The 144,179-nt window shown below is 39.7% G+C and overlaps 3 protein-coding genes, 1 long non-coding RNA gene and 2 pseudogenes across 4 annotated transcripts; 5 read left to right on the forward strand and 1 right to left on the reverse strand.

The window, feature by feature from the left end:
• Positions 1–10,803: 10,803 nt before the first annotated feature.
• Positions 10,804–12,182, forward strand: LOC126626932 (metalloendoproteinase 1-MMP-like). Its single transcript, XM_050296334.1, has one exon. It carries the CDS (start codon positions 10,937–10,939, stop codon positions 12,032–12,034), a length of 1,098 nt encoding a protein of 365 aa, XP_050152291.1. The 5' UTR covers positions 10,804–10,936; the 3' UTR covers positions 12,035–12,182.
• Positions 12,183–35,234: 23,052 nt separating this feature from the next.
• LOC126627318 (uncharacterized) lies at positions 35,235–37,459 on the reverse strand. The gene is made up of 7 exons (XM_050296774.1): positions 37,226–37,459; positions 37,077–37,137; positions 36,907–37,001; positions 36,749–36,782; positions 36,449–36,503; positions 36,311–36,353; positions 35,235–35,543 (listed from the first exon to the last, which is right to left on the reverse strand). The coding sequence occupies exons 1-7, from the start codon at positions 37,421–37,423 to the stop codon at positions 35,472–35,474; spliced, it is 558 nt and encodes a 185-aa protein (XP_050152731.1). The 5' UTR covers positions 37,424–37,459; the 3' UTR covers positions 35,235–35,471.
• Positions 37,460–39,942: 2,483 nt separating this feature from the next.
• Positions 39,943–45,723, forward strand: LOC126625227 (uncharacterized). Its single transcript, XR_007624359.1, has 2 exons — positions 39,943–41,573; positions 44,806–45,723. It is a non-coding gene; the product is annotated as an uncharacterized LOC126625227 (long non-coding RNA).
• Positions 45,724–62,886: 17,163 nt separating this feature from the next.
• On the forward strand, positions 62,887–70,508 carry LOC126625428 (uncharacterized; annotated as a pseudogene).
• Positions 70,509–81,165: 10,657 nt separating this feature from the next.
• LOC126625429 (WAT1-related protein At5g47470-like) lies at positions 81,166–97,407 on the forward strand (annotated as a pseudogene).
• Positions 97,408–111,289: 13,882 nt separating this feature from the next.
• LOC126625430 (uncharacterized) lies at positions 111,290–111,940 on the forward strand. The gene has a single exon (XM_050294524.1). The coding sequence runs from the start codon at positions 111,290–111,292 to the stop codon at positions 111,938–111,940; it is 651 nt and encodes a 216-aa protein (XP_050150481.1).
• Positions 111,941–144,179: the final 32,239 nt, after the last annotated feature.

The raw sequence follows: 144,179 nt of genomic DNA on the forward strand, positions 1-144,179 counted from the left end.
GAATAGCTTATTTTCTTTTGTAACATTTGATCAAATCAAAATACTTTAAAGTAAAGAAGAGCTTATGCTCTTTTGTAACATTTGATGTAACATTTGATCAAATCAAAATACTTTAAAGTAAAGAAGAGCTTATGCTCTTTTACAACATTTGATCATATCAAATTACAACAAAAAACTAATCTACACATTTCCATGTTCAAACAAATTTGAGAGACGGCCTTTCACATAGCTCAATTATCGCAGGCTTAGGTTCGTAATCACCCTTTCTTTAATTAATTAATGCTTTAACTAATTAAACTTTAATGCAACATTGTCATTTGGTTTTTGTATCCATAGAATAGATTTAAATGGAGCTAAATGAAATGAAAATCCAATTCTCATTTAAAGAGACAACTATTTTGTTTTCAATTAATTTGGGCCAAAATGCAATAACCTCAACTTTTGGGCTATATTGCAAAATACAAACTTTTTGAGGTCATTATGTAAAAACACAAAAGTCCAGTACTTCATGTAATTACAACTAGAACCCAAAAATTTCAACAAATACAAAAACTTCATTAAGAGCAAGTCCACCCCTAAGGACTTTGTGCCAGCACCCAGCCCATTTATCCATTCCAGTGAACAGTATAGACTCCAATGAACAGTAATAGGCCAATGCATCTCCACCCCTAAAAAAATGCGTTGGCACCCAGTGAAAAAATGCGCTGGCACAAACGATCTCCACCCCTACAAAATGCGCTGGCACCCAGCCCATTTAAAATATTTTTAAATTTTTTCTAAAAGAATAAAAAAAATAAAATAGTTTTAATTTTGGATAGGATTTTTAACCAATCTCGTCACGCCACGTGTCATTATCTGAACGTACTATTTTGTGAATAGATTTCCGCTAAGATTTTCAACCAATCTCGACACGCCACGTGTCACTTCCGTTTTACAATAATTTAGCCAATATTTCGATAAGATTTTCAACAAACCATGTCATGCCACGTGTCATTATCCGAACGTACTATTTTGTGGATAGATTTCTGATAGGATTTTCGACCAATCCCGACACACCACGTGTCACTTCCAGTTTACAATAATTTAACCAAGATTTCGATAAGATTTTCTACCAATCACGTAGTGCCACGTGGCATTGTCCAGAACCTCAGCCTTTCTTTTTTTGTCCATATAAAGCCTACATCCCTACATCCATCCTCACACCAAGCTCAATCCTTCTTTTTAGCTCAGAATCCTTGTTCATCGTTTTCAAATCTTGAGTTCTTATTACAATGCCTTCTTCAAGAAGAGTGTATAAACAGTTGCAGGAGCAACAGAAAAGGTTGTTGGCATAACAAGCAGAATTGGCCACTCTCAAGGAAGGAGGAGGTGGAGATGAGGCTTTCTTCAAAGAGGAGGATGAGGATGATCACCATAGAAGGCAGAAGGCCTCACATTCCCACCGTGTCATGGAAGCTGTGGGTTAGATAGCCAAACCAAGACGTGCTGCAAACCTCGATAGAAAAAAGGGAAAAACGAGGTAAAGATATATTGGAAGATTATTTTATTCCCAATAGCATATTCCCTGATCATATTTTTAGACGTCGTTTTAGAATGCAACGAAATTTGTTCGACAAAATCATGAGTGATATTTGTAACCATGATCCATACTTTGTGCAAAAAGAGGATGCTTTTCATGTTCTAGGTCTTATTCCCGAGCAAAAAATTACAGCATCCTTGCGAATGCTTACATATGGAGCATTTGCAGATCAAGTGGATGAGATCGTGAGGATGGAAAAACAACTGTTTTGGAGTCCCTAATGCGGTTTTGCTCTGCAATTAAAGCCCTCTACACCAAAGAGTACCTCCGGACACCCACGCCAAGGGACATGAGAAGGCTTCTGAGGAAGGGTGAGATGCGAGGCTTCCTTGGCATGATTGGAAGCATCGACTGCTTGCACTGGACTTGGAAAAACTGTCCAAGTGCGTGGCAATTAGCATATGGCGACAGAAAATGAGCCAAAAGCATCATTTTGGAAGCAGTGGCTTCATTTGATACATGGATTTGGCATGCTTTTTTTGGTGTTCCAGGAGCTCAGAATGACCTAAATGTCCTTGCGCAATCCCCAGTGTTCGACAAACTGCTGCAAGGAAAATCGCCGAGATGCACATATTGGGTTAATGGTTAATGGTACCCAATACGAGGGATCATACTACTTTGTAGATGGCATTTACCCAAGGTGGTCAACATTTGTCAAAACAGTGCCACATCCACAGACTGAAAAGGAAAAACACTTTGCAAAATATCAAGAAGGGTGTAGGAAGGATGTCGAGCGTTGTTTTGGTATCCTGCAAGCTTGTTGGGCGATTGTCAGGGCTGCAGCTAGAATGTTTGATGTCGAGGCTCTTCGATCTATCATGATGACGTGTATTATTCTCCACAACATGATTGTTGAAGATGAGTATGATTATGATGTTGTCGATGAATATGAGCTAGATCCGATGAACAACTCAAGAACACGTATCTACTGTGCTCATGATCGGACCCAAGATCCAGTGCAACACGAGCCGTTGGAACGCGATGGATGTTACAGAGAATTGATCGTTCAGCGGTACACTGATGTGCAAGAGCCATACTGGCACATAACCCGCCAGAATGACTTTATTAAGCACCCGTGGGGATTGCATGAAGGCGAAGATAATTAAAATGAGGCTTGTGGTTGAAGAATAAATTGTATTTTTTTTTTAAGTTTATGTAATTCTATGTAGTGTGTTTTATTTTTAAGTTTATTTGGTGAGTTTATGAAATCTTATTTGGTGAGTTTATGTAATCTTATTTCATGTGTTTAAATAAAGTACAAAAATAAATAAATAATTACATTAAATTGCATAATAAATTAAATAAAAATAAATAAAGTTTTAAAAATAAATAGAAATTACATAAGAAATTAAATAAAGTTCAAAAGAAAAAAAAAAGAAATAACATAAAAATTACATAAGAAATTAAATAAAGTTCAAAAGAAAAAAAAATAGAAAAAACGTAAAAATACATAAGAAATTAAATAAAGTTCTAAACAAATAAGAAATTACATAAAAATTATACAAAGTCTCTCAAGTTAGGATATGTGGTGCTAGGATCTTGGTTGCCATGATTTGTGTAGCTAGAACCCCCTTGACTTGTTTCCACATCTCTTGCACGCCTCCTTTGTATGACATCTCTTTTTTCTGATGTCAAAAAATATTTAGAATTCGGAGACAGTCCTACTAGAGACTTGCTCATAGTGTCACGATTTGCTTGAGTCATCCTTTCTTCTCTAAGCATTTCATTTTCTCGATGAAATGCTTCTCTAACCAGCTTGTTCTCTCGATTAACTACTTCTCTTTGTCTCTCAACCGCCGCATCACTGGCCTCAGTAGCTGCTATTATTGCTGCCATAGCAGCAACTTTTTCCTCATCTCTAGCCTTTTCCCGTGCCATGTTCAATTCACCTTGGCGAGTAAGTTCCTCCATATATTTAGTGTAGTCATTTTTGGAAGAACTACCTTTTTTCTTTGATGCCTTTTTACCTTGAGGCCTAAGGGACTGACGAGTCGGTTGGGTCTCAGGCACTTGTTCAGGCGTCCCTTCCATGTCTTGAAATGTGTCGGCTTCTTGTTCGGCCATGTCTGGTTCTGGAGAACTATGTAGACCCATACCGTGCATGACAACTTCTGGACTGGTTGCCACAATTTTGTATTTAGGGCAATCTTTGACAATTTGCCAACATTCCCATCTGGTGAATGATTTGTTTTGGTTCTTTGAATTGTAGAATGCTTGAGCTTGTAGTGTCTATAAAAATGTGGGTAAGATAGTTTTAAAAAATGCGAGTGTAACACAAATAAATAAATTCAAAATATTGATACGGGTGGAATGCATATAAATTACATAAAAATGACATAAGAAATTAAATAAAAATTACATAAGAAATTAAATAAATTAAAATATTGATACAGGTGGAATGCATATAAATTACGTAAAAATGACATAAGAAATTACATACAAAATTAAATAAATTAAAATATTGATGTGGGTGGAATGCGTATAAATAAATAAAAACATCGTCACTTGATCCGCTAAACTTGTCCCACTACGGAGGTTACCAGAAGAATGAGAGATGGCATTTTTCCAACAAGTAAAGGATGCGTTGAGTTTTTTCCAATGACCTTGACTAGTTCTGGCGTCTTTTCCATGTACATCACAAAACGCTTTTGTAATTTTACTCCACATTTCTCGCTTATCCATCTCATTACCCGTAATCGGGTCATGAGTAGTGTGAACCCAACATTCACACAACGTAACATCTTCAATGAGCTTCCACGAAGACATTTTTGTCTCTTAAAGTGTAGAAAATATTGAAATGTAGATAGTATAGAAAGTGCAGAAAATATTGAAATGTGGTGTAAAGGTGGAAGATGAGGGTTAGGTATTTATAGAAAAAAAATAACATTTTTAAAAAATTTCTGTATTTTTTTTTTAAATTTTCTGTATTTTTTAATAATTTTTCTGTATTTTTTATAATTTTTAATATAGTTAATTAATCTGGACCGTTGGATTTGAAAAATATTCAAATCCAAGAGCCAGGGAGTTGCCACGTGGCCAACGGTCATATTTCTGATCGTTGGGCCTTTTTTTGTGAAAAAAACATGGACCGTTGATCTGTGATCGAACGGTCCATTTTAAAAGTTAAATTTAAATTTTTTTTACCGTGGGAAATCCAACGGTCTACAAAAAATAGCCGTTGGAAATCCAACGGCTATGAGCATGCCGCGTCATTCATGGGGCTCCGGAGCACAAGTGGGTTGACAGCCCTTTGCAACCTTGTCAGCTACTCGTCCTGGGCGCGAGTGTTGTGCACGCGCCAGCCAAATAGGCCGGCTCTTGGGTCTGTCAAAATTGGGCTAGTCTATTGCCTGGCTTGGGCTGGGTGCCAAGCAACTTTGTGGGCTGAAGTTAATGGACAGACCCTCAGTAGGTTATTTTGACTGGGTGATGGGCAAAGCAAGCCCCGGTGGACTTGCTCTAAAGGAGCAAAACAATTTGTCCTTTAATGATTTTGGGCCTTTACGTAAAAAGTAAACTTTCAGGTCAAAGTGCAAATACACAAAAGTATCAAAACTTTATGTAATTGCATAAAAGCTCCAATAGTACCCCATTATAGGGGTGGCCCATCATGGTGAGTAATGATGATATGTGTGAGTTGATATGTGCGTTTGAAAAGTGATTGAAAGTTGTAAATGATTGGTATGGTGTGAATAGTAAAAAGGTATGAGTGTTGTTTAAAAAATCATATCATCCATCACTAACATAAACAAATAAACAACCAAACACATTTTTGAATCAAAACAACAAACTTTTGTTCCTGGTATGAACAACAAGGACAAAGCAAGAACATTGAAGAACATCCATGAAAACCCATAAGAGCTCCATGAATGTTTTCACTTAATAAAACTCAAATTTTTACTACTCAAAGGAGGGTTAACATCCTAGGGCACTTAGGGGTTCCTAATGTCACTTTAAAACACTTTTAACAAGACAAACAAGAACCCAAAAATCCACCCCTTGGATTTGGCCGAATTTCCCCATAAACATGGCACCAAATTTTAGCTTCAAAATTCATGCTTAAATAAACTACATCTACAACTTTTGAGATGGCAAATTTTCTAACAAAATTTACATTCAAAGAAGTAAAAACAAAGCTTGTAACAATTACAACATTCAAATCATAAACTACAAAAATGCAAAACCCAAAAGGATTCACCAACTACTAAACCTAGGCTCTGATACCACTTGAAGGAAAAATTTGTGAAAACAAATTCATTTGAGCAACATTTATGCATGCAATTAACAATTAAATGCATAATCATGCTTGTATGCACTCAAAAACAAAACTTTACCCATGAACTTCAAGGCCTAGGAGTTGTGGTGAACCAAGACTCAACTCAAATCTTAAAGAAAATAGTTGAGAAACTTTTATACCCTTGAAGCACCTATTTGCTTAGCAAAGGATATTCACCCATGTGAGGGCCTTCTTTCCTTAGTCTCCTTGCTCCTTGGCTCCATGGATGTGGATGGAGGAACTTTGCTTCTTGGCTCCATAACTTCTTGGATATGGATGAAGGAATGGATTCTCCGAGTTCCCAAGAAAGGGAACCTCTAAGTTTCCACACCAAGGAGAGCATTGAGGATGAGATGAGTGACCTAGGAAGAAATGGATGCTAGTCCATTCTTCCTAGGATGGCCAGCCTCCTAAGAGAAGAGAGAGCTTTTATGTTTTTCTCTTTTCTCTCTAGAAAACACTTATGAGGGAATGAGTTATAATTTCCTTTCTATACCCACTTACATTGAATGGCATAATTGAAATTAAAACCAATTCTTCCTCACACTCTCTATGGCCGACCATGTGGGTTCATTGGGCTTTCATGCCCTTTGTGTTTTCAAGTTGTCATATAACTTGAGTTATTGGACTTGACATTCGAAGCCCAGGCCCAAAACTAATCCGAGGTCTAAAACTTATTCGTTTGATTCATTAACATATTAATTAATCCTAGCCATAAATAATTAAACCATTTAATTATCCTTACTCATCTCCGTTAGTTTCTTCAATCTCTACCTTATACAGTGTACGATCCATTAGGTTCCTTTTAGCGAGGCAGTGGGTGATTAGAACTCTTCAAATCAATCGTGAATTGAAACTTACTTTTCAATTCTCCCTCTAGTGATTAGACACATTTAGGGCTTCCACAAACCATGAGTGACACCTAGCGGTATGTCATGGCTACCCAAGCTAATCAGAAGAGTGGGAGAACCTATTCAGTTTGGGATTACAATGCAATACGGTCTTTCTCTAATACAATACTCTTGACCACATTGTTTTATTTGATAGTTTATTCATGTCTACTATCCAATGTGATTCTCTTACTTATATGATTACCTTGAATGTGATTTGGGACGAATTCCTAAATCTCATTCATACTCTGCCCAGAGATTCTTAATCATATCATAAAGTATTCTCCCTCAAACGGTTTGAAGGTTAGAGATCCCTTGTTGTGCATTCATTTGCCTCAATGGCTAAGTGGCTTAACCCCAACTATGCCGTGGACACCCTTTGACGGAGTGACTTTAACATAGTCAAAGATCAAGGACCTAGCCTTAAAACAACTATGATGCCTCAGGTCAAAGGACTACTTTGCATTATCCCAACTATGAGTTTTCATGTGACATGACTATGAGAACTCCTTTTTGATCGCATTCAGTGAACTCATTCTCTATTGAGCACCTACATGCTTGTCTTGGTGTCAGTCACAACAATGACTCGAGGCCAGTCACTCTCTCTAAGAGAAGACATAGAACGTACTGATCTTAACGTACTGTCAATGCCCAATTGGCAATCCTATGATCAGGAAAGTTTAGGATATGTATACGAAAGAGAATGGTCTCATGAATCTAAACAATAATTTTTGCCCTTTATATTAAACTATATTAGTTTAACATGTGAAATGTCCGTAAAATATCATCATATGATTGGCTTTAGAGCACATTTCCAACATAATGATATTATAGGGTGTGCTATACACATACCTTTTTTTACTTATTACACACCTTCTTAATTTGCAGTCGTCAAATTAAATGAATTAAAGAATATCAAATGATAGAAATTAACAAACGTGTGTGAGAAGTAAAAAGGGGTATGCAGATCCACGACACTATAAAAAAACACAAGATTTGACACAAGTTTTAAACCATTAGATTAGTCCAATTTTTATGGTTGAGATGCAATCTGACATAGCATTTAATTTGACATATAATTCTTAAAACAAATATACATTAGAAATAAAAATTAAAATCCAAAACTTTCTTAATTATGAAGTTAATTATCTCTCCTCAATACTAATTAATTGTTCTTTGGTTCTCCCTTGTATTCCCCTTGCTTTCCTTTTTCTCTTCGTCCTCTCCTCTATTCTGAAAATTTTCTCCAACTTCATGTTCATATCTTCCAATCAATTGCACCATAAGTCTTTTTTCCACACAAAAGCTTCGTATCCCATGGAGTACATCACTACTATAGGCGGATCTGTGGCACCATAAAAAGACACAAGATTTGACACAAGTTTTAAACCATTATGTTAATCCACTTTTAATGATTAAGATGCAATCTAATTAGTCCAATTATTTTTCTTTATCTAATTAAGTAATTTTGTATTGAAAATAATCTAAAAACTTTTTAATTGAGATTTTTTATTCTCTTCCTATCTCATTAATTATTCTTCAATAATTTTCTCCCTTTTTCCTTTGAATCTTTCTTCTTCCTTCATCCTCCCTTGCAATTTTTTTTACCAAGTTTTTTCGTTTTTTTTTTCCTAATTTCTTGCTCATATTGATCATGATGGTCATATCTTGCTGCACCAACCAAATAGGTACCACTTATTGTTTTCAACTTTTAGGGTTTAGATTCGCACTCAATTTGGTGATTCTAGAGTAATATATATAGTCCTCAACATCTTTGATCTCTAGAAACAAACCCAAAACCACGAGGTGGTGGTAAAGTATCCTCTGAGAGAGAGAGAACAGGATTTTTTTTTCTCAATGTTATTAAAAAATACATGATTTCTAAGGCTACAAAGTACCATGTAAGGGTGTGAATAAAATGTAGTTACAAAAGTCAAGAGTGCCATAGTAGTGATGTGTTCTATGGGGTACGATGCTTTTGTGTGGAAAAAAGACTTATGGTGCAATTGACTAGAAGATGTTAACATGAAGTTGGAGAAAATTTTCAGAATTAGAGGCGAGGATGAAGAGAAAAAGGAAAGCAAGGGGAATGCAAGAGAGAACCAAAGAAATATTAATTAGGATTGAGGAGAGAGAATCAAATTCATAATTAAGAAGGTTTTGGATTTTTATTTTTATTATAATGTATATTTGTTTGAAGAATTATATGTCAAATTAAATGCCATGTCATATTGCATCTCAACCATTAAAAGTGGACTAATTTAATGGTTTAAAACTTGTGTCAAATCTTGTGTTTTTTTTTATTATGCCACAGATCCTATATATTAAAACAAAACCGGATTTTGCGATAATAAAGAATGAAAGAAGTCAACTATTGGCTTCTAATTTTTTATGTTTAAACAATAGTATCTGCACTAAGGGAGGGGAAAGAGTAGGCTAAGTCTGACACTGAACTAACCATAATAATATAGTTCAACTTCGTGTTTGGAAAGAATTGAAAGTAGGGCCTCTCTCTTACAAGTGAAAATAAATATTATCAGACCGTAGTATTAAGTGGCAATATTGGTTTCTAATTAAACGATTGTGCATCAATTTGATTTTTTTTTTATGCTTTAAGTCATAGAAGGACTTTCCAATACATTATTTAAAACGAATTAAATCATATGAAACAAGAACAACGGCATAGCCTTGTTAATATCTTTAAATCATGGTGCATCTGTATTGCCGGATTCTCTAGATGAAATGGCGCGAATACTTTTAATACAATCAATATTTTTTGCACTCAGTTAGATCTCATGCCATAATTTATAGGTAAATTTAGATGATTTAGCCCAAACAATATTTACATTGTTTGTTCATGGTATTTGAGTTTACCTCTTCTCCAAAATAATGCATATGATCACATACTTAATTACAATAAAAAAAATTTAATTAACTAAGAATGGAGCTGATTGGCAAAGGATTTGGTAAATTTTCAGTAAAAATGGTTATGAAAACAAATTCTTATGTCCTACGCAGATAAAATCTTGAGCCTGCTATTGCACAAAGTGAAGATTGAGTGTTACTATACCAAATGGTCTTTAGCATCGAAGGCTTTGAAGTAGAGGACTAGAAAATAAGGAGTTAATTTTTTTAATAAAAGAAAACCATATGGTTTAATCACTCATGAACCATGAATGTATTGTTGGCGTGAGTTTCAGTTTAGAATATATCACCAATATTGTTCTAACTTAACCAGTTATTATTGGGTATTGAGTTTTATCATAAAAAATTCAATGATATTAGAAGTGAAATTCTCACATATAAGTTGCACATTATTTTGGTAACATTTGCGATATGAGACTCTATTCTTCAACGTGTATATCATGAGGTTGGACCCAAAATAAATAACAAAATCATGAGGTAGTTCTTAACTGTTGATATTAATTTGGACCACCAGTCCTTTTCTCTTGTTTGAATTTACTTGGAAAAGCCATCCGCATGATCAGTTCATACATTTGCTTAATGGTCTGTCCTAAGATGAAGAAACTTTCATGTTTAAGTATAACAAGTTTAACCCAAAACAAACCCTCACTAGAAAATGAATTCTCTACACTTATACTCGATCATTTTAATTGTAATCACCAAATTTGGTCAGCAAATAGAGTACTCTAAACTGATCAACCAATATATAACTTGACCTACACTTCAAATTTTTAAGCATATCCAATTTTCTTAATTTCCCTCAAATAAACAAGACCCAGAACCCACTAATCATCAACTAATCCAGACCAAGAGATGCCGATTTATTAAGCCTGATATTAAAAAAATAAAGAAAAAAGGATTAGTGAAAGTAATTATTAATTAACAGAAAACTGACCTAGTGGTTTACCCATCATTTGCTCTTGAAAGTCAGAATCTCCAACCAAAATACAAACACGGCAGAATCTTGTTAACTTATCTCTCCACCATCATTTGAATTTCTAGTGTTCTTCTCCCATCGATCCTACCTATAACTATAAGCCCCCAAACTTTCGATGATTCCAATATATTCAAATTAAAAAATACATCAACTTTTATTTATATTATTTATATATAATTCATTTCTTAGTCCCAATGTCCCTTACATGCCATCTATAGATTAGCATATGATTGTTCTGCAATCTCAAAGCTCAACTCCCAAGATAACTAACATAACCGAAAAATCAAACCATGTTCCCATTTTTTAGGTACAACTCTGTCTTCTTCTTCTTCATATGTCTTTGCTTCCTCTGTTTTTCCCGCCCTGCCTTTCCCGCCAGAATCTTACCCGACTCAGTACCTGTATTAACTGATGCCTCCGACGTCCACAATGCCACATGGCACGGCTTCTCAAGGTTCCTAGACGCCGGCAGAGGAAGCCTAGTCAGCGGCATGTCGGAGCTCAAGAACTACATGCACCGCTTCGGCTACTTACCCAATTCCAACTTCACCGATTTCTTCGACACCGAATTTGAGTCGGCCCTGACGCTATACCAGTCCAAGCTGAGCCTGCCCGTTACAGGCAAGCTGGACACTGACACAATCTCAGCGATCATTTCGCCTAGATGTGGTGTTAGTGATGCGTCGCAACATACTGCCTTGCATGCGACCCGTCACTTCGCCTACTTCTATGGCAAGCCGAGGTGGGAGCGCCCTTCCCCGCTCACTTACGCTTTCTCCCCCAACCACACGGTCAGTTACCTGAACCCATCGGATGTTCGAGACATTTTTTGCCGCGCTTTTTCTCGGTGGTCGGCGGTTATCCCCGTGAACTTCACCGAGACGCAGAACTACACTTCCGCGGATATTAAAATAGGGTTTTACCGCGGCGACCATGGAGACGGGAAGCCGTTCGATGGGGTGTTAGGTGTGCTGGCGCATGCTTTTTCACCCGAAAACGGGCAGTTCCACCTTGACGAGGCGGAATCGTGGGCCATTGATTTCAAAACGGATAAGTCAAAGGAGGCGATTGATTTGGAATCGGTGGCGACTCATGAGATAGGTCATGTACTCGGGCTGGCTCACTCCTCGGTCAAGGAGGCCGTGATGTACCCGAGCCTGCGTCCTCGGACCAAGAAGGTGAACCTCAGGGTTGATGACGTGGAAGGTGTCCAAGCTTTGTACGGTTCAAACCCTAATTTCAGGTTTAGCTCATTGCTGAGTGAAAATTCTTACAACCATGCAGTTTCTTTGGACCCGAGGTCTTCCTCTAAGTGGTCAGTTTCTTTAACACTCACCATCACTTTGGTATTAATTTTAGGCCTTTGGCAACCTGAGAATTATTGGTAGCCTCCAATTTTCTATTCTTAATCCTTTTTTCTTCTTTAAAAAAATAAAAAAATAAAAAACTAAATTGGTTGAATATTTTTCATACTTGTATTCTTTTCAGTGAAACTGTATGGACAAAATACTAAATGAAGGTTAAAAGAATTCTTTCTATATCATCTTTATGTGTTTGGTTGGGGAGTATGGTGGCATATGGATTTCATTCTGGCTGAAAATTGTAAAATATGTACTTTTTATCTTTTTGCATACTCTTGTTTATTTCTGATTGTTTAGATTGAATGAACAAAAAGAAAATTAAGAGAGATAATTAAACAGAATGTGCAAAAGAAAAAAAGGTATATGAATATCATTTTCTAAACTTTTTTATGGACCTTTTGTCTATAAAAGAAGGCAGAAGGCAAAACCCCCAAAAAGGAGAACAAAAGGAAAAGGTTAAGTATTAGTGGTCAGAATCATGGAGAATGACAAGGAGAATTCGAAGTCAATGGTTGTGTCTAATTAACCTGAGGACTAATTAATCCTGGTGGGAATGCTTTGTGAGATGGAAATCTTATGCTCCCAACCCATTTTCTGTGATACATGCAATTTCCCGGGCACTGCAAAGAATATGCTTGACCTAAAAAAGGGGAGGAAATAAAGGTATCACCTACATCCCAAGATAGATAATTGTACCAGTCTCTCACAGAACTAGGCAGAAGGAACATATAACGTGCTTGGGAGGATTTATAAGCTTGCTCGAAAGGGCAAAAAGATCATTAATTTTTTTTTTTTAAAGTCCCCCCAATCCTCAATACGTACGCTGCCCTAAATAAGAGGAAGTGGTGTATTCATCTCTCGTATTAATCGTCTGCTGGTTCACAGTCAAAGTTTGGAATATGATCACTGCCACTGATTTGGACCAGAAACCCACAGTGGTAGATTGATCACTTGCCATCTTCTAGAAAAAAAGGGTTTTAAGATGTGAATGCACTCCCTTATGACCCTGCATTACAGTTTCACAAGAAGTTCTGCATCAGCCATATATAGCAAGCAAGTTTGAGATAACGCTTTTTGAGCTTGCCATTTGATCATCTTTCGGGACAAGTAAAGCAATACCATTTAAAAGTCCTCTTTACCTCACCTTTGACATCAACGCCTTGGTCATCTTTCTAATAAAAGCCTTCGTGCTTTATCTCATTCTGTTAGAGACATGAGTTTTTGTGACATTAATGATACTTCAATTTGTCCGTTAATTAACTAAACAGACTTGTTATTAGTTTTCTTTAAGCTTCATCAATTCATGTATTTGGCGGGATACCATTTTTCTACTATCAATGAGGCATGATACTTCCTCACGATTGTCAATGATTATACTCGTACATGGGCAGGCATGAGTCCAGGCCGAACAAGGGTAGGCTCAGCCCATCTGAATTTTTACCCCACATTAAATACCTACCTACGGATCAAAAAAAACAAAAACCTACCTACAATCCATGTTGCATGGACACTCCAAAACTCCAAAGTGTCGGAGACACCCTGACACGCCGTTATGCCTCGGACACGCTCCAGGCACAGTTTAGACACGGTCAATGGTTTGGATACAGTCAAGACACGACATGGGCTTTTTTTTGTAAATTTTTATTGGGGTCTTTTTGGTCGGAGGCTTTGTTGGACTTTTGATCGGGAAGAGGTGACTGAAGCCATTATGCCCCTTATATCTGAGTTAGCAAAAACCAAAGCCCAAACATCCCAAAGGAGAAGCAAGTTCTAGGAATATTTCGTTTTTCTTCTAGCAACTCCAAAGTGTTGGGTCGATCTTCTATTGAAATGCTTCCAGCGGTCTGTCAAAGTTTGTCCGGTGGCTGTTGGCGTGCTTCTCGCTTTTGTTGAGGTGCTTCCGGCGGCTGTGATGAGGATTTGTTAAACTAACAAATACTGGGGATTAGAATAATTAAGTTTGGCGTGTGAGCTTGGCATGAGAGCTGAGTTGTGGGAGCTAAAGACCTACAAGTTTAACAAATGAGATGGTTGGGCTAGGCTTAAGTTTAGCATGAAGGTTTTTAAGAGATTTTGGTGGTGGATGAGTTGGGCATGGTGGTTGAGTTTCATGTGTAGTACAACGGGGAACTTGATGTTTTGATTATGGTGGTGATTTTATAGAAGATGAGAAAGAAAATTTTGAAGGCAGGGGTGTGTGAAGCTTGAAGTTGGGCTAGTAGCTAGTAAAGGAAACATTGCAGCAGTCAAAAAGGGTTTCCTACAATAGGGAGAGTATTTTTTGCAGCAAGGAGAAGTTCTTCTCTAAGCATGAAGTTGAAAAGGCATTTTGGAGAATGTTTGGTACTGGTAAGCTGGCACCTCCCCCTTCCTCCTCTTTTACTCTGATCTTGGCTTCTAGTTTATAATGGGTGAAGGTTATCCCTAATTTTTGTTGAATTAAAGGATGTGCCAGAAACAACACGTTTTCAACAGGTAAAATGAAGAGCCAAAATTGGCTTATGTCTAATGGACAAAAAGGGACATTGGTAACAGCTTACTTTCGGTGGATAAAAGAAGTATGAAGGTCAAAGATGCTAAAGATATTTCCAGTAGGAAATCCTCAAAATCTTCCTCTTATGGTGAAAGCCACGACTTTATTTGTGTTCACTTTTCTTTTTAATTAGCTAAAAAGGTGAAATGGCTTGGTGCATGAATAGGTTCCCGGGAAGGACTTGGGAGGATGAGTTGCTGTAGAGTTAGGTTAATGATGGTGCACCAAAATACGGTGTAAGAAAATATCTCATTTGCTTACCTAGCGAGGGGCTACCCCAAGTAATAGGATTGAACTTTGGTGCTCCAAAATAAACCAAAGTTTCTATTATCGAAGAGTTTCAATGGGCCTTGTGGACCTCCGTAACCTTTCACACACCTCAACCCTTCTAGCAAGCTTTGTGAAACCACATTTCTTGAGTCATGTAATCTTGGTATATGTTAGATTTAAAGGAATGTGCTTGGCATGGCGTGATATATGTTATTGCTTGCATGGTATGATAATAATTAAAACTTATGCAAAACCTTACTTAACTACTAATTTTTTTGGATAAATACGTATGACATAATTGGGTTTAGCATGAGGCGTTTGAACTGTACAAAGCAATGGGCCTTCAATCTACTTGGGCTTTTCGTGAAATTTTTGGGCCCTAACATTGGCCCCCTTGATTATTTAGCTAGGCAATGATGCAGATATGATGGCTAGCTCATTTATGGATCGTTGGGATAAATTGAATGCTTAACAATATTAAGTAGGACTTAATAAACTTAAACTCAATATTAGCTTGGGGCCTTTTTTTTGGCTGCTCATAACAGCCATGACGTTTTTATGGCTGATAATAGCCTTTCTTCATGTAATTTTCAATTTTCAGTGTTATTAAGTTTAAGGCTCTTTTGAATTCTGAATGTAAGTTACAAATTAGTGATAAAACCCACTTCTTGTTGGAAGGTTGGGGAGTTGAACGTTTTTATTGATGATTGAAATATTCATTGAAGTTTCTGAGTTTGTGCCTTTCTCTTTGTGAGATTGTTTTGCTTTGTTCTTCTAGTTGTCTATGTTGTAGGCTGGTACTAGAGACGAGGCTTTTTCAGGTCTCTCCTCACACTAGGAGATAGTGGACCTTATCCACTAGTTTTCTTTTTTCGTTTTATTTTTATTTTTTCTAGCTGCTGCACCCTGCATCAGTTGGTTATCAGAGCTCAGTTTACGTTCTTCCGGATGTTTCCAAGGCGAAATGTTCATTCCCAAGGAGATGAAATGGCATAAATCAAGCAATCTTTGGCTCGATATGACAATCAGTTTGCATAAATGATGTATATGATGGAGGAAATCAGACTTCGACTTCCTGACAATCTGCCACCAAATTGTCGAGAAAGACAAAACCCTTCACCACCACCAAAGGGTTACGAGGAAGATTATGAAGAAGAATATGCAAATGTTAATTCATTTGCAAGTTTTGGGGCACGAAGGAGACCATATATTCCCCACAGAGCAGCTGCTTAGGTGATTCAAAATAACAATAATCGCTGGGATTCTGGGTTTAAAACTGAAATCCCCAAGTTCTAAGGTGGGATGCAACCGAAGGATCTCTTAGATTGGTTGACAGCAGTAGAGGACATCTTTGATTTCAAGGAGGTACCAAAAGACAAAAAGGTGGCATTGGTAGCCACTCATTTACGAGGAAGAGCATCAGCTTGATGGTAACAAGTTAAGGCCTCTCATATTCAAAAAGGAAAGAGAAAGATTGAAACATGGGAAAAGATGAAGAAATACATGCGTACTAAATTTTTGCCTCACAATTACGCAAGATCTTTGTATATGCAGTTACAAAATCTTCGGCAAGGCAATAAGTTAGTGAGTTCTTATACGGAGGAATTTTACAATCTGCTTGTACGAAATGACTTGGATGAGACCAATGACCAATTAGTAGATTGCACCAAAATATTCAAGAGACACTTAATCTATATGATCCTTATAGTGTATCTGAAGCATATCAAAAGGCTCTCCAGATTGAGAAACAAAGTAGTCGATATAGTGCTTCTTCATAGGGTTCTACAATAGTACGCCCTCCAACAGCTTCCAAGCTTATTGTCCTAACACCTACTGCCCCAAAAGTCACATCTAGTGGAAGCTCCAAAGCCAAGAATGCTCCTACTTTTGGTGAAAGGTGTCATAAGTGTGGTGAACTTGGTCACAAGTCCAGTGAATGTCGAAAATCGGATTGTCCAGGTAAAAACTTGATTTTCATGATTTCTCACAAGCAATATATGACAGTGATGAAAATGAAAACCTGGAAGAGATATTACATAGGGACTAAGGAGAAGCTCTTGTAGCTAAAAGAGTTTGTTTCACTCCGCACAATGAGGATGGTCATTGGTTGCGTAGCAACATTTTTCATTTAACCTGCATAATTGGAGGGAAGGTTTGCAAGCTTATTATTGATGGTGGGAGCTGTGAGAACGTAATGGCAGAGGAGGCGGTGTAAAAGCTTAAGCTTGAAACAAAACCACATCCAAATCCTTATTAGCTCTCTTGGTTAAAACGTGGCAATGAGGTAAAGGTTTCCAAACGTTGTCTGATCCATTTCTCTATTGCTAACAATTATAGAGACAAGGTTTGGTGTGATGTGATTAACATGGATGCTTGCCATCTTCTTTTAGGGAGACCATGGCAATATGATTGAAATGTTTCCCATAATGAACGGAAAAATATCTACAGTTTTTCATGGGATAATAAGCGTATTGTGCTTGCTTTTTCTAAGGATTTCGATTCTAAACCATCTAATGGGGAGGGTTCTAATTCCCTTACTTATCATAAGTTCATAACTGAAATGAAGCAAGGTGATGTGGTTTATGTGCTAGTTGGCAAAGAGAAAGGGCAGATTAATAATCCAATTCCAGAATTAGCTAAGCCATTGTTAGAAGAATTCGCAGATGTGTTTCCGGAAGATATTCGAGATGGTTTGCCTCCATTACGAATCATTCAACACCAAATTGACTTGGTACCCTAATCGAGCCTTCCAAACAAAATACACTATCGGATGAGCCCTACTGAACATGAGGATTTCAGACGACAAGTGGAGGAATTGCTCACAAAGGGTTTTATTCAGGAAAGCTTAAGCCCTTGTGCAGTTCATGCCTTGTTGGTAGCAAAGACCGATAAGACATGGAGGATGTGCACTAATAGTCGAGCGATCAACAAAATCACAATTAAGTATCGATTTTCGATGCCAAGATTTGATGATCTTCTTGACCAACTATGTGGTGCCATCGTATTTAGTAAAATTGATTTGAAAAATGGGTATTATTAGATACGTATTAGAGAGGGCGATGATAGGAAAACAACTTTTAAGACCCGAGAAGGCTTATATGAATGGTTGGTCATACCATTCGAGTTGACTAATGCTCTGAGTACTTTCATGCGAGTTATGAATCAAGTACTTCGGCCTTTTATTGGAACTTGTGTGGTTGCATATTTTGATGACATTCTTGTCTACAAGACATGTCATGCCTTAGATGTTCAACACTTGCGGGAGGTGTTGTTTGCATTGCGAAAGGAGAAATTTTATGCGAATTTAAAGAAGTGTACATTTATGACTGATCACGTGTTGTTCATTGGATATGTTGTATCTAAAGATGGAATTTCTGTGGATAATAAAAGGGTTGAAGCAGTCACCACATGGCCTACGCCACAATCCATACATGATGTACGAAGTTTTCATGGATTTGCCTGATTTTACAGGAGGTTTATTCCACACTTTAGCACCATTATGGCTCCAATCACCAATTGTATGAAAGGTGGAAAGTTCTCTTGGAATAGAGAAGCAGCAGTTGCCTTCAATCAAATCAAGAAAAAGTTAAGTTCGGCACCGTTGCTCGTGTTACCTGACTTCTCAAAAGTTTTTTAGCTATCTTGCAATGCATCCAAGATTGGGATTGGAGCTGCTCTAAGTCAAGAAGGGAAGCCAATTGCTTATTTAAGTGAAAAACTTAGTAGTTCAAGATTGAATTATTCCACATATGACTTGGAATTCTATGCCATTGTTCAAACATTGAAATATTGGAGGCACTATCTGATCTACAAAGAGTTTGTTATGTTCTCTGATCATGACTCTCTGAAGAATATAAATAGTCAGGAAAAGTTGTCAGCAAGGCATGCTAAGTGGGCAGCATACTTACAAGAATTTACATTCATCTTAAAGCACAAAGCCAGTGTGCAAAATCAGGTTGTAGATGCCTTGAGTCGGATGAGATATTTACTTGGTTCAATGAGAATTCAAGTATTGGGGTTTGACTCTTTGAAGGATTTATTGAAAATTGATCCTTTCTTCTGTACAATTGTAGAAAATGTTGAGGATAGAACTAGAACATATTATGTTTTACATGAAGGATTTCTCTTTAAAGGAAATCAACTTTGCATCCCAGAGTCTAGTTTGAGATTGAGGATCATACAAAAGTTACATAATGAAGGCCACGTTGGAAGGGACCAAGACCTTTGAGCTTGTTTCTTTCTCTTATTTCTGGCCTACCATGCGTAAAGAAGTATATCATTTCATGGAACGATTCCAAATATGTCAAGTTTCCAAGGGCAAGGCGACCAACGCTGGATTGTACATGCCTTTACCTATTCCATCACAACCATGGGTGGATATAAGCATGGATTTTGTTTTAGGTTTGCCTTGTACTCAGCGTGGTGTAGACTCCATTTTTGTTGTGGTGGATCGATTTTCTAAAATGGCTTACTTTATTGCCTGCAAAGAGACAACGGATGTTTTGAAAGTTGTTGAGCTATTCTTTCGTGATGTATACCGAATTCATGGGTTTCCAAGTTCAATTGTTTCTGATCGGGACACCAAATTTTTGAGTTATTTTTGGAGGAGCCTGTGGAAATTAGCTAATACACAATTGAATTTCAGCAGCGCCTATCATCCTCAAACTTATGGGCAAACGAAAGTTGTGAATTGCTCATTGGGGGATCTTTTGCGATGCTTAGTTGGTGAGCATCTGAAGTCATGGAACTAAAAGTTATGTATTGCAGAGTTGGCCTACAATCTTTCGTCAATCGTAGCACCGGAATGTGTCCTTTCTATATTGTGTTTGGCTTAATTCCTCGAGCACCAGTTGATCTTGCTCCTATTCCCAACGTGAAAAGAATTAGTGGCAAAGCTGAAAGTTTCGTTGACAATGTCCAGCAGGTCCATAACATGACGCATAAGTACCTTCAAGAAACAAGTCAGAAATATAAAGCTCATGCAGATTCCAAAAAGAGAATGGTGGAGTTTGATGTGGGAGATTTTGTTTGGGCAGTTTTGACAAAGGATCGTTTTTCAGCTGAAGAATACAATAAACTGTCTGCAAGGAAGATTGGGCCATATGAAATTCTTGAAAAGATTAACCGTAATGCTTATCGCCTGAAGTTACCTAGCCATATTCGTACTTTTGATGTGTTCAATGTGAAACATCTTATTCCGTTCAAAAGGACAATGAGGATATTAGAACTGCAAATTCGAGGGCGAATTTTCTCCAACCCGGAGAGGATGATGCAGATATGATGGCTAGTTCATTTATGGATTGTTGGGATAAATTGAATGCTTAACAATATTAAGTAGAACTTAATAAAATTAAACTCAATAATAGCTTGGGGTGTTTTTTTGGCTGCTCATAACAGCCAGGATATTTTTATGGTTGATAATAGCCCTTCTTCATGTAATTTTCAATTTTCAGTGTTATTAAGTTTAAGGCTCTTTTGAAATCTGAATGTAAGTTACAAATTAGTGATAAAACCCACTTCTTGCTGGAAGGTTGGGAAGTTGAACGTTTTTATTGATGATTGAAATATTCAGAGAAGTTTCAGAGTTTGTGCCTTTCTCTTTGTGAGATTCTTTTGCTTTATTCTTCTAGTTGTCTATGTTGTAGGATGGTACTAGAGATAGGCATTTGTGGTTTCCAGGTCTCTCCTCACACTAGGAGATAGTGAACCATATCTATTAGTTTTCTTTTTTTGTTTTATTTTTATTGTTTCTAGCTGCTGGACCCTGCATCAAGCAGGGACAACAATATGGGTCGAATAATAAACCAAGATAGAAACACTACAAGTGATTAAGCATATGCATGGACTTAGTATTGACTGCATAACAGACTTTGTATTTGTAGCTTTCCAACAGCTTATTAAGTTGTTGTTTGGTTGATGAGGTTGCTTCAACTAAGTTTTCTGTGATATGTGCATTTATTTCTCTAATCACCGATATGCTCTTCAAATTGTTTGTTGTATTAATTTTATTACACATGGCTTGTAGCATACTTTTAGCTTGTAGGCTTGATATTGTCGGCTTTCAAACCTTGACGTTGGCTTGAAGGCTTCTTTCTTGCTTGGTGGTCATGTACAATGAGGATTATATCATTTTCTATTATTTTAATGTGTTTTAGTATTTTGTAGGCCATAGCTTGAATTGCATAAATGTGGGCCATAATTTGATCTCCATGAATATCGCCCACCCCTCCTCCAGGTATTTGAAAATAAACTTTGAGGCAATTGGTGTTGGATATGGTGTCAATCTTATTTAGCCATGGTCTACCCATAATTCCATTGTAGGGTGATGACTCATCTATGTCGATGAAAGTGTGCAAGCATACTATTGGCAATGAGTACACGTCCAGGTCTATTGTGCCAACGATGGTGGTTGTGGTTTTGATAAAGACTACAAGTGCTCTAACCTGCATTTGGATATTCTTCTCGAGACCCATCTTCTAGACCATCGAGAGTTGAAGAATGTTTATGGTGCCAATCGACTTCAGCGTTGTCAATCTGGATGCTAACGACTATGGCATTGCCATGTGGTATGTCAATCCTTATGTGATCCTTCTTGGAGAATTTCACCACCTCATCGTTGTTAATATCCATCTACACTTAGGAGACCATCTTTGTAAGTGTATCTAAGGAGTTCGAACTTCGTCAATATGGTTTTGATTTAGATTGCCTTTTGAGGTTGAGCTTTCTCGGGTCTTTTCTTTCAATTTGTTAGCCTCAGTGGCAACAAATTTTGTAAACGTGCCCTCATTTGTGAGCTTCTCTGGGTAATCCATCCACTTGAAGTATTTCTCCAAATAATGGCCTTGTGCGTTATGGTATGTGCAATACTTAAACCAGTCTCCCTTCTTGGGGTTCCTTAATGGTGATGGCATCTCAAGCCAGGGCTCATTCTTGATTGCGCCGTAAATCTAGTGGATAGGAACGGAAAATGTCATGTACGTCTTGTTTGAATGAGACTTGCTGGCCGATGGGCGTGACTTGAATTTGTCATCTTTTTTACGATCGCCCCCCTTTAGGTTTGCCCCCTAAATGGGTTGCTCTTTGTTGTACAAACATGCTTTCTTTAGGATCTTGTTTTCAATAAACTATCATAATTCTCAATTAACCAAGCACTAAGAATAAACAAACAACCAAAACACCACACACAGAAGAAAACACACGTCGAACACAGAATTATAGTTGTGGAGCCAAAAATATTACTAGGCGACACGTGGACTTTTGGACAAAAGAGGACAAAAATACCCTCGAGGCATACCAGGATTCCTACGCGCGAGCAGTGGGCAATCATCTTTCAATCAAGTCAAAAGTACCCAAAAAAGGTAACAATTAAAAACCTCTTTCATCAAATCCTTTCTATAAGGTATTTCCCAAGACCTAGTATTTTCTATTTCATTATTTAGCTAAGCAATTAGCTAAATAATATATGTCTATCATATCTCCTAAAATCATCCTTAATAGTCAATTAAATCACCCAATTAATAGCCAAAACCGGCCCCCCACTTTTCACATCCTCATCTTTCCCATTTTCCTTATTAAAATAGTCATTCTTTTTTATAACCACCCATTTATTCTTTTCATATTTAATTAGAATAAATTGGCTAATTAAACCTAAATTAAACCTAAAAACCCTAGCCACCTCCTATCCCTATAAATATACTCCCATTCTCACCAAAAAGCTAATTCCAACACTTTGGCAAAAATCCCAAAATTCTCTAAACACTCTTTCTCTCTAAATTCTAACTCTGGCATCGGAGGTTCTTCGGCCAAAGCCCCCCCCCCCCCATTCATAGTGGGCGCGTGAGGCTCTTGGCCTTAACCTAAGGTGTTAATTGTTTTGTAGGTGCAAAATCGTCCAAGATCGAGGAGGAAGAAATTTGCATCCACAAATTGGTGCTTTCATTGAGAGTTGAAATCCATACTCGTAGAAGACTCTCGCACAAAAAGGTTTTTTCTTTATTTTCTAGTCCATTTGAATATTTTTCATACGTTCTTATTATTAGAATTTTTTACTTGCAAGGGTTCTTTGATAAAACGTATAAGCAAAATATAATGGCTAGAAATTTAGAAAATTCCATAAGTGAAAATTCTAATATACAAGAAATGGGATTGCGGAGATCCGTGAGGCAAAATACGACAATAATGGGAACGGCATCACCACCACGAGTTTCCACCATGGGAACCACCGTGGTGGCTACCTCGGTAGCCACCCACGGCGAGGTCCATGGTGCCTTCACCACGACCACCATGGGAACCACCGCGGTGGCTACTTCGGTAGCCATTCGTGGCGAGGTCCATGGAGCTTTCACCACGGCCCGAGTCGTGCCATCCAAGGCTCACGGTACCAAGACCACGACCCAAGCTGTGCCATCTAAGTTTACGTGGACCCAAGCCCAAGCCTCGCATTCACATGCACCGCGCATTGAGCAGCCTGCTTCCGTCGAGCAACCCACTCTCACGGCCCAACCTGCTCCTACCAAGCAGCTTGCTTCCGTTGAGCAGCCCACTTCCGTGGCCCAGCCTGCTCCCGCCAAGCAATCTGCTCCTGCCAAGCAGCCTGCTCTCGTGACCCAGCCTGCTCCCGACGAGCAGCCCACTACCGTGGTCCAGCCTGCTTCCGTTGAGCAGCCCACTCCCGTGGCCCAGCCTGCTCCCACCAAGCAACTTACTCTCGTGGCCCAGCCTGCTCCCGACGAGCAGCCCACTCCCGTGGTCCAACCTGCTTCCGTCGAGCAGCCCACTCCTGTGGCCCAGCCTTCTTCTGTCGAGCAGCCCACTCCCGTGGCCCAGCCTGCTCCTGCCAAACAGCATGCTCTCGTGGCCCAGCTTGCTCCCGACAAGCAGCCCACTTCCGTGATCCAGCCTGCTTCCGTCGAGCAGCCCACTCTCACGGCCCAACCTGCTCCTGCCAAGCAGCCTGCTCTCGTGACCCAGCCTGCTCCCGACGAGCACCCCACTCTCAAGGCCCAGACTGCTCCCGTGACTTTCCAAGCAGCCAAAGTCGACCCAAGATTATCTCAACCATCTGAACCTACCATCAAGCCGGGGGCATTCTCACCATATTTTTTCACGGATTTGACATTTCCCAACTCAAATCTCGCGCCCGGAGTCTACCATCCTTCCACTGCCCAAAGAGGCACATTCCTTCCAAGCTCTTCCAATCCAAATGGCGAACAACAATTGTCTTGACAAGTCATAGAGTTGACGAGCGCCCTTGCACAACAGACAACCTTGGTGAATCAACTTTTGCAACGCATCAGGATCCAACGTGCCCCGGACGAGGTATCCCGAAGTAAGACAAGGGCAGACGGATATTTCCAGCAGCGTTCCGGCAAGCAGCCACTCGACCAGCCACGAGGCGAACGTTTGGGCAGTGTACATTCCCGTCTTAGAGCGCGAAGGAGCATGCACTCTCGACTAGGCCCACAGAGGAGCATACATTCACGGTTGGGGTCATACTCCGATAGTCAACATGAGCAACCTTCCGGGAAAAGTGTCTATTCGCAGCTAAGCCCACAAGGAGCGTCCTCCACCTCACATCAGAGTAGGCAGCACGACGGACGGAGAGAAGCAGTCACTTAATCCAGCTCAAGTTCAACCAGCAGTCTGCGAAGAACTCGCTCGCCTACTAGGAACGCACCACATGCACTGCATCTGCGGCATAGACGAGCCAAACACATGGAAGAGCAGCCTAGACCAGCAAGTCATGGCTGGAGGCAGCCGAAAGCTCCGCTACCCCAACAAAGGCAAATTCAGGAAGAAGTAGAGAGACTCTTGACCAAGCGATTGCATGATTTCCAACGCAACGAGGTCACCGACGAGGCACTACGACGGAACATGACCAACATAAGCAGGTCACCCTTCACGGACGAGATCGAGCAGGCAGAGCCTCCACGAGAGTTCAGCATGCCACATTTCACATCTTTCAAAGGGGATGAAAACCCGGAGAGACACTTAAAGCGCTACCGAAACGCAATGATCCTTTATCGAAACAACGATGAGCTTATGTGCAAGATATTCGCCACCACTCTACAAGGCGAGGCGCAAGATTGGTTCTACACCCTGCCGCCACAATCCATTCGGAATTTCTACGAACTTTCTTTGGTTTTCACCAAAGAATATTCATCCTATCGCTCGATCAAAAAGAAATCTGATCATTTGTTCAATGTCAAGAAGAACCCAAAGGAGTCACTTCGCGACTATGTGAGGAGGTTCAAAGTAGAGAAGGCAAAAATAGTCGGATGCAACGACTCGATAGCTAGAGCAGCCTTCCAAAAAGGACTTCCAGCAGACCACCCGCTATTCGGAAAATTGATCATGAAAGAAGATCCAACTCTGGCAGACTCTTTTGCTTTGGCAGAGAAGTATGCACTTTGGGATGAGGCTCGCCAATGCACATTCAAGAACTTGAAGAAGTACCCGACATCACCTCCCTAGAAGCAGCGGAGGACTTATTCACATGTTTGACGGTATCTAAAGTAGCAATAAGCTCTACCATCATGCGAGAAGAGATGGGGGCCCGACTACCTGTATTCCACAGTTACCTGTATTCTATAGTTCAAAAGCTCTCCTCGATGTTATTAAAAATTCAAAAGCTAACTTTGGCGATAGTTGTTGCAACCCAGAAGCACAAGTTTTACTTTCAAACGCATGCAATCATCCTAATGACGTACTATTCTGCCCAATCCAGACGCGCGACGATAAAGGCGTAGACCCTGACGGATGTAAAGTTTTCTGACGAACGCAACACTGGAAGGACACACTCGAAAGCAAGTTTTGTCCTCGTCACCCTAAAAGATTCTACATATGAGCAACATGTACCGGCAGTTGAGTACCATTTCTTGTTGCGCATCACACGGCCCTAGCCGACCCTTGCTCAATGATTCAACTCTAGAGTGGCCCAATACCGGCAGTTGAGCATCTCCTGTTGCGTATGACATGGCCCCATCTCCACAGCTCCCTACTGCGTCTTCACGCCGAGCCTAGGTGACGCAACAGAGCGGCCCAACGATGCCTCAGAAGTAGCCGAGCACACTCTAGTTGCACCTACTCCACCCGATGGAGACTTCTGGCATTTGCATGTCGACGACGCAGAAAAGCCTTCATCACTGCCGGCAGAGAAGGCTCCAAAAAGATGGATCCCATCTGGGAAGGTCCGTACAAGATCAGCAGAGTAGGGGCAAGAGTAATTACACCCTCACCACCATGAAGCGGCAAAAAGATTGAAAAGAAATGGATGACCTACAATCTGAAGAAGTACCATGTGTGACCTCCCGCTACATCAAAACCCGAAGACTCAATAAGCTCGACGGGCACCACCTCACAAGCTGAGGACTATCCAGTTGTTATGCAGTTCCTACCTTACAGCTAAAGTTCTCGTTCGTTTCACTCGTTTTTCAATGAAGAATTTAGAAGTAATCACAACTTGGCTTGGCTGCATGCTTACAACAACTAATCACTCCTGCACTTCAAAAGAAGACTGCGCCCTTCTTAGGGACTCATCGCAGGAATTGCACCCCCGAGGGACCAACCATGCTCTCCAGTGCGAGAGGGTAAACCAATTCTCCGACACCCATATGGGTCAGCTCTCCAAGACGGGAGGATAAACTTTACACTCCGAATATCCAGACGTGGATGAGCCTGGCTGCCCTAGTATAACTAGATGCACGATGGCTTGTGCCGGGATTCTTAGAAGTAGCCGTAATGGTCTTTTTCAAGGCTTAGCTAACTGAAGGATTTTGGGTCTCTTGGCCTAATCCGTGGGGAACTGGGCCCTAGAGACGGATAGGGCACATTACGCAGTACATCCGATGGACGGCTGCCCTGGAATCCTAAAGCTGCTACCGAGTGCACTAAGGTAGCCTATGGATTCCGGAAGACTGCCTACGGCTTGCCCTTCGAGCAGTGAAGCCGCACTAGACTTATACAACCGCACATTCTTGTGAAAGGTTAAACAAGCTAGCGCGCATATACGAAGTTTTATCCACTGCCGACATGCTACGTAGTCGATAAGCTTCACCTCTGCCAAGCGCAGAACAACCTATACCAAGTCCTAAAGTGTTGTGATACTTGCTACGCAACCTACGGAATTGAAGAAAGTCAAGGTTAACAGCCTAGTGGTTACGCGGACTTGTCTGCTTCTGTAAGTAAGGCATCCGGCTGCCAACCCTATGGCTAACAACTTTGCAAAGTTCTACACCAACACCTACGGCTGCATAGGCTACGCGAGTTTGTCTGCTTATAAAAAAGTAGCATGCCTGCCACTGGTCTATCAAGTCTAAAGGTTAGGGCATGAATAAAAGAAGTGAAGATGAAGAAAAACAAAGGAAAACATGTTTATAAACAACTAGCAAAGGCCGAAGGAGTTCAAGCAAAACAAAAGCTACAAGGAAAAACAAAGAAAATCCTAAAGGCTACCTAAAATACTACACTACAGCAGCTTGAACATCCCACGACTACTCGGTCGCCACACCTTCAACAGCCGTAACGCTCTTAGCAGCGGCATCATCTGACGCTTCACCCCTGGCTGCCCCAGTCTGGGCACTAACTTCTCCAACTACTTCACCAATGGAAGCCTTAAAAGTAAAAAAGCAAGCAAGTCTTCCAGAGAAATAGAGAAGGTCTTAAAACCTCAAGCCCATCCTTCTCACCCTTCAGTTGCTCATTCTTCTTAAGCAGACTAACACGGACGCGCTGCAGCTCATCCACTCTCTTCTTAGCATAAGTAGCGAAACGAAGCTCAGAAATTGCAAGCTTAAGATCTTGAATCTGAGGCGAATCAATCTCAGTAGCAAAGGGAGCAGGCTTTGGCGCCACTTTAGCAGCAGAGTCCACCTTACCACTCTTCATAATAGCAAGTCTCTACAAAGGTGAACCGAACTTGGCTCCCAAAGAACGTCCTGGTACAGACTTCGGCACTGGGGGCATGATAAAACCTTTACGCTGAGTAATCTTATCCACAATTGTACTAGCCATTCTCAACATGGAAGACGCCACATGCTCAGATCTAGCAGCCTTACATTTCTTCCCATTGGAAGAAGTCATGTCAATCACATACCTCTCGGTAGCAAGCGGACCCTCATGAGCAGCAGAAGAAGTCTTCAGTTTTTCTTAACTGGCATCTCATGAGCAGGCGGGGAAGATCTCTTCTTTCCATTTTCATTCATAGTAAGCTCCACGACAGCGATCAGACGAGCCAATGCATCCGCCTTGATCCTCTTTACCTCCTCTTTTTGGAGCAGCCCACATTTCTTTTAACAAAGAGGACTAAGCAGCCAACAACATTCATGGTACTCGGCAGGGGAGCTCAACCCAGCATTCCAGTAGGTAGGAGGCCTGCATGCCCAACATTCCAGCAGCCTATGAGACCCGCAATCTCCTTATTTCTCTTAATCGCCAGCCTGGCCCGAGTCAGGTCCAAGAGCCCAAAGAACATGAGACATGCGGCTCGCCTAGCACTGTGCCCCAGCGCCACAATCCTCGACCCCAGCTGCACAAGCTGCCCTTGGCTCAAGCCAAGCCAAGCTACCCAAGCAGTGGTCCCTGCCACGACATCTCCTCAACCCATGCCGAGCCAGCTCCTGGCCCCTGCCAGCCGACGTGCCGCACCACCCCGACGGCTACCCCGCAATAGCACTATCCAAGAAGAAGGCAAGAAAAATTAAATTTTTCTTACATCGGTGTGGCACGGAGAAGACGAAGAAATCAACGAAAGACGGTCCTTTGCACGGGCAAGATGTAGAAGATTGCTAGAGGAGGGGGAACAAATATCCTCTAACTTTCTCTCTCTTGTTGGGTATAATAAATCGCTCTCCAAAGTTGATTTAATAACCCACTTAAGGTGGACTTAAATAGGCTTTGAGAGAAATTTATTTCCCTTTCCTAGAAGGATCTAATTTCCATTTAAAGAGAGAATCAACATCAAAATAGGAAGCAGTCTTAAGTTTCCTAAAGCAAGAAAATCTCTACACCTGTTGCCCTTTCCTACAAGCAGCCCAACAGGTGTGGGGGCATTTGTGGAGCCAAAAATATTCACTAGGCGACACGTGGACTTTTGGACAAAAGAGGACAAAAATACCCTCGAGGCATACCAGGATTCCTACGCGCGAGCAGTGGGCAATCATCTTTCAATCAAGTCAAAAGTACCCAAAAAAGGTAACAATTAAAAACCTCTTTCATCAAATCCTTTCTATAAGGTATTTCCCAAGACCTAGTATTTTCTATTTCATTATTTAGCTAATCAATTAGCTAAATAATATATGTCTATCATATCTCCTAAAATCATCCTTAATAGTCAATTAAATCACCCAATTAATAGCCAAAACCGGCCCCCCACTTTTCACATCCTCATATTTCCCATTTTCCTTATTAAAATAGTCATTCATTTTTATAACCACCCATTTATTCTTTTCATATTTAATTAGAATAAATTGGCTAATTAAACCTAAATTAAACCTAAAAACCCTAGCCACCTCCTATCCCTATAAATATACTCCCATTCTCACCAAAAAGCTAATTCCAACACTTTGGCAAAAATCCCAAAATTCTCTAAACACTCTTTCTCTCTAAATTCTAACTCTGGCATCGGAGGTTCTTCGGCCAAACCCCCCCCCCATTCATCGTGGGCGCGTGAGGCTCTTGGCCTTAACCTAAGGTGTTAATTGTTTTGTAGGTGCAAAATCGTCCAAGATCGAGGAGGAAGAAATTTGCATCCACAATAGTGGTTTGGCCAAAACATATCTACGTGCACATTTGTGAATACTGGGATATTTCACTAGTATGAAAGCGTTTTTGGTTTACAAGAAAACCCCTTTTGCTATCAAAAACCCTAGGTTTTAATATCTCTCACACCTCACACTCTCTCAAAGTGTTTCACGCTGCTGTTCATGTGAACAATCAGTTCCTAACAAGCCTATTTATAGTACATAGACCAACGGTTACATGCCCATTTTCTGATTAAGTTTCCTTTTCTACAAGGAATATGAAAGTACACTATCTTTCCTTTTCCAATTAGGCTTCTAGGATTCCTAGTCTAAATTGTACAAGGAAACTTAATTATTTCCTCATGCTTTTAGGACAAGAATCTGTGCACACCTTTAGTTTCCTTAATGCAATCCTAAACAGAATAGAACACTAACAATTGAATGTGAACAAATACTTTAATTCATGTTTCTGCTCGAAATTCCTTTAGAGTAGTTGATTAAAACAACATGATGTTGGTATTTTATTTTTAAGTAACATGATGATAGTATTTTTAGGTTCATTTTTCTAGCTTAATAGATCCTCAACTCGACGATGTCGAGTTAGCACCAACTAAAGAAACATTTAGTGTATGCTCCAAAGAAAAATGATCAAGATTAGAAATGCTATATGTGGGTATGCTTTTTGAAACTTTCGAAGCGGCAAAAAATTATTTTGAAGATTATGGTCAACAAGAAGGGTTTTGGATTCATATTTGAACTTCATGAAAGTCTGGACGAAGTTCAAATGAGGTGACAAATCCCCAGTTCATTTCAAGGAAAATACAATGTGTAGACTGCAAATGAAGATGACGTCAAAGATAATGATGAACAAGATGTTTGTGACATGAAAAAAATAAAAGAAAAGACAGAGAAGTTGTTCAACAGTTAAATGCGGGTGTGAGGCTACCATGCATGTTGTTCATGACAAAGGGACTAACAAGTGGAAAGTGTCAATAGTAATGACATTCACAATCACAAACAAGTGACCCCATCTCGAAGAATAATGATGAAGTCCAATCAACATATGCCTGATGTAGTTAAGGAGTTGACAAAAGCATTTCATAGAGAATTCACAGATTGGCAAAGTTCCATAAATTTTTATGGTACTCAAAATGTCAACAAAATTCATGGCAAAAATGGAGATATCGGTTGTGCAAGACCTGAAGACGTTTTATGTCCCATCCTAGTTGGCTGGGAGGCCTGAGACCTTGTTCTACCAGTTGACTGAGCAGCCCCTCTGGAGAGAAGATCAGATTCGCCTTGTTGCACCACAACCTATATTCCCAATGTTATACCTTTCTCTATTCCTCTTTCTCAACTAGTATTGGTAGATGTGTGATGCCCCTAATCTGAGGAGGGGGCTCAGCGGAAAGAGTTTGGTAGTTAGTTCTATTCACTCGACTAAAAGAGCGGGAGGTCCATTTCTCACTTGTGTATTGGTCTTTGGGAAAGTGTAAGACGCTATTGCTCGTAACTGGGTTTTGAGTGTCGGTTTAACAAAAAAGTCAACTCTAGGTGCTTCTCTTGTCCGATCGGAAACTGGTATTCTTTTATGCCATCGCTGAGTTTGGAACCCTGAGCAGACTGTTGGTGATAAGTCGGAGGAAGGTGAGGATGACGTCAAGTCATCATGCTCCTTATGCCCTGGGCAACACACGTGCTACAATGGCCGGGACAAAGGGTTAGGGATTGTTACAACCATTTAAGGAATGTCAAGCATAGAGAGCTAGAAAGGGGAGATGCACAATCAGTTCTCCCTAATTTCAGAAAAAAAAAAAAAAGCAAGCAGAAAATCGACAATTCTTTTATGCAATCCAATGTGATGAAAATGGAAGGGCCACCAATTTTTTTTGGGTGGATTCTAGGTCACAGATGGCACATCATTGTTTTGGAGATGTAGTCAATTTTGATACAACATATAGAACAAACAAATATGAAATGCTATTTTCACCATTTACTAGAGTAAATCATCATTTTAGTCAATACAATTTGGATGTACCTTTTTATAAGATGAGACAAAGAAAACATTTTTATGGTTTTTTGAGACATGTTGGAAGCTATGGGAAGTTGTCATCTAGTATCTATACTCACAAATCAAGATTTGGCAATGAGAGTAGCAATTACAGGTATTTCCTAATACTCGCCATAGTCTTTGCCTTTGGCATATTAAGAAAAAAATTTGCTGAAAAATTGTCACATATATACTATAATAAATCAAATTTTATGATTGCAATGAAAAAGTGTATTAGGTTGACATACAAAATAGAGGAGTTTGAACAACAGTGGAAAAACTTGATAAATGAGTATGAATTAGAAGAAAATGAATGGCTTGCCCAACTCTATGGAATATGTGAGTTGTGGGTGCCAGTTTATAATTGTGGCATATTTTTTGTTAGGATGAATACAAATAGATATAGTGAGAGTATCAACTCATTTTCGATGACTTTGTTACATCAACAACAAATCTTAAAGAATTTGTTGTCAAGTATGAAATAAGATTGTGACAAAAGAAAGTGCTGAAGATTTTGTTTTGAAGCCTAATTACCGTATAGTGGATCATGATCACTTCCTTTTGAAGCATGCGATTAAGTTTATACTAAAAAATGTTTGAAAATTCAAGGAAGAATGGATAAATGTCAATCGGCTCAATGTTGAAGATAAGGGAAGTATCAATCAATGTCATATGTATGTAGTCGGGAAAAAAATTGGTGAAGTTGAAGAATTTTTAGTTAAGTTCAATTTACAAACCAATGAGGGCACCTGTGAGTGCGAAAATTTCGAGTTTGTTAGAATTCTTTGTCGACATATTATTAAAGTTCTTGTTCATCTAGACATTGATGTCATACCATCCCACTTCATTATGGAAAGATGAAAGCAAGTTGCAAACAAGTTTAGGGTTATAGATTCAGAGGAATTGGTAAGAAATGACGGTCAAGAACAAGCAGAGGCATTGAGACATAGCCATATGTGTCGTGGAGCTACTAAATTAGCTTGTTGTGCAACATCTTCAAATGAGGCATATACAATCTACTTGGAACTTTTAGATGAATTATCCAAAATACTATCTCAAGTTGAAGTCAATATTGTTTCGGATGAAGAAGCTTCTAAGGTTCGAACCAATGATTTACAAAATCCTTGTGATGATCCTGATCAGTCTATTAACAACACTTCTCAAACATTGCTTTTGGATTGAAATATCTCAAAGATCAAAGGTAGAAAAAAAGGAAAACTAATGAAAAAGGCTTCAAATCTTTACATTTTAATAAAAAAAATCACCCACTAACTTTATTTTAATAATAAGGGCAAAAGATTAAAAAAAAAAAACATAACAAACCTACTAGTGCTGGGCGTGTACCCCCCCACCCCCCAGTCCACTTTTTTTCTCCTACCTTTTGTCCCATCATTCAACTACATTAATAGTTTTTTTTTTTTTTAGCATAGAATTAAAAAAAAAAACTTTGAATTGAATTACACTCTCCTGTTTTATTTTTATATCCTGTTTTATTTTTATGGTGTTGTTTTCTAATAGTAGTCATGATGATGAGAAACTTTTCAATGTGCCCAGAACACGGGATGGTACACTCCATACAAGTTGTGAGAATCTTGTGTTAAAAAATTAATAACATAAAAAATAAAATTTTCTACCACACTTACATAATAACATGTGGTATATCATTTGTGTTATGGGTACAAGGAAAAATTTCTCGAAGATGACACCTAAGCTCAAGAAATTGGATGGAAAGCTACATTTATTATTGTAGGTATATGAAAAAAGTGAGGAAATTTTAATTTGGTAATTGAAAACAGCTTTTTAAATATAATTACTGATAATTAAACACTATTTATAAAACTTGACCAATAAGGGTCTAAATTTCAAACCTTATGAAACTGAACCAAGAATTAAACACTATTTATAAAATTTCACCAATAAGTAGACGCTATTAATGAAATTAGACCAATAAGTAGACATCATTTATGAAACTGGATCAATAAGTAGACACTATTTATGAAATGAAAACAAGAATTAGGCATAATTTGAACATTGGACTATACACTATTTATGAAACTGGAGTAAGAACTATACAATATTTATGAATTATGACCAAGAAATAGGCATTATTTATGAAAGTGAACCAATAACTAGACACTATTTATGAAACCGGACCAAGAAAGAGACACTATTAATGAAATTGTACCAATTACTATACATTATTTATAAAACTGGACCCAATAACTAAGCATTATTTATGAAACATGATCAAGAATTAGACATCATTTTATGAAAGTGGACAAAAAACTAGACACTATTTATGAAATTGAACCAATAAATAGTATAGTACCGTTCGGTTTCATAAATAGTGCAGTTTCATAAATAGTGTTCAGTTTTATAAATAGTGTTCAGTTTCATAAACAATGTACATGTACTGCGCGCGCGTCAGGTTTTTTTTTTAAATTGTGTCCTTTTCGTTAAAAATTAAGTTTTTTTTGTCTTTTTTTATTAAAATTTAAGGGTTTTTCATTAAAATTTAATTCTTTTTCATTAAATAAAGTTTATAGCATTTTTTTTGTTAAAATAAATTTAGTCCAAGCCCTTTTCATTAAAGTTCCCAGAAAAAAAGGATGATAATAGTTGAGGAAATCTAGTAGTTCCAAAAGGATAAAAAAACAGTCTTGAGTTATCTAGGAAAAAAAGGACAGGCAATGTCAAACATGTAAGATGATCAAGAGTGGACATGATACAAGAAACTGTCCAAAGAGAAGAAGAAAAAGATTTGATTCAGCAAATTAAACCAAGGCAAGTGAACTTATTTATTTTGAATTGGTTTTAGTTTATTGGATGTACCATTTTAATACTTTTCATGTTTTAGCCAACTCACATTATCTTTTTCAATATCTTATGGTTCTCTACACCATGAAGAATGTTGTTGATCAGAGGATTCAGAGAATGACAATCATGAAGAATGATGCTGATTTTTTGTCTTCGTCAAGATAATAATCAAGTTTTTAATTTCTATGGCAATTACATGAAGTTTATGAATTTAGAAACAAATTTAAAACTAAGGCAAATAAAAACCTCTAGGCTGCCGAAGCGCAGGGGGATTGATCCCTTTTTCATTTTCAGCTCCATTCGCGTTTACCTTGATCGGTGAAGGAGGGGGCGAGCCAAAGCTTGCCTCGACTGAGGTGGTGGGTTTCTTTGGGAAGTGAGGAGCAGAAAGCAGCCGAGAGGGAGAGTGAGGGATGAAGATGGAGAATAAGACCGGAAGAAGTAGTGTTACTAACTTATAAGATTATAAAAACGTCATTATAAGGGACAAAAACAATGTCGTTTTAGGCTTAAAGGGAAAGTACAAAAACGACGTTGTTTTAGTGGTTAAATCGGTTCGATTCATTTTTTGAACCACTAAAACTGAAACCGAACCAACCAATTTCGGTTCGGTTTGATTTTTTAAATTCAGTTAAGTATTTGGTTCGGTGTTTTTAACGCATTCCTAGATGTAGCACATGCGTGACATATTTAAGGGTTATTACAATAATCGAGCCTGGTAAATCTTCAATTTCATCGGATTTTACCTCACACATCCGAATAAGTAACTTATTACGAGATAATAGGTAAAGTAGCTGCTTGCAATCTGACAACAGCTAATAAGTAACACAACTGATAAACATGATTTTCATACTATAGCTCTTACATTTTCTACAAGTCTGCATCACAAAAGTAGTAAATCCTTTACATGTAACAAGGTAGTAAACATTCAGCCAGAAAGATGCAGAAAACAGCTAGGCCGTTAACATCCCTCCAGGAGGTTCCCATCAACAAACCAGATGTCTCAGTACGACCTTATTTGCAGACTTGGATGACAGAAATCCATATCTTAGCATCTCATATTCCATTAAGGGTAACCACAACTTTCCGTGCTGTAGGATAGTCACGATGCTCACACAACCATATTCCCTGAAGCAGCATCAACAAGGAAAAGTTATACAAATTCCATAAGCTATAAGCCTATAACACACTGGAAGTCAAAAAAAATTGGTTTATTAGAAAGCCAATGCGCCGGAAACAGAATTTGAAGGAGGGATTGTTAGCCAAAGAGTAATTCGATAGAGCCATTAATTGCCTCACTCAAGTTCTCTTAGAAGTTAAAAGCCTTGTTGAAATCTTAAGAAAAGGCCCATGCATATCTTATCTATCATTCTGTTCGCAGGAGCTAATACTCAATAATCAACTTACACAACCAAATACAAGAAGTTTCCGCCTAGTCAAGCTGCTTACAGTAAGGTCTGTAAAATATTTCACCATGCATTAACGCCATTGACCACCGGCGTTGAAAACATTCTACACAAGGCATTTCTATTCTTTTAACTTACATGATCTGTCTATATAAAAATAGTTCTAGCCTTTACTGACACTACAACGGTAGTAGGGAAGAATGCTTAGAATGTAAGTGTTCCCATAACAAGTTCTTTTGCAGCAAGTAATTTATTAAGTACAACTCTGCGGTTCACCTTCCCTTCTCATGATGCATTTCTATTTTCCAGAATTTACATTTTAAGTTCTATTCTTACAGTGAATAATGAGCCGTTGTCCAAGATATGTATTAAGCAGAGCATGGGTGAAAATCTTTCTATTATAACCCATGACTACAAGATTGAGAGGTCCAAGCCATTTACAAGTAGAAAACTTGAAAAAGTTGAATAATGGTTTAAACTTTCACATACCTGCCAAGTTCCCATGTTAAGCTTTCCATTGGTAATTGGAACCCTGCATGAGAACAAGGAACATGTAAATGCCAACGAGGCCGTAAATTCCTCATAGCACATATAAACACTTGAAACAAGCTAGTAAGATATCCTTACATCAGTGTGCAGCCAAACATGGATGATTTAATATGCGCTGGCATGTCATCTGGTCCTGTAAAACTCAGATAACTCAGGATCAACATTTGGAATTCTTTACAGAAAAGTAAAATCGGAGTTACTAAGCACCACAGTAGCTAGCAGTCATATGATAATATATTTAATGCCAACTCAAAGATGTCGCCAACGAAGTTACATGCTTATAGCAATTTGGGTTCAAACAGAGAAAAACAAAGTACTCCGCAGAGGAAGAGATGGAAGCTGTGGACTGAATGACCGAAATGGAATCGAAATACCAACCTTCAAGGGTATGCTTCCACGGTGCAGAGGTCCCCTGAAAATAAATGAAGACGAAAACATTATACAATGCTTGCTAGTGCTAGTGCTACAGTGATGTGAGTGATGTGAGTCATGTGATCAAATTACACAGGAAAGGAAACAAAACGAAACTAATTAACCTCAGGAACAATGGTGTTGAGGAATGTCTCTGTATCGTCACGAACATCAGAGTCGTAATTCTCATTGATAGTAAGAGAAGCACTTGTGTGCTGCACTGCAATATTAATATAATTCAAAACAACCAAAAAACAAGTATTGAAAGAAAAGAGTATTAGGCAGGCAAAGTTACAGAAGAGATGGGCAAGGCCACAGTTGAATTCTGACAAGTCCTCCCCAATTTCCTTCACTATCTGAAATACAAGACGGACATGTTTCGTGAATTCCACGACTGATTTCAATTCAAATTTCAAATCAGGGGTTAGGGTTCGATGCAGCTACCTTGGGGGTGACAAGATGACAACCCCTCTTCAGAGGAGGCAGAGTTATGGTCTTCTGGGCCCACTTGGGACCACCGGCGGCTATCATTGGAATTGAATCGACGGCGGTGCCTCCGCCTCTGCTACTCGGACTCGTACTCGGCGTCCTCACCAAACAACACTTTACTGGCACTGATACCGAGCAGCACTGCATTTGCATTTTAATTGCTATTGGCAGTAGAATAATTAGAACCAATAAAATCTTATAAAGCAGGTCTTTGATTTCATATCTGCCGCACATTTTTCCCTCCCGGGTCCACGCCCAAGCTCATAAGAACAACTTCACCGTTGCTAAGGTACCAGAGCCATTCATTATTTAATCAATCCAGTAAATAATAATTACTTTTAATGAACAGTAACAATCTTTTGTATTTTTATCCCTATATTGAATAGTCCTACCAATAAGCAACAAAATATTAGTATTTTATTTTTATTTATAAAATAATACAAAATAATTTTATTTATAATTTCGGATAAAATTTTTAATCGTTCTCGTTGTGCCACATGTTATTATCCAAAAAAACAATTACTGGTGATGGATTTTGATAAGATTTTTATCCGATGTCGTCGTGCCACATGTCGTTACCTTTTCAGAATCGGTGAGGATAGATTTTCGATAAGATTTTTAACCAATCACGTCATGCAACATGTCACAATCTATTTACAATCTTTGAGAAAAGATTTCGATCAGATTTTTAACTAATGACGGCATGCCATGTGGCATTATCTACAACCTAATCCTTTCTGAATCCTCCATATAATCCATCATCCATCCTCAGAAATCTCACACCAATTTTCTCAAGATTTCTATCATTATTCATAGTTTTTGCTTCCTTCGTCACCAAAATCAAAATATGTATCATCATTCCTAGTTTCTCGTTCCTTTGTTGGAAAAAAAAAATTGGATTGAAACTCAGTAGTCATTTTGTTGGAAAAAAATTGGATTGAAACTTTGAGAAAAAGATAGGAATGTGGTTAAAAGTAGGTGAGAAAATATGAAACGGTGGTTGAAACTTTGAGAAAATATGAAATTATGGTTGTGATTGAAAGTATTTGAGAGAAAAATTGGAATATGGTTGAAAGATTGGAATAAGGTAGAAGATAATGAGAAGGTATTTAAAGAAAAGTAAAATCAAATTTTTTTTTCGGATTTTTAATAATTTCTATTAATTTTTTTAATTTTTTTTTCACATAATTAATCTCTATCGTTGGATTAAAAAAAATTAATTCTAACACTCCAGATTGTGCCACGTGGCACAACGGTAATATTTCAAAATTATAAACTGTCCTTTTTTTTAATTTATAAAGGCGAATAACATAGACCGTTGATCTCAGATCCAACAGCTAAAATTAAATAAGGTTTTTAAATTTTTGTTATCGTTGGAAATCCAATATTCCACAAAATGTTGTTGTTGAAATCCAACGGACGAGGGGAAGCCACGTGGCCTCCCAACGATAACATTTTCAGAGTGTGTCGTGGGCCCCAACATCTGACAAAAAAAAAAAAAAAAGTGGCTAACGTCAACCTTGCCATCGAGCTCTCAAGCCAGATCCTATCGCTAGGCCTATCCCTCGAGCTCGCTCGGGCTCAATAGCCAGCTTAGGCTGGACCTTCTTGCTTGGGCAACTGGACACTATTTAATCCCTTGTCCATCGGGATATCAGCTCCGTTTGAGCTGCTCTAAAGCCATGAGATAGGCCTTGACAGGGCCCACAAGCAATGAAAGACCAAGATACTAGGCCCACAGCTGGGCCCAATAGATTCAGTTGACAGCACACTACTCCAAAATGACCACTCAAAGCCTTGGATCGTCTACTAACAAAAAGAAATGAGTGCTAGGTTTAAAACTATTTTTGATAGTGTCATTTAGTACTATATTTTAGTGATATTCTTTTTCACTTTGTAAGTGAGAGGTCTTAGGTTTGATTCTCGTCAAAGACAAATTTGAACCATATTATTGCTAGCCCATTGTGAGGCTAATTCCACTCCCCTTCCCAAACTGTAGATGATATCATTTGTTCAGAAGCATTTTTGATGGTACATTGTAATAAATGAAAAGGCCACACAAATACATTGGAAATAATAAATAAATTAAAATAGAATAGTAGACTACTCTTAAGTACTAGATAGAGAAAATTACTTGTAACAACAAGACACGCAGCAAAAGCATAAGCTGTTCCATCCTCACAACTCCATCTTTATAACTTCATAAACACTTGCAAATGTGGATTATACGTTAGGCCATATAAGGGTCCTAAGCTTATCACGTCATCAAATTTAATGAATTATCATACGAAAATTAATTAAATGGGCTTGAAAATTTTGAAAGTTAACTAAAAACCATGTAATAACTTTATTTAATGGTTAGGACAAAGCCCAACACTAAACCAATCCAATTAAAATGGCCCAAATATTGAGTTTCCAAATTTACCCCAAACAACAAGCTTTTTTATCCGTTTAATATCTTTGTTCAGTTATGCATCTTTCTGCTATTCTGTCTCCTCCATTCCTTCCTCAAACCTTCCATTTAAACACAAGAAAATTGAAATCCCGTAGGCCCTCCCCCTTCTTGCACCGGCGAAAGAGGTTTTTCAAATTAAGAACAAATTGTCTCATGCAAATTTTTGTCATCTTTTTGGAGCTCAGAATCTCTTCCCAAATTTTCACTAAACTGTTGGATTTGTGACCAAGTGGACAACAAGCCAAAATACCTTTCGGCTAATAAAATAGAATAAGGAAAAGGGGGACATCATTATGATGTCTAGCCCTTGATTTGTGGCTTTTACAAAGGCAAAGAATATGTGGCCTTGTGTGATGAGTGCAGCCGAAAGAGAGAAGAGGAGAGAGAGAAGGCGGGGCCTTTTTGTTTATATTAAGGCATTTGGTTATGCCTTTGGATGTGGGGGGAGCGGCAGATGAGAGAAACCAGGGAGAGCATTCGGCTTTCCCATTTGAATATGAGCTGCTCCTTCCCACCATTTGTAATAATCCCATTTTGTTAGTAATCACTCAATCAAAGATATTTGTGCTACATTTTGTGGCTTTTGGGAGAGAAGGAATTTGGTATATGTTTCCATCTTCTCCATTTGTTCTTTGTGAGAGTGAGAGCTATTGGGTGTATGTGGGATTTGGGTTTGAGAGTTAAAACTCTATTTGTAATCTCCTTTTGATATTAGTGGAATTTCCTCGCCGTCTCGGAACTGGATGTAGGCTTACGCCGAACCAGTATAAATCCTTGTGTCTTTTGGATTATTTGTCTTGTCATATTTTGCCGTTGTAGTTTATTGGTTTCATATTTGACGCTTCCGCACAACAAGTGGTATCAGAGCTCTGGGTTTCGACTTGGGGTTTTGTATTAGTATGTCTATGAAATCTTCGAATGACGGTGAAATATGTTTTTTTTGAAAAAATTGGACAGGAGGAATGACTTTGGCATTTGGTCAATTGGAGATGCAGAGTTTGGCTGCAAAATGCATGGCGTTGAAGAAGGATAGTAAGGGACTATGCTGCAGTCACTGAGCTCGCAGATTGGAGAATGGTTTCGGAAACAGCGTGTCTACTGCAATGTTGTTGTCGATGTTGTTGAAGTGTTGGTGTTCGACGGCTGCAGGTGTAGTGTACTGCTTTTGGTGGGTTTTCCGTTGGTCATCGTTGCACCGGAGGTGTTTGTGGGCTGTTGTCGATGAGTTGAGTGGGAAGAAGAAAAAGTAGAAGCAGTTGAAAATTGGAAAGAAAATGTTGGTTCTTTTTCTTTCGGCATTTGTTTTGGCAGAAGGACATCATGATGACAAATGATGTTGTTGGTTGGAAGAAAAGGGAAAAAGGCTAAGGCTAAGTTTTCTTTTCTTTGGCATTTTTCAATGGCAGAAATTGTTTGGTTGTTTTTCACTCCCATTGGTTGCCTTTGGAGCAAGTTGCTGGAGACATTGGAGGAGTTTGTGAGGGCCAATTTGTTGAGTTCTGCAAAGGTTTGGATAGTGAGACACCACACTATTTTGGAGACACCACATGCACTGCAGAACATTTGTGTGGAACCCTCTTGTAGAAGGCAAGTTATATGCTTTTTAACTTTGGTCTATGGACATTTGGTTGGATTTGTTTGCCACTGCTATTTGGTCTGTTGGTCTCCATCATCTGCAATTAGTTTTCTTGAAGACTCCAGTTGAGGTATGGTTTTGGATCTTCTGCTGATTATTTGAATTTGAAATTTTGGTTGTCCTGTTGGTGCTCATGTGATGATGGTAAACTTGAGTGAAGGGCATATTTTTTGTATGTGGTATGTGAGACCTTGTTGCCAAATTTGTAATCAGTTTTGACTTGGAGAATGTTCCATGCTATGTGAATGAGTCTATTGGTGCAGTGTCAGACCATGGTGTTTGTGAGCAGGTGGAGTTCGTTGTGTGTCCAACTTTGGTATGGTGTGCTTGATCTTTTGTTGGTAATATTGAAGAATTTCAATTCTTCGTTTGAATCACTTTTGTTTTGGTCAAGACACTTATGGTTTGGAAATCTGGAGATGACGGTAGAGAAATGTTCACTTTCGTTGGCTTTGGTACAGTTTGAGTCGAGGTGGAAATTGTTATGAGCACTGGTAAGTTTGGGGAATTTGATTTAGTTTCCGTTGTCTTTAGTTTGTACTTTGGGTGCTTATGGTGATTGTTGATTCGATTCTCTGTGATGCTTTCGGAACTTGGTCAAGGTGGAGATTGTTGGATTTGTGACCAAGTGGACAACAAGCCAAAATACCTTTCGGCTAATAAAATAGAATAAGGAAAAGGGGGACATCATTATGATGTCTAGCCCTTGATTTGTGGCTTTTACAAAGGCAAAGAATATGTGGCCTTGTGTGATGAGTGCAGCCGAAAGAGAAAAGAGGAGAGAGAGAAGGCGGGGCCTTTTTGTTTATATTAAGGCATTTGGTTATGCCTTTGGATGTGGGGGGAGCGGCAGATGAGAGAAACCAGGGAGAGCATTCGGCTTTCCCATTTGAATATGAGCTGCTCCTTCCCACCATTTGTAATAATCCCATTTTGTTAGTAATCACTCAATCAAAGATATTTGTGCTACATTTTGTGGCTTTTGGGAGAGAAGGAATTTGGTATATGTTTCCATCTTCTCCATTTGTTCTTTGTGAGAGTGAGAGTTATTGGGTGTATGTGGGATTTGGGTTTGAGAGTTAAAACTCTATTTGTAATCTCTTTTTGATATTAGTGGAATTTCCTCGCCGTCTCGGAACTGGATGTAGGCTTACGCCGAACCAGTATAAATCCTTGTGTCTTTTGGATTATTTGTCTTGTCATATTTTGCCGTTGTAGTTTATTGGTTTCATATTTGACGCTTCCGCACAACAAGTGGTATCAGAGCTCTGGGTTTCGACTTGGGGTTTTGTATTAGTATGTCTATGAAATCTTCGAATGACGGTGAAATATGTTTTTTTGAAAAAATTTGACAGGAGGAATGACTTTGGCATTTGGTCAATTGGAGATGCAGAGTTTGGCTGCAAAATGCGTGGCGTTGAAGAAGGATAGTAAGGGACTATGCTGCAGTCACTGAGCTCGCAGATTGGAGAATGGTTTCGGAAACAGCGTGTCTACTGCAATGTTGTTGTCGATGTTGTTGAAGTGTTGGTGTTCGACGGCTGCAGGTGTAGTGTACTGCTTTTGGTGGGTTTTCCGTTGGTCATCGTTGCACCGGAGGTGTTTGTGGGCTGTTGTCGATGAGTTGAGTGGGAAGAAGAAAAAGTAGAAGCAGTTGAAAATTGGAAAGAAAATGTTGGTTCTTTTTCTTTCGGCATTTGTTTTGGCAGAAGGACATCATGATGACAAATGATGTTGTTGGTTGGAAGCATGGATTTAAATATCGAAAATATCGGCGAAATATCGCCGATATTTTCGTTTTTTTCGGTTACCGATATTTTAATTAGTATCCAATGAGTTTTCGTCAAAATATCGCGATATTATCGATAATATCGCGATATTATCGATATTATTGGTAATATCGCGATATTTTCGCGATATGACATCCAAAAATTCTTAAAATTTTCTAAAAAGTCTCAATTTTGAAACTAAAGGGATTCGAACCCCCTCCCATTTGACTCTTAACGCCTTAACCACCATATCACTTATGGTTGTTGTGATAATATGCTACTATATTTATATATATTGTTTTGTTTTGAATTCTTTTTACAAGAAACAAATTTGCACATATTCCAAATTTTTTGTGGTATTATATTTTAAATTGTGTCAATTAATTACTTAGTTAATGGCATGTGGTTTTTAATTTTTCTATTTTTTATTTGGTCACTTACATGGTACGGCTGGAAAAAATTCCCGAAAATCCCAAACCAAACCGAAAAATCCCCAAACCCAAACCGAAAAATCCCAAACCAAAACCATCTTGAAGTTCGGGAATCCCATCCCGAAAAATACCGAAATTTTCGATATGGGATTGGTTTCCAAATCCCATTTGTTTGGTAATCCCGAAAAATACCGAAGTATTCGGTTTCCTATTGACTTTTGGGTTTTGGTTCTTGAAAACCATTGTCATGGTTGCTGACTACTCTTCACAATACACTTACTCTACAAATAGAGATGATGAAGATAGTGAAAATTTTGAACCTCATAGGAACTCTATGTGGTACTAAGTCACTCATGTATCTTACCATGCAATGTATAAAGTGTAAAATATTGTACTAATTCATTATATATAAATAATTATGGTGTGTTTAAACTTCTTTCATTAATTACTACATATTTTCTACATTCACAATGTTTGCCAGTTCGCTATATAATCAACTTAAATCAGTTAAATCCATCATGAAATGCATTTCCTTCCAATTTTTTGTGATAAACTAATAGATAATTGACTAAATAAACATCCTGCAAAGTTTCAATAAAAATTTCCAAGTTTTTCTTACAATTTCCGTGGTTTCCATGTAATTTTTATCGATATCGATATTATCCCGATATTTCCATCGATATTTCCGTGTTTTCAGACTACCGATATTTCCGATATTACCGATATTTTCTTCCTTGGTTGGAAGAAAAGGGAAAAAGGTTAAGGCTAAGTTTTCTTTTCTTTGGCATTTTTCAATGGCAGAAATTGTTTGGTTGTTTTTCACTCCCATTGGTTGCCTTTGGAGCAAGTTGCTGGAGACATTGGAGGAGTTTGTGAGGGCCAATTTGTTGAGTTCTGCAAAGGTTTGGATAGTGAGACACCACACTATTTTGAAGACACCGCATGCACTGCAGAACATTTGTGTGGAACCCTCTTGTAGAAGGCAAGTTATATGCTTTTTAACTTTGGTCTATGGACATTTGGTTGGATTTGTTTGCCACTGCTATTTGGTCTGTTGGTCTCCATCATCTGCAATTAGTTTTCTTGAAGACTCCAGTTGAGGTATGGTTTTGGATCTTCTGCTGATTATTTGAATTTGAAATTTTGGTTGTCCTGTTGGTGCTCATGTGATGATGGTAAACTTGAGTGAAGGGCATATTTTTTGTATGTGGTATGTGAGACCTTGTTGCCAAATTTGTAATCAGTTTTGACTTGGAGAATGTTCCATGCTATGTGAATGAGTCTATTGGTGCAGTTTCAGACCATGGTGTTTGTGAGCAGGTGGAGTTCGTTGTGTGTCCAACTTTGGTATGGTGTGCTTGATCTTTTGTTGGTAATATTGAAGAATTTCAATTCTTCGTTTGAATCACTTTTGTTTTGGTCAAGACACTTATGGTTTGGAAATCTGGAGAAGACGGTAGAGAAATGTTCACTTTCGTTGGCTTTGGTACAGTTTGAGTCGAGGTGGAAATTGTTATGAGCACTGGTAAGTTTGGGGAATTTGATTTAGTTTCCGTTGTCTTTAGTTTGTACTTTGGGTGCTTATGGTGATTGTTGATTCGATTCTCTGTGATGCTTTCGGAACTTGGTCAAGGTGGAGATTGTTGGATTTGTGACCAAGTGGACAACAAGCCAAAATACCTTTCGGCTAATAAAATAGAATAAGGAAAAGGGGGACATCATTATGATGTCTAGCCCTTGATTTGTGGCTTTAACAAAGGCAAAGAATATGTGGCCTTGTGTGATGAGTGCAGCCGAAAGAGAGAAGAGGAGAGAGAGAAGGCGGGGCCTTTTTGTTTATATTAAGGCATTTGGTTATGCCTTTGGATGTGGGGGGAGCGGCAGATGAGAGAAACCAGGGAGAGCATTCGGCTTTCCCATTTGAATATGAGCTGCTCCTTCCCACCATTTGTAATAATCCCATTTTGTTAGTAATCACTCAATCAAAGATATTTGTGCTACATTTTGTGGCTTTTGGGAGAGAAGGAATTTGGTATATGTTTCCATCTTCTCCATTTGTTCTTTGTGAGAGTGAGAGCTATTGGGTGTATGTGGGATTTGGGTTTGAGAGTTAAAACTCTATTTGTAATCTCCTTTTAATATTAGTGGAATTTCCTCGCCGTCTCGGAACTGGATGTAGGCTTACGTCGAACCAGTATAAATCCTTGTGTCTTTTGGATTATTTGTCTTGTCATATTTTGCCGTTGTAGTTTATTGGTTTCATATTTGACGCTTCCGCACAACATAAACAATATTCTCGCTTTCCATCTTCTCACAACTCAGATCCTCTCCCCACCTTGAATTCCAATTGATGGAATAAACTTGAGCCTTGCAGCTTATATTTTTGTAGTGAGATTTTGCCACCCTTTACCTTTACAAGGATCCTTGTATCAACATATTTGGCCAAATCTAGTAGGTGAAGATCTACTCTTCATAATCCCCTTTTTTATTTTGTTACTTGTGTGTTTTGGATAAGGTGGATCTTCATCTGATCTTGAAAATGGGGAAGCTAAGTCGCTGTTTTCACTGGTAGTGAATGAGTTTAGGTGCTTTGGGCCTGATGGAGATGGAATAGCGTTTGCGTTGGGATGTGTGAGTAGCCCTTCCTCTTGTTTGTGTTGTCTCTCAAATTTGGGGTGGACTAGTTGCTAGTAGGATTCCCTTTGTGATACTAGTATAATTGTTCTTAATTTTATATTTGAACCATCATTTTTTGAAATGATATTATTTTGCTACTTTTGTAAGTTCCTATAAAGTACAATGAAACTCTCTGTTCTTATGAACAAAAGAACAATAGTCTTGTAAAAGCAACCCAAAGGATGTGCAACAACTTGACATATTACGATACAAAATATACCATCTATCTTCATCTCGTTGTTGCATGAATAATTCAATTGATTTCAAGTTAAGATATACAGACTTCAAATTTGGATATTTTTTTTTTGTTAGCCTTATTATATGGTATTGAGCAAGTATTTGGTAAATGAGAGATTGGTAATGCTGCTAAATGATATATGCCGCGTGGTTGTTTTCGACTATTTTCTACACATGAAAATTTTAGGAGTTTAATGGAATTTTCATAGCTTAAACTGTCTTAAATATTGGATTAAATATAGGGAAATTTTTAAAGAACGAGCATGCTTGCGAAAATTCGCGAGTAGAAAACCAAATATTTTTTATGGTTTCAGTTTAAGAAATAATGATAGTATCATTGTTCAGTTTAAAGAAGTAATCAGTGTTCAGTTTAAAAAATAGTGATTGTACCCGTGTTTAGTTCTAGAAATAGTTAGTGTTTAGTTTACGAAATAGTGGTAGTACCAGTATTTAGTTTAAGAAATAGTTAATGCTCACTATGAAATAGTGATATTATCGTGTTTAGTTATGAAAATAGTTAGTGATTAGTTTACGAAATAGTGATGGAACCAATGTTCAATTTACGAAGTAGTGATAGTACAAGTGTTCATTTTACGAAATAATGATAGTACCAATATTCAGTTTAAGAAATAGTCAGTGCTTACTTTAAGAAATAGTGATAGTATCGTGTTTAGTTCTAGAAATAGTTTGTGGTCAGTTTACAAAATAGTGATAGTACCAGTGTTTAGTTTAAGAAATAGTCAATATTCAATTCTAGAAATAGTCTGTGTTCAATTTAAGAAATAGTGATAATATCAATGTTCAGTTAACGAAATAGTGATAGTACCAGTGTTCAGTTTAAGAAATAGTCAGTGCTTACTTTAAGAAATAAGGTAGAAGATAATGAGAAGGTATTTATAGAAAAGTACAATCAAATATTTTTTTTCGGATTTTTATTAATTTTTTTAATTTTTTTACTTTTTATTCACATAATTAATCTCTGTCGTTGGATTAAAAAAATTTGAATTCCAACACTCCACATTGTGCCACGTGGCACAACGGTAATATTTCAGAATTATAAACTGTTTTTTTTTTTTTTTTTTAATTTATAAAGGTGCATAACGTGGACCGTTGATCTCAGATCCAACAGCTGAAATTAAATAAGGTTTTTAAATTTTTGTTACGGTTGGAAATCCAATGCTCCACAAAATGTTGCTGTTGAAATCCAACGGACGAGGGAAAGCCATGTGGCCTACCAACGGTAACATTTTCAGAGTGCGTCGCGAGCCCCAACTTCTGAAATCTTGTCGGACGACGCGCACCAACGCGCTTGACAGAAAAAAAAAAAAAATGTGGCTAACGTCGCCTAACGTCAGCCTTGCCATCGGGCTATGGGCCCAGATCCTATCGTTAGGCCTTTCCCTCGAGCCCACTCGGGCTCAATAGCCAGCTTGGGCTGGACCTTCTTGCTCGGGCAACTGGACACTATTTAATCCATTGTCCACCGGGCTATTAGCTCTGGTTGAGCTGCTCTAAGGCCATAAGATAGGCCTTGATAGGGCCCACAAGCAATGAAAGACCAAGATACTAGGCCCACAGGTGGGCCCAATAGATTCAGTTGATAGCACACGACTCCAAAATGACCATTCAAAGCCTTGGATCGTCTACTAACAAAAAGAAATGAGTGCTTGGTTTAAAACTATTTTTGATAATGTCATTTAGTACTATGTTTTAGTGATATTCTTTTTCACTTTGTAAGTGAGAGGTCTTAGGTTCGCTTCTTGTCAAAGACAAATTTAAACCACATTATTGCTGGCCCATTGTGAGGCTAAGTCTACTCCCTTCCCCAAACTGTAGATGATATCATTTGTTCAAAAGCATTTTTGATGGTACATTGTAAATAAATAAAAAGGCCACACAGATACATTGGAAATAATAAATAAATTAAAATAGAATAGTAGACTACTCTTAAGTAATAGATAGAGAAAATTACTTGTAACGCCAAGACACAAAGCAAAAGCATAAGTTGTTCCATCCTCACAACTCCATCTTTATAACTTCATAAACTCTTGCAAATGTGGATTATACGTTAGGCCATATAAGGGTACTAAGCTTATCACGTTATCAAATTTAATGAATTATCATGGGAAAACTAATGAAAAGGGTTTGAAACTTTGAAAGTTAACCAAAAACAATGTAATAACTTTATTTAATGGTTAGGATAAAACCCAATACTAAACCAGTCCAATTAAAATGGCCTAAACATTGAGTTTCCAAATTTACCCCAAACAACAAGCCTTTTTGTCCGTTTAATATCTCTGTTCAGATATGCATCTCTCTGCTATTCTCTGTCTCCTCAATTCCTTCCTGAAACCTTCCATTTAAACACAAGAAAATTGAAATCCCACAAGCCCTCCCCCTCCTTGCACCGGCAAAAGAGGTTTTTCAAATTAAGAACAAATTGTCTCATGCAAATTTTTGTCATCTTTTTTTAGCTCAGAATCTCTTCCCAAATTTTCACTAAACAATATTCTCGCTTTTCATCTTCTAACAACTCAGATCCTCTCCCCACCTTGAATTCCAATCGATGGAATAAACTTGAGCCTTGCCGCTTATATTTCTATAGTGAGCTTTTGCCGCCCTTTACCTTTGCAATGATCCTTGTATCAGCATATCTAACCGAATCTAGTAGGTGAAGATCTACTCTTCATAATCCCCTTTTTTATTTTGTTACTTGTGTGTTTTGGATAAGTTGGATCTTCATCTGATCTTGAAAATGGGGAAGATAAGTCGCTATTTTCACTGGTAGTGAATGAGTTTAGGTGCTTTGGGCCTGATAGAGATGGAATAGCGTTTGCGTTGGGATGTGTGAGTAGCCTTTCCTCTTGTTTGTGTTGTCTCTCAAATTTGGGGTGGACTAGTTGCTAGTTGGTTCCCTTTGTGATACTAGTATAATTGTTCTTAATTTTATATTTGGACCATCATTTTTTGAAATGATATTATTTTGCTACTTTTGTAATTTTGGTGCGAAATGTATAAGCACACAAATTAAACCCTATTTTTATCAATTGTAGCAAAGTATGTAAGTAGGGATCGTTCTAAACCGGGGATTAGGAGGGATTGCTAAACACTTGAAAACTGACTTAAAAATGTAAAAACAAAGTTTAAAACACTAAACTAGACTCAAAGAATGCAAAACTAAAATTTAAAACACTAAAACAAACCAAAAGACTCAAAACAGCAACCAAACACTCAAAACTGCCTCAAAAACACTTTCTGGACAGTTTTGAACACAAACACAAATTTGGACGAAATTGGGTTACAACTTGAATCAAAACACTTAAAAACACAAACTAAATGGATTTCTAACTAATCTAACACTTTAAAATAAAGGGGGATTTGGTTTTGACGAAATTGAAAACAAGACAAAACGTTGTAATTAAAATAGATTGTAAAACGAATTGGGAGTTTAAATGGATGATGGATTAGTTAGAGGCTCTTTCTCCACACATGACACGTATGCAAACGACTCGATTTCCAGTTATACCTTCATAGAATTATGAACAACATTGCCCCAAATTAACCGTGACATCACTAGCTAACTCTCAGATTTTCCTTGTATTATTAGATTGGATGGCATCATTCGACAACCCAAAGCATTCTTCAAAGGTCCCCTACATGACATCATAATAGAGATACGATCAAAGATCATTACGTTCAATGAAAACCATAAGCAATGACAAAGCACTTGCAACTATGACATCATGTCACTCATGCTAGGAATTGAACTTAACGCGATTGTGACTAGCAACCTTCATTACATATGAATATAAGTTTGTAACGATTATGTGAAACATCCTTATACTCTAGCATCAGATTTATGCATGCCAATTAAGTGTCGACCCCTAATTAACAAACACAAATAAGTTATTAATCAAATAGTTAAACCAATTGCATTCACGATTCAAGAATTCATAACTGGATTTTATCAAATCAAATTGCACACATAGTCATGGCTTTGAAATCACCCCTAACCTATAGGGGTTTAGCCACTCATGTTCATAGCAAAACGAAAAGAAAAGAAATTACACATTGAAATCATAAAACGAATTACACCTAGAATGCACCAACAATGAAGCTTGGACATCCAAGGGTCCTTCCTTCTTCCTTCTTGCTGCGGCACACAAGTGGGTGAGTGTATGGATTGTGTTTAGGGTCAGAAGTTATGGAGATTGGTGAAGGATGGGCACGGCAAAGGGAGGTTGGATGGTTTCTGCGTGAATGGGAGTGAATCAATCCTCCTTGTGGCTGAAACAAGGAAGTTTATTTAAAGGGATTCAGGAAATAAAACCCTAGGTTAATTAGGTAAACAAAAATTAAGTCTAAAGCTTCTAGAATTAGGAAATCAAATCAGAAATTTAAAGGAAATAGGCTAAAAGGTGCGGCAAGGTGTTAAAATAGATTAGGAATGTGTTTAAATGCAAGGAATCAGGAAACAACCCTCTCCCTTGCACGGCAAGGAAGAGGAATGGGCAAGGTGTGTGCGACAAGGACTTTAGGAAGGTCTAAGTGTCCTAAAACTGATGGGAGAAGGGCTTCCTTGCACGGCAAGGGGATGGAAGATTGGGAAAGGTGCGGCAAAGGTCCCTAAGGGTTCTAGGGCCTTTGTTTTGTGTCCTCAAGTGCATATGAAGTCTTCAAAGTGGCTGGAACATAAGGACTTTTAGAATTAGGAAAGATCAAACCAAAATAGGAAACCTTGGCTTAACTTTCCTACTTGGAGTAGGAATCCTTGTGGGAGTAGGAATCCTCATGTGAGTAGGAATCCATCTTCAATTAGGAATCCTTCGTTGATTAGGAATCCTTACTTCTTCAAATCTTCAATCACGTCCATTCCTTTGGCTCCAAAAGGCTCCAAAATGCTTCAAAATGCATCCTCTTGCATACTTTGGCCATAGAATCTGAAAACACACAAAAGTGACTTTAAACACTAAAATAACTAAGGAAACACAACGTAAATGCACGAGAACAAGCCAATTAAGTCGCATAAATATGCTCCTATCAAATTTCCTATGAAGTGCAATGAAATTCTCTTTTCTTATGAACAAAAGAACAATAGTCTTGTAAAAGTAAACCAAAAGATGTGCAGCAACTTGACATATTAAGATACAAACTAGACCATCTATCTTCATCTCGTTGTTGCATGAATAATTCAAGCGATTTCAAGTTAAGATATACAGGCTTCAAATTTGGATTTATTTTTTGTTAGCACTATTATATGGTATTGAGCAAGTATTGGTAAATGAGAGATTGGTAATGCTGCTAAATGATATATGCCGCGTGGTTGTTTTAGACTATTTTCAACACATGAAATTTTTTGGAGTTTAATGGAATTTTCATAGCTTAAACTATCTTAAATATTAGATTAAATATACGGAAATTTTTAAAGAACGAGCATGCCTGCAAAAATTCGCGAGTAGAAAACCAAATATTTTTTTTGGTTTCAGTTTAAGAAATAATGATAGTACCATTGTTCAGTTTAAAGAAGTAATCAGTGTTCAGTTTAAAAAATAGTGATAGTACCCGTGTTTAGTTCTAGAAATAGTTAGTGTTTAATTTACGAAATAGTGATAGTACTAGTATTTAGTTTAAGAAATAGTTAATGCTCACTTTAAGAAATAGTGATATTATCGTGTTTAGTTATGAAAATAGTTAATGGTCAGTTTACGAAATAGTGATAGAACCAATGTTCAGTTTGAGAAATAGTGATAGTATCAGTGTTCATTTTACAAAATAGTGATAGTACCAGTATTCAGTTTAAGAAATAGTTAGTGATTACTTTAAGAAATTGTGATAGTATCATGTTTAGTTCTAGAAATAGTTTGTGGTCAGTTTACAAAATAGTGATAGTACCAATGTTCAGTTTAAGAAATAGTCAATGTTCAATTCTAGAAATAGTCAATGTTCAATTCTAGAAATAGTCTGTGTTCCGTTAAGAAATAGTGATAGTATCAGTGTTCATTTTACATAATAGTAATAGTACCAGTATTCAGTTTAAGAAATTGTTAGTGCTTACTTTAAGAAATAGTGATAGTATCGTGTTTAGTTCTAGAAATAGTTTGTGGTCAATTTACAAAATAGTGATAGTAACAGTGTTCAGTTTAAGAAATAGTCAATGTTCAATTCTAGAAATAGTCTGTGTTCAGTTTAAGAAATAGTGATAGTACCAGTGTTCAGTTAACGAAATAGTGATAGAATCAGTGTTTAGTTTAAGAAATAGTCAGTGCTCACTTTAAGAAATAGTGATAGTATCGTGTTTAGTTCTAGAAATAGTTTGTGGTTAGTTTACAAAATAGTGATAGTACGAGTGTTCAGTTTAAGAAATAATCAATGTTCAATTCTAGAAATAGTATGTGTTCAATTTAAAAAATAGTGATAGTACCAGTGTTCAGTTTACGAAATAGTGATAGAACCAGTGTTCAGTTTAAGAAAAAATCGATGCTCACTTTAAGAAATAGTGATAGTATCATGTTTAGTTCTAGAATTAGTTTGTTGTCTGTTTACAAAATAGTGATAGTATTAGTGTTCAGTTTAAGAAATAGTCGGTGTTCACTTTAAGAAATAGTGATAGTCAGTGTTCATTTTCATTAAAAGAAGATCAATTTCTCTTATTGATATGTATCAACAAGTTCATAAGGATTTTGAGTGACTGATTTTCTATGTCATACTAAAATTCAATGTTTCTTACATCACCTGTTGTTTATGATCCGACTGTGAAAAATAGTTTTCGTGTTCAGTTTCATATATAGTTTTCGTGCTCTGTTTCATAAATAGTTTTCGTGTTCAGTTTCATAAATAGTACATGTGTTCAGTTTCATAAATAGTTTTTGTGTTTAGTTTCATAAATAGTATCCATGTTCAGTTTTATAAATAGTTCTCGTGTCCAGTTTCATAAATAGTTCTTGTGCTCAGTTTCATAAATAGTCTAGTATTTGTGTTTAGCTTAAGAAATTATCAGTGTTCAGTTTTAGAAATAGTGATAGTACCCATCTTCAGTTCTATAAATAGTTAGTGTTCAGTTTCAAAAATAGTTTAGTACTTGTGTTCAGTTTCATAAATAGTCAGTTTAAGAAATAGTGTGAGACCCCATATTTTAAAAATATATGTCTAAATAAAGAGTTTTATTGAGTTTCTTTTACCTGTGCGTCAGGTGCATGGTCCATTTTGCCACTGATTTCGGGTCCAGGGCGTTTGCGACAAATATTCAATGTTCAGTTTAAAAATAGTGATGGTACCCGTGTTAGAAATAATGAGTGTTTAGTTTAAGAAACAGTCAGTTTAAAAATAGTGATGGTACTCGTGTTAGAAGTAATAAGTGTTCAGTTTAAGAAACAGTAATAGTACCAATGTTCAGTTTAAGAAATAATGATAACTCTGTGTTCAGTTCTAGAAATAATAAGTGTTCAATTTATAGTTGATAATTTTTTTACTTGTGAAAATATATATTTAGCTATTTGACTTTTTGTTTTACTTGAAAATTTGCATAAGTATCAATTTTATAGTTGTAATTTTAACGTTGTTTTGGAATTAACCAATGCAGAATGTAATACCTATATATGGTTGGAAGCTCCACACAAATTTTTAGTTATAACTTCAAAGCTGTAACAATTAAAAAATGAATAAAAAAAATAAAACAAAAATCCAATCATCCTTGTCTTCTCACTTAAAATCTGGTCATTTCCTCCAAGAGCCTCAATTCCACCACACCCACTGCACAACAGCATTTGAAGCAGAGACACTCGGCAAAGTGGCATCCTTTCTTTCAAGAGCAAGTGGGAATGTCTGTGCAAACGTAAATGAGAACAGATTGAACAAGTAGCTTGACTGCGGGAGTCCACAATATACTGAAAACTTGATCCTTCTCTCCTGCCATTTATCCTCCAGAGGGTCCCAATTTCTGTTAGATTAAATGTAGATTTATGGAGAATAATCCGAATAATGACTTTGAGGTACGATTTGAATCGTTTCCTTAAAGTGTTATTTGCCCCCACTCGAATAAGTTTGCTAAAGGGTTCTTGGCAAATCACTTCCAGGATACAACAAAGTATGGAATATTCGATTAGCAAAACCGAATTATATTCCCTTAGAAATAACTAGAAAGAAATTGTATGAATGTGATGCGTAGAGAAAAGAGAGCAAAGAAATTATATAGACAACAAATTTCTGAATGAATTGTGTATGAAACATTATACCACAACATGTATTTATAGACATCAAAGTACCCGTTCATCGAGCCATTTCATTTTAGTTGAAGACACATAACTTTTCTTAATAGTGTTGACCCAAAAGACATGTGTTCTATTTAGAATTTTCAGAAAATAAATATTGACTAATTATATCCTTTAATTCTACTCATACAATTTGAGTAAACATCATATCTTTTAACCAAAAGTTGTAATTCAACCAAAAGGTACAAGGTTGAATTAAATCCAACCTTTCAATACATGTTGCCGCATGCATGCTGCGGATGGCACCAGCACTAGGTCATATATATTTATATATTTATATATTTATATATTCATAAATATTATATATTAATATATATATATATATATATATATTAATAATAATAATAATTATTATTATTGAAATCTCTAACAATCCTTCCCAATTTCAATAATATGGTAAATGATATTACAATAATTCTCTCTTTATAATTATCACAAGCATACCGATATAATCATGCATACAATAAAGGTGTCTTTCGAATTAAACCTTTAATTAGTGTAAGTGATTCAAAGTTATAACGAATGCGATGGTGACCTAAGTTTAAACCACCTATTCTTATGTTAAAACCGGAATCACTACACACATGATTATGTCTTATTTCCTTAAAGAAATTTCTGAACTAATTAAGCACTATTATGGCCTTGTGCTTCATCCTGGTTTCATGAACATTTACAAGAGAAAACCCAACTCTTGGTAGAAGCGGCACCACTTCTTATGTTTATATAGGTGAGGTTCCTTCCCATGTCCCTGCTACTATAGACATAACTACAAATAACCTCATTAAGAGTTAAAACTCATCCTCCTAAACGTAGCAGTCTTGCACTGATCATCCTGGAATGAGCTATATAATAATTTTCAGTGCTTGCACAACCACTTAACAATAACTTGTTATTACCCATTAAACTTTTAAACTAGTGATGTTCTAGATAAAGTCGGGTTACCATTATTGGTGGCTAATTTTCAGTAAAGGGTTTTAGCCCCATTCCACTAGATGTACTAACTACCAAAGCTCTTGAAAGTGCTTTCGTTAACGGATCCGCCAAGTTATTACTTGATTTAACATAAACAATATTAATAACTCCATCAGTTATTAATTGCTTGACATATTCATGTCTCAAGCTAATATGTCTAGATTTTCCATTGTATACCTTATTGTATGCTCTAGACAAAGTAGCCTCACTATCACAGTATAAAGAAATGGATGGTATTGGTTGTGGCCACAACTCTATTTCCAATAACAAATTCCTAATCCATTCCGCTTCTTTACCTGCTGCTAATGCTATAAATTCAGATTCCATAGTTGAATGTGCTATACATGTTTGCTTCTTCGAAGCCCAAGAAATTGCTCCTCCGGCAATTGTAAAAATCCACCATATTTGCGCTATTGGTCTTATTGGCATATTCCTCACTTGCTTTTCTGTGTCTACAATCACGAATGTAATGACCTTTCTTTCCACAATGGTAACATACACCATTTGCATTCTTTTGATTGTTGTTGGAATTGGTCTTCTTAAACTTCCCTTTGTCAATTTTGACTTTGAAGTTCTTTTTATATGTGTTTCCTTCGACAATGTGAACTTTAGAGAAATCTTGATTTGCAAAATTCTTATCACGATTTCGAGTTTCCTCTTCAATTTGAATACTCTTTTGCAAATTCTCCAAACTAATATCTTCCACCATGTGTAGAAGTTTCTTTCTATAGTTATTCCATGTTTGGGGTAATTTTGCCATAATAACTCCAACTATCATAGGATCCGGAATAACTATTTTAAGTTCACGAAGCTTTGAGACCAAGACCACTAATTCATGAACTTGGTCTAGGATGAGTTTGTTATCAAACATAGTGAATTCATAATATTTGAACATTAAAAATTTATCGGTACCTCTTTTTTCCGTTGTGTACTTGTGTTCAAGTGCTTCCCAAATTTCCTTTGGAGATTGAATGTGTGCATACAGGTCATATAAACGATCAGATAATGTGCCCAAGATGTGTCCTCGACATACCAATTCATCTTCTTCACGCTTCTTTCGATCGGCAACTATATTGTCCGAGTCTTTGTCACTTGGTTCACAAATAGGCTCCAATTTCGGGTCCAACACATATATGACATTTAGAACAGTAAGCATGAAACGCATCTTGTCCTTCCATCGGGTGAAATTTGATCCATCAAATTTGTCTAACTTGTAGACATCTTGATTGATAATCTTCAAAGCCATGTTATCAGATTTGTTATCCATAACGAAAATAACACTTTAAGATTGTTAGATTAAATGTAGATTTATGGAGAATAATCCGAATAATGACTTTGAGGTACGATTTGAATCGTTTCCTTAAAGTGTTATTTGCCCCCACTCGAATGAGTTTGCTAAAGGGTTCTTGGCAAATCACTTCCAGGATACAACAAAGTATGGAATATTCGATTAGCAAAACCGAATTATATTCCCTTAGAAATAACTAGAAAGAAATTGTATGAATGTGATGCGTAGAGAAAAGAGAGCAAAGAAATTATATAGACAACAAATTTTTGAATGAATTGTGTATGAAACATTATACCACAACATGTATTTATAGACATCAAAGTACCCGTTCATCGAGCCATTTCATTTTAGTTGAAGACACACAACTCTTCTTAATAGTGTTGACCCAAAAGACATGTGTTCTATTTAGAATTTTCAGAAAATAAATATTGACTAATTATATCCTTTAATTCTACTCATACAATTTGAGTAAACATCATATTTTTTAACCAAAAGTTGTAATTCAACCAAAAGGTACAAGGTTGAATTAAATCCAACCTTTCAATACATGTTGCCGCATGCATGCTGCGGATGGCACCAGCACTAGGTCATATATATTTATATATTTATATATTCATAAATATTATATATTAATATATATATATATATATATTAATAATAATAATTATTATTATTATTGAAATCTCTAACAATTTCCATTCCCATTGGTTTACTTTGATCCTCATATGAAATCTTCCACGAGGTCCCTATGAATAGGATGCTTCATCTGAAATCCAGTTTCGAGTTGCATACATATGAATAAAGGGGAGTTAATTTCTAACGGAATGGGGTTTCCGTTGGGGGCAAGGGCTGGAAAAAAAAAGTTTATTTCGTGTTGGGCTTTTAGCTTAGCCCATTGTGTTCAATGTTTATAAGGCCTAATATAGAATAGTTGTGTCCTTATGATTAAATATGAAGCCCTTTTGGTTAAATAATAGTATAGGGTGATTTTTTGTTAAATTAAACTTAGTCCAAACCCTTTTCATTAAAACTCCCTAAAATTAATTCTGTTTATACCATATTTAGGGCCTCGTATTTAGATCTCGTACAAATACTCGGGGGACTTAAATGTAATTATGTGATAAAAGAAGGGGCAAATATGTAATAAGTGAAGAGTCCTTATTCTATAAAAGGACCCTTCACCCTCACAATTAGGGGAGGCCATTTTCAGAGGCCAACTCTCAGGCCATCACTCCCCTCTCTCACCCTCATAAGCTCTCAGAAGCTTTCACCTTCTCCCTCTTCGACATCTCATAGAAATACATAATCAGTGTGGACGTAGCCCAAACCTTAGGGTGAACCACGATACATCTTGTGTCAATTACATTTTATGTAAATTCACGGTCGGATTTACGTTGTACCAAGACCTCCGGTTTTGTGCATCAACATTTGGCGCCGTCTGTGGGAAGCGACACAAAAAAAAAATATGTCGGTTCTTTTTCATTTTTTTCACCTCTGCCGTGAATCTGCACAACCCTTCCCAGAAAAACATTCACTAAACTTCAAAACTCAAGCACAGTTTCTTCTTTGGTTGCTCTCTTTCAAATCTTATTTATTTTCTGCTGCTGTTCTATGGAGTTCTACTACTTCTACTTGAATTTGTCTTCTTCTTCATTGCTTTCTGTCTTTTAACGAGTAATTACACCAACAACAAAAGTTGATCAGACGGTAGAGCTGGTCAACACAAGGTCTCTCTCTCTCCCAGGACCTCTACCTCATCAGAATCATTCAACAGAACCTGGCAGAGCAGGAAGCACTCCAACCCTGACGACACGTAGTACAGAGAAGCCTCCGACGCGCAACATGTCGTTCCTCTCCAGGAGGCGATATGCGCAAGCATTTCTCACAGGAAGTTGGTATCAGGACCTACTAACAACAACCCGAGCCAGAACTTGATGGTTCCCACATTCGCGAACTCGATCTGGGTCGAGATGGCGGTGCTTGCCAACCGTTCGATGAAAAACGCCAGAAGAATGCCGGAGCTCTTCAGTATCCGGCTCGGCACCGTCAGGGTCACCAGATCCATCCTTGCCACCATGTTATGGAACCTCGATGACTCCCTGAAAGGCGTACAAGAACGCCTCTGGATGTATTTGTGAAAAGAATTTTGTGAAAAGAATATGGAAAGACAAACACCGTGTGTCTCCTCCTCTGGTAAATCTATCGCGCTCTCGACGATCAGTCTAAAGATCCGCCGTCGCTCATCGATCCTATCTCCTCCGTCTCTGCAATTTCTCTGATCCTGCCGTACAAGTCCTACTGCCCTCCATGCTTCCACAAGCTTCTGCTCGCCACCAAGAACCCCTTCTCCTCGGGTGTCGAATATCTGCTCATTCTTTGAGCTTCGGTGGCTCTGTCGCTTTCCCTGCTCATTGCCGATGTGGATCCGGCCTCCGCTTTCGTCACTCCGCCGAGGAAGAACAGTAAATGCAAGTAAAAACCCACAAATAAATGGTCAAATGGTTTGCAAAAATTGAACTTGAAATTGTTGAACTGTAGAAGCTTACCTCGGGAAATTGTTTCCAAGTTCCGAGCCTGTACAGAGAAAGAGAAAATGAATATTCGATCAGATTTTAGAGAGAGAGGGGGGGGGGGAGAGTGAAGTACGAGGGGAGAGAAAGTGAAAAGTGGAGGGCTCCTGCAGTCCGATGAGCTCGCCCCGGTCCCACTACGCCCTGATCACCCTGATCGTGCTCTTCCTTAGCCTCCTCTTCACCCGGGGATTGAAAGACGGGTCGACCCAACCCATGTTCACCTTCAAAGAAGCCCTCGACTTCCTCCTCCAGAATCGCCGCAAGATCTTCAAGTCGTCGCTTGGGGCGATTTTCCAGCGGGTTTTCCGGCCGGCAGAGGCGGAGAAGGAGAGGGAGAAGCTCTTTCGGAAGACTTTCGGGGAGCAGTTGACTCTCAAGGACACGATGAAGTCGGTGGGATCCCTTGTACGACATGTCGTCCTGCGCGCCTTTCTTGTTTTCGCCGGACGCAGTGGAGGTGGACAGCTACGATTTTAAGATGATGGATGGGTGCGCTGCCACGTCGTCTCAACCTGCCGTTGAGGTGAGGTCGGTGGATTGCAGAACAAAGATCATGGCCGTTGATGGTGGGATAGAAGGGGTGGTTACAATCAATCCCAAGTTGCTTTTCAGATGGACCCATATCATGGAAGCTCAGGTTCAATGTCATGGTGGACAGAGAAAGCTGATGAAAGAAGATAAGAAATTTTTTTTTAACTGACAAATTAATGTGTCGACCACCAACTCAAAAAGAAAGAGACACCATTATCAAAAAACAGGTAAAAGCAATCATCCACTAGCAATGGCATGGGCACCACCAACGGGTCCTCCACGAACTCCAACCATGCACTCACCTGTTACATATATTATCTCCACTGCAATTATCTGCTGCAACTATGCAAAGCTTGCATGTGCCCATATCCGAACAACATGCAATTATATGGCGTACAGGCAGGCAGGTGGGACCCTCTGTTTTCGATGCAAATCTACTGCAATGTCAGGTCAAAGGGTACGACTCAGGACCAGCTGTCTAAGAAAAGCAAGTGGAGTTAACCCTCCAGTTTCGCCAAGAGACAGAGACAGAGACGCAGTGGAAAGCAAAAGGAAAAGAGAAAAAGAGAAAAGCAAAAGCAAGGAATAAACACCCTACCAGAATGATGTAATTTATTTTTGCTATCTTTCAGAGACATCTGTATAAACCCAATCAGAGGGTAATATGTATAAACCCCATCAGAGGGTAAAAAAAAAAAAAAAAAAAAAAAAAACGGCAAAGCCCAAAATAAATGGGCTGGAATGTTGTGTAGAGGGCGAAGGCCCATAAGCCCTAAATAGCACCAACTAGGTCATCAAAAGTATGCCCAGTACTCCATAATTATTTGGCAACCCGCCGTTATTACCATCAACCAGGTGATCAAAGGTACGCCTAGTACTCCAAAATTATTCGGCAACCCGCCGCTATTACCACCAACCAGGTGATGAAATGTACAACCCGTACTCTCCTTCATACCACCAACCAGGTGATCAAAAGTACGCCTAGTACTCCAAATTATACATGAGCACTACTCATGTCATTCATACATAAACATTCATGAGCATCACTCATGACAATCATGCATAAACATTCATGACCATCATTCATGTCAACATTCATGAGCATAACTCATGTTAACATTCATGAGCATCACTCATGACAACATCCATGAGCATCACTCATGTCAATCAACATAAACATTCATGAGCATCACTCATGTCAATCAGCTTCAAAAGCTTCATTTACAAAAGCTCCATCTTCGAAAGCTTCATTTACAGAGCTCTAGCTTCAAAGCTTCACTTGCAAAGCTTCACCTACAAAGCTTCAGTGCAGGGTATACAAATACTACCTCCGAACAATCGCCACTTCGGCCCATACATGGATTCAATTTGAAGTCTCCAGCCAACAGACTCTATTGACCGAAGACTTGGGGGACTACATTATGTACCATATATTGAGCCTCAACTGGGCCTCATGAAAAATACTTGGGGGACTCTAGCCCATTATTGATGTATTAAGGAGCGAGCCCTTATTCTATAAAAGGGACTCCCTCACTTTCATTAAGAGATCACCCATGATTTATGTATTGAGGAGCGAGCCCTTATTCTATAAAAGGGACTCCCTCACCACCATTAGAGAGCATCGCCGCCTACTGAGCAACCGCATCGCCGCAAGCATCACTCCTAACCCATCACTTATGTATTGAGGAGCGAACCCTTATTCTATAAAAGGGACTCCCTCATCACCATTAGAGAGCATCGCCGCCTACTGAGCAACCGCCTCGCTGCGAGCATCAACTCTAACCCATCACTTATGTATTGAGGAGCGAACCCTTATTCTATAAAAGGGACTCCCTCACCACCATTAGAGAGCATCGCCGCCTACTGAGCAACCGCATCCCTACGAGCATCAACTCTAGCCCATCATTTATGTATTGAGGAGCGAGCCCTTATTCTATAAAAGGGACTCCCTCACCTTCAAACGCCACAAGCCGAGCCAACCAAGGCAACATAAGCTACAAGCAGAGCGGCCTCGCAACATGTGCTACTTCTAGTTGAGCATCATTTCAGATTGGGCATCGCCTCGTATCAAGCATTAGTTCTAGACGACATCTAGTTACTTCGGCCCACACATGGACTGAATTTCAAGTCTCCAGCCAAAATACTCTCTTGACTGAAGACTTGGGGGATTACTGTTTATACCATATTTAGGGCCTCGTATTTAGATCTCGTACAAATACTTAGGGGACTTAAATGTAATTATGGGATAAAGGAAGGGGCAAATATGTAATAAGTGAAGAGTCCTTATTCTATAAAAGGACCCTTTACCCTCACAATTAGGGGAGGCCATTTTCAGAGGCCAACTCTCAGGCCATCACTCCCCTCTCTCACCCTCATAAGCTCTCAGAAGCTTTCACCTTCTCCCTCTTCGACATCTCAGAGAAATACATAATTAGTGTGGACGTAGCCCAAACCTTAGGGTGAACCACGATACATCTTGTGTCAATTACATTTCATGCAGATTCACGGTCGGATTTACGTTGTACCAAGACCTCCAGTTTTGTGCATCAACAAATTCAACTAAAGACACAACTTGATACAATGAGAAAATTGAAACTTCTTGGCTCATTTTGAAAACCAACCTAAACCCAACAATGACAAAAGAAACCAAGCCCAACAAATATTTGCCAAAAGCCCAAACCAATAGCAACAAGAAGCACATCGATTCACTCTCTCATAGAGCTCGTGCTGCTAAAACCCTAAACCCTTTCAACTGCATTCATCCACCCGCAAACCCCTGCAATGGCTTCAGCCTGCTGGCAATTCGCCAACAGAGCTTCCTCATCATCCATCTGATCGGTCGTCAGGTCCGCCGTCCCAAAATCTTCCACTTCAGGCTTCCTTCTGTTAGACCACAAATCCTCTACTAAAAATCAACCTAAGCTCAAAGGAGCTATAGCCGTAATGCGAGAGAAGGGAGAAGAAGTTTAACAGGAATATTCTTTAATATTCAAATCTGATCTTTACATAATGAGTAGTGAGGGATATATACCCATTAGCTAGCAATCCAGTGTGGAAATGCCAACTGTACATCTCTAACAACTTATTTAATAAACTCCCTACAATACTTAACCCTTTAACAATCAAGTCTCAGATTCTAGATCATTACAATTCAGTCCCTATTCCCTTACAATTTACCCATTTACTATAGCTACTTATTATTCTTGTGATCGAAGTGATCACAGGCCTGCAATTCATAATAATACTCCTTCCTTGAGAAGACCTTGTCCACAAGGTTCAAAGGGGAAACTTGGGAAACATAGCCTGGAATTCATTGAAGTCTTCCTATGTAGCATTATCCTCCTTCTGATTTTGCCACTGCACCAAAACTTGTACACCTGCAGAGTTCCCCTTCTTGTAAATTCTTCTAGCCAATACTGCTTTTGGATCATTCTGAGCCCAGCCATTTTCCATCACTTGAGGCAGCACCAACTGAGCAATGTTATGATTTCCCAATTGTTTCTTAAGGCAGCTCACATGGAATATTGGATGTATCTTAGTACCTTCAGGAAGTTTAAGCTTATAAACTACTTCACCAATCTTCTCGAGTATCTCATATGGTCCATAGTACCTTGGCTGCAACTTATGGTAGCTGTGGGGGGCTAATGTCTGCAACTGGTATGGTATTAGCTTTAAGTAAACCCAATCACTAACAATCAATTGCCTCTATGTCATCTTCTTATCATTGTATTGTTTCATCCTATTTTGAGCTTTCTCCAAATTACCTTTCAACACATATAGGATCCTATCTCGTTCCAGCAACCTTTGCTCCACATTTTCAACTTTTGCAGTTCCCATCTCATAAGGTACCACATGGGGTGGGGGGTATCCATAGACTAACTCGAAGGGAGTGTACTTGGAGGAAGTGTGGTAAGAAGTGTTGAAGCGCCACTCGGCCTAAAAGAGCCATTGAACCCACTTTTGAGGTTGGCCACCCACGAAACATTTAAGATATGTTTCCAAACATCTAATCATCACCTCAGTTTGGCCACTACTTTGGGGGTGATAACCTGAGCTCATGCACTTTGAATTTTGCAACTTAAACAGCTCCTTCCAAAATGCACTGATGAAGATGGGGCCTCTATCACTAACAATAGAGCTAGGAATCCCATGTAACTTGAATATGTTATCCACAAACAACTGTGCTACTTCAGTGGCAGTGTAGGGATGTGACAATGGCACAAAATGGGCATACTTCGAAAGTCGATTAACCACCACTAGGATCACAGTTTTTCCCTTGCAACTGGGTAATCTCACTATGAAATCCATGCTAATGTCAGCCCACACCCTTTGAGGAATAGGTAACGGCTGCAACAATCCTGGAGGTGAAAGAGTTTCAAATTTGTTTTGTTGACAGGGTTGACATTCAGCAACAAACTTCTTGATGTCATTGTACATTCCTTGCTAATAGAAACTCCTTTTAATTCTATGGTAAGTTTTCAAGACGCCTTGATGCCCCGTTGCAGGAGTTGCATGATGCTCATCAATGATTTTAGCTCTCCACATCGATGTAGGACTTAGGACTACCCTTTGTTTGTAGCACAAAAATCCATTATCTATGGAGTACTTGCTTACTGTTAAACCTCAAGAAGCATCTTGGACAGTTTGCATTACTTCTCTTTTTTTTTTAGCAATCCACCCATCGATTTCATTACTCCTGCGAAGCTCATCCATCCATCCAAAATATGGATATGAGATAGCTGTGCATTCCATGCTCATATTCTCAACGTAAATAGGAGATTCATGTAATGGATATGTTCCTTAAACCCTAGAAAGTGCATCGGTAACTACATTATGAGAACTTTGTTTGTAGTGGATCTCATAGTCATATCCCAACAATTTGGACACCCACTTCTGTTGAAATGGGGTATTTGCCCTTTGGTTTAAGAAATATTTGAGACTATTGTGATCAGTCTTGATTACAAAGTGTCTTCCTTGTAGGTAGTTTTGCCACTTCTTCACAGCATGCACTATGGCAATCAACACCCTTTCATATGTAGAAAGAGCTTGGTTTCTGGGGCCTAAGGATTGGCAAGTGAAAGCTATAGGTCTCCCTGATTGATGTAGCACAACACCAATACCACATCCAGAAGCATCACATTCTAATTCAAAGGTCTTAAAGAAATCTAGAAAGGCAAGAACCTGTGGTGAAACCATGATTGACTTGAGCTGCTCAAAAGCTAATGTAGCCTCGGAATCCCATTGAAACCCATCTTTCCTTGTGAGTTTGTACAAGGGTTGACATATATTCCCATAGCTTGGCACAAATTTCCTATAATAGCCTGTGAACCCCAAAAAACCCCTTAGCTCTTTCACATTCTTAGGTACATGCCAGACTTGTATAGTTTACAATTTGGAAGGGTCAGCAGCTACACCTTCATGAGATACGATGTGTCTCAAATACTCCACAAAAGCTTGTCCAAATGAGCATTTAGTTTTCTTGAGATAGAGATGGTTGTCTCTGAGGATTCCCAAGACAAGCTGCAAATGCATCAAGTGATCTGCCCAAGTCTTACTATAGATGAGAATATCATCAAAGAAGATTGACACAAATTGTCAGAGATATGGCTTGAACAAATCATTCATAAGACTCTGGAAAGTGGCTGGTGTATTGGTGAGGCTAAAAGGCATCACAAGGAACTCATAATGGCCTTCATGAGTTCGAAAGGCTATTTTTTCCACATCTGTAGGGTTCATTAAAATCTGGTGGTAACTAGAGCGTAGATCCAACTTGGAAAAGTACCTTGCTCCATACAATTCATCCAAAAGGTCATCTATTAAAGGAATGAGATACTTATCCTTGAAAGTGAGTGAGTTAAGCTCCCTGTAATCTATGCACATTCTCCACATGCCATCCTTCTTCTTTACCAACAAGACAGGAAATGAGAAGGGACTATGGCTCTTTCGAATGAATTCGGCATCAAGCAATTCCTAAACAGCCTTTTTAATTTTAGTTTTCTACAGTGGACCATAATGATATGGCCTAATATTGGGTGGTTTAGCTTCCTGCACTAATGGAATGTGATGATTATGTGTCCTGTGGGGTGGTAGCTTAGTAGGTCGAAAAAAAACCTCTTCAAAGTCTTCTAACAACTTTTGTAGGTCATGAAGCTGTTCTCCACTTAAGTCACAAGCTGCAACCTTCCCATTCTTTATAGAATAAAGAAACAGGCCTAAATTGGAGTTAATGATCTCCTTGTCTAAGTATTGTAATGACACTTCTAAAATAGTATGTGCAGGAGGGACTTTGTGAGTTAATCTGTAAGTGTGATTGTCCCAAGTGAATTCTATGGTGAGTAGTTGGAAATCCCACAACACAAGACTCACTGTGGATAACCATTGTACTCCCAATACCACATCACAACCTCCAAGTGGTAATGAGAACAGATCCACTGTGTAATTATACCCTCCCAAAGTAAGACTAGCATATGGACAACAACCAAAACTTCGAACCATTCCTCCATCTGCAATCATCACTTTAAAACACTTAGTAGGGAAGGTCTGATAATCCCATTGTTTGAGCAGCTTAGAGTCAATAAAATTGTGTGTGCTACCCAAGTCCAAGAGGATTGTAACATACTAGCCATTAAGCTGCCCTTCAATTTTCATAGTTTTGGAAGTCTGTCCCCCATTGGTGCCATAGAAGGCACAAGCATTGAGCTCCATATTGTGTAATTCAGGAGGCACCTCACAAGCCTCAACCACTACTTCCTTTGAATCCAGTACATCCAACATAAGAAGTTGTTTCAACCCGCATTTATGTCCGTTTGTCCACTTATCAGTACAAAACCAGCATTCACCTTTTTTCACGTTTCCTTTGAATCTCTACCGGAGTGAGTTTCTTAATGGCTAAATTACCCGGGCAAGGTACAGTGTGAGATGCAGGAGTAACCACAAGGGTGTGAGATTTAGCTGGAAGAGAAGACTTAACCGGTGTAGATTTAAACTCAGAAAGTTTTTCATCCAATTGCATTGCAATTGCAATGGCATCATGCACAGTGACAGACCTCAAAAGCTTAACATCATATTTTAATTCCTTCTTCAATCCTCCTATGAAACAGCTTTTAAAATTTCACAAGAGCGATTAGCCAAACGGCGAAATTCAAGTACATACTCATGGAGGGTACCGGTTTGTCGAAGTTTGAAAAGAGCCTCAGCACTATCGTTAAACTCTAAGGGTCCGAACTCACAACACAGAGCCTGGGAGAATTCAAGCCAGTTTGGTGTAGCATGAAGGCAGTCCATCCACTTGAACCATTACAGCACTTCCCCCTCCAAATAAAAAGAAGCGGTTAACACTCGCTGAGGATCAGAGATATTGTAGAAACTGAAGAACTGTTCTGCCTTGTAAATCCAAGCTAAGGGGTCATCACCCTTAGTGAATCGAGGAAAATCTATACGCTGCTGCTAAGGAAGATGAGGATTTAGACCACCGCTAGCCCAGATCTGAGGTCAATGGGGATGAAGCGGATCAGAATCGGGGGAAGGGGCCGTTCAACGATAGGGGAAGCGGAACGGCCCGTACCGCTGCTCGAAAACTACAGCTCACGGTGAAACTGCTCAAAGTACACCGAAAGGTGGGCTTGGAGGTGGCTGGGAAGCTTAGCATCGAACGCAGTGTTCACCGCCTCAGTGATCAGAGCGGGAAGGGAAGCTTCCAGAGCTGAAAAACGAGCATCCATGGAGGTTTGGCGAGTATGTGGTTTGTGGCGGGGCATACACCGTAAGGAAAACCAGGAACGGATGGGTGATACCAACGTTAGACCACAAATCCTGTACTGGAAATCAACCTAAGCTCAAAGGAGCTATGGCGGTAATGCGAGAGAAAGGAGAAGAAGTTTAACAGGAATGTTCTTTAATATTCAAATCTGGTCCTTACACAATGAGTAGTGAGGCATATATACCCACTAGCAAGCAATCCAGTGTGGAAATGCCAACTGTACATCTCTAACAACTTATTAATAAACCCCCTACAATACTTAACCCTTTAACAATCAAGTCTCAGATTCTAGATCATTACAATTCAGTCCCTATTTCCTTACAATTCACCCATTTACTATAGCTACTTATTATTCTTGTGATCGAAGTGATCACAGGCCTGCAATTCATAACACCCTCTCCCCATCACGTCCTCCCCTCTTCGCCGTTTCTCGCTCTCTAGGTCTGTGTTATGTGTGCCCATTTTTTTTTATTTGTTTACGTTTTGAATTCTGAGTTTTGAACTTCTGGGTTTGGATTGTTGTTGTGCTTTTTTTTTATTTGGGGCAGGCCTCCGGGTGCGTTGGGATGCATTCAGTCACTACTATCACTCCACAGCGCGATGGCGGCGGCGAGGCTGACGTCATCACTGAGCACTACATCGAGGAGTTGCCGAGCGCTCTCATAGGGTACTCTCTGCCGCACCCCTCCCGGCCTCTAATAAAACATTTTGCTTTCTTTTCTAACTGTGAGTCACTTTTTCTTTTATTACCATTGTATTAATAATTGTAATTCTTCTTCATTTTCATGTTTGCTCACTTGGGTTCTCATCAAAATTTGAGCTTTGCATTGTTGATTCTTTTTTTTTTGAATCTAGTGTCTCCGGGTCTTTGACCCGACTACTCACTAGGCCACCCGTCTGACCCCACAACATTTGGTAGGCAAGAAACTCTAGCAATTGCTAGGTGGGTACCCTGAGAGGTGTCGAACCCCAGACCTCTTGGTAACAAACCAAGGGCCTGACCATTAGACTAAACACTCTTAGGTGCATTGTTGTTTCTTATGAGTGATGCATTTGAACAGATTTGATTGATTAGTAACTCCCCTTTTGTTGCATTTTGTTGTGCGGTGGAACCCGGATAGGAAATTAACTTATAGAAGGTCCCTTGTACACTTTGGAGATGAATATGGACTAGAATAGGAGTTACACAATTTTGGGTACCCGAAACTGGGTTGTTGTGTCTTTGAAACTATGAGCACTCTCTATGTAAGATTGGCTCACCGGGTTTCCTTTAGAGCTTGTTGGGGGTGTCCTGGCTATTCAAAGAGGTTGTAGTTTTGGTAATTATAAAATTTAAGGAAATGAAAGTGAGGGTGGATGTGCTTTTGATAGGGTGTGTTATCTGACTGGAATATTTGGTTCCTGCAGGCACATAATGTCCATTATGCTTGAACCTGCTAGTTAAGGCCTGCTGCGTCATTACCAAGTATTAAACTATGAATTTCCCTAAAAAACCCTAAAAATGCTTAACTATGTTAGTTTGGAGGCTTCTATTTCGTCCATCCCTTGATTTCGTCAGTTTTGATGAGTGTACCGGCAATTATCGTTGCGTTATGTGCATGCACAATCTGGTTTGATCTTTTTAGTTTCATAAATTGCAGATTAGGAGTGTCTAACGATTAATATAGGATGCTATTACGATGTAATGTTTTCCATTAGGCTGTACTGCACTTAATTTATCATACTCTGGCCATATTATGACGATATCTGTAGAGTTTGCAAGTGAGCAAGTTGAGTTAATCCATTGTCCATTGTCTTGAAAACTGTAACCAATCGGTGTAAGTGTAATGCCAATATGGAAAGAAGAAGTGATTTTATGGAGATAAAAGAAAACTTAGAGTACAAACACTATGCCATTAGGTTGTTGAACTTATATCGTATACCATGTCTTAATAAATAAGCATGTTTTGATAACATAGCTGCTTCTTGTCCCAGATGGAATTGATGATACGTGAGACATGTATGCAGTATATGGAGGTGGGCCCTGCCGTTTATGCTCATTGTGTCTGACTTAAAACATTAACTAGATATACGGACATGTTGATCAGTGGTTATTGGACAATTTTCCTAGCCATATGTATTATGACAAGAAGTTTTAGTGGATGCTGCAATTGAGTTTACTTTTGCTGTAGAACATCTTTGAAACGCCCACATGATCACATTTCTTTAACGTTTTTGTGGGGTCGTTCTGAACTGATTGGGTTCTTTAATTAAAGAAATTTGGAATGCAACAATCTCTGCATTATTCTCCTCTTATAGAGGGTTTCAGTTTGTGTTCCTAATTTGAGCATTTGTATTGTTTGATGATCCAGAGCTTGGTCTGTCAGTTCCGAGGTGATTCGTAGCAGAAGCTCTCTTCGTTACAAGAAGTTACCCTTCACAAGAATGGATACGCAAACATTTTGTAGTTTTATTTATTCAAAACCCTTACTGAAGTTAAAATTGATTCGTCCTACAAGATAGGATGCTACAGCTTGGTACATAATAGTCCAATTGGCTCGTTCAATACTATGTATTTATGAATCTTTCATTTCGAATGTAAGTCCATGTCTTTACAGAAAGTACTCGCCTTCCTTCTCAAGTAAAGTTTATCATGCTTGATGTCCTTGATGCCCATTCCGTAGATATTTGAAGCAAAATTCATGCAATCTAAGGTTGCATTTGTGATTATTCGGGACATTTACTGTTTTGGTTGTGTCATTTTTCTAGAGGCAAATTTCACAACGAAGCTGTGGCCTCTCGTTGTCACTCACAATTTTTCAGAGTTTAGATTTGTTCAATTGGGTTGTGTAGTCGGAGTTTTGTCTTGAAATTTCTTTTTTCTTAAAACAAACAAAAAAGAAGAGTCAAATCCTAATGTAGCAAAACTAGATACAGAGAAAGATATAGCTATGAAGCTCATTTGGAAGTGCTTTTCAATTAACTGAAAGCACTCTTGATTAAAGTGTTTTTGAAACTAATTAGTAAAAATGCAAGTGAATTTCAAAAGAACGCTTTAACCGCTTCTTGCAAGAAGCACATAACTAATGCTTCTTCCAAATGCACTTCAAGTGCCTTTCAAACCAAAAACACTTCCACCAAAATCACTTTTAGTTATTTTAAAAGTACTTCCAACCAACATACGTATTGCTTAACAAACAAACCAATGCAACATTTATAAGCGAGAAAAAGTTGTGCTAATTTAGTAAGCTACAAAAAGAACAAAGAAACAGATTTGTGCCGTGAAAACAAGATCGTAATCCGAATATATAGTGTGAACATATAAGAATTTGTAAAGTGTGAATGTTAAGAGTGGAATCTCACATCGAGGAAATGAGAGGTCTTGCATGTGCTTATAAGTAATTAGACTACTTCCCGAATTGCCAATTAGTTTTATGGTAAAACTCCAACTTTTTTCAATGACGAAAAAAACATTAGTCCTTTTAACAGTTGTTCACCTTGCGTATGTTAAATAACTTACTATTTGTTGCTTGATTTTCTTGTTGTTCCTTTTGTTTCAGCATACTCGCATCTTTCTGTAGTGACCTACAGATGGCAGAATTGCTGCTGATTCAAAGCTGAGGGTGGATTGTTCAAGACCGAATTCGCTATACAAAAACATACAATACCAGTACAATATATAATATGCGCAGCTAATGTTGTACCATTCGTTAATGTTATTTTGTCAACATATGTGGTGTTTTTATGTTAACTTACTCTTCGACCAACTTTTTAAACTTAAGGTATCATCATAACAAATTAAATTTTGAGAAACTCTAAACCTTAAACCCTAGTCACCTTATAAAAATTAGTATCTCAATTATTTATTTCTATCTTTTGCTATTGCTTAATCATCATCAATGATTGTCAACAGTGAAAAAAATTTATAAGTATCAATTCAAATGAAGCACTAATGCTTTGACAAGAAACTGCCAATAGCTAATGCAGTGTAAAAATAAAAATAAGAGAAAATTGTAGCAAAGGTCCTTTAATTCTAAAGGAAAACTAATGAAAATGGCTTGAAAACTTTGAGTTTTAATGATAATGACAAAATAAAGGGTAAAGTGAATAGTACCAAGATTGACTTTTTAGTGTAAAAATGTGGTTTTTCGTTAAAATGAACATTACCGTGGGCTTTTCGTTAAAACTCCCTAATTCTAACCCAATTAGAGCAATAATTCTTCAACTAAAAATTCATGGCCAGTAGTCTTTTAACTCATCAAAATATGCGGCTATGGTTCTTTTCGTTAACTCCATCAGAATTTCATCAAGATGACTCATGTTGCAAGGATCATTGCTACAATTGGGTTGCAGTTGAGAGACCATTGCTCCAATTTGGTTAAAGTTGAGGGACCATTTCTCTAATTAGGTTAAAGTTGGGGGACTATCGTTACAATTTTTTTTTTCATTTGGTTTTCTATATTTTCCCCTTGATTCAGCCTTACGTGCGTGACACATGAATTATTTTGACAGAAGTTTTAACAGAGTTGACAGAAAAGACCATAGCTACATGTATGTTGACATGAGTTAAGGGATCAATGATCATTAATTTTTAGTTAAAGAACCTTTGCTCTAATTGAGTTAAAATTAAGGAACCATTACTATAATTTCCTTTACAAACAATAATAATGAACGCTAATGTCAGTTTCATTCTCATGAATGAGAAGTTTTTCAACCAAAAGGAAAACAATTTGTTTGTTGATCAACCATCAATTTATGTTTTCGATACAATTTACTGCAAGCAACTCACTTTGTATATTTGACCTGGGAGCTGCTACAGTTCGAATTTGCTTCTAGGATTGCTACTTATGTTGGAGACAATTTTATCCTGAGTAGCATAGCAAATGGAGTTTGCTACCACCTTTGCTACGTCCATTGGAAAATCTCTTTGGACATATTGATTGTTTTTTTGCACAAGATCTCAGCTCCATTTGAAGTTATGAAACCAAGTTATTATTTATATAAATCTTTACTTGGATATATAATTAATATTAATCTCATGCAAAAAGTAAATTGGAATTTTTGAGTTTGACAAAAAAATTTAAAAATGCATCTAGATTATATAAGTGCTTTTAGGAACAACACTTTCTACCGAGAAGTTTTCCTTACTCGGAAAATTAAGGGAACACTACCCAACCTACATGCTCCACTCAGAAAGCTTCAACATACAAGCTTCAACAAAAGAAAATTCAAAGAACTTAGCGAAGAAGGCTTTGGTGTATCTAACACAATACGTTGAAATGAAGGAAAGCTTATTTATTGATATCCCCGATAAGCTACAAATATGTACATATACATGAGTCAAAATAAACACACAAGAGGGAGCCTTCACACAGGTTGCTTAGGAGAAGTCTCAGCAGTCGGTAGAGCCCCAGAAAGAGAAGGCACCGGAGGGGGATCATTTGGAGCCTCAGTACTGGACAGAACCCTAGAAGGAGGAGGCATCAGAGGTTGATCATTTGGAGCTTCATTACGCGGTACAGCCCCAGAAGACGAAGGCAATAAATGCCTTTGGAACAAACCCACAAATCTCTGATGATCAAGTAAAACCTGACCATCAGTTTCCTTCATCTGGTCAAGCTTCCTCTTCATGTTTGTAGCATAGTCATGTGCGAGCCGGTGCAACTGTTTATTCTCATGCTTGAGCCCTCTAATCTCCTGTTTGAGACTCATCACTTCAGCCGCCAATGATTCAACTTGGCGGGTTCGAGCAAATAGGCGTTGGGCCATATTAGACACAGAACCTGCACACTGAACACTGAGAGCCAGCGAATCCTTAACAGCCAACTCATCAGACCGTTTGGAAAGTAGTCTGTTATCTTTGGGAGTGAGAAGGTTCCTGGCCACCACCGCAGCGGTCATATCATTCTTCATCACGGAATCCCCAACGGTAAGAGGACCAGTAGGGGAGACGAAGGATGGGCGCCATATGTTGTCTGGAGAAGGCGGGGCTGCCTCTTCAACAAGGTTCAAGTCAAAACGACGGTCGGAGGGGCCAGACATTTTCAAAGGTGTTGAAGAGAGAAGAGGTCGGACAAATCAAGATCTTAGAAGTGCAAGAATGAAGCTTCTACTGGTGGAGATTCAAGTGTGCTTTGGAACTTAATGCCAGCCCCTATAAAAATCTGCACTCGACGGAGCTTCAGAAATCGAAGAGGCGCCTGCTCAGAAATCGAAGAGGCGTTTGCTTTCTCAAAAGCTGGGCTGCTTAGAGATCACGAGGGTTGATCTCAGATATCGAAGAGGCGTTTGCTTTCTCAAAAGTTGGTCTGCTCAAAGACCTCGAAGGCTGATCTCAGAAATCGAAGAGGCGCTCGCTTTCTCAAAAGCTGGGCTCCTCAGAGACCACGAGGGCTGATCTCAGAAATCGAAGAGGCACCTACTTTTCCAGCCTTGTCAGCACCTGTCACACGCACACTCAGCTTTGCGGAAATTATGGACATTCTGTCGAAGACTTCTGGGAAAGTAGAAAACACATGAATCTTACTGTTCAATCACCCACTTCCCACACGCAACAATAGCTCATGGGTACCACATAAAACTTTGCCAAAGTTCTCTGCCAAAGTTGAGCACGTGAAGCTTGCAGCTCCCACTACATCGCTCTGACCAAGAAGGGTAAAAGAATAGCAAAGAAACAGCACTAACAAAGTTTAGACCCATAAATTTTGAAGGTCTAGCTACCATATTATTACCCACAAGGGTAAAGGAACAGTACCACTGCTGGATAATTGGAAAGTCCCTGTGTGTCAACCTCTGTGCTTTGTGGCAAGGTAGACTAGCAAACATGCCCAACCTTTACTCATATTCGAGAAAACACTCCCAATAGGATTGCTTGCTCCAAAATCGAAGAGGCACCGTCCTCCTAATCTCGAGAGCCAGACTCCCAACATGACTACTTTCTTAAAAATCGAAGAGAGGGTAAAGGAACAGTACCATTGCTGGATAATTGGAAAGTCTCTGTGTGTCAACCTCTGTGCTTCGTGGCAAGGTAGACTAGCAAACATGCCCAACCTTTACTCACATTCGAGAAAACACTCTCAACAAGATTGCTTGCTCCAAAATCGAAGAGGCACCGCCCTCCGAATCTCGAGAGCCAGACTCCCAACATGATTACTTTCTCAAAAATCGAAGAGACACTGCTCCCCGAATCTTCGAGAGCCAGACCCCCAGCATGATTGCTTTCTCAAAAATCGATGAGGCATCGTTCTCCGAATCAATCGAAGAGGCGCTCGCTTTCTCAAAAGCTGGGCTGCTCAGAGACCACGAGGGCCGATCTCAGAAATCGAAGCGGCACCTACTTTTCTAACCTTGTCAGCACCTGTCACACGCACACTCAGCTTTGCAGAAATTATGGGCATTCTGTCGAAGACTTCTGGTGAAGTAGAAAGCACATGAATCTTACTGTTCAATCACCCACTTCCCACACGCAACAATAGCTCATGGGTACCATAGATAACTTTGCCAAAGTTCTCTGCCAAAGTTAAGCACGTGAAGCTTGCAGCTCCCACTACATCGCTCTGACCAAGAAAGGTAAAAGAATAGCAAAGAAACAACACTAACAAAGTTTAGACACATAAATTTTGAAGGTCTAGCTACCATATTATTACCCACAAGGGTAAAGGAACAGTACCACTGCTGGATAATTGGAAAGTCCCTGTTTGTCAACCTCTGTGCTTCGTGGCAAGGTAGACTAGCAAACATGCCCAACCTTTACTCACATTCGAGAAAACACTCCCAACAAGATTGCTTGCTCCAAAATCGAAGAGGCACCATCCTCCGAATCTCGAGAGCCAGACTCCCAACATGACTACTTTCTCAAAATCGAAGAGAGGGTAAAGGAACAGTACCATTGCTGGATAATTGGAAAGTCCCTGTGTGTCAACCTTTGTGCTTCGTGGCAAGGTAGACTAGCAAACATGCCTAACCTTTACTCACATTCGAGACAACACTCCCAACAAGATTGCTTGCTCCAAAATCGAAGAGGCACCGCCCTCCGAATCTCGAGAGCCAGACTCCCAACATGATTACTTCCTCAAAAATCGAAGACACTGCTCTCCGAATCTCGAGAGCCAGACCCCCAGCATGATTGCTTTCTCAAAAATCGAAGAGGCATCGTTCTCCGAATCTCGAGAGCCAGATACCACAGACCACTTTTTCAAAGTGCTCTGACAGAGTTAAAACATGTGAAACTGGCAGCTCCCACTACCATGCTATGACCAAGCAGGGTAAAGGAATAGCATTACTACTTGTTAGGGAGACTCCTATATATGTCGACCTCCATCCCCAACGGACAGGCAGACCTGCAAAAATGCTCAACCCTTCATCATATCTGAGAGGGCACTCCCAACGAAGCCTTTCGAAATATTCAGCTTTCTTTCCCCCCGATAATACCTCTGCAAACAAGCTATACTAGAGCAAGAATATCTCATATCATCAGGGTTAAAAGCAAGAGTATCCCATATCATGCTTTTTCCCTGTCTTTTCCTTTGACCTTGTTTTTACCTGCAAGACAAGGAGAAAGAGAGCAATCAGTCAACACTTGGAATCAAGCTTCCAGCCAGGAACTGACTGCCTGGAACCCCTTACCTGATTACTTACCTGGCATTGCTCTCGAGTACTCATCTTCAACATCTTATGTTTCCAGGGAAGATTCCGCATCTGCTTGAGGAACAGATAGGGCAAGTGCGAAGGATACAAGGAAGCATGTGGAGACAAGCGTAACAGCACACGTGCCGATACATCCATTACTCTGTCAAAAGCAAAAGTATCCCATATCAGCAGGGTGGAACGTACTCTAGATTTGATGGACTTGTTTTGACCCTCAAATTCTTCAGCCGGCCTTATACTCTGGAGGAAACCAGAAAACCCTCCAGCTCAGTTCAAGAATAAGCCTGTGGAAAGTTACTTCTTCAAAAGCAAAAGTATCTCATATCATCTCTTCTCATTTTTCTTCTCTTTATCCTTCATGCTGCTGCAAGATGGGGAGAAGGTGAACAATCAGTCGGAGCTCTGATTGCTTACCTTGTCTGTCACCTCTTTCAGCAGACCCCCTAGCTCGGCGACTTGGAGGACTCCTACTACATGGTTTGTATCGCGCTTGACCAAGCCTGAAACTACAAGTAAGCTTCAAGTGAAATTGATACATTACCTTGTGCATCTCCACCAGTTAAAGATACCACCCCTGGATGGAGGAAGAGTACTCCCAGAGAAGATGCCACATCTACCTATGAGACAGATAAGGCAAGTCAAGACGACACCACACTCCGATACTTAGAAGTACTCCGATACTTAGAAGTTTCGTGATTACGAGATCATTCTCTCACAATATTTCCTAATGTCATTTGTACTAAATCATTCACTTGTACTCACTAAAGGAGAGCTTGAACCTATGTACTTGTGTAAACCCTTCACAATTAATGAGAACTCTTCTATTCCGTGGACGTAGCCAATCTAGGTGAACCACGTACATCTTGTGTTTGCTTTCCTATCTCTATCCATTTATATACTTATCCACACTAATGACCGGAGCAATCTAGCGAAGATCACAAAAAGCGACCGTTTTCGCTACCTAGGATCTATCTTGCAAGAGAACGGAGAATTAGATGGAGATCTCAACCATAGAATACGAGCTGGATGGATGAAGTGTAAGAATGCATCCGGCGTGTTGTGAGACCGTCGTAGGCCACTGAAGCTCAAGGGAAAATTTTATAGGACGGCAATAAGGCCAGCGATGTTGTATGGCACAGAATGTTGGGCGGTGAAGCATCAACACGTACACAAAATGGGTGTAGCGGAGATGAGGATGCTTCGTGGGTTGTGTGGGCACACGAGAAAGGATAAGATTGGGAATGAGGATATCCGAGGTAAAGTAGGAGTAGCCGAAATTGTAGGAAAGATGAGAGAAAATCGGCTCCGGTGATTTGGACATGTGCAAAGAAGGCCGAATGACGCTCCGGTTCGAAGATGTGACTACGGGACAGAGGTTCAGGGCCGAAGGGGTAGAGGAAGACCTAGGAAAACTTTGGAAGAGACTCTAAGAAAAGACTTAGAGTACTTGGATCTAACGGAGGACATGACACAAAACCGAGCGCAATGGCATTCTAGGATTCATATAGCCGACCCCACTTAGTGGGAAAAGGCTTTGTTGTTGTTGTTGTAAACAGTAGATTTTGTTAGATTAGATGTTAAATTAGCAACCGATGAGATTCGAAACCCTAAAATAAATAGGTGTATTAAAGACATAATGAAACCACCAAGTAATTGTAAATCATAAATATGTGAGTGATTCTTCCATTTTGGTTTCAAGATGATTTTATGCGGATCATTTACCTTTACATTCACATTCGGATATGTCCTTTACCTGTGATGTTATTGAGGATATCGTCTACCTCATCACGAAGAGGCAAGAAAGATAAGTAGTTGACAGAATTGAGACGTTTGTCGTCATAGAAGCCCTATGGCAACAAAACTCTACCAAGCACAACCCAAGTCGACAAAGTCATATCGTTGTATAAGGACTTTGGCATGGCTCATACTATGCCGGGAAAGAGTTTGGTTCAAACGAAATGATTTGTCGCCAAAGAGGTTAGTTTTTGTTTTCAGTATACAATACAATTTAAAGTCTTGATTTCTATCAACTTGATTAGGTTATAAACTGGCGGTCTCACGTTCATACCAAAAATGGCGAGCTCAATGCCTAATAATGATAATTGGTTCATTGTTTACTTAACTCAAATCCCCAAGCCTCAAATATAGTTGTATTAAAAAAAAAAGTAGCACTACCAACATTTACATAAACAAAATACAATTATATACAACTCAATCATCCTTTTGTACTAATTGTTCAATACACAGAAAAACCAAAAAAAATTGGAACCTATAGCATTCTTTGGACTAAATATCCCTTCATTCTTGCAGCCATCAAGAATATTATAAAACATTTGAAGTTAATTCCAATGGCAATTTATATAGATATCACTTTGTTAAAAGAAAATAAAAAAATCCGCTGCTACTATAGTCTAGTGCCCTTTTTTTTTTATTTGTAAAATGAGAGGTCTTGAATTTATCCTCCAATATTATGGTTGTCCTATTGTGTAGTTTAACCTATTTTAACAGATAAAATGTTATACCAAAGTCATGTACTTCATAATTCCACATTCTCACCTTTGAGTGAATTTATTTGAAAAATGCTATGGACACTACATTTGTTACACTATATTGTATCGCCTCACTAATAAAAGTAGAATTTACTTATATTGGTGAACCATATCTTTATTAAAGAAGTGGTAAAATATGTTCTACCATCTCCATTGTACCATATTGTCAAAAGGTGGTTTATTTTTTAACACTTCCTTTTGTCTAGCCGCACAAAATCCTTGTGGAGTGTAGATTAAGGTATCGAATCAAGCGCTGATCGACCACCAAGTCCTTCATTTTCAGAGTGAGAATTTAGCGAGTCAAATCTAATATTTTAAAAAAGAATAAGAAGCAACAATCTGGGCACGTAACTAAACCTATCAAATAAAGGAGATGAAAACAAGAGAGATTTCGAAAAGGGGAAGCACTTAACCTTTTATTGGATAATACTTGCATCCCCTAATGTGGGGATGCATGTATCCCCTTATTTGCAAATAATGTATCTTGATCGAATAAATTCAACAATTGAAACCGTTCAATTGATTAATTTTCATTTGAAGATCACTCTCGGAAAAAATCATTCAAATTGAGGATCGTTTAATCATCCAAACGTATCAAACAAATGGACGGTTTATCATGAACATATTACTTGGTATCTACACCGTTGATTTGATTTAAATATTTGAATAACTAAATGATCTCAATTGAAATGATTTTTTGTAGGGTGATTTTCAAATGAAGTTTAAAAAATTAAATAGTTTCAATTATGAAATTTGTACTGTGAAAGGCATTATTCACAAGAGGGAATGAACTCATTCTACAAGGGAATGCAAGTATTATGTTTTTTTATGGTTTTTTTATTAGCACCCCACTAAGTGTCGAATAAACCCCACATAATATTTTATTACTAAATAACTTATATACCCTAATATGCAATTACTATTTAGGCCATATATGTATTAAAAAACAAAAATGATATGTATTCTAAGATTGTTTTCTTTTAGGTTCTTGAAGATACTCTCACCTCCATTATAAAACAAAACCCTAACTAAAAGCACAACATAGTTAACGAAAAAAAGAGGTTAATTTTGACCAATGAAACTTGAAATCAATGTTTTGGAGGCTTCGACGTCGTTCGTAGCTCTGTCACTTGGGTATTGACTACAACATCTGTATCATTTGTAACTTCGATATTGATTCCAACATCTATATCATCTGTAAGTTTGAAACTAAAGTGTCATCTCCAACTTTTGTATTATTAGAATTTAAAAAAAAAATGCATGTGCTTATATATTTCTTCATAAATACATCTCTTGACATACAATTTCCTTTTCATGAAAATCATTTAAAATCTCTAATTGATATGCAAAGGGAACTTTTGGGTGGAGCTTTAGATACCAGGCATGAATCCTAACATTAAAATTTCTTCTTTGATCCTATAGTTGCCCATAAATATTCAAACATAAAATAAGCAAGAAAGACAATATGGGCATATACTTCTTCTCATAATGTGATCCACATATTTGAGAAATCTATGACTATCTTCTCCCTCAAAACTCTAGCAAGTTCTTTGCAGAAAAACAAACATAAAAAACTATTTGAATAATGTAATTAAGGAAGAGTTTGATTGTGGGGTTTAAGTACGGTGTGAGGTGTATGTAGAGGGGTGTGAGGTATGTAGAGAGGGTGTGGGGTGTAAGGATAGTATTGGAAAATAAGTGGGGTGTATTAAGATAAATTTTTAGTTAAAAAGTAGATGTAGGGTGTATTAAGTAGGTGGGGTGTAATCAACAAAATGTGGGGTGTTAATAAAAGAAGCATTTTTTTATTTACTAAAAAAGGGACAAGAGAGATTAGCTTTCACCCGAAAGGCCATGAGAGAAGACTGGCTAGAGGAGAATAAAATCTAGAAAACTGTCTCAACCCCCATGAACGTTAGCTGAACATGATTGATGAGAAAACTTAACCAAACAAAACTGCAAGGACGAAAATACCAAACCGTAACGGAAACCAAGAACCAATACCTTAAAGCTGGAAAACCAGGAAAGACGATGACATACGAAGCAACAGCAGCAAGAAATACAATGTTTGTTTTAGGGTTTTAATCTGAATTTTTTGTGGTGAGAAGGAAAAATCACAAGGAAAATATGGTGGAAGTATTGTTCAGGATGAAGAGGGAGGTGATTGAAGACGTTGCAATAATATGGGGGTTGGTAGAGGTGTGTGGATGCAAATTTCTTCCTCCTTGATCTTGGACATAATTGCACCTACAAAATAACTAATACCTTTGGTTAAGGCCAAAAGCTTCACGTGCCCACGATCAATGGGGGAGCTTTAGCCGAAGAACCTCTGATGCTAAAGTTAGAATTTAGAGAGAAAAGTATTTAGAGAGTTTTTGGGAGTTTTGCAAGAGTGTTGGAACTAGCTTTTTAGAGAAAATGGAGTCCTATTTATAGAGCATGACTGGCCCTCTTTGGAAGAAAGAGTGGCCGGCCCTTGGGTATTTTTGGGGGTGTAATGGATGATTTAATTGGTGATTAATGGATTAATTAGGAATTAATCCATTAATTAGCCAATTAACCTCCACTTAAATGGAATGTTATGTAGGTTATAAAATAATTACTTAAGATGAGGATGGATGAGAATATCTTTGAATTTGTTACCTATCTTGGACACTTTTGACTTGATTGATGGATGATTGTCCGCTGCTCGCGCGTAGGAATCTCAGTATGCCTCAAGGGTATTTTTGTCCTCATTTATCCAAAAATTCATGTGTCGCCTTGTGATTATTTTTGGCTCCACAAATGCCCCCACACCTGTTGGGCTGCTTGTAGGAAATGGCAGCAGGTGTAGAGATCTTCTTGCTTTATGACACATAGGACTGCTTCCTTTTTTGATGTAGATTCGCTCTTTAATAGGAAATTAGATCATTCTAGGAAAGGGAAATAAATTTCTCTCAAAGTCTATTTAAGTCCACCTTAAGTGGGTTATTAAATCAACTTTGGAGAGCGATTTATTCTACCCTACAAGAGAGAGAGAGCTTAGAGGATATTTGTTCCCCCTCACTTAGCAATCTTCTACATCTTGCTCGTGAAAATGACCGTCTTTCGTTGATTTCTTCATCTTCTCCGTGCCGCACCGATGTAAGAAAAATTTAATTTTTCTTGTCTTTTTTTTGGATAGTGTTGTCACGGGGCAGTCGTCGGGATGGTACATCATGTCGGCTGGCAGGGGCCAGGAGTCGGCTTGGCATGGGCCGATGAGGTGTTGTGGCAGGGACCACTGCTTGGGCAGCTCGGCTTGGTTAGAGCCAAGGGTAGCTTGTGCGGCTGGGGTAATAGATTGTGGCTCTAGGACGCAGTGCTAGGCGAGCCGTATAGCTTAAGGCTTTTGGGCTCTTGGACCTGACTCGGGCCAGGCTAGCGACTGAGAGAAATAAGTAGGTTATGGGAGCTCATGGGTTGTTGGAATGTTGGGCATGCAGGCCTCCTGCCTGCTAGAATGCTGGGTTGAGCTCCTCTGTTGAGTACCTTGAATATCGTTGGCTGCTTAGTCCTCTTTGTCGGGAGAAATGTAGGCTGCCCCCAAATGATGAGGTAAAGAGGATTAAGGCGGATGCATTGGCTCATCTGATCACTGTCGTAGAGCTTACTATGAATGAAGGTGGAAAGAAGAGATCTTCCCCGCTTGCTCAAGAGATGCTGGTTAAGAGAAAACTGAAGACTTCTTCCACTGCTCGTGACGGTCTGCCTGCTGCCGAGAGGTCTGTGATTGGCAGGACTTCTTCCGATGGGAAGAAAAATGAAGCTGCTAGATCTGAGCATGTGGTGCCTGCCATCGAGAATAGCTAGTACGATTGCTGATAGGATTGCTCATCGTAGAGGTCCTGTCGTGCCCCCAATGCCGAAGTTTGTACCAAGACGTTCGTTAGGAGTTAAGTCTGGTTCACCTTTGGAGAGGCTTGCTGTTATGAAGAGCAATAAGGTGGACTCTACTGCTAAAGTGGCGTTAAGGCCCACTCCCTCTACTGTAGAGACTAACTAGCCTGCTGGACTTGCCTGCTGGAAAAAAAGAGACTGTTCGCATGGGCAGCTGTGAGAAATTCACTAATCCTACTTCTGGGGAGGTTGCTGAGATCCATGTACTTTTAATACCATATCTGCTTGAAGACATGGACCATTGTGCCAAGTTTGTTGATAGCGTTAGAAAGGTTGTTTGCCCAAGTTTCTTTGCGAAGCATACAACCCAATATAGAATGACTGCTCTGCTTTCTATGATGTAGATGTAGCAAGGCTGTCAAGGAGGTGGCAAAGACTATGGCAGTTGAAGCTTATTCCTTGGTTGAGGAGATCAAGAGGTTGGATTCTGAGCTCGTTTCTTTGAAGGGGTTTAATATTTCTGCCCCTAATTCTCTGCAACTTGAGACCGCTTACCAAGAGATCGTTGACTTGAAGACTAGGCTTGACGCGATCCAAGTTAAGTGTGAAAGTACAGAAAATGAGATTAGATGTTACATACCTTAGATTCAAAATCTTGAGTTTGCAGTTTCTGAGCTTCGTTTCGCTGTTTATGCAAAGGATGAAAAGTTGATTGCTGCTTATAATCAAGTGATCCACTTCAAAATAATCGTTGATAGGCTTGAACACTAAGTGTTGGAACTTCAAGGTGTACTGAAGATCAACGAAAGTCTGAAGAAGAAAGTGGATGAGCTGCAGCGCGTTCGTGTTGGTCTATTTGAGGAGAATGAACAGCTAAAGGGTGAAAATGATGGGCTTGAGGTTTCGAGACCTTCTCTATTTCTTTGGAAGACTTGCTTGCTTTTACTTTTGAGGCTTCCATTGGTGAAGTAGTTGGATAAGTTGGTGTACAAGCTGGGGCAGCCGGGGGTGAAGTGCTGGATGATGCTAAAGTGTAGTCCTCTTGGTAGCCTTTAGGATTTTTTTTTTCCTTGTAGCTCTTGTTTTGCTTGAACTCCTTTGGCCTTTGCTAATTGTTTATAAACATGCTTCATTCATTTTTCGTCATCTTCGCTTCTTTTATTCATGCCCTAACCTTTAAACTTTATAGTCCAGTGGCAGACGTGCTATTTTTTTATAAGCAGACAAACTCGCATAGCCTATGCAGCTGTAGGTGTTGGTGTAGAACTTTGCAAAGTTGTTAGCCATAGGGTTGGCAGCCGGATGCCTTACTTACAGAAGTAGACAAGTCCATGTAACCACTAGATTGTTAACGTTGGCTTTCTCCAATTCCATAGGTTGTGTAGCAAGTATCACAACACTTTAGGACTTGGTGTAGGTTGTTCTGTGCTTGGCAGAGGTGAAGCTTATCGACTACGTAGCATGTTGGGAGTGGATAACGCTTCGTATATGCATGCTAGCTTGTTTAACCTTTCACAAGAATGTGCGGTTGCATAAATCTAGCGTGGTTTTACTTATCGAAGGGCAAGCCGTAGGCATTCTTCCGGAAACCATAGGGTACCTTAGTGCACTCGGTAGCAACTTTAAGGTTCCAAGGCAGCTGTCTGTAGGGCATACTGCATAATGTGCCCCCTCCGTCTCTAGGGCTCGGTTCCCCGTGGATTAGGCCAAGAGATCTGAAATCCTTCAGTTAGCTAAGCCTTGAAAAAGACCATTATGGCTACTTCTAGGAATCTCGACGTAAGCCATCGTGCATCTAGTTATACTAGGGCAGCCAGGCTTATCCACGTTTGGATATTCGGAGTGTAAAGTTTATCCTCTCGTCTTGGAAAGCTGACCCATGTAGGTGTCGGGGAATTGGTTTACCCTCTCGCACTTGAGAGCATGGTTGGTCTCTTAGGGAGTTCAATTCCTGCGATGAGTCCCTAAGAATGGCATGGTCTTCTTTTGAAATGCAGGAGTGATCAGTTGTTGTAAGCATGTAGCCGAGCCAAGTTGTGATTACTTCTAAATTCCTCATTGAAAAATGAGTGAAACGAACGAGAACTTAGTTGTAAGGTAGGAACTGCATAACAACTGGATAGTCCTCGACTTATGAGGTGGTGCCCGTCGAATTGCTTGAGCTTTCAGGCTTTGATGTAATGGGAGGTCACATATGGTACTTTCTCAGATTGTAGGCATTCCACTGCTTTTCGATCTTTTTGTCATTTCATGATGGCAAGGGTGTAATTACTCTTGCTGCCTATTTTGTTGATCTTGTACGGACCTTCCCAGATAGGATCCATCTTTTTGGAGCCTTCTCCTCAGGTAGAGAATTGCCGGATCTTAGCCCTTTTGTTGTAGCTGGAGAGAAGCTGCTGTTGGTAGGCTGCAATACGGGTACTGATCTGCTCGCGCTTCTCCTCTGCCAGATCTAAACTTGTGACCATCTTCTTATTGTTCTGCTTAATGCTTGGTAGTAGAGCGATATACTTGGCTTGATGACATTTGGATGAATGATTGCTTCCGAACCAAATGCCAAAGAGAAAGAAGTCTCACTGGTTGCTCGTCTTTTGGTGGTGCAATATGCCCATAGACATCCAGGGAGTTTTTCTGGCCATTTTTCCTTCTTGTTGGTGAGGGATTTCTTGAGGCAGTCGAGGATCATTTTGTTGGATGCTTCGACCTGCCCGTTGTTTTGAGGATATCTCAACATGGTCATGTGCTGCTTGGTGCCATATTCTTGGAAGAACTTATCTAAATCTCTGCCTATGAATTGCGGGCCATTATGGGTGATGATGGACTGAGGGATGCCAAATCGACAAATGATGTTCCTCCATATGAAGCATTCTGTGTCCATCTGAATCATGATCATCATGGGCTCTACTTCTACACATTTGGTGAAATAGTTTATTGCCACGATCATCATGCCTCTGCCCTAGTAGCAGGCAGCATAGGTCCTACCAAGTCGATTGCCCACTGCATGAACAGCCAAGGACTCGTCTGCTGGTGTTGCTCCCTGGCAGGCAGTGCTGGTACCGGCTTGTAGCGTTGGTAGCGGTTGCACTTTTGTACTAACTCCTTAACATCTTGGTGCATGATAGGCCAATAGTAGCCTATGGTAAGAGCTTTTTGTGCTAAGGATCGGTTTCCGGAGTGGTTTCTACAAACACCTTCGTGGATTGAGCTTAGAACCTTCAAGTCATCGGGATGCGCTAGGCAGCGGAGATGTGATCCGGTGTGGGATCATTGGATGAGAATGTTGTGACACTTAGGCTGCTGGCTTCGTCTCTATGCTTGGCTTGTCAAGATATTCCACCGGAATAGAGCGTTTGAGTTGGTGATCGAGGGTGAAGCCTAGGCTGGCTAGTACGTCTATGTAAACATTGTCTGCCTGTGGAACTTGATTATGGGTGTAAGTCTGAAACGCCTCAAGCAGTCTTGTTAGTGATTAGCTGGGAATCAGAATGAATTGCGAGCTTTTTCACTGCCAAGTCTCTTGCCATTCGGAAGCCTGCTAGTAGGGTTTTGTACTCTGTTTCGTTGTTAGATGCTTTAAAGCTTAAAGTGATCGCCTGCTCAAGCATTGAGCCGTCTGGGGTGACAAGAATCACGGCTGATCACGAGCCTTTGTAGTTGGATGCGCCGTCAACATGCAAATGCCAGAAATCTCAATTGAGGGAGCGGGTGCAGCTAAAGTGTGCTTGGCTGCCATGGGGGCATCGTTGGGCCGCTCTGTTGGGTTGTCAAGGCTAGGCGTGAAGGCGCGATAGGGAGCCGTGGAGCTGGGGCCATGTTATATGTAGCAGGAGATGCTCAATTACCGGTATGGGCCACTCTAGAGCTGAATAATGGAGCAAGGGTCGGCTAGGGCTGTGTGACGCGCAGCAGGAGGTAGTGCTCAACTGTTGGTACATGTTGCTCTTATATATAATCTTCTGGGGTGACGAGGATAAAACTTGCTTCTGAGTGTTCATTCCAGGGTTCATCTACCCTTGGCATGTTTTTTGGGCTGAGTTGTTGCGTTCGTTAGAAAACTTTGCATCCGCCAGAGTCTACGCCTTTATCGTCACACGTCTGGATTCGATAGAATAAGGCGTCATGATGATGACTGCGTGCATTTGAAGGTAAAACTTGAGCTTCCAGGTTACAACAACTATCACCAAAGTTAGCTTTTGAATTTCTAATAGCATCGATGAGAGCTTTTGAACTATAGAATACAGGTAGTCGGGCCTTCCACTCTTCTCGTATGATAGTAGAGCTTATTACTGTTTCAGATATCGTCAAACATGCGAATGAGTCCTCCGCTGCATTCGGTTTAGATAATATGGAGGTGATGTCGGGTACTTCTTCAAGTCCTTGAATGTGCATTGGCAAGCCTCATCTCAAAGTGCATGCTTTTTTGCCAGAGCGAAAGAGTCTGCTAGAGTTAGGTATTCTTTCATGATCAATTTTCTGAATAGCGAGTGGTCTGCTGGAATTCCTTTTTGGAAGGCTGCTCTAGCTATCGAGTCGTTGCATCCTACTATCCTTGCCTTCTCTGCTTTGAACCTCCTCACATAGTTGCGAAGCGACTCCTTTGGGTTCTTCTTGACGTCAAACAAATGGTCAAACTTTTTTTTTATTGAGCGACAGGATGAATATTCTTTGGTGAAAACTAAAGAAAGTTCGTCGAAATTCCGAATGGATTGTGGCGGCAAGGTGTAAAACCAATCTTGCGCCTCGCTTTATAGAGTGGTGGCGAATATCTTGCACATAAGATCATCGTTGTTTCGATATAGGATCATTACGCTTCGGTAGTGATTTAAGTGTCTCTCCGAGTCTTCATCCCATTTGAAAGATATGAAATGTGGCATGCTAAACTCGCGTGGAGGCTCTGCCTGCTCGATCTCGTCCGTGAAGGGTAACCTGCTTATGTTGGTCATGTTTCGTCGTAGTGCCTCGTTGGTGACCTCGTTGCATTAGAAATTACGTAATTGCTTGGTCAATAGTCTCTCTACTTCTTCTTGAATTTGCCTTTGTTGAGGTAGTGGAGCTCTCGGTTGCCCCCAACCGTGACTTGCTGGTCTAAGCTGCTCTTCCATGTGTTTGGCTCGTCTATGTCGTGGATGCGGTGCATGTAGTGTGTTCCTAGCAGGTGAGCGAGTTCTTCGCAGCCTGCCGGTTGAACTTAAGTTAGATTGAGTGACTGCTTCTCTTCGTCCATTGTGTTGCCTACTCCGATGTGAGGTGGATAATGCTCTTTGCGGGCTTAGCCGCGAATGAACACTTCACCTGGAAGGTTGCTCATGTTGACTATTGGAGTGTGGCCCCAACTATGAATGTATGCTCGTCTATAGGCCTAGTCAAGAGTGCACACTCATCTGCACTCTAAGATGGGAGTATACAATATCTCGGGGGCCCAATCAGGAGTGTAAACTGCCTGAACGTTCGGTTCGTGGCTGGTCGAGTGGCTGCTTGCCGGGATGCTGCTAGAGAGGTTCTTTGTCTGCCCTTGTCTTACTTTAAGACACCTCGTCTAAAGCACCTTACATTTCGGTGCACTGCAAAAGCAGGTTCACCAAGGTCGTCTGCTGTGCGAGGGCGCTCGTCAACTCTATAACTTGTTGAGACAAGTGTTATTCTCTATTTGGGTTAGAATAGCTTGGAATGAATGCGCCTTCTTGAGCAGTAGAGGATGCTCCTTGTGGGCTTAGTCGCGAATGAACACTTCGCCTGGAAGGTTGCTCATGTTGACTATCGGAGTGTGATCCCAACTATGAATGTATGCTCGTCTATGGGCCTAGTCGAGAGTGCACACTCCTCCGCGTTCTAAGACGGGAGTATACCTTATCTCAAGGGCCCAATCGGGAGTGTACATTGCCTGAACGCTCGGTTCGTGGCTGGTCAAGTGGCTGCTTGCCGGGACGCTACTGGAGAGGTTCTTTGTTTGCCCTTGTCCTACTTCGGGATACCTCATCTAGAGCACATTGCAAGAGCTGGTTCACCAAGGTCATCTGCTGTGCGAGGGCGTTCGTTAACTCTATGACTTCTTGAGACAAGTGTTGTTCTCTATTTGGCTTGGAATATCTTGGAATGAATGCGTATTCTTGAGCAGTGGAAATATGGTAGACTCCGGGTGCGAGATTTGAGTTGGGAAATGCCAAATCCGCAGAAAAATATGGTGAAAATGCTCTGGTTTGATCGTCAATTTAGAAATTTGGAGCCGGGATAATTGAACTAATCTTGGATGGATTTGGGCTACTTGGAAAGCCACGAGAGCAGACTGGGCTGCAAGAGTAAGTTGGGCCACGAGAGTGGGCTGCTCGTCGGGATCAGGCTGGGCCACGGGAGTGGGTTGCTCGTCAGAAGCATGATGGGCCACGAGAGTGGGCTGCTCGTCGGGAGCAGGCTGCTCGAAATGTGATGCACATGGGTGTGAGGCTTGGGCTCGGCTTGGCAACGCATTGAGTTTGCGTTGGGCTTGGAATGACATGGCTTGGGTCATGGCCTTGGTGTCGTGAGCTTTGGATGGCACAGCTCAGGCCGTGGTGAAGGCGCCATGGACCTCGCCATGGGTGGCTACCAAGGTAGCCACCGCGGTGGTTCCCATGGTGGAAATTTGTGTGGTGCCGCTCCATTTATTGTCGCATTTAGCCTCGTGGATCGCCATGGTCCCATTCCTTGGATATTAGAATTTTCACTCGTGGAATTTTCTAAATTTCTAGCCATTGTATTCTTCTTTTATGTTTTATCAAAGAATCTTTGCAAACAAAAAATTCTAATAATAAGAACGTACGAAAAAATACAAGTAGACTAGAAAATAGAGAAAAACCTTTTTTAAGCGAGAGTCTTCTACGAGTGTGGTTTTCTTTTCTCAATGAAAGCACCAATTTATGGATACAAATTTCTTCCTCCTTGATCTTGGACAAAATTGCACCTACAAAACAACTAACACCTTTGGTTAAGGCCAAAAGCCTCACGCGCCCACGATGAATTGGGGGGGGGGGGCTTTGGCTGAAGAACCTCCGATGCCAAAGTTAGAATTCAGAGAGTTTTTGGGAGTTTTGCAAGAGTGTTGGAACTAGCTTTTTAGAGAAAATGGAGTCATATTTATAGAGCATGACCGGCCCTCTTTGGAAGAAAGAGTGGCCGGCCCTTGGGTATTTTTGGGGGTGTAATGGATGATTTAATTGGTGATTAATGGATTAATTCCTAATTAATCCATTAATTAGTCAATTAACCTCCACTGAAATGGAATGTTATGTAGGTTATAAAATAATTACCTAAGATGAGCATGGATGAGAATATCTTTGAATTTGTTACCTATTTTGGACACTTTTGACTTGATTGACGGATGATTGTCCACTTCTCGCACGTAGGAATCTCAGTATGCCTCAAGAGTATTTTTGTCCTCATTTACCCAAAAATCCACGTGTCGCATTGCGATTATTTTTTGCTCCACAGGGTGCAATTTGTGTATGCTGGGAATGCTGTGTTGCTAAGCTATGTAATGTCTTTTGGGCTTGATCCTCTCACCATTGTTATCTTCTCTACCTTGGCCACTTTCATCATCCTATGTCCCATTGCTGCTTATTTTGAAAGGTACGTAAATACGCAATTCTCTTCAGCGAGGATATTAATAATTAAAGTCATTATATTAATTAATTTCTCGGTTTTTTTTAGATTAAATAAATATTTTGGTTTTAGTAGATTTCGATGTTTGATGATACATTTGTGGCCGAAGAAAATCAGCTTGAAGTTCACGATACGGTTGGTTTTGATCGCCTTTGGAGGGTACAAAATTTCTAAAATCTTTTGTTTCTAGTTAGTTATCCTTTGCATAATTCCCTTGAATTTTATCTGGAAACCACTTTTAGATTCACTTTTTTTATTCTGTGCTACCTTTTTTCTCTCCTGATAATGTGGAAAGTGAAGGATCACTCGGTCTAAATTTAGGATATGCAATCTAATTCGTGTTCTTCAATTTCACCAAACTCTCGATGGATTTTTTTAGGGTTTTTCTTCTATATTTCATTTGAGTTATTTTTAAAACCTATGCTGGAAATTGCTGGCCAGAAGACCTTTATATACATGTTTTGAATTCCCCCGAGTCATAATATATGAACTTTCGAAGCTAATGTATTTTTTTTTTCAGAGAACAAAAATAAAAAAGTATTATGTATTTTCCTGGTAAAAGAAGAGGACAAGCATAACTGAGAGTTTTGATGATTTCATATGTGTATCTTTTTTACATGGAAATATGTTTATGTTGATCTCTTTTATTTTTCGTTTGAAATTTCATCAGAACTCATTATATGTTGTGCAAGTGAGCATTTTTCCTTTTTATTCTCACCACTCTGACTCCTAGATAACTTGGGACAAGAATTTCATTAGCTACAACTTGTTCTCGAAGAAGGCGGAATATATGTCCCAAAGCTTTGGTTAATGAAGTTCTTACACTGGTTCGTCCATAGGTCTTGAAGTAGCAAAAATATGATTGGGAGACTTTGGACACGCTCCTTAACTATGAATATTTTTTAACTGAAATATTGTTGGTTTTTAATTTTTAATCAAAGTCCTTGAAATTAATATGATAATTTATTTATATGTATGTTACTATATTTTTTAAATTAAAATTTGAAATTTATAGTTGTTTATGTTAATGAGATTTTAAATAAAAACCCATAATTTGTGGGATTAAAAATTTTAGAATATAAATTATTACTATTGTGTGTGTGTGTGTGTGTGTATAAACCACATTCATCAAATTAAGCAAAAAATTATTGTACCAAAACATGGGTACATTTTTCAAAACCAGAAAAAAAAAAAAATGTTAGGCTTAATAACATTAGTAAATTTCTTCGATTAAACTTGACATAGATGCATTCTCAAATCAAAGAAAAGATAATGTACCCATATAAGTTTAAAAATGGATTAGAAAAAAAAAATTATATATATATATATATATATAAAGAGTACATTTTACTTATAACAAATTGGTATATTTAAGAATGAGTACATTTTAAGATTAAAAATTTGAAAAAAATTACATAATGGGTACATATAATGACACACCCCGATCCTAGAATCAAGGCGTGCTGGCCGTCACGTGGGCGTGACGTAACCAAAAGTGTGACGCAGAAGCAATAAATAAGAGAAGTACGAAGGAATAAAAACCAACCACTAGCAATAATAACCAAGTAACGTACTAGAGTGAGTTTAAGTATGAAACACACATATTCAGAGCATAAGTACTAGGTGCAGTCAAGTAGGACCATAACTAAATTACAACACCCGCAGGTGAGTCCTACATTTATGTAGTCTGTCAGTACGCCGTGGAAATCTTCGTGGGCCACCAATGCTGCTATCTAGAACCTGGAGGGGCGCAAAACAAAATTGAGTGTGTCAGTAAGACAAAGCTTTTCGAAAACATTTCAATTTAACAACATTTCTAAACCCTCACTGTAAAACCTGTATACTTTCTCAGAAAATAATATAATATGCATAAAATTCTTCAAATATCTCAAATCACCAATTTTTATCAAAAACCAGAAAGTATGCCATGCCATAAGCGTCAATAACAAAATAAGGATGCAACATATTAACAGGTGAAATAAGGAATCAACCGGATACCCTGCAGTTGGTCCTGTACGGTTAATTCTAAAGCTTAATATCCAATCCAACTGGAGTCACCACAGTGACCTGTACGGCACTACTCTGCACATAAATCGAAACTACCTGAAGTAGTCTGTACGATAAGAAAGGTGTAAGAATACGCTCTAGTGCTTCTCTCATCAACAACTGTATAATAATCTAAAATCACCTACAAGTTGGAACCACCTCTCGTGGTCTGTACGACATGTCGGAACCCTCTGTATAATAATCTAAAAGCACCTACTTGGATCCAAGGTGAGCGTGTGGTGCAGGGTGAATAATATAAGCACTAACACCAAGGGTGCAGATTTGAGCTTTCAATACAATTCACATCATCAATAAACCATATGAATAACATAAAACTCACCTGATACTCACCTGTGCGTCCACAACACCAATTCACATATATGCATCAAATACTAATTCATATATTTCATATAATATGCATGCATGACATTTTAAAACATCCTTTCATTAAAATTCGATTTCTGGGAAAAATCAATAGCATATAGGTAAATATAGAAAATACTGCCCACTCACTGGTAAGTTGAAAGGTCGTAACCCTCGTGATGTCCTTGAATGCGCTCGTCCTCGGGATAGGTATCACCTATATGCGAAACAACTATAAAAACGTTATTTAAAGCACATAACTGACAATACGTAATAACTTCTCATACGATGCTCAATTTGGGTATATGAATATATCACGATGACCTACTCGACGTCACGGACGTCGAGGTATTTTTAGAAAAAATTTTGGACTTGCCACGCGCCCCCACGCGCCGGAATAGGCACGGGTCCAAGCGCCCCCACGCGCGTCATCCTCTACCTCCAGTCGCCGGAAAAACTCGCCGGCGCCAGAAACTGTGTAGACTTGTAATCGCTCTTTTCTCACTCGATTCTCAACCATTTTCCATGAAATTTTCACCAAAACTTCAAAAATTACGAGATGAAGAAGGCTATACCTTTAAAAACTTCCAAATCCTTCGAAATCACGTCGGGAAATTTCACCCAAAATCGGCCACCTTCGAAACTTGTGATCCTGACGTCCAAAACCTTCAAACGAACGTTCCCGAGCTTCGTGAGAACCTCCTAAAGCTCACTGTGAGCTTGGATTGTCCTAAAAACCAACCATTACAAAGTTCATGAATAGTACTCAAATCGGACCTCGAGTTTTCAACGTGAAATCGAAAGGTTTCTTACCTGAAATGGGTATGGGTGAGTTCGTAGGGTCCTCACGAGCACAATGGTGCCTTCAAAACCTTCGATCCGTGCTTAGATGATCGTGGGTGAATGTGTCCGTACGGTTCGACAGGGAAAGAGAGAGAGTTCTGAGAGAAGGGAGAGATATACGGGATAGGAGAGAGAGAGTGGGGTTTACTTTAAGTGTGTGGGTGCTCCTAAGTCCCTAGCCACAAAAAATATAAAACAAATTTTTAATCCAACTCAATTTTTCAAAAACTTAGGGATGTATACATTTATCCGAATAACATGTCACACGTACCTTAATAGCCTTTAAGGGCAATTCCATCATTTCACATCCATGATAAATAAATTTCGGGACGGGCTGTGACATATAAGATTAAAAAAATTGAAAACATTTAAAAAAAAAAAGCTAATGGGTACAAACTTATTATAATTTATTTATTTATTTTTGGAAATGTTTTGAATTGAAAATTAGTTAGGAGTTTAATAAAGGTGTGAGTATTAAAATTCTAAATCAATTATTAATTTTTATTTTAAAAAATTATGTAACTGACATGTAAATTCATTTATTGCATTAATGTTAAGGACTTGGATTAAAATCTGAAAACTAACAATAAACATTAGTAACTAAGGATCAGATACTAATTTTTTCTTTAAAAAATATTACATGCGCTCGAAATATGTTTTGACTAAATTGTTAACAAAAATTAAGGGAAATGATACATTCACACTAGAATATGAGTTTGTATGGTAAACTGACAGGATTTTTAGTTTGTAATGGTATTTGCGCGCACTCCTAATAAGTGAGGTGATGTTTATGCAAATTTCCCTTTGCAGACACTGAAAATGTAAAGGTTGAGATAAAAAATAGGAGAGTGCGAGTGATATTAATAAAGCACCCAAAATAAATTCTTCAACTTTTGAACTTGAAATGGCATAATAGTTGTTTATTATCTTTGATTGACAGATTTAATCTTTGTAATATTACCTTTTCTTAATAATATAGAATACATAAGTATTTTCTTTCAAATTCTTTAGATGAAGCTCACACTATATGTGTGAGGATTTAAGGTGTTCGTGTCAAAGAGAAGGGAGGGGGGGGGGAGGTTTTTTCCCTAAAAGGGATGAACATTTTAAATTTTTAAAGAGGTGTGCAAACACGGATTATGGATAGGGCTTCTTTTCCACGGTTTGCGCTTGTACCTAAATCCATATCATGAATTCCAATGATTGTACACACAGTATGAGTAAATGAAAGATCTAGCTGACTAGTCGTGTTTGTCATATTCGTGTCGCTTAACGAATCGTGTCATGTCGAACCCGTTATCTTAACGAGTTTTTAACAGGTGACTTGTTACTTTTATGTCCTTTAGTTTTCTGGTTATAAGTTGTGTAAGAAATTACCAGGCTTATTAATACACAATAATTTTTTGTCGGAAAATCAAACGGTAAAAATTTCATATATAGCCACTTGAGCTGCATGCCTTTTTCATGTTTTAATTTATTGAAGTACATAGAGTATTCTTCATAAAAAAAAATCGAGGTGTTCCATAACCATTTCATTTCTATTTTTGTTTTCCCTTTATATCACAAAGTTGTAATCTCTTTTTGATTTGAGAATAAAATGCAGATGCTATGATAAAAAAATAAATTTTTTTTTTAAAAAAGGCCACTTTCTTGAGTTTTTCAAATTTGGCTTGGCTTTGGTATCTAAAACTGTAACCAAACAAGTTTTTAGTTTTCAATGTTTTAAAACAAAGGAAACAAAACACTGAAATGATTATCAAATGGGCCCGTAGTGATGATTTTTGGTTTTGAATCAATATAAATTAACTTTTGAACTGAAATATATATATAGATTCTTTAAATTCAAGGGTGGTGCTATATATTCACACTCTTTTTACCTTTCAATCATATTCTGTTAATTTCTGTCATTTGACCATCTTCAATTCATTTAATTTGACGGTCGAAAATGAAGGAGGTTTGTGGAAGGTAAAAAAAGGTGTAAATTTGCTACCACCCTAAATTTAATTTGTTTTTACACTTTCATGTCCTCTTCCTTCTCTAAATTAAAAAAAAAATAAACGTAGAAAGCCATGAAAGAAGAAGTGGTAGTAATTTGTTTTCTTGGTTTCTTGTTTTGCAGGTTGACTTTGTTCCAGACATTATTTCTAAAGGGAATCCAGTTTACCTCACCAGCAATGGCAGCAGCCATGCCAAACCTTTCTCCTGGGTTTATTTTCGTCATCGCCTGTACTGTTAGGTATTTAACCTTACATCTTTTTTCTTTCTTTCGTTTTTTTCCAAAGTAAATGTAATGGTAAGAAAAAGATGAAGACAAAGAAGTGGCAAACTAATCGAATAGTTAACATAACATGCGGATAACCATTTGGTCTGATTAGTGACATTTCGTCTCGTGTTTGTTGGAAAAGATTGTAATGCAAATCTCATGTACGGAAAATTGTTGAATTAAAAGTAGATACTAACATAATTTACAATGGTTATGCAGATTGGAGAGAGTGAAAATTAGTTGCCTATACAGCAAAATGAAGATTCTAGGCACAATTCTGTGTGTAGTAGGAGCTATCACACTGAGCGTAATGCCAAGCGCCGCCAGTCCTACCAAAACAGAAGCAGGGCCCCAATTTCGAGCTAGTTCTCCTGAATTTCTCTTTGATAAGCAAAAGATTGTTGGTTGCTTGTATCTCCTTGCTGCTGTGTTTGTTTTGTCCAGCAATATTGTCTTGCAGGTGAACATTTAACTAGGTTGAAAATAACTGTTAACGTTGGTTGTGGTCAGATTGTAAATCTGAATCACTGATATGGTTGGTTTTTAAAAATGTGCAGTACAGATTTACAGACTGACAACATAAGCACTTGTCTAGGAAAAGCAGATCATCCTTGCGTAATATTATATTTTGTTATTTATTAGTACTTTTTGTGATGTTTGACAGGCTACAACCTTGGGTGATTTTCCTCCACCTATGTCCCTGTGCGCCATAACATCTTTGATAGGAGTGCTTCTAACTGCAGCTGTACAATATGTTCAAGATAACCAAAATAGAAACTGGCTGGCCACTTGTGAGTGCAAGACAATTGATTGGCTTCTCTCTACTGGTGAGTACGCTTCTCCCGTCTCTTTTTTGATACTTTGGTATGCATTGAACGTATAATAAGTCATAATCCTAATCACTTTCTCCACCTGTCATCACTCCGGCTAGTCCCAAGGGCTTAGTATATATGACTGCGGCCTTTAACACCACTCTTTTAATCAAATCTTCACAGGGAGGTGCAGTGAGCGGAGCATGTGTGAGCTTCAACGGATGGGCAATGAAGAAAAGTGGTCCGGTTTTGGTTTCCATGTTTAACCCCATTGGAACAGTCTTCTCAGTTGTTCTCTCAGTTATAACATTGGGAGATGCCATTAGTGTTGGAAGGTACTTTATCTACTAAAGTATATTTTCCCTCGTGATCTTTTTCGAAATTTTTGGGTTAATTTGTTGCTTTGGTCTTGAATAGTGCAGCTTTGCTGGTATGTGCCTCATGTTTACTGGGCTCTACTTCTTCCTATGGGCAAAGGGGAAGGAAGGCTACTTAACTGTGGTTGACTTAGAAAGTGAGTTTGATGCAGAGAAGCCTCTATTAAGTTGATATCATTGTTTGCGTATAGGTTTTTGTTTCAGTTTTAGACAGATAAAGATAAAATAAAATTTGAAGGAATCGTTCTACGGGCTATAGACTAATCTGCCGTAAGGAATGTGCATGATTTCCACGCATAGTACTAGTGTTAATGTGACGATACAATTCGTATACCGAAAAATTCAGTAACATTGTTATAAATTAGCTTAATAATGCTCGACATTAATCAGCAAAAGTTCCTGCATTTTTAGCTGTGTTTTTGCGGAATGATGAAGGGGCAACAAATACCACTTGGAATATTTGACTTTATGTTGGAAAATTAGTTATTAGTTTATTTTTGTTTATGGTTTTCTTGTGGGATAAGGATATTAGAATTTTCCATATCCTTTAAGGGTTATGATTTATGGTTTATTAGAGTTTTCTATATCCTTTAAAGATTAGGATTTTGCTTTAGTTTTCACTATATATAATAGAGCTTGTAATTTAGTTTTAGAATAAGTTAGTCACAATGTAGTCGCTTAGGGTTTTGTAGCCATTTTGGCATTCTCAGTTTGTTTAATAATATTCTTATTATTTTGTTAATCTTGTTCGTTGCGCACTCTGATATTCAACTTGGTATCAGAGCAGGTTTGATCCTTCAGGATTTAATCTGTTCTTGATTAGTGTCAATTTGTTTGTATCAGTTTTGTTTGTCAGTTTACTGGGTATTAGTTTTGTCCGTCGTCTTCTGCTCATCCGTAGTCAAAGTCGTTCTTGTCGCCACCACCGCACTGCAATCTGCCCAGATAACCCGCACCACCATCTCCACTGCTACATCCACACGTTCACGATACCTGCACCGACTCCTACCAATCGGATCTGTCACTCCCCTTCTGCAGGTTAACTTTGCACTAGAAGTTTTTTTTTTTTTGCTGTAATTGGTTTTGCAAGCCTTGTTTGCTGCAATTGGTTTTGCTGGAAGAAAGGCAAAGAGAAGGAAGGAAGAAAAAGAATAAGAGGAAAAAAAAAGGAAGAAAAAGAATAAGAGGAAAAAAAAAGGAAGAAAAAGAATAAGAGGAAAAAAAAAAGGAATAGAAAAGAAAAAAAGGAAAAAAAAACGTTGGTTTTTTGTTTGAAGGCCCACACGGGCAAGAAAGAAATATGGTTTGTTTGGCTTGTATTGGGAAGTCTGTTGTTGCCCACCGTGACGATCACTCGAGTGCTTGGACTGGTGATCATTTGAGTGACGTTACGAAAGTTGGATTTTTATTTTTTTGTTCAAGTTTCTTCGGAAGTTGGAATTTGCATTGGCATTGGCATCGACATCGACATCGGCATCGGCATCGGCATTAGCACTGGAATTTGGAGTCTTGCATCCACATCTACTTTGGCAAACTCATGTCTATGTTCCGCCATGAGTTTGACGGGGGGGGGGGTGTTGGAAAATTAGTTATTAGTTTATTTTTGTTTATGATTTTCTTGTGGGACAAGGATATTAGAATTTTTCATATCCTTTAAGGGTTAGGATTTATGGTTTATTAGAGTTTTCTATATCCTTTAAGGATTAGGATTTTGCTTTAGTTTTCACTATATATAATAGAGCTTGTAATTTAGTTTTAGAATAAGTTAGTCACAATGTAGTCTCTTAGGGTTTTGTAGCCGTTTTGGCATTCTCAGTTTGTTTAATAATATTCTTATTATTTTGTTAATCTTGTTCGTTGCGCACTCTGATATTCAACTATAGAGATGGTGCTTGAGAAGAGCATGGATATGGGCGAGACATTTCAAATCTAGGGTTTTCTTTTCTTATATATTTGGGAAAGCTACACATAAAATATGTAACCTACAAGTTGAGCATAAAGAAAAAAAAAGACTCATTTGGCAGGCACTCTTTCAGGAGGAGTTACTAATTAAACACTTAAAGACCACACTGTTGCATCATTTTTGAGTCATTGGGTCAAATCGACGTGTTCGGGCTAGATCTGTCCCTCACACAACTCTCCTTGAGTCTGGCATGTCGGGCAAGGCTCGCTACTTGGTGTACTGCAATATGAGTTTATTATTAGTTTGAATGGTGTATTTGTGGGGCCTTTGTTAGGCCTTGCGGCTCACAATCAAAACTAATATGGGTCTGAACGTGCCACCATTATCTTTGTATAACATATTGTTCTTTTTTAGTTATTAAATGGATTGATTACTTTCACCACAAGTTATCTGGACTTCTTAGTTCATTTGGATTGTTTACAAATGGGTTAAATCTGTATAAAGTTCTTTTTCTTGCCTTGTAAACAAGGACTTTTACTCATAATATCATATGTCCAAATAAGGGCAGTTAAGGGCCCTTCAAAATATATCAACAGCTTTAGGCTAACAATAAAGAAGCAAGGTTAATTAGTTTAGCAAGATTAACCATAACTTTGAATGAAAAGTAGTCGAAAATGAGATAGGATCAAATGAAAGATGCATAAACAACTAATCTACTTTATGTAAGTACAAACAAAAGAGACTCGGGCATGATTATGACCTTGTTAGGCAAGGTTCATTTTCTTGCAACTACTTCTCTTTGTGTTTTACAGGGGTTGTAGTCTTTGGAGAATAAAATATAAATCGGGTTTACTAAAGAGATTCGATACTACAACACAGGGGAAAGGTAGCAGAGCTTCTAAAATTTGACAAAAGATGACTTTCTATAGTGAACCTGTGGCTAAAAGGGTAAAGTCTGAACAAACTAAAGCTTTTCTAGTTTCTGGCTTGTTGGAGTGCAGAGTTGAATGTCTTTTGATTTATTGGTTGAGTGTTCTTCTTCCTTGTGTCCCTCATTGCTTTTATAGGCTTTCTAGCCCGACTGTCCAAGCCCCCCTTTTGGTGATGGTCTCTAGAGTATGGTGAGTCACCATCTGTTTTTGTTATTTGCCTATTCATGCCCTGGAAAAATACTTTTTGCTAGAAGGGTGAGCTGCCCTCTGTCACCTGTCACTTCCCACATAGGCTTGCTACTTATTTCATGGCACTAATGAATTTCAATTCTTAATGGGCTGCCAACAGTCCGAGCTCAATCCTTCTTCTACTTTTTGTTTTCTTAGGCCTTTAGTCATACTAAGCCCAGCATTAAATATCCACGCAAACAGTGCCCCCTTTAATCACTATTAAGTATGCTAATCAAGACATTGATAATGATTCAAATCAATCGCTTGCCGAAACTGGGTATTAACACCTCTTAATTAGCCGTTTCAAATAAACTATTGCATTATCCCACAATTTCCAACGCTAACTACCTGCCCATTAAATAACTTCCATTTCACTACCTTTAGCCATTTCCTTCACGAAGCTTGATTCTTTGAACTACCAAATTCTCTTGAATTTTCATCCCTTTATTGCCTTAATTTCTAGCCACTTTTCACTATTTCTATCAAATTCAACAATGGCTCCCAATCGCACCCTGCATGCGAGTCTAGAGACAGACTATGGTATATCCAATCCCTTCCCAGCAACGCCCTATAAGTAAAGCTGCTGTTTACTACAAAGAATGCCATCATAATCTTCTTGGATCCCAAGTTTACTTCTAAGGGCAGTATCTTATGTGTTTTAGTGATGGCCCCAGAAAAACTAGACAATGTGAGATTAGTGGGAATAAGGTCTTCCTCGCCTCTACAAAGTTTCTTTATCTGTTTAAGTGGTAGTACATTAACTGTTGCCCCTCATCTATCAACACCTTTTTAAAATGGACCCCTTCTAAATGAGTTGTCACATATATAGGCTTTAGATGGTTTGCTAAGGCCAAACTTGGTTTTTTTTAATACCATCTTATCACAATAAACTCTCTCAGGCTCTTTTTGTGTGGGGTTGGGCAAGTTTTCCAAGCTTGACTCCTCCTTACTAACTTCTTCACTGTTTACAAGAGTCATCATTGGCTCTTGTGCCAAATAATCATCCTCCATTATAGCATAGAGGACAGTACATAGGTCATGTTGACATAAAAGTTGCTAAGTCTAGGTGTTCCTTTATTCTTCTCCCCAATCTGGCACAAAAACTAATCCATCCATGCTTGGGCATCTTTGCTTAACATCAACTCGGGCACTTCCTCTTCTTCTATTATGTTGAAATTATATAGTTTTCCAAAAGGAATATCCTCTTATAGTGGTGGAGGCACCCTTCTTTCAGGAGAAATTGTTCCAAAACAAATAGGCGATGGATTCCAACTTGGTGTAGGTACCATCACCATACTTTCTTTCATTCTTCTCAATACCCTTTATTTCCCTGGATAAGGGATTTAAGGAACATGATCCCCTTCGCCTTCAACCTTGCTATTAGCCTTTTTTACTTATTTCCTGCTTCTCCAACTAGGTCGCCTCTTTCCTCCTTGGGTAAACTCCTCTAACTTAACATTCTCAAAAGCTTCTGAAATAGCAGGAATTTTTAGTGAGTTCATATTAGCCTTGTGTTGCCTATGAACTCTTCTTATCATGGATGCCTCCATTTCTATGACAGGTCTTCCGTCTTTGCCCACTCTGTACCATTTTTAGCCCAGTCGGACTAAATTCACCTTTGTAACTGGTGGTATCAAGCTCATGGTTCTTTCTCGCCTTCCTTGTCTCATGCTGCCGTGGTTGGTTGGCTGGGGAGCCTTAATATCCACCCAGCATGGTAACCTTATGTCTTTATCTTCCACTTCTTCAAAGGCTTCAAAGTTTCTAAACAGTTTAGATAAACTCTTAGGCTTTGAATCTCCTTTCAACCTTTGGAACACCTTCTTAGTAGTCTCTTTATTTGTTTTAGTAGCCTGGAGAATACTCATGCGGGCATCATGTTGTTCTACTTCTTTCCTTCTGACCAACTCTTGATCAATGATGGCACCTGATGCTGGTACCTTAAACTCATATTCACATTGACATCTACTACACAAAACCACTCATTTGACCACAGTTGTTTGGGGCCTGTCGGGTAACCTTATGGTGCCTTCTGTTGGCTTACGTACCTGCCTTCTTTCTCATTTTCATCCAGGGTAACTTTTCCCTTCCCCCTCTTAACCCAATTAAGATTTATATGTTGATTGGGGCTTCAGGGAATGGATATGTGTCAATCATCATGTTGGCCTAGGATTTTCTAGCAACCATTTCCCTTTGACTATAAGATCTTGTATCTAATCTTTGAATTGCACACAATTAGCAATAGAGTGATTAAAGGTGTAGTGGACATTGCAATACTTTTTCCCTCTGAGTTCTTCAAGTTTAGGCATCTTCTTAGTGTTGTCGGGCAAGATTACCCAAGCCCTTACTAGTTATCCATAGATGTCGGCGGCCTTAGTTAAGTCAAAGGAATATGACTGATACTTTAGAGGTTTCATGGTTACAAACCCTACATCGTTCACATGATCTTCTGGTCTTTGATGGGTTGAACCAATCCTTTCACCATCAAAGGTTTGAAACGAGTGGTCATCTCTACCGCACATAGCTTTATCCCTTTTCCTAGGCTATTATCATTTTCTCCCGCCTCTAGGCCTTCAAACTCTAGTTGATGTATTGGTGCTTTGTTTTTATATAAAAAAAAGAGGTACTTTAGATAAATGCTTCACTTGTTGTTCTTCTATCAACAATTTCTCATACTTAATGGCTGTAATCACCAGCTCGTGAAGCTTGTTAAATTGCACATCATAAAACTTCTTACTCAAATGTAGTTTCAGAGCCTTAAAAAAAAATGGCTACGAGTTGAGCATGGTTGATTGAGAGTTAGCATCTCATCCTGGTCTTCCTAAACCTCATCATAAAATCCTCTGTAAACTCATGTTCATATTACTTCACTTCCACCATATCATTAATGATCATCTCAAGTTCACCTTATAGAACTGCTCATGAAGGGCCATCTCCATTTGCCCCCAGTTAGTAATGAAATTAGGGGGTAACAGAGAGTACCATTGGGAAGCCAAGCCAAGCTCACCAATGAGTTCCCAAACAATCTCAGTTTGTAGCTGGGGGTTATCCTCAAACACCACACAGTGATTTGAAAATTTGAAAATGTGATCTCTGGAAGATACATTACAGTTTTCCTTGCTGAAAGTTATAAGTGCGGGCATTTTGAAATTGAGAATGAAATGATTCTGCTCATCAATATACTCAGGATAAGGTTTCTGATATGTTATCTTGAACATCGGGTGGGCTTGAGGTTGAGTATTTTGTACCACCATCATTCTCAACTCTGCCAACTCATTGTTGAGTTATTAATTGACCATATTATTGTGTGGGAGATAAGAAGTCCCTCATTTCAGGCCATGATCGATGCTCGAGAAAGCTTCCTTCTGTATTTCTGGTGAAGGAAAAATTTTGTCCTAGCTAAGAACAAGTATGAACATTTGAATACATATGCAAACTATTAACACATTAAACTAGGCATGCATTCAAAAACAATTCATAAAACCCATGACTTTCAAAGCCTAGTATATGGTGAACCAATAAACTCTTTAACAACATTAAAGAGAAGGAGAGATTTAGAGTTTCTTTACCCTTGAAGCTCATCCTTGATTACACAAGGGATTCACCCAAGTGGAGGGCCTTCAAGTCACCTCCTTGCTTCTTGGATCTTCCTTGTGATTTTCCTCATTTTAGTGCTCCTTTGTTTCTTTTAGGATTTAAGGATTTGTTCTCCAAAACATCAAAAGCTTGATGTCTCTAAGTCTCTTCACCAAGGATGTGATGTGAAGATGAAATGGATGACTTAGGGAAGAAGAGATTGCTAGCTATTCCTTCCCTAGGTGGCCGGCCTCTTTTGAGAAAATGAGAGAAAATGTTTCACCTCATTTCACCAAGAAAAACCCTAAATGAAAATAAAGCTATAAAGTTGAATTTATAATTCATCACATGTGAGTGGCAAACTTGTAATTAATCCAAGTTTGACACTTCTCACCCTAATGGCCGGCCATATCAAATTGATTGGGCTAATTGCCCATTTTGTTTTAGTTATCATACAACTTAAACATAATGGGCCTTGTGGACCAAAACGCTTTTGGGCCCCGAAACCCAAAACCAACATATAAGCCCAATACGAACATTTCGTATAATTAATTAACTAATTAATTAACCTTGACCATTCTTCAATTAAACCATTTAATTGCTTATCCATTTCATTTAATTTCTTCACCAACATCCTTACTCGGTGTACGATCCATTAGGTTCCATTTAGCGAGGTAGTGGGCGATTGTTACTCTTAACGATCGATTGTGAATTGAAACCACATTTCAATTCTCCCTTAAAATCAGTGTTTGTTAATCTTTAGGGCTTCCACAAACCATGAGTGACACCTAGCCGCATATCATGGTTACCCAAGCTAAGTATAAGTGGTTGGAGAACCTATCTAGTTACAACTACAATGCAATACGGTCATTCTCTAATACAATACTCTTGATCACATTGTTTCAGGTGATAGTTTGTTTCATGTCTACTATCCAATGTGATACTTATCTATATGATTCATTTGAATATGATTTGGAACAAACTTCCTAAGTCATATTCATATGCTTTGGCCAAAAACTCTCGAATCATATCTTAGAGTATTCTCCTTCCACCATGGAAGGTTAGAGATTCCTTGTTGTGCATTCATATGCCTACATGACTACGTAGCTTGACCACAACAATGTCGTGGACACTCCAATGGAATGCCTTTGACATGATCAAAGATCAAGGACCTAACCATTAGACATCAATGATGCCTCAGGTCAAATGACTACTTTGCATATTTCAACTTTCGAGTTCTTACATGACATGTATGTTCGAACTCTCTTTTGATCGTTGTTCAGTGTACTCGATCACTCTTTCGAGCACCTATGTGTTTGCCTTAGTGTCCAACACTAAATGACATGAGACTAGTCATACTCACGCTTGAGTCGACATAACACATACTAACCTTAGCGGATTGTCGATGCCCAATTGGCAATCCTATGGCTAGGAACGTTTTAGGAATGAACATAAGAGAAAGGTCTCGATAATCTAACTTACTTAAATCACTTATCTCTTAGATCAAATACATTCCTTGGATTCCCTTATTGCTTAAACACATGATACAATAAATAGTGATTAACAATAAGCTTTGCACTTCATTAAACATATAAAAGTTTAATACAAAAGTATTCCAAAAGCTATTACATCAAATGAGTGGCTTTGTGGGCATACTTCCAACATCTGGCTGCATCCATTTAGCTTTTCCTTCTCCCTTATTAATCGACGGTGATAACCTATAAGGAAGAGGTTTGCCCCCAGTTGTGGATAAGCCATTTCCACTTGTTTCTCCCGCTGAGTTAGATGCATCGATCTTTATTCCTTCCTGCCTGATTTGCCTTCTAACATCTGGTGGTGATGGCAGAAGATCGAGTAAGCCTATCTCTTGAAACTCCTCTTTAGGGTCATTTTGCCGACTGGTTTTAGCCTCTTCCTTATTTTTCCCTTTGTTCTTCTTTTCCTCAAGTAAGGAAAAACTAAAGAACTGTTGGTTCCTATTCTAGGCTCGCCTTCACGGCTCTTTCATTGGCATAACCATCTTTCGGTGTAGAGTACTCTAATTATAACTTTCTTTGTAGCATTCTTGTTAAGGAACATAGCCTACTAACCTCTCCTCTGGTTTCCAAAGAGATCTTTTCCATACTTGCATCATGGTGGCTTGCAAATCTTCATTAGTGACCTTCCCACCCGATTTCTCAGAAGAGATTGGGCTCTTTAAGATCCCGGGACTATGTGGCAATGGGAAGTCTTCTGGGTGATCTGTCATGTTTGCTCTTGTTGGACAAAGTGATTACCCAAGTTCCATACTCCACTTAAACGTTCGATCCTTCCTATGTCTTGGCATACAATACTACATTTGTCCCTTGCACAACTCCCCTGGGTCTTGCCTGTTGGGCAAGGTTCGCTGCTTGGTGTACTGCAATGTGAGTTTGTTATTAGTTTGAATAGTGTATGGGACCTTTGTTAGGTTTGTGGGGCCTTTGTTAGGCCCTGAGGCTCACAATTAAAACTAATATAGGCCTGAGCGTGCCACCATTATCTTTGTATAACAGATTGTTCTTTTTTAATTATTAAATAGATTGATTACTTGTGCCACAAGCTATCTGGACTTCTTGGTTCGTTTGGATTGTTGGGTTAAGTTAGTATAAATTTTTTTTCTTGCCTTGTAAACAATGACTTTTACTCATAATATCATATGTCCAAATAAAGGGAGTTCAGGTCCCTTCAAAATATTCTTATAGTCTTAGGTTAACAATAAGGAATCAAGGTTAATTAGTTTAGCAAGATTAACCATAGATGAAACTTTGAATGAAAAGCAGTTGAAAATAAGATAGGATCCAATGAAAGATGCATAAATAAAAGATCTACTTTATGTAAGTACAAACAAAAGAGACTCGGGCAAGATTATGACCTTGTCAGGCAAGGTTCGTCTTCTTACAACCACTCCTCTTTGTGTTTTACAGGGGTTGTAGTCTTTGGAAAATAAAATATAAATCGGGTTTACTAAAGATATTTGATACTACAACATAAGGGAAAGGTAGTAGAACTTCTAAAACTTGACAAAAGATGGCTTTCTATGGTGGACCTATGGCTAAAAGGGTAAAGTTTGAACAAACTAAAGCTTTTATGGTTTTTGGCTTGTTGGAGTGCAAAGTTAAATGTTTTTTGATTGATTGGTTGCGTATCCTTCTTCCTTGTGCCCCTCATTGCTTTTATAAACTCTCTAGCTCGACTGTCCAAGCCCTCCCTTTTGGTGATGGCCTCTAGAGTATGGTGAGTCAACATCTGCTTTTATTATTTACCTATTCATGCCATGGAAAAGCACTTTTTGCTAGGGGATGAGCTGCCCCTTGTCACCTGTCACTTCCCGCATAGGCTTGCTGCCTATTTCTTGGCACCAATGATTTTCAATTCTTCCTCAGCTGTGAACTGTCCTTGCCCAATCCTCCTTTTACTTTTTGTGTTCTTGGGCCTTCAATCGCACTAAGCCCAACATTAAATGTGCACTTAAACAATACATGCTCAACCAAAAAACTACTTTGGGGTTTTTACATGTAGTAAAACGTTATTATATACAAAATCAAGCTATGGACCTAGCATTGTATATGGTATTGTACAAACAAATCACAATTCATATTAACTACAATATTTTTTTATATATAATAGTTTTTATGTGCTTTCGTTTTTTAAAGAACTTTCTAGAACACGCAACGTGACAAATACGATCAATTATGGTTAACTAATATGTATATGCATTACGTGACAAATATGATCAAAGTAAGAGTTAAATTAAGCATCAAGAGATAAATTGAATTCTGAAAGGAAAATTATAGACTCGCACTCTTTTTAGCTTCTCACACAATCCTATTGAATTTTGTCTGTTGATTCCATTTGATTAAATCAATCCGATGATCAGAAATTAAGCAGAGTGTGTGAGAAGTTAAAAGGAGTGTGAAAATCACCTCCCAGTTGAGAAATGAGTATTAAATTATTTCATGCATAACAACATTGCTTGGTGTTTTCCTAACCTAACCAATTGAGAAATGAGTACTGAATTATTTGTCTTGATTGGCTGGCTTATATACCGAGTTTTGGTTCCAAGGTCTACTTGGTAGGTTTGTGTGATAAAACTTGGTACTTTGAAAAAAATAGCTGACCAGAAGAAAATACATAAGCAAGAAGCAGAATCCAATTAGAACTCCATTTTTATTTTACAGTTATGGTAATCCGCATGAGCGACTAATGTTAGCAGTCGTAGTGATTTTAACACCAATTAACTAATTGGTCATAACTAACCTCTGTTCAAAAATAAAATTGATTGTGACAAAGTGCTTTGTCAATGAAGGTGTCTACTTTTTCTAGTTTCTTTTGGCCAACAAAGTGTCTATTTAAAGGAACTAAATCCGGTAATCCATATGGATGGCTTTAGATATTTGTCACTTAAAAAGGTCCTGCAAATGACCTACGAATTGGGACTTGCTGTAAAACATATTTTCACATATATGATTGTGTGCTACAGTATATTGAAAATGTTCTCCTTCCATATAACTTAACAATGTTTTATTATCCCATTGTCAATTTTGGATCATTAAGCATACCTATCGCTATAATAATTCCCTTCTTCCGACCTAGCTTATATACGCAGTTAGATACGGCGTTGCGGAAAGCAAAAAAAAAAAAAAAAAGTAGAATTATGTGACAATTGCAGACATCTCTACTAATTTAGGTAATATTTGTGCAGAAATTCCTAAATAAATATAGTTACTGTCCATAATATTACTGAACAGAAGCACATGTCAAATGGTAGAGGTTCAAAATTATTACTTGTTACCAAAGCAACAAAAACTAAATCTATATGGATGGTGGGAGTACTAGGTCCAAATTTGAATTGTCACGTCAAGTCGAGTATAAATGAAAAAGTGAGGCATTTAACAAATCATGCTAAAAGGCAAAGGCATAGCATATACACGGAGGTGTCATGCATGTGATGCATCTCACCTAACATTGCCAATCACCCATCCCCTAGTTAAATGAAGCAAAATGGGTTGGTGATAAATCATCGTGGAGAATTGGCTAAACTCATCAGGAATCTAAATTTTGGTTGTCAAACTCATGGGATATCTTAGAGAATCATCATACACTCTCATAGACTCATCATTCCTTTTTATGGTGAAAGACTTGTCATTCATTTGACGTTGGTTAGTTCAGCACTTAAATGTTGTATAATCGTTATATACGACGATATAATTAAACAAATGAGGTGGAAATAACTTTATATTGAACTTGTCTTTTACGAAATTTGAATTTAAGACATTTCACTTATAACTAAAAATAAATACTAGTAAACTATAGTATTAAGTAACAAATGTGAAATTATTCGAACAACTAATTTCTCAATTATCTTTGAGTTGAGTTGGAAAAGAGCTACAACCTAATTTTACGCCTAAAAATAAATGCCATTTTAATCATAAACTCTACATCAACGTAGAAAATGTAAATAAGTTTCTAGTTGTTTTGGTTTTAATATTTTCCCATGAGATTAGGCACAAAGGTATAGCATGCATGCAACAACTTTTCTCACTTGATTTCGTTTGCATTTAACTTTCATAACTTCAAAAGCAATAAGGCGGCCAACTTTTACTCCGACGGATTTAAAGGCGCCCCCTCCCTGCAACATAAGCTTCAAATTCAATTGCAGGTAGAGAGTAGTGTGGCTGTGATACTTAATGAACTCTGGAAGCCGGGCTTTTAAGACATATATAGTGATAAGTCCTCAACAGTCCGGACTACTGGAAAGTTTGAGTTTATATTTATTAAATTAGTAAGTAAGCAGAACCAACATTTCCTCAATTCAATCATAACCTTTCATTTCTCGTACTACTGAATCCAGATTATTAAGGAAAAATTAACATACATATCAAATTAGATCATGGACTTATAGAAAAGTACCAACAATGCTTAGGAGTGTTGAGTACTATTATCACCACCAGACGGTGATAACATGCTTTAAGGATATCTGACGGTTGGGTATGCTCCTCGAATATCATTTTTTACAGACCACCAGATGATGAGACGGCTAAGTACTTATAAAAACTGAAGATAGAACCCTGCATTTAGTTTTATTTTTTATTTTTTAAGACAAGCAATTGGGGCAAATAATCAAATACATGACTCATATTTTTCCATCATACTTGTAAGTTGTAACTTATAAGTTAGAGCTTAAGCTCCTTATAATTATATTCTAAATCTTGTAAATTGAAAAAATAAATCACTTGTCGACACACACAAGGTCCAAAATATTTTTAAATTTTCAAAACTTATTAACCAACTGCTTGAGCTTCTTATTTATTGAAAAGCTCCTTCACAAGAAAAATAAAATACTAGATTTATTTTTGGGTTTATGACCGAGCTTCTTATGATTAGGTTGACAATTTTATTTTATTTTTTCCAAGATTGGGTTGACAATTTTGGCACTCATTTTCTGGTCATCTCTACTATATATATATATATATATATATATATATATATATATATATATATATATATATATATATATATATATATATATATATATATTTTTTTTTTTTGTAATACTTTGTACACACTGTAAGAGCGAAAACAAAAAGAGTGTCATAATTAGTTAGTCTTGTCATTAAATTATCATAAAATTCTCAATACATAGTTATATATGTCAAAATCACTAGCCTCGAATGATACCACCAACACATGTTGAAGATCAACACCAGCCTAATTGGTGCTTGGATGCTAGACAACTCTAGCAAAATACTATGTCGGTGGTACTAGCTAGAAGGTTCTGGAGATTCAAATATGCATGGGAGATGGACAGTGCATGCACTGAAAATGCTAGACAATTCTACCACAAAAGTCGGTTACCTATCTAGAATTATCTAAACAAATATCTTAAGATTGTTGTAATAGAATGTTAGTGAAAATTCTAGAAAGAAATATAAGTTAGTGGCTGGAAATGCACAAGCCAAGACCACCGACTTTGGCTAGGTCGGTTATGCCATGTATAAATATAAGGTAGTGCTATGTGTAATCTAGTAAGCTTGTAACCAAGAATCAAGCAAGCAGGCAACTAAGTGAGAGTGAGAGCAAGAGTAGTCTTGTAGGAGTGTGAGTGATCTAGAGTGTGTCTCTAGAAAGTGAGTGAGTGTCATTGCTTCTAAAGTTGTGTCCTTGTGAGTGTTGTAATATTTTGTGTGTGTAATACAAGTAATTTGTTTACTTGTGTTGTCTTTCCAACACTTGTGTTAGAGTTGTGTACTCTAAGTTTTTCCCAACAATTGGTATCAGAGCGGTACGATCAGGGACTGTCTCTAGTGACGTTTTTGAGAATCGTGAGAAGTTTATTACTTCGCAAGATTATTCGTTAATCTTGTTCGGCTTATCGAAGTTCTGCCGACACGATGGGAGATCTTCAAGTTGTTGGAGGAATCAAGAAGTTGAACAACAAAAATTACAACACATGGGCAACATGTATGGAGTCTTACCTACAAGGCCAAGATCTTTGGGATGTCGTCGGCAGTAATGAAGTTACGCAGCCAGAAGAAGACAGCAGTGGCGCTCTGCGGAAGTGGAAGATCAAGGCAGGGAAAGCCATGTTCACCCTAAAAACCACAGTCGAGGATGACATGTTGAAGCACATACGGAAGGCCAAGACACCAAAAGAAGCATGGGACACCTTCGCCACACTCTTTTCAAAGAGGAACGATACAAGACTCCAGCTTCTTGAGAATGAGCTGTTATCGGTGGCCCAACGAGACATGACGATTGCCGAATATTTCCATAAGGTAAAGTCTATTTGCCATGAAATTTCTGAATTAGATCCTAGTGCTGCCATTGTAGAATCCAGGATAAAAAGAATAATTATCCATGGATTGAGACCCGAATATCGAGGCTTCGTTGCTGCTGTACAAGGATGGCCGACCCAACCATCACTTGTTGAGTTTGAGAATTTGCTTGCCGATCAAGAAGCTTTGGCAAAGCAAATGGGAGAGGTCTCGTCAAGAGGTGAGGAGGAAGCACTCTACACCAAAAGTAAAGGCAACTTTAAGTAGCATGCTGGTGGTAGATCTAAAAGAAATGATGACAAGGAAAAAGGTCATCAAGAAGGAGGGAGTTCTCGACCAGGGGGAGCTTTGAAGTATCACGGAAACCATGGTCAGTCCCAGAATAATAAAAGGTTTGAGGGCAAGTGCTATAATTGTGGAAAGAAGGGCCACATGGCGAAGGATTGCAGATTCAAAAGGCCTGCAGAAAGTAACATCGCCAACTCAGAGAAGAAAAATGAAGATGACTGGGATGCCGTAGCTAGGGGTGGATTTTTTTGCCAAATTGCCGTGTCAACCGAATTGCCAACCGTGCCATACCGATTTTGTGCCAAATTTTTTGTACCAATTGGTAATGGTACGGTATTGTACCGTACCGAAATTTCATGGTACGGTATTGGTAATGGATACCATTACCACGGTATTACCGTACCATACCAAAAATATAATATAATTTATAATTTATAATTTATATAATACATAATTATATAACACATATTTATAATATTCCAATAATTTGAAAATAAAACCCTACTTATATTAGCATTGTTGTTGGTGATTTTGATCTCTTAAAATTGTGGAAATCAAACACAAAAGAGTTCCTAATTCTTTCACAAATAGCCAAAATATCTTTGTAACCCCCACTTCTACTGTTGCTAGTGAAAATGCATTTAGTCTAGGGAGGAGGGTTGTGAACCCTTTTAGGGTATTCTTGACTCCTAAAATAATTGAGGCACTAGTGTGTACTAGTGGTAGGCTTAGGGCAGGTGAAGTAAACTTCTACAAGGACCAACAGAAGATATGCTTCAATTTTACAAGGAAATAGAAGAAGAGAAAACAAGAAAGATATGCTTTAATTTTTTTAGTAAATTTGTTATTAAATGGTTTTCAACTTTAATTCTTCTTGCTACTAATTAATATGTTTTCTTTGTTTGTAATGTAAGCTTGACACAAACTCAATCTTCTACAAGTTCAATGTCTCCTCCAAAAGCTTCGACATCTCAAGCTTGAATAACTGATCAATGAATTCTCTTTTTTGAAGTTTACTTCCAATTTTCAATTGGTTTGAAACTTTAATTTCTATTTGGATTGTTAATTTCTATTTGTTTTGGTTCGTAACTTCTATTTGGATTGTAAGCTTAATTTTCATGATGAATCTTGATGCTTCATTTGAATTATTATGTGTGTGAATTGTGAATGATGAATAATAGATGAATTTAATCTATAATGTATGAGATAAAGGTACAAAAAAAAAAAGTTTTGCCCTTGAATTGGGTTAAAAAAACAAAAACATATTTTGTCCCAAAACAAAATGGCAATTACCATTGCCATACCATGCCAACCAAACTTTTGGCAATACCGAACTTCGGTATACCGAAAGTTTGGTACGGTAATGGTAATAGATTTTACCAAACCGAAAGTTTGGTACGGTAATTGGTACAAGGGTTTTGGTACGGTAACCGTACCGAACCCACCCCTAGCCGTAGCATATCTAGCCCTGGAAGAAGAATGGGACGCTGAAGCATCCATTGCTATGGAAAAGCAAGAGTCAGCTCTCATAGTAGCAAGTCTGGAGTCGATTGACTACCAGAATGATTGGATTGTGGATTCAGGCTGCTCAAACCATATCACAGGTGATGAGAAAAAGTTACAAAGTCTGATTGAGTACAAAGGAGGCCGCTTGGTGGTGACGGCCAATGACTCGAGGCTACCGATTGCTCACATCGGTAAGACAGTAATTGAGCCCCGATACAACACTAATCATGTGCCGCTTCAAGATGTCTACCATGTTCCAGGTATGAAGAAAAATATGCTTTCAGTGCCGTAACTGACGTCATTGGGAAATTATGTCTTGTTTGGTCCACGAGATGTAAAGGTGTATCGACACCTCAAGATCTTAAGGACGCCAACAATGGAGGGACGGCGATTGAAGTCAGTCTATGTAATGTCAGCAGAAACTGCATATGTAGACAAGACAAGGAAGAATGAGACAGCAGATTTATGGCACATGAGATTGGGTCACGTTAGCTATCACAAGCTAAATGTGATGATGAAGAAGTCAATGCTTAAGGGGCTACCTCAGCTTGATGTGAGAATAGACACAGTTTGTGCAGGATGCCAGTATGGTAAAGCACATCAACTACCATACGAAGAGTCAAAGTTTAAAGCGAAAGAGCCATTGAAGTTGGTTCATTCCGATGTGTTCGGGCCTGTCAAGCAACCATCGATAAGTGGGATGCGATACATGGTGACGTTCATTGATGACTTCTCTAGGTATGTGTGGGTTTTCTTGATGAAAGAAAAATTTGAAACATTTTCAAAATTTAAAGAGTTTAAGGAGATAGTTGAAGGATAAGTGGGAAAGAAGATCAGTTGCATATGCACGGATAATGGAGGAGAATATACCTCGAATGAGTTTTCCCAGTATCTACGAGAATGTAGAATACGTCACCAGTTCACATGTGCTAACACGCCACAACAAAATGACATAGCAAAAAGAAAGAATCGACATCTTGCAGAGATATGTCGAAGTATGCTCCATGCCAAGAATGTACCAGGAAGGTTTTGGGCCGAAGCAATGAGAACTGCAACTCATGTGATCAACAAGCTTCCTCAACCAAGGTTAGAATTTGTCTCACCCTTTGAGAAACTATGGGATATGAAACCTACAGTTAGTTACTTTCGAGTATTTAGCTGTGTGCGCTACGTATTTGTTCCAAGTCATTTATGTAGCAAGTTCGACAAGAAGGCAATTCGATGTATCTTTATGGGATACGACAGCCAAAGAAAAGGGTGGAAATGTTGTGATCCTACGAATGGAAGGTGTTACACATCACAAGATGTGGTGTTTGATGAAGCATCTTTTTGGTGGTCCTTAGAAAACAAAAAAGACGTTGCTTGATTCAAGAGAGATAGAAGCTAAGTTGCAACAAAAGATGGGGGAGCAAATTATTCAAATCCAGTCGAGACCAGATGAGTCTGAGGATTCACTTGATGGTGATGGTGTTGAGCAAGCAGTGCCCCAAAACCCTTGGCAAGCTGACGTATATCAACAACCAGAAGAAGATAGACCTAGTGAAGTGGAAGTATCAACTCCACAATCACAACTAAGAAGGTCAACAAGAATCCGGAAGCCAAATCCTAAATACGCCAATGCAGCTATAGAAGAAGAAGCAGTTGAAGCTAAGTGGCTCAAATTTGGGAGAAGAGGTCACTGCAGCAAAGCTAAATCAAGCTTGGAATCTAGTGCCAAAGCGAAGAGATGTGAAACCCATCTCATGCAATTGGGTGTGCAAGAAAAAGCTTTGTCGTCAACTCGGCATGAAGGAAAGAATGAGCTGGTGTTGAGGGGGAGTGTTGAAGATCAACACCAGCCTAATTGGTGTTTGGATGCTAGACAACTCTAGCAAAATACTATGTCGGTGGTACTAGCTAGAAGGTTCTGGAGATTCAAATATGCATGGGAGATGGACGGTGCATGCACTGAAAATGCTAGACAATTTTACCACAAAAGTCGGTTACCTATCTAGAATTATCTAAACAAATATCTTAAGATTGTTGTAATAGAATGTTAGTGAAAATTCTAGAAAGAAATATAAGTTAGTGGCTGGAAATACACAAGCCAAGACCTCGACTTTGGCTAGGTCGGTTATGCCATGTATAAATATAAGGTAGTGCTATGTGTAATCTAGTAAGCTTGTAACCAAGAATCAAGCAAGTAGGCAACTAAGTGAGAGTGAGAGCAAGAGTAGTCTTGTAGGAGTGTGAGTGATCTAGAGTGTGTCTCTAGAAAGTGAGTGAGTGTCATTGCTTCTAAAGTTGTGTCCTTGTGAGTGTTGTAATATTTTGTGTGTGTAATACAAGTAATTTGTTTACTTGTGTTGTCCTTCCAACACTTGTGTTAGAGTTGTGTACTCTAAGTTTTTCCCCAACAACACATTCAAAGTATACATAACATAGTGTATCAGATACTCTAAATGTACTGGTGGGCAGGGTGGGTTCGGTTTCAATCGGTTCAATTTTTTGTCAAAACCAAAAACCGAACCAAAGTTACTTTTCAGTTTGGTTCATTCCATCTTTTTTTTTATTTTGTTCGGTTTGGTTTAATTTTGGTTTGATTTTTATCGGTTCGATTTCAATTCAGTTTTGGTTTTTTATTTTATTGTATAAAAACTTAAAATTGTTTTTAAAAAATGTAAATATTCACAAGCAGCGGGTGGGGGAGAGTTGAGAGTTCTAAAGTTCTCTGCCTATATACGAATATATGTGTATATATATGCTTGTATGGTGCTTTATTGATTGGCAAAGGGGTATGCAATAGCACAAGGTGGAGCTCTATGCTTTGCAAATGCCTATTGCCATAATTTTAGAAACTCTGGAAAACAATGGGATGGCTGGCTGTTGACAAAAAAAAATTAAAAAAATCATGACATTGATTGTTGGTTTAAGGATGATTCTAGCTGAAGACCTAGTCCAAAAGGCCAAGCTTGAGATAGAACATATTTGGGTCTAAAATTAAGTTGATGATTGACCTGAAATTGGGTATAGAAACTAAATACCTAATATAAATAAACAAATAAAATTAATATATATTTAAATCAGTTCGGTTTGGTTTCGTTCGGTTTCCAAACCATCAAAACCAAAACTGAACCAAAAGATTTCGGTTTGGTTCGGTTTCTTTACTTTGATTTCGGTTTTTTTTTCGGTTTTTTTTTTTTAGCTTTGGTTCGGTTTTCGGTTTTTTGAACCCACCCATACTAGTGGGTGTCATTTGAAACAGTAACGGGGACTTTATAGGTGGTTTTATCTGTCGTCTACGTCACATCTTCCCTCCAGCTTTGATCGAGTTTTTTGCTCCCAGAGAAGGTGCTTGTAGAGCCGTGGAGCTTCAAGCCAACCAAGTTCTTGAGTGACTCTCTGCAAGAGCGAAAAGTCGTAAGTAGCAGACGCCAAGATGCTTTAATTGACGGCATCGAATTTTACTTGAGTTCACTTTCAAATTTCCGCGTTACACATAATCGATGCTCAAAGTCGCAGTGTATAAATTGGCGAAATTAACCTTGTACTTTCAACTCGAATCATTTTGTTTGGAAGAACCTCCATATCTTTTGGAAAATTGTAAGGCTTAATTATCAATAAAACACTATCGTTTCTCCTCAAAAACATAATATTCAAAATCTAATAATCCAAAAGTCTAGAATATGTAATTTAAAACACCATTAAATTTTCGTAGTGTTTTGTGAGCGTAGCTTTGGTTCATTCTGCAACTGGTGGAAACGGCCACAATATATCACCAACCATAATGACTCCGTCGGTCGGTCCAATACCTTTTACGCTTTTATTATGTTTATCCCAAGACTCCATAAGTATATGCTTGCTAGTTAATTACACCGTGACACGTTTTAGTGGGCCTAAATGATTTTCCTTGTTGCATGGTGTTGACCCTAAAAACTACCAAGCCTACGTGGCGCGCAGGCCGAGTAATCTATGAGCTAACTACGTCCTTCGGTTGTGTGCGGGGCGTGCCAACTCGTCGGCCGAGCTCGGCTGAGGAGTAAAATTTGTTGACGTTGCGTTGGGTGCGCGGCCAACTTCTGCGTCTTGCGATTGCGACCGAGGAAGGAACACGTCTCGGCCTCCTGGGTTCTCGAACCTGAAGACAAGGCTACTATTCTTACGAAGTTCACAAATCGTCATTGTCGGATTCAGTCACAGTGATAGTATTTGTCAGAGTAAACTTACTCCGAATCGACACCAAAGTGTAAGGGCACAAATACTCAAAGCGAATATAAGTCTTAACAGTAAACGTGGTTCGGCCGTTGGAATACCGAACTCTAAATCCCACTTGTGAGTATCCAATCATAAAATAACTCGACGTGCAATGTGCCGAGCCCAATAAACTGTAACACCTCACTTCGCTGAGAAGGCTAATGAGATGACCTCGACCAACAAGGACTCGGAAATCCTTCTCGATCAATACTTGGATAGATAAATAGTCGCCCTCGACGTAGTGCTGTTTATCCAAACTGAAGATGCTGCGAGGTTGACTGATTCTACGGCGACAGTGTTATCTATGTCGACTGAAGATATCACCGGTTGCTTTCACAGTGCTGTTTATCCAAACTGAAGGTGTGTCAGCAAAAAGAGAAAATGAAAAAGTCTCAAGGTTGTTGAGAGAATTTGCACAGGGCAGTTGTGTGTTGAATTGAAGGGGCTTTGAATGATGTACAGCCTCCTTTATTTATAGCATTAGGTCCTCTTTAGATTAAGTTAAAACCCCACTCGGATTAAAACTTCTTATTCTAATCAAACACTATCTCGACTAGTTCTATCTTGCCGAGACTCCTTATTGTACCGGGATTCAATTACTTGTCTGACAGTAATACTTGGCTGACCTAGGCTAAGAAGCCCATAGACTAGACTATCCACGATAACCTTTTGTACCTTCTAGGCCAAGAATAAAACTCGGTCCAAATCATTATTTTGGGCCCAAACATTGCCCCCTCGCTTCTGAGGCTTTTCTCCACCTAAAATCCCTTGCCGAGCCTTAACCTTGAAGAAGTGACACCAGACTCCATTTCCCGAGTGTGTATTTATGAAACACGATTGTACGATTTTGATCTCGTCAGATATCTCGCCACGTGTCCCCTTCTCAGCCTGACTTGAAATGTCTTTTCATCATTACCCCTTTGATCCGCAAGATTTTTGGATTTCTCAAGACGTGCGGATGTCTAAACGTCCACAAATCATTATACCTGTCGCCGCATGCCATTATGCAATCTCGATTTGCGAATCTTTCGGTACCTTCGAGATCATGCGGACACTAAAACATCATTTCTTCATAAAAGGATGCCATCACTATATCATCATAAACCCTAAATCTGCGAGCTTTTTGGTTCTTTCTCCTGGGTCTATTAATATTCTCCATCACTCCATAATTATTAGCAATCTTCCTGATCACTCTCTCCGTTTGATCTTTCCTTCCACAAGTCTATAAATACTCGGCCTTCTATTATTCATTCTTTACATTTTAAAATTCTCCAAACTCTCTCTTGTTCAGAGATTAAAAGAAAAAACCCCTTGATTTTCTCCCAGAAAACCTTCAAACCATTTCCAATGGCCTCATTTATCTCCAAGCTTTCTAAGGAATGCGACAAATGCAGGACAATCATCGATCAACGCTCAATCAAGACTCTGCACTTTGAGAGTGACATGAGCATCACCCACCAGATCCTTGGTCCTCTTTTTAAGGATGCAGTGCCACCAGCCATCACCGAACTCTTCAAGGAGCAGTGTCTAACACCTCTACTGCAAGGGTTTGAATGGTTGAGATGGGATTCAGCAAAACCCTAAGGCTCCTGGCCCTCGACCACTACGACCTGGGCAGCCTGGGTTGCACGAATGGAAAAGATCTTCGGCGAGCAATGGAAAGCTCTTGGCATTTATGATGCCATTTGTCTTTCGTCTATGGAACTTGTCGTGGAAAATGAGCTTTTTATGGCAGCCTCAAGGTTCTGGTGCTCAGCTACCAACACTATGGTCCTCCCCCTCGGCCCCATTGGCCCCACTATTCTTGATATTACCGCAATCCTAGGGACTTCCCTTTTCGGCATCCCAGTTGACGCTAACCTCTCCGGGTACCCATCGACCATCGACCTGAAGGCACTTTTCAACGATTGGGCCATCGAAACGCTAAGCGAAGAGGGTCAAGAACCCTCAAAAGAGGAAGTTCATAAACTTTATAAGAACTTCTTCAATTACAACACCCTTTACCTCCACTTTGCCGGCCAAGGGGAGGAGAACCTACGGCAGGGAGAACATGAAGCCTTCCTCTTCTACTGGTATAACAAATTCATTTATTGTACCAAGTCCAACAAATGCTTGGTTGAGAACATGCCGGTGGCCGAAGCCTTGGCTAGCAGTCACACTTTGGCGCTTAGTCCAGCCATTCTTGCCCATCTCCTGCACTGTTTGGCCGAGATGACCTTCACAAGATCGACCCACACCAGAGTGGCCCTTTCTGGGTATTCCAACTCTGGCTGCAGGTTTATTTCGTCACTTTTCGGCCTGAGCTCACCAGTTTCTCGCCTACTGAAGTGCTGGACCTTCGGGTGGCTTCTCGACCAGTACCTCCTCACCAAGCTGAAGACGTGTTCAGATACTTCTTCGGCCTTGATGTCCTTTCTGACGATGAATTATTGATCTGCCGTCGTCGAGAATATCCTCTGTTGATCAAACTCCCCATATCAGCATGGAGTGCAGATGATGATGCTGATCTCCATCAATCTTGAGGGTCGTTTGTGCTTAACTGCGACCTTCCTCTTGGGTGTGACGCTCACCGAGCTAGTTAGGAAGTGTATCACCCCCAATTCACTGCTCGGCAACTCGGCTATCTTCAGGGTTACCCGGTGCCTCTTTTTGCCTCTCGCTCCTTGCTGAGCTGAAGACACCTATCTGGCTCTTCAGAAAAAGAGTGCAAGGATGCCAAAAAGGAGTTTCAGGAACGGTGCCAAAAATTCCGCCTTCGACCAACCATTCCAGAATCTTTTAGCATTGATACTTTCAGTGATTAGTGGGAAGAGTATACCCAAAAATTTTTTGGTGCTCTGGTCGAAGATGTCCTTAACAAGATTTTTAGCGATTGACCTAATAAGGCTTCTGCCCCCCAATCCTAAGGTAATGGCTATTTTTACTTTCTTCCTTTGAATTTGAACTCTACTGATTTTCTTTTATTTTCTCAAGTAGCCGGTCACTGAAAAAGGTAGAAGTGGTCGCTGCGGCTGCAACTGGGAAAAAATCGACCATCTTCAAGAGGCCAAGCCGGCCATCGAACCTCCTCGACCCGCAAAACAGGTCAAGAAGCTGGCAAAGAAAGGAGAACGGGAGATTCATGTCATCTTCAGCCATACCACTAGGATGACCGCCTCGAGTGCCTCTCCTCCCGCTTCTGTTGTTCAGACTTCGGTGGATAACTAGCCTTCTCCGACCGGCCTTACAACCTAAGCTCAACCAACACCTAAGGTCCCCAGGGTAGTGGTTTAGCCAGTTGCTGCACCCTTTGTTGACTTGCCTGTAGCTCCAGGGTCAACAAAAGTACCTGTTCTAGGGGAAACGACTCTTTCAATTAGAAAGGATCTCTCGAGGAATTCGAAACATTCGGTGGTCATCTTAGAAGAGGTATGATTACGCTGTCAACTCCCTTTGCTTATTAAGTATCAAACAATTATTAATACCGTTGGCGAGTCGCTCTCGACCAATCCTGGCTTCTTCCGTTGATCCTCCCCCTGTGGTTGAAACGGTCGATCAGATTGATCCTCCGGCGGTCGATCATGGAAAGAAGCCTATGGTCAAGCCTGAAACGACGTCAAAAACTCCACTTCACCCTCAGGATCAAGACCTCGGCATCCCTCCTTAAGAAGTGACCTCGACTTTTGTAAGGCTCGATTACTTTCTGTTGTCAATTTGTTATAACATGTCTGAACCGAGAAAATATTAAATGTCAGGTGCTTACCCGTTCTTTTCATCGAAAATTCTACGCGCCGAAGGGTGTTATCTATATTTCTTCGCCGCCTCAGTGGCCGTCGAACGTAAATAACCTCCATCGGCCATGTGAACTAAGAAGCAGTCTAAGACACTGGGCTCGGCCATTAAGTTCTTTAGGTTCGAGCAACGAACTCGAAGACATGGCCGAAGTCTCCTCTCGGTAGGTTTAAAACAAAAACCTTCTTGTTTATGCTTTCGTAATTTCCTTGTGCTTAAAATGATTTTTGTGTGCAGCCTTCTTGGGAAGTCGAGTTTAATGCTCTCTTGTCAAGCACTTCTGGAGCGGCTGGTCCTTCGGTCACTACGACTGTTCCTGCCGATTCAACTGCTTTGGTTCGGTTGCAAGAAGTTTTGTGTCTCTCAGCATCACAAGTCCTTGAACGCAAAGGTTTCGATTCGTTGGGTGCATGCCTAAACGACCTTGGAGCAGATGGTCAAATGAGCGCCGAAGCTATCGTTCAGGCATCATCCGCCTTGGAGCGAGTTCGAGAATCTTTTAGTGTTTTTGAGAACGCTCTTCGGGCTGATAATGACTTGAAAGCTGCCATGGCTGTCTAAGACACTCTTCGTCCAAAGATCGATGCTTTAAAGGCGAAAGGGGAATCCTTGGTCGACCTCGACCGTTAAATGGCCGAACTGGTAAAACAAAGGTCGGCCATTGCTTCTGAGCTTGCGAGGGACTTTGAGTCGAGCGGTAAATCTTGTTTAACTGAATATGCGACGAACACGAAGCGAGTCGAGCAGCTGAAGATGGACAAGAAGAACCGGTAGGCTAAGGTCATAATGGGCGAGGTGAGGTGGTTGGAGCTGAAGGCCCTTCTGGGAACTCTTCTTCCTTCATCACCCTATAATGATTTGACTGTAAACCAATTTATCAATGAAATGAAACGCGCTTTTATTCTTGCATCTCCCATGTGACTGGGTAGTAATTTTTTAAGAACTTTCCATTAATTGGCAACTTGTGAATAATACCGGTTCGATCTCTAAGATGGTATGCCCCATTGCCGAGCATTTTAAGGACAATGAACAGTCTTTCCCAATTCGACGACCATTTGCCGAACCTGGGGTCTTTAATTCCCACAGGTAGCATAGTTTGCCAAACTAACTCCCCATCGCCGAACGTTTTTTGTTTGACTCTTTTATTATACGCTCGCTCGGTAATTTTCTTTTGTGCCACTAGCAAGTTGTAAGCGTCAAGCCGATCTTCTTCCAAATCTTCTAACTCTTGTAACATGGCCTGGTTATATTCGGCGTTGGACAAACTACTCTGCTCGATCACGCGTAAAGAATGTATACCTAGCTCGACCGGTAATATCGCGTCATGTCCATAGGTTAATGTATATGGGATGGTCCCTGTTGCCGACCGGGGTAAAGTCCGGTATGCCCACAAGGCTTCATTCAATTTTAAATGCCACATGCCAAGTCTTTCTTTTATCATTTTTTTGAGAATGCAGATCAAAACCTTATTACTCGTTTTGGCTTGTCCATTCACTTATGGATAGTATGTTGTGGACTGCTCAAGTCGAATTTTAAAGTTCGCCGTATACTCTTTGAACCTTTCGGCTGTGAAGATTGTGCCATTATCAGTTATGATTGCTCTTGGTACATCGAATCTGGTCATAATATGTTCCTCCACAAAATCCGAACTCAAATGAGAGACTAAACCACATGATTAAGAATCATGTATAATGGTGACGTCGTTATTCTCAAGGTTGCTTCTATGGATAACATATAGATATCCATTATCTAGGCCTACTACTCAGCCATTTTTGAAATGACTACATAAGAGGTATCATCATTGATGACCAAGCTGATTGGCTCTAGTGCAAGTGGGAGATTGTTGGAAATGTGCCCTAAAACCAATCATATGATGATACTTTACGGACATTTCACATGTTAAACTAATATAGTTTAATTTAAAGGGCAAAGATTATTGTTTGAAGCCATCTCATATAAATGTTATACGCTTAAACGATAAGTCCAAGGAATATGTAATTGGGAGAATGCAATCTAAAGAAGTTAGATTCATGAGACCATTCTCTTCCGTATACATATCCTAAACATTCCTGATCATAGGATTGCCAATTGAGCATTGACAGTTCGTTAAGATCAGTACGTGTTATGTCTTCTCTTAGGGAGAGTGACTGGTCTCGAGTCATTAGTGTGACTGACACCAAGACAAGCATGTAGGTGCTCAATAGAGAATGAGTCCACTAAACACGATCAACAAGGAGTTCTCATACTCATGTCACTTGAGAACTCATGGTTCGGATAATGCAAAGTAGTCTTTTGACCTGAGGCATCATAGTTGTCTTGTGGTTAGGTCCTTGATCTTTGACTATGTCAAAGTCACTCCGTCAGAGGGTGTCCACGACATAGTTGGGGTTAAGCCATTTAGCCATAGAGGCAAGTGAATGCGCAACAAGGGATCTCTAACCTTCAAACTGTTTGAGGGAGACTACTCTATGATATGATTAAGAATCTCTGGCCAAAGTATGAATAAGATTTAGGAAGTCGTTCAAATCACATTCAAGGTAATCATATAAGTAAGAGAATCACATTGGATAGTAGACATGAATAAACTATCAAACTAAACAATGTGGTCAAGAGTATTGTATTAGAGAAAGACCGTATTACATTGTAATCCTAAACTGAATAGGTTCTCCACCTCTTTCGATTAGCTTGGGTAACCATGACATACTGCTAGGTGTCACTCATGGTTTGTGGAGCCCTAAACGTGTATAATCACGAAAAGGAGAATTAAAAGTAAGTTTCAATTCACAATCGATTTAAAAGAGTTCTAATCGCCCACTGCCTCGCTAAAAGGAACCTAATGGATTGTACACCATGTAAGGTAGAGATTGAAGAAACAACGGAGATGAGTAAGGACAATTAAATGGTTTAATTGTTTATGGCAAGAATTAATTAATATGTTAGTTAATCAAACGAATAAGTTCGTTTTAAACCTCGAGTTAGTTTTGGGCCTTAAAGCCCAAATTGGGCTTCGAATCGTCAAGCCCATTAGCTTAAGTTGTATGACAACTTAACAAACAAAATTCAAGAAGCCCAAAACAGCCCAAAGGCTTAGGAAAACCGGCCATATAGAGAGGGGTAGTGAACTTGGCTTAATTGCAAGTTTGCAACTCCATTGTGAGGTGGTATAAAGGCAACTTTATAGCCATTTTCATTCTTAGGGTTTCTTTTAGAGAAAAGATGAGAACACAAGCTCCATTTTTCTCTCTAAGAGGCCGGCCACCCTAGAGGATTTTAGCTAGCAATCTTACTTCCTTTAGGTCACTCATCTCTTCTTCAAATCCTACCTTGGTGTGGAGACTTAGAGGTTCTCAACTTTGGGAACTTGGAGAATCCTTTCAACCATCCTCATCCAAGAAATCCATGGAGCTAAGAAGCAAGAATGAAGGCCCTCTCCTTGGGTGATTAACCTTTGCTTATGCAAAGAGGAATCAACAAAGGTATAAAGTTTCTCAACTCACTTTGTTTTGAGTTGAGTCTTGGTTCACCCTTCTACTAGGCTTTGAATTTCATGGGTAATGTTTTGTTTTTGAGTGCATACAAGCATGATTCCGCCTTTAATTGTTAATTGCATGCCACAGATGTTGCTCAAATGAACATGTTTTTCACAAAATTTCCTTCAATATGCATCCTTTGATGTTGCCAGATTCAAATTTCGATAATCAATGCAAATGCATGATGTGATAAAAGTTAAGCACACAAATTAAACCCTCTTTTGACAGTTGTAGTATATGTATAAGTAGGGATCGTTCTGGACCAGGGATTAGGAGGGATTGCCAATCTAATTGAAACTGACTTAAAAACACAAAAATAAACTTAAAAACACTTAACAAGACTCACAAGACTCAAAACAAACTTAAAAGACTCAAAACAGCACAAAACAACCAAATAGACTCAAAACTGACTCTAGGGAGTTATTTGGACGAAAATTGGTTTAAACTTGACTCAAGACACTTAAAAACACAAACCAAAACAGATTTTAACTAATCTAACACTTCAAAGTAAAGGGGGATTGGGTTTTGGACGAAAATAAAGTAAAACAAACAAATTAAAGACTAAAACAGATTTTGGACGAAATTGGGAAATTGGATGGGTGATGGTCTAGCTAGAAGGTCCTTCTCCACACATGACACACTTGCGTACAAATCAATCTCCAATTGCTTTTCAATAAACCATGAACCTCAACGCCCCAGATTAACCGTGAATTGCACTAATTAACCCTCAGATTTTCCTAATTTCATTGAATTGGATGATTGCATACAACAATCCAAAGCATTCCCCACAAGTTCCCTACATGAATTGCATAATAGAGATACAAGCAAAGATCATTAAGTTCTATGAAAATCATAAGCATTGACGAGGCACTTGTAACTATGAATTGCATGAAACTTATGCCAAGAATTCACTAAACACGATCGTGACAAGCAACCTTCACTACTTGTGAATATAAGTTCATAACGATTAGGTGAAAATCCTTTATATTCTAGCATCAAATTCATGCATGCAAACTAAGTTGGCCACCTTAATAACCATACAAGAATAAGTTTTGAATAAAACAGTTAAGCGAATTGCATTCACAATTTATCAAATCGCAATTGAAAGTAATCAATTCATATTGCAAGTATAATCATGGTTTCGAATTCCCCTCTAACTATAAAGAAATTAGTTCCTCATGTTCGCAATTAAACAAAGATAACTTGAATTAAACATTGAAAACAAAGATAGAATACACCTAGAAACACTCCAGATGGCTCCTTCTTCTCCTTCCTTAGCTGCGGCACAAGAGGATTGTGGTGGATGGTGTGGTGGATGGATGTAGGTGATTTATGGTAGAGGGTGGTGGATTAATTGCTGCACAAAGGTTTGTATTTATAGGGCTAGAGAAACCCACGAATTTATGAAGGAAAGGAATGTGTATTTGGCACAATTCATGAAGGAAAAGGACTAGGGTTCACCAAAATCTGAAGGGAAAAGGATTGCACAATCTAAGGGAAAAGGATTGCAGGTTCTAAGGCTTCTAGAAAGGGTCTAGGCGCCAGATTTTTAGGTGCTTCTAGAAAAGATGTTTTAGCACCAATTTAGGGGTTCTAGAGGGATAAAGGTTCTAGAATCTGAAATATATAGTTTAAATGCATAATTATCCCTTAGAGATAGCTGGAATTAAGGAACAAATTGATTTGAATAAGATAGGATAAGATAAGTTTAGGTTAGGCAAGGATAAGATAAGATAAGGTTGGATAAGGTTTTAGATAATGTTCCTTCTTTTGAGCTGATTTCTTATCTTCCTTGACTTGGATTTATTTCTTCACTCTTTTCAGTACATTCCTAGCCTCTTGAACTTCAAATTCGTCCATCCATCTTGCTCCATTCATAAGCTATCCATTTGGTGCCCAAAACTACCTAAAAATGCTCCAAAATGCACTTTCTTGCCAACTTTGTCATATGGACCTACAAACACACGAAAATAGCTTAAAACACTATAATAAACACAAACAAACTATGAAAATGCAAGAAAACAAGCTAACTAAGTCGCATAAATATGCTCCTATCAATGCGTAGAGCCCTATTTTTCTTTAGCACCGGTACGATATTTGCCAACCATTCGACGAAACGAGCAGTTCGGATAAACCCGACATTTAACAGTCGAACAATTTCATCTTTTATGCCGAGCTGTACTTCGGTCAAGAATCGTCGAGGAGGTTGTCGAAAAGGCTTGCAACCAGGTTTGATACGTAATTCATGTTCAACAAGGGTCCGATCGAGACCCAATATCTCATGATAACTCTAAGCAAAACAATCTTTAAACTCGTGAAGTAATTGATGGAGTTCAACTTTCATGGCATGGGGTAATAATGCACTAATAAATAATGGCCGAGGATCATCGCCCGTTCCAACATTTATTTCCTCTAGAAGATCCTTAACTTAGGGTCGGCTATCGTCAAGGTCGGCCGGTGCGGCCTGAACTTTATCCAACGATAGGACCGGGCCATTATCCTTTTCGGCCAAAAATTCGATGAAGTGGAAGCCCGAATGTGGGTGCTTGGAAATAGCATACCAATGGGCTAGTAGGCGTTCCATCGTGGATGAAACCGCGGCCCGACGCTTCTCATTTTGGATGTCAATCATCAGTGGTGAGGAGTAAATTGGCCAAACCGAGTCTCGCCGAATCCTGGTGGACAGTCTCGGCGTCTACCTCGATGGCCTTTTGGACTGAGATCCGAGTCGGCCGTCCATCTTAAGTAAAACCTTGTAGGGTAATATAGTCGACGTGATCATCATAATATCGGGCCTAAATCATGTTGGTTTCAAACAGCTGAGTATCGGCCGAGTGGACCACAACTGATTTACCATCCCAAAAAATAAGAATTTGATATAAAGAAGAAAGAATGCAATTCGTTTGATGAATCCAATCCCTACCAAACAGAGCATTATATTCGGTCTTAGAGTTGACGATAAAAAATACAATCATGTGATTATGACCTGCAATGTTGATCTCTAGAGGGAGTACTCCTTTGGTCTGAGACTTATCACCGACAAAGCTACTTATGGTTATTCGTAAAGGAATGAGTTCGTCGTTGGATCGTCGTAATCTTTCATGATGGATACAGGCATGATATTGATCGTTGCTCCGCAATCGATGAAAATCTTGAAGATTGGGTAGCCTTCAATATGGGCCGTGACGTACAACGGTTTTAAATGCTAAAGATTAGTCGAGGAAGAACAAGGAAACAAGATGTCCAAGGCTGTTTTAAGTTTATTGTCACTGTTTGGTGACTCGTCTTCGGTAGTAGTGACAAAATCAACTTATGTTGCTTCCCCGGTGACCACATCACCGTCCAAGGAACTTGGTTGGTGTGTAGTCAGCTGAAACTCGATAGGTAAAACATGAACCATACTGATTTCCATATTCTCAAAGACTGAAGGCCCATTGGATTCTGGTCGTCATCTTCCGGGGTGGTGAGGACTATAGCATCGTGTGTTGGAGCATTCACAGCCTGATATCTGTGTGTCTCAACATCTTTGTGTGTTTGTGGCACACAATCCGATTCTGTGTCCTTTTGACTGTCGTCGTTGGGCTTGCATGCATCTGGTGTTGGACTCTGCTCCTGCCGTATTTTACGAGCTCGTTCCTCATAGGTGATCAAGGCGTTCCTTGTGTCCAGGTAAGCGTCCAGACGTGCCACCCATTCTTTCTCATTGGCCGTTAAACCGAACAAGGATACGGCCGAAAAAACTTCGAAGTGATATCGAAGGTGTTGAAGGTCTTCAAGAGAAAAAGGGAGTTCGGCTATGTCAATGTATGTTTATGGGTCGACCTCGAAGCCGAGAACCCTAGCCTCTCGAATGTGCTGGAATCTGGCTTTCATTGCTGGATCAGTGGTTTTTTGGATGATCTACTCAACATTAGGGCTAGTTAATGCCAGGTTAAGAGTTTCTTGGCATGCCTTAGGCAACCCATACAAGTCGTTGACGGAATATTTCTTGTGAAATTCTTTCATGTATTCCAATTATTCGCTGAGGAATGGAGGGTGTAGATTCTGCCGAACTCTGATTAGTGGTTCTTTCAAAGGTAACAGAGGCAATTGGTTTTCGGCCTCTTTCTTAAATTGCTCGAAACGAGCTTTCATTTCTCCAGGGCGAAGAAGAAGTTTGATGCGCTTCTCGGATGCTTCAATGGTAGTTTCGAAATCACGATTGGTTTCCTTCTACCCTTGTAATTCAGCCATGATTGTTAGGGTTGGCCGATCATCTCCGTTTCCTGCCGGTTCTTTCGGCTTCCATTTAGTGGCCGAAACAGGCTGGGCCACTTGCCGTTGAGCTAAGCAATCTATACGCTAACTTCAACGTTTCTGAGACTTTGAAAGTGCAGTATACATGCCGGTGGGAGAATTGTAGCTATACCAACGTTGGTCACGTGGTTCAGATGGCCTGAAGGTTTTTTGGATTTGCTAATGAACTCGAGCTATTGGAATTACGTGAATAATAATCCTCATTATAAAATGGTGCATCGAAATCAAGGCGTCGTCTGACCGATGTAGGACCATCTGTCTGTTTCCTTGGGCCGAGCCTATCGAATACTTTCTGGCGCTGGCCTTCACCAGGTTCCTTTGGAGGTTCCGCTGTAATCGCCGATTGGTGTCGTGACATCGACATCTGCATCTGAGGCAGTTTCTTCTTGGGTTCGGTTAATACAACGCGTGCCTTACAATTGCTACACAAAATTATTGGCCCATTATTTTCATCTTCGCTGGAGTCTAACATAAACTCTATTATGGCCGGTCCTGAGAGTTAAATAGGTGGCGTATTGGAAAACATGTCGATCTTGAGTCGAGGTTGGGAACCTTTCTTTAGGATATATGGTACTATGGGGCCGCCATTTTCTTCGTCATTGTAGTTTGACATGGGTTCAACTATGGCCGGTCCTGAGAGCTCGATAGGTGACGCGTTGGAAAATAGGTCGATCTTGAGTCGAGGCTGGGAGCTTCACTTTAGGATGTGTTGTACTGGGGCAAATTCGACCTTCTCTTTTCTTTTGCTCTTGGGCAAACGGGCGTCTACCATGCTGACTGTCGCCGAAGGAAATGGATCCATATCAATCGTCATGTGTTTTTCAGGAAACTTTAAATTACCTTTGTCAATCCAGCTTTGGATATCATCACGAAATATGACACAATTGTTTGTTGCATGCTTTGTCGAGTTATGGTATTTGCAATATGTCTTCCCTTTAAGCTCTTCGGCCTTGGGAATATTATGCCCTAGCCGAAGTCTGATGATCTATGCTGATAGCAATTGATCGAAAATTGCTTCGGCCTTTGTAATATCAAAAGTGTAGACTTTCGATGTCTTCGCTGTTTCTTCTGTGGCCGAGCGAGTTTTAGCTTCCTTGGAATTAATCTGAGTCAATGCCTTGCAAATGTATGGTTTATCTATTATTATCTCGGCTACATCCACGTTGACGTATTGAGACTCTTCACCTTCGGTCGATGCATAACTGACCGTAGGGTTTTTGTAAATTGTCCCTTGGGATGGGGGTTTCACGCTCTTCTCTTCTCGGAGCAAATGATCATATTGCTCGACATGCTGGGCTAGTTCATACATATCTCGAAAGTTTGCCCCCAAGAATTTCTTTTTGTATTCCACGTCGAGGTCGTTCAGAGCAAGTCTAACAAATTCGACTTCGAGTATAGACACTCGGCACCAATTCCTGGCCGATTTGAATCTGGTAAGATAATCCATTGGTGACTCATCAGATGCTTGAGCCATCCTTGCTAATGAAGAAACTGACATTTCCATCGCTGGTCGATAAAACTGCTTGTGAAATTTCTCGACCAACTCTTCCTAACTTTGGATAGAATTAGGTGGGAGGTTGATATACCAGGCAAATGCTAAGCTGGTCAACGAAAAGTTGAACAGCCGTAACTTATGAAAGTCAATATTAACATCTCCGCACTGCGCGGTGAAACGAGCCACATGTTCTAACAAAGATAAGGACGATTCCCTAGCGAAAAGGCTAAAATCTAGAATTTTGAAACCTTTAGGGTATTCGAATGTTTCCACATAAGCGGGATACAGATGGATAAATTCAGGGAACTTCGGTCTTTTTTTCATGGCCGAATCGATCATTCGCTATACCTCGGTCATATTAACGGGTATTGCTTCCACTCTCAGGTCGAATCCATCTGACCTACTATTCGATCCTCCTCTTGTTTCTAAGTTAATTGGTTTGAGCCGAGCAGGGATTGGCTTGGCCTGTACTATTGGTAACAGATTATTTCTTGGTGGCAATTACCGGGAAAAATCGAATGACCTGTCGTCGCCGACCTTACTAACCAGTATTTCAAGCAATCTGGTTTGTGTCTCATTGGTACTGCGTATTACGTCGTGCAGTTTATCGATTCCTCGACTAAATGTCTATTCAACCATCCGAGACTGTTTGTCAAGTCATCTTCGAAGAAACGATCTTGTTGGTGGATCAGAGCCTTCACCACCAACCTCAACACAGTCCTCCACTATCCCTTCATTGAGAACACAAGTGTTTTTGTTATGGATTTCTAGACTGTGAAGCTGACCGCCGAGATTAACTTCCCTTTCTCGGCAAGTCACGCTTGTGGATTCAGGTGTCACGGCGCTAAAGGGATTATGCGCCTGTGGTACATTTTGTCCTATGTTCTAAATTGGCAAATCGGTCGTTGATTTTCCCATAGTTGTTTTCTTTTTAACCTATCATGTTTCAATTGGTGTAAACTTCGTAGTTTTAGCACTGGGTCCCACTAGGTGTGCCAAAATGTTGACCCAAAAAACTACCAATCCTACGTGGCGCGCAGGTCGAGTAATCTATGAGCTAACTACGTCCTTCGGTTATGTGCGGGGCATGCCAACTCGTCGGCTGAGCTCGACCGAGGAGTAAAATTTGTTGACGTTACGTTGGGTGCGCAGTCGACTTCTGCGTCTTGCGATTACGACCGAGGAAGGAACACGTCTCGGCCTCTTGGGTTCTCGAACCTAAAGACAAGGCTATTATTCTTACGAAGTTCACAAATCGTCGTCGTCGGATTCGGTCACAGTGATAGTATTCGTCAGAGTAAACTTACGCCGAATCGACAGCAAAGTGTAAGGGCACAAATACTCAAAGCGAATATAAGTCTTAACAGTAAACGTGGTTCGGCCGTTGGAATGCCGAACTCTAAATCCCACTTATGAGTATCCAATCATAAAATAACTCGGTGTGCAATGTACCAAGCCCAATAAACTGTAACACCTCACTTCGTCGAGAAGGTTGATGAGATGACCTCGACCAACAAGGACTCGAAAATCCTTCTCGATCGAGACTTGGATAGATAACCAGTCGCCCTCGACGCAGTGCTGTTTATCCAAACTGAAGATGCTGCGAGGTCGGCTGATTCTACAACAACAGTGTTATCTATGCCGACTGAAGATATCACTGGTTGCCTTTGTTTATACCATATTTAGGGCCTCGTATTTAGACCTCATATAAATACTCGAGGGACTTAAATGTAATTATGTAATAAAGGAAGGGGCAAATATGTAATTAGGGGATGAACCCTTATTCTATAAAAGGGCCTACTCACCCTCACAATCCGGAAGGCTCTCACCCCCTCTCGAAGCCTCCTCACATCCCCTAAGCTCTAAGCTCTCTCTCCCTATTCAACAGAGAAATATAATACAATCAGTGTGGACGTAGCCCAAACCTTGGGGTGAACCACGATAACTCTTGTGTCATTTACATTACTCGCAGATTCACGGTCGAATTTTCGTTGTACCAAGACCATCCGGTTTTGTGCATCAACATTTGGCTCCGTCTGTGGGAATCGACACAAAAAACTATGTCGGTTCTCTTTCATTTTTTCACCTCCGTCGTGGATCTGCAAAATCTGCAAAAAAATCCAACAACCCAGAGCTTTCCCAGAAATCTAGACACCCGCAGAAACCAATCTCTCTCTCTCTGTGACAACTGACCCGTGAGGCCACTCCCATTAAACATCTCTGAACTCTGTCTGATTCCCAATACGAAAAGCTACAATATAAATAGCACGCAGAGAGAAATAACAGAGATAGCGAGAGACTTCTGCAGGTCATAAAGTTTCATTTTTTATCGAAGAAAAGAGAAAAACGAGAGGAATTATAAGCATTCATATTGGGCAGGTTGGAATTCAGGTGGGCAATTCATGCTGGGAGCTCTACTGCCTCAAGCATGGAATTCAACCTGATGGGCAGATGCCCAGAAACTGAGGGTTCCATATCAGGCGAGGAGGCTCTTCTCTGTGTCCGCGTCGCCATGGAGATCCAGCCGCCTCTCCCCTCCAGGCCACCCGCTGCAAATCCACCATCTCCTCCTCTCCAGCTTCAGAGGCCTGGGCTGCGCCGCCTCCGCCTCGCAGCAAGTCTCTGTGCCGGAGGAGATTCCCCCATTAAGCTTCAGAGGGAATCCACATCAGGAATTACAACAGCTCGCGCCCTGAGACTTCACCACCACTGACCACCTCTCTCTCTCTATCCAACGCTCTCGCCTCTCGGAATGGCTACCATAAGCCTTGGGTTATTTCTGGTGCTGGTTTTTGCTATTGCGATCTGCCATACTGTTGCTTCTGTCTTCCAACCGATCTCCGACTCTCACCGATCCACGGCTTCGGAGCTGTTCGCGCTTGCCGATGGATCGTACGGGTCAGAAACCTCTCCGACGCCACTGGAGCTTCTTTCCGACTGCAAGGTATCAAAGTAACACAGGAGGTTTAGTCCATGGATTATTTTCTATGTCAATTTCCATCGGATTCGCGTCGATCGTGTCAAGATCCACGCGTTGATGGTGGTTTGAGATTGTGAGATGATGTTTTAAACTGCTTTTGAATTTAGCTGGTTTTACCAGCTCGAGCTTCTGTGTTCATCGCTCTTCGATAACAATCTGCAATCAAAGCCAGCGTTCATCTTCCTTTCGATAACAATCTGCTAGTTCAGAATCTTATTGCCCAGGGAAGAATTTGAAAGGTTCAAGAGAACCCTTTTTGCACAGAAGGCGGAGAGGGACCAAAATGCCAGAAGCTTGCCATCAATGTCACCTCCGGCAGTACCACCGTCATGGCCCCTGAGCATAATAGAGAAACTGCTTTTTTTTTTTGGAAAGTGCCAAGCGGAAAAGCAACGAAGAAGATAAGTTTTCTTCAAATTCATATCCTGTTACTGGAAACCACATCATCACATTATCACATGCATCCTGTGATATTTTATTCCTATCTTTAATAATTCCAACACAAAACTATATTGTATACAAATAAAGGGGGGACAGGGTATCGTGGTTCTGGTACAAAGTAAGACAGGTCTTAAAGTTTGCTACAACAAGAAAAACCCGTGCTTTCTCAAAGCAGGGATACTGCCCTGCATAAGGCCCATCCTCTTCACCGATAGACAAAAGGGTTTATACTTTGGGTCTATGCTCACACTTTCACTACTAGAGCAATGATAAACGAACAAAATAATAAAAGCAGAAAGCATGGTTACCCACTACTCGATTAGCCTCGGAGATAATTGCAGAAAGCGAAGAAAAGAAGAAAAGAAAAAGATCTTCTTATTATTATGATTCCGTCTGTCTTCCAGATAAAGAGACAGAGAGAAGGCAGCAGAAAAACACAAGCAAAAGCAAGGAATAGACACCCACCCCACCAGAGTGATGTGGTTTACTTTCCTTATTTTTGAATGATGTAATTTATCTTTCTTATCTTTCGGAGACATCTGTATAAACTCCATCAGAGGGTAATATGTATAAACCCCATTAGAGGGTAAAAATAAAAAAATAAAAAAAAATAAAAAATAAAAAATAAAAAAAGAAAGACAAAGCCCAAAATAAATGGGCTGGAATGTTGTGTGGAGAGCGAAGGCCCATAAGCCCAAAATAGCTCCAACTAGGTGATCAAAAGTACGCCCAATACTCCACAATTATTCGGCAACCCGCCGCTATTACCACCAACCAGGTGACCAAAAGTACGTCCAGTACTCTAAAATTATTCGGCAACCCGCCACTATTACCACCAACCAGGTGATGAAATGTACAACCCGTACTCTAATTTGGCAACTAGCCATTCATGCCATAAACCAGGTGATGAGATGTACAACCCGTACTCTAATTTGGCAACTAGCCATTCATGCCACCAATCAGGTGATGAAATGTACAACCCGTACTCTAAATTGGCAACTAGCCATTCATGCCACCAACCAGGTGATGAGATGTACAACCCGTAGTCTAATTTGGCAACTAGCCATTCATGCCACCAATCAGGTGATGAAATGTACAACTCGTACTCTAAATTGGCAACTAGTCATTCATGCCACCAACCAGGCAATGAAATGTACAACCCGTACTCTCCTTCATGCCACCAACCAGGTGATCAAAAGTACGCCCAGTACTTCAAATTATACATGAGCATTACTCATGTCATTCATACATAAACATTCATGAGCATCACTCATGACAATCATACATAAACATTCATGACCATCATTCATGTCAACATTCATGAGCATCACTCATGTTAACATTCATGAGCATCACTCATGACAATATCCATGAGCATCACTCATGTCAATCAACATAAACATTCATGAGCATCACTCATGTTAATCAGCTTCAAAAGCTTCATTTACAGAGTTCTAGCTTCAAAAACTTCATTTACAAAAGCTCCAGCTTCGAAAGCTTCATTTACAGAGCTCTAGCTTCAAAGCTTCACCTGCAAAGCTTCACCTACAAAGCTTCAGTGCAAGGTATACAAATACCGCCTCCGAACAACCGCCACTTCGGCCCATACATGGATTCAATTTGAAGTCTTCAGCCAACAGACTCTATTGACCGAAGACTTGGGGGACTACACTATACACCATATATTGGGCCTCAACTGGGCCTCATGAAAAATATACACCATATATTGGGCCTCAACTGGGCCTCATGAAAAATACTCGAGGGACTTAGCCCATTACTTATGTATGAAGGGGCGAGCCCTTATTCTATAAAAGGGACTCCCTTACCATCATTAGAGAGTATTGCCGCCAGCTGAGCAACCGCCTCACCGCGAGCATCAACTCTAGCACATTATTCATGTATTGAGGAGCGAGCCCTTATTCTATAAAAAGGACTCTCTCACCTTCGTTAGAGAGCATCGCCGTCAGCTGAGCAACCGCCTCGCCACGAGCATCACTCATAACCCATTATTCATGTACTGAGGAGCGATCCCTTATTTTATAAAATGGACTCCTTCACCATCATTAGAGAGCATCAACTCTAGCTCATCATCTATGTATTGAGGAGTGAGCCCTTATTCTATAAAAGGGACTCCCTCACCTTCAAACGCCACAAGCCGAGCCAACCAAGGCAACATAAGCCACAAGCCGAGCAGTCTCGCAGCATGTGCTACTTCTGGTTGAGCATCATTTCAGATTAAGCACCGCCTTACATCGAACATCAGTTCAAGACAACATCTAGTTACTTCGGCCCACACATGGACTGAATTTCAAGTCTCCAGCCAAAAGACTCTCTTGACTGAAGACTTGGGGGACTACTGTTTATACCATATTTAGGGCCTCGTATTTAGACCTCGTATAAATACTCGAGGGACTTAAATGTAATTATGTAATAAAGGAAGGGGCAAATATGTAATTATGGGATGAGCCCTTATTCTATAAAAGGGCCTCCTCACCCTTACAATCCGGAAGGCTCTCACCCCCTCTCGAAGCCTCCTCACATCCCCTAAGCTCTAAGCTCTCTCTCCCTCTTCAACAGAGAAATATAATACAATCAGTGTGGACGTAGCCTAAACCTTGGGGTGAACCACGATAACTCTTGTGTCATTTACATTACTCGCAGATTCACGGTCGGATTTACGTTGTACCAAGACCATCCGGTTTTGTGCATCAACAGCCTTCACAGTGCTGTTTATCCAAATTGAAGGTGTGTCGGCGAAAAGAGAAAAGGAAAAAGTCTCAAGGTTGTTGAGAGAATTTGCGCAAGGCAGTTGTGTGTTGAATTGAAAGGGCTTTGAATGATGCACAGCCTCCTTTATTTATAGCATTAGGTCCTCTCTGGATCGAGTTAAAACCCCACTCGGATTAGGACTTCTTATTCTGATCAAACACTATCTCGACCAGTCCTATCTTGCCGAGACTCCTTATTGTGCCAGGATTCAATTACTTGTCTGGCAGTAATACTTGGCCGACCTAGGCTAAGAAGCCCATAGACTAGACTATCCACGATAACCTTTCGTACCTTCCAGGCCGAGAATAAAACTCGGCCCAAACCATTATTTTGGGCCCAAACACATGGTTTACTTTTTTAAGAGTTAATGCTGCTCCCTTCCTAAGAATTCGGATCTTTATCAGATCTTCTTTGTAAATATTTCAAGAATTCGTGAATCGTGTTCGTTCATTGTACATTGTATGGTAAAAAATTATTTTAATATTTTTATTTAAAATTAAACACAAACAGTACTTGATAAAAACTGACTACACAATGTACGATGAACGGACACGATTCACGAATCCCTAGGATCCTCACCAAAAGAATTCAGAGAGGATCATGTTGGCCTTCTTGTGGAACACTTACTTGCGAGACTACATTGATTTATTTTCAATTTCAAGAATCATCTTGATGGTGGGGATCAATTTCAGGAATTATTTGTGATAAAAAAAAACCCTAAAAATATATATTGTGATGCTAATGACTCAAATCTCCCTTTTTTTTATAACAAAATAGTTTAGTGGGAGATTGGCTATGCTCGTCACCAATGTCAAGGCATACACACAGCCTCAAGCTCCAGCTTGAGAGATTTATGCGTGACAACTGACAGTTAGGTATTGCTCATGTACTACGGCGTAGATTCGAACTCTATCTGTTCCCTAATTTAACATCTAATTTAACAAATCTATTGTTTGACAAAATAAAAACTGTCAACTGCGACCAATATGAAACTACATAGGAGTTTACAGAGAACGCACTAACAAGTTCTTCTAGCAGCAGAGAAGATCAAACTTGGATTAGAAATTGACCGCAAGCTCGCCTTACCCACTGAACCAACTGTCGTTGGCCAAATCTCAGTTGTTTCAGAAGAAATATTAGACCTGTTGACCCTAGAAACTACAAAGCCTACGTGGCGCGCAGGCCGAGTAATTAATGAGCTAACTACGTCCTTCGGTGAATGCGGGGCGTGCCAACTCGTCGGCCGAGCTCGGCCGAGGAGTAAATTTGTTGATGTTGCGTTGGGTCGCGCTACTGACTTCTACGTCTTGCGATTGCGGCCGAGAAAGGAACACGTCTCGGCCTTTTGGGCTCTCGAACCTGAAGACAAGGTTACTATTCTTACGAAGTTCAATATCAAATTCGGCTTTCAATGTGCCGAATGTAATAACTGTAACACCTCACTTAGCCGAGAAGGCTGATGAGATGACCTCGACCAATAAGGATTTAGAAACCCTTCTCGACCGAGACTTGGATAGGTAATCAATCGTTCTCGCCGCAGTGATGTTGATGCCAACAGAAGATACTGCGAAACCGACTGACTCTACGGTGACAGAGCTATCTATGCCGACTTAAGATATCACCGGTTGCTTCCACAGTGCTGTTGATGCCAACGGAAGATGTGTCAGCGAAAAAGGAAAAAGAAAAATCACAAGTTGTGAGAATTTGCGCAGGGCAATTTTGTGTGTTGAATTGAAGGGGTCCTCTCTGTTGCTGAATGTCTTGTATTTATAGTAGCAGCACATCGAGCCCGAGTTCCAATCCTATTCGGACTAGGTTTCCTTCTCCGGATTAACATCCCCTCGATCAGTCCTATCTCCGCTAGGACTACGAATCTAGTCCTTAACTGAGCCGGATTCGCTTTCTAGATTATTGATCTCGTCGAGAGTCCCTATTGTACTAAGACTCAACTTGCGTTCTGATTTAACCGACTTAGGCTTGGAAGCCCATGAGCTGAACGCTCCATGACCCTTTCGTCGCATGGCTTCTCGGGCCGAGAGTGATTTTACCCTCGGCCCAAACTATTATTTTGGGCCCAAACATTGCCCCATCGCTTCTGAGGTCCTCGGCCTGAAACCTTCGGCCGAGTTTCGGCCTTGAAGAAGCGAATCTACCACTCAGAATCCTAATACCCGAGTTCCAAGGCGCATTTATTGAACACGATCGCACGATCTTGATCCTGCTAAACCACTCGCCACGTGGCGTCTTCTAACATGGCCAATCCCCAATAATGACGTCTAAGGCGTGCGGCAGCCTGAACCGTCGTGCCATCATGACCTTATGGCTGAACTTAACCACTACCTCAATCCGCGAGCCACTACCTCAATCCGCGAGTCCACCTGTCATCATGCAGGTGTCGAAACGTCTTTCGTCATTAATTTCGCCGTCACACGCGATCGTGCGCCCCCCAAAACCTAAAATCGTCGGTCTTCTCAACCGCATTTCCCAAATGTTCATCATGATCAACGATTCCTCCGGTCGATTTTGCCCTTTGTTTTGAATTTCGAACGATTGCTCTTCCCTCCACAACCCTATAAATACCGAAATTCTCTCATTTGTACTTTACGCTCCCAAAATTTTCTGAAATCCCTTGCTATTGCTCTCTAGTGCATTCCTCTATTCCAAGTCTTCGTCTTCAAACCCCCAACCCAAAAAATCCTTTTACGCCGTGATTCTTTCTTATAATGGCGTCCTTCATCTCCAAGCTTTCCAAGGAATGTGACCAGCATCAGAAGATTCTTGATCAGAGCTCGATCAAGACTATACGGTTTGAAAGTGACATGAGCACTGTTCACCAAATCTTGGGCCCTCTCTTCAAAGCAACCGTACCATCAACTATCACCGAACTTCTTCAGGAACACTGCTTGTCACCCTTGTTCCAAGGGTTTGAATGGTCAAGATGGGAGGCAGCGAAACCCCAAGGCTCCTGGCCTTCGACCACTACAACCTGGGCAGCCTGGGTCGTTCGAATGGAGAAGCTCTTCGGCGAGCAATGGAAAGTCCTCGGCCTTTACGACGCCATCCTTCTTTCGTCTATGGACATCGTTCTCGACAAGGAGCTTCTCCTAGCCGCCATATGCTTCTGGTGTTCGGCCACCAACACCATGGTTCTCCCCCTTGGTCCTATCGGCCCCACCATTCTTGATGTTACTGCCATCTTGGGGACTTCAGCAACTGGAATCCCCATCGATGCTGCCCTCTCCGGATATCGGTCGAATCTCGACCTGAAGACGCTCTTCGACCGACAAGCTTTTGAGACGTTGAGCCGTGAGGGTCATATCCCCTCAAAAGAAGATGTTCAGAAACTCCACAAGAACTTCTTCAACTACAACACCTTCTATTTCCATTTCGCTGGCCGAGGAGAAGAGGCGATGCGGGAAGGGGAACATGAAGCTTTCCTTTTCTACTGGTACAACAAGTACATTTGTTGTACCAAATCGAACAAATGCCTGGTCGAGAATATGCCAGTGGCTGAGGCCCTGGCTAGCGGTCATGTCCTGGCACTTGGCCCCAACATCTTGGCCCATCTCTTCCGTTGCCTGGCTGAGACGACCCTGCACAAAATTGACCCATACCAGAATGGTCATCTCTGGGTCTTTCAACTCTGGCTCCAAGTGTACTTCGCCTCCCTTCGGCCAGCAATCGTCGATTTCTCACCCACAGAGGCGCTTGGACCTCAGCTGGCTTCTCGACCAATACCCCCTCACCGAGCCGAAGAAATATTTAAATTCTTTTTCGCCCTCGACGATCTCTCCAACGATGAGTTCCTGATATGTCGTCGTCGGGCATATCCTTCCTCGGTCAGGCTACCTATATCGGCGTGGAGCGCAGATGAAGACGCCGACCTTCGTCAGTCCTGGGGGTCGTTCGTGCTTCCTCGCGACCTCCCCCTCGGTTGCGATGGAAAACGAGCGGGGTGGGAAGTGTATCATCCCAACTTCCTTGCTCGGCAGCTTGGCTACCTCCAAGGTAGCCCAGTCCCCCTTCTCTCATCTCGGTCCGTCCTAAGTCGCGGACGCAAACCTAGCTCCTCAGAGAAGGAGTGCGCCGACGCCAAGAAGGAGTTCCAGGAACGGTGCCAGAAATTTCGCCTTCGACCGGCCACTCCAGAAACCCTTTGCACCGACACCTTCGGTGATTGGTGGGACAGTTATACCCAACGGTTTTTCGGGGTCTCGGTCGATACCATTGTGGACACACTTTTTGGTGGTCGACCTAAAAAGTCTTCTGCCCCCCAATCCCAAGGTAGTTGCTTTATTTCTCTTTTTTTTTTTTTTTTTTTTCAACCTTGCATATTGATTTGCCTTACTGAATTGTTTTTATCCTTTTAGGTAGTCGACCTTCGAGAAAAGCGGAGGCTGTTGCCGCGGCCACGGTCGAGAAAAAATCGACCGTGGTTAAAAGGGATAAAGCTGCTGGTCGGGCAGTGCTGACCAAACGACCTCGCCCAGAGGCCGATCCGATCATCGAACCTCCGCCGCCTGCCAAGCGGGTAAAACAGCTGGCAAAGAAGGGCGCACGGGAGATCCACGTAATCTCCAGTCAAACTACAGGGGCGACGACTCCCAGTGTTTCCCCTCCTCCTGCCGTTGTTCAATCCTCGGTCGAAAAACAGCCCGCCCCGGCCGCAGTGACAGTTCGAACGCGGCCTATCTCTGGAACTGGTACACCAGTTGTGCCTCCCTCCGTCGAGGAAGCATCCGCTCCAAAAAAAGGTGGTTTCTACGACCGAGGGAACAGCCTCTGAAAATCCAAAACCCTCGGTCTTCATTCTGGAAGAGAGTGAGGGGAGCGACGAGGTCCCGCTAGCAGACCGTCCTTACTCTCGTCGACAACCTCTCCCAAGGTCCGAGATGGTGGCTCAAGCCGGCCTCTCCACGGATGATCGTGGCAAGCGCCCGGTCGAGGAACCGACGGCGGTGGCCGAACCCCTCGCTCCTTCTCAGGACCAGGATGTCCCTGCCTCCTCCAAAACGGCTGTTCCAGTCGGCCCATCTGCAGCCGACCGGGGCAAACGCCCGCTCGAGGAACCTGAGGCAACGGCGGACTCGCCCATTCATCCTCAAGACCAGGGCTTCCACATTCCTCCGTAAGAGGCTACTTCGGCCTTCGTAAGTATCTTCTTACGTCTTTCCTTGATTGCTTTTCTACTTTAGAATTCTAAACGAGGACAATACTAAATGTCAGGTGCCTTTACATTCTTTTCACCGCCAATTCTACGCGCCGAAGGGCGTTATCTATATTTCTTGGCCGCCTCAGTGGCCATCAAATGTAGATAACCTCCATCGGTCGCGTGAATTGAGAAGCAATCTGAGACACTGGGCTCAGCCATTGAGTTCTTTAGGTTCGAGCAACGATCCTAGGGACATGGCCGAGGTCTCCTCTCGGCAGGTTAAAAAAACGAAACCTTCTTGCTATTCTTGTCATGACTTCCTTTAAGCCTAACCTTATTTGTACGTGCAGGCTTCGTGGGAGGTCGAATTCAAAGCCCTCCTCTCCAGCACAACTGCAGGGTCCGGTCCTTCGGCCACTCCGACTGAAGCTACCGATCCAAACGCTTTAACCCAGCTGCGAGAAGTTCTGTCGCTCTCCGCGTCGCAAGTGCTAGAGCACAATGGTCTTGATCGGCTTGGCGTATGTCTGAACGATCTTGGGGCCGACGGTCGCCTAAGTGGAGAGGCCATCGTTCGGGCGTCGTCTGCCTTGGAGCAGGTTCGGGAGACATTTAATGTCTTCCAGACCGCTCTAAAGGCCGAACATGATCTACAGGCTGCCACGGCCGTTCAAGACACTCTCCGCCCGAAAATCGATGATCTGAGGGCAAAAGGAGAAGTACTAGCTGAGCTCGACCGTCAGATGGCCGAACTGGCAAAACGTCGGTCGGCCATTGCTTCCGAGCTTGCTAAAGACTTTGAGTCGGGTGGAAAGGATTGCCTCACTGAGTACGCGGCTACAATAAAGCAGGTCGAGCGGTTGAAGCTGGATAAAAAGAATCGGCAAGCTGAAATGATCATGGCCGACATGCGGTGGTTGGAGTTAAAGGCCCTGCTTAGCACTCTTCTACCTTCTTCCCCTTGAATGTACTTAGTTTTAACCTGACTAACTTAGCTTGTACTTGCTCATCAATCTTAATGAAATAAATTTGTTTATTCTCGCATTTCCCATGTGACCGGATAGTATTTCTTTAAAAACTTCCCATTGATCGGTAATCTGTGAACTACACCGGTTCGGTCTTTAAGATGATACGCCCCTTTTCCGTATACTTTATGCACAATGAACGGCCCTTCCCAATTCGGCGACCACTTGCCGAACCTAGGATCTTTTAGTCCTACGGGCAACACCGTTTGCCACACTAATTCATCCTCGTCGAATGTTTTCTGTCGTACCTTTTGATTATAGGCTCGCTCGGCAATCTGTTTTTGCGCCACAAGTAAGTTATAAGCGTCAAGTCGCGCTTCTTCCAAATCTTCTAGCTCCTGTCTCATGGACTGATTATATTCGGCGCTAAACAAACTACTTTGTTCAATTAATCGCAACGAATTTATGCTCAACTCGACTGGTAGCACTGCATCGTGCCCGTAGGTTAATGCGTACGGGGTTGTCGCAGTCGCCGACCGGGGCGACGTTCGGTATGCCCACAATGCCTCGTTCAACTTCAAATGGCACATGCCAGGCCTTTCCTTTATTATTTTTTCGAGGATGCCGATCAACACTTTATTACTTGCCTCGGCCTGCCCATTCGCCTGTGGATAATACGGTGTGGACTGTTCCAACCGAATTTTCAAATTTGCCGTGTATTCTTTAAACCTTTCGGCTGTGAAGATTGTTCCATTGTCGGTTATGATCGTTTCCGGTACACCGAACCGGGTCACAATGTGTTCCTCTACGAAGTCGCAAACCTCTTTAGATGTTAACTCGGCGTATGACTTTGCTTCGACCCACTTAGTAAAGTAATCAGTTGCAACTATTATCCATGCATGCTTAGCAGCTCCAGAAGTCGGCGTGATTTTGCCGATTACGTCCATGGCCCATCCTCTAAACGGCCATGGCTTAATGACCGAATGTAGTGACTCGGCAGGGACCTTTTGTATAAGCCCATGGATTTGGCACTGTATGCATCCTCATGCAAACTCGATACAATCTTTCAGTATTCTCGGC

This window comes from Malus sylvestris, chromosome 6 (genome assembly GCF_916048215.2).
Source record: "Malus sylvestris chromosome 6, drMalSylv7.2, whole genome shotgun sequence".
NCBI lineage: Eukaryota > Viridiplantae > Streptophyta > Magnoliopsida > Rosales > Rosaceae > Malus > Malus sylvestris.

What these genes read in the sequence shown, in the direction of transcription:
- LOC126626932 (XM_050296334.1), top strand. Translation starts at nt 10,937, where the DNA reads ATGTTCCCATTTTTTAGGTACAACTCTGTCTTCTTCTTCTTCATATGT.
- LOC126627318 (XM_050296774.1), bottom strand. Translation starts at nt 37,423, where the DNA reads ATGCAAATGCAGTGCTGCTCGGTATCAGTGCCAGTAAAGTGTTGTTTG. An exon ending in TCAACACCATTGTTCCTGAG is followed by an intron (nt 36,783 to 36,906) that starts GTTAATTAGTTT and finishes ATTTATTTTCAG; the next exon opens with GGGACCTCTGCACCGTGGAA. An exon ending in TTAACATGGGAACTTGGCAG is followed by an intron (nt 35,544 to 36,310) that starts GTATGTGAAAGT and finishes ATGCTGCTTCAG; the next exon opens with GGAATATGGTTGTGTGAGCA.
- LOC126625430 (XM_050294524.1), top strand. Translation starts at nt 111,290, where the DNA reads ATGGGAGATCTTCAAGTTGTTGGAGGAATCAAGAAGTTGAACAACAAA.